The sequence below is a fragment of the Dipodomys merriami genome, unplaced genomic scaffold (assembly GCF_024711535.1).
Source record: "Dipodomys merriami isolate MVZ:Mamm:240054 unplaced genomic scaffold, mDipMer1.0.p SCAF_12, whole genome shotgun sequence".
NCBI lineage: Eukaryota > Metazoa > Chordata > Mammalia > Rodentia > Heteromyidae > Dipodomys > Dipodomys merriami.
Window position 1 is genome coordinate 17,164,288 of NW_027202493.1, and position 144,179 is coordinate 17,308,466.

Genomic DNA, 144,179 nt, shown 5'->3' on the forward strand with positions numbered 1-144,179 from the left:
TACTTCATTGTTGGTGGGAATGTAAACTTGTTCAACCACTTTGGAAAGCTGTATGGAGGTTCCTCAAAAGACTTCACATAGATCTCCCCTATGATCCAGCAGTCCCACTTTTGGGCATTTACCCAAATGTTTACAAACAAGACCACACTAAAGCTACCAGCACAACTATGTTTATTGCAGCATTATTTACCATAGCTAAGATATGGAACCAACCCAGATGCCCCTCAGTAGATGAATGGATCAAGAAAATGTGGTATATATACACAATGGAATTCTATGCCTCCATCAGAAAGAATGACATTTCCCCATTTGTTAGGAAATGGAAAAACTTAGAAAAAATTATATTAAGTGAAGTAAGCCAGGCCCAAAGAAGCATAGGTCCCATGGTTTCCCTTATTTGCAATATCTAGTATAGGTATGAGTGAAGCGGAAAAGGTCAGATAATGTGATGTTTGGAAAATGAACCCTTAAATATGTATTTTAATGTTTTCGTTTCTTTCATGCATGTGTTTCTAATGCATTTATAAGATTATTTCTTTGTTGCCTTGTATGTCCCTCCCCCACACTGTAACCCCCGCTTTCACTATATTTGATGTCAGTATAACATGTAGAGGAGATGGGGACAAACAAGTCTTTTAAGGATTCAGGTGGACCTGTTGCAACAATGAGAAGTACAAAATGTCATGTCAAAACCAACTTTACAATGTCGGTGTGGGGGGGGAGGGGGGTATAATTGGGTGGGGGGAGGGGGGAGCCTGGGAAGCGATGTGAAGGGTAAACAAAGGAGGAGGTTGCAATGCTTGGTAAGAAATGTATGCATTATCCTGCCCATGTAATTGTAGCCCCTCTGTACAGTATGTTCTCAAATAAAATAAAATAATATTTTAAAAAAAAGCTACAGGTTAAGGAGAGATTAAAACAACAACGACAAAAAATTAGCCTGATTAAGAAAATAAAACCAGAAATCACTATATATTGATAGAAATAAACTTCTTTTATTAATCTGGCTAAATAAAGTACTGAGACCAATACAAGAGAAATTAAAGACCTGCTACAGCAACTCAAATTGTTTACAATATCACTTAATTAGTTCTACTTGACATATTTTTTGTTCTTGGTATGGGACAACACAAAACTTTAAAAAGATTTCACTTAACATATCTAACTTTCCCTTTGCCTTCTCTTTTCAGCCCTGTTATTTCTATTGTGATTACTCTCTTGTGCCAGTAAATTCTAAGAGAAGGTAAGTTTAAAATAATTGTTTTCTACATTGTGATCAGCAATACAAATTGTTTTCAAAATCTTTGTTTCAGAGCTGGGCATAGTGGCACACACCTATCTCCTAGCACTCAAGAGAATAATGTGCTCCAAGTCAACCCACACAACCTTAGAAAGACCTGATTGCAAAATCCAAACAAAACCAAAACACAGCAAACAAGCACTTTAGGTGTGGCTCAAGTGATAACTTACTGAGCCTCCTATTGCAAAGAATTCTTTCAAGATCAGAAACTTAAAAAAAATTACCTCTAGGTGATGACAGATACATGATTTTCAATTCTGACTACAATAAAATTAGTTGATAAAACATTAGCTATTCATTATTTTTTCTTTTTGACTCTGGAGTAAATTGTGTACAGTAGCAAGCATGATTGCTGATAGGTATTAACCTATTTATTATAGGCATTTATGAATTGCTTTCTTTAAAAATTACACAATGTTAATATTGAGTTTTCATTTCTTTAAAGAATATTGACACTTATTTCATATGTAGTTGTAGATTTATTTTCCAATTTTGCAATTCTTCTTTCCTTTTTTCTTCTCTAACCCATCCCTTCTCTCCCATTTTTCCTCTCCTAGTTACTACCACCATTCTTTGGTCTTTTCTTTGTTTCTCATTTTTTCTGCTATTTCTCTTTCTTCCACATTACCTTATTCCTTTATTATTACTTTTTCCTAGACCAAGACTCAAACTCAATACCTGACATTTGCTTTTGCTTACTGGCTGGCACTTTACTACCTTAGCCATGCCTCCAACCCCTAAGTTTAAAAAAATTGTTTATGTCTATCCTAGGGCATGAACTCCGGGACTGGGCACTGACCCTGACCTTTTAATTGAAGGTTAGTGCTCTTTTTATTGAAGTTTACAGCTCTACTTCTGCCTTACCTGTACGTAAGAGTCTCATGGTCTTTCGTGCCAGGACTAGCTTTCAGTAGAGGTTCTCAGATCTCAGTCTCTTAAATAGCTAGGATTAGAGGCATGAGTCATGGGAACATAGCTCTGAGTTATTTCTTTATAGAAATATTTGATTGATAGCTGTCTATTCCATGCTTTATTTAGGTAATACAAGAATAGTTCTTTCTTTAAGGAGATCAGACTAAATGAATCGGCAAGGTATTGACTCACAGCTGTTTCTCAGCCTCTAGGAATTTCCTGAAGCTGAAATCTATTCCCTTCAGTTTACATTCTGAGTGTGTTCTGAGAAGAGGGAATCCAAAATAGTATCCAAATAAGGGTTTCATTCATTTATATTATCCTTCCTTTCACTCCAAGTGCCTATTGACAGCTTGATAAATATTTTAGTTACTTATTGTCATTATGATCTATTTTCAATTGAGTGTGGGGTCAGCTAAAAATATTTGCCATTGAATTTTAATCAGTGCTACAGCAAATTGTTTAACATCTTTGACAAAATTGCAGTGATAGCTTTAGCAGAAAAAGTGGTAAATTATAGAAAATTGTTAAAAACAGTTAAATGGTATAAAGTCACTGAGAACCTCTCTCTCAAACCCTGCTATTTTATCATTTATTTAATGTCATCTATGATTTTAGCTATTAGTTCAAATTTTTCCTTCAGTTTTTCTCCTATTTTAAGGCTGCCTGGCCCTCTACTTTTGGCATCCCAACAGCAAGCACTCTCTCATTCCTGATTGCCACACACCTGTATATTTAAATATTCAAGTTTACAGCACCAAATCACAACAGATGTTTAATTATTAAGGATGGCACAGATTCTTTTACTTGTTTTGCCTTCAATTCAATTGCAAACATCTAAAGCTTCTGGTTGCACATATTTTAAACTCCTTTTTAACTAGCCCTTAATGTTTAGTTTCTAATAATCTTGCAGCTTTGAAAAATCATATGTAAAAAATACATTCTATGGTAAGCCTTATTATTTAGTAAAAAGATAATTTCAGCAACAATAGAATGACAAAAACCACTCACCTCAATAATTAAACCACTCACCTCCTTGAATTCAGAATTTTGATGGTTTATTCTACTCATCTGCCTCTTAATCAACAAAAGTCTTATACCATATCTTCTTTCTTTATGCAGTTATTTCTGTTATAGAATTTTTACCACAAAGAAAACAAAAGCCGCAACCTGGGCTCCAGTAGTTCATATCCATAATCCTAACTACTCAGGAGCCTGAGATCTGGCTGAGGATGGCAGTTCAAATCCAGTCTAGGCAGGAAAAGCAATGAGACTCTGATATCCAATTAACTACCCAAAAGCCAGAAGCACAGCTGTGGCTCCATGGAAGAGCACTAGCCTTGAGTAAAAGAGCTAAGAGACAGGGCTCAGGCCCCAAATTTAAGTTCTCACCTCCAAACAAAGACAAACAGAAACTCTCAGAAATTATGATGTGTATTCCATTTTATTCCTAGCTTCTGGAACTCTCAACAGACCTTAATATTGCTGAAATTTACTGCAGTAAAATGTCTATAAGAATTAAATAGTTTGATGAGAATATGTTTTCATGTAAAAAATACAATATGAAGCTCAGGAAAGTAGTTTGCCTGACAGTGCTTATAAACCTGATCTGTTTCTGAGATTCCTTTCATTTTCCTCAAGTTCCTCCTCTCCCTTACAGTTAGCTTTTGTTTTTCCTTTATTTCAAATTGTCACTTACTTTTATCTCAATGTATGGATACCTAGAATGTTTTAATTCAGGATGTTGCTGCTGCAGAGTATGGATTTTTCTACTTTCTGTGATGAAAGGCCAAAGTTGCCTTTTCCAACCATGGAAAAGTTAGTTGGAAGATTATTTCTATTCTCAATCACATAAATGGGTTGATTATCTAACCAGAAGAGGTGACTGCTAAGTGAGTATAATGCTTTGTAAGAAAATAATCAGAAACATAAATAAATGAGAGGAAATATGAATGTTATTATTAAAACTTTGGAGAAGAGCCTAGTAAGAAAGAATAAAAGAGACAGGAAAGAAAACTATACAAATTAGCTCTGTGTGTGTGTGTGTGTGTGTGTGAGAGAGAGAGAGAGAGAGAGAGAGAGAGAGACAGAGAGAGAGAGAGAGAGACAGAGAGACAGAGAGACAGAGAGACAGAGAGAGAGAGAGAGAGAGAGAGAGAGAGAGAGAGAGAGAGAGAGAGAGAGAGAGAGAGAGAGAGAGAGAGAGAGAGAGAGAGAGATCTGGGGTTTAAACCCAAGGCTCCATACTTGGTAGACAGATGCTCTATCACTTGAATCATACCAGCAGTGTTTTAGCTTTTGTTACTTTTCAGGTAGGATATGCATTTTTTTGCCTACTGTAGATCTTTATGATCCTCTTACATTCCTCTCCAAAGCAGTTACCATTATACCTGTAATCACTTCCAGCTTATATTTGAAATAAGGTCTTCCTAACTTTTTTCCAGTGGGTTTCAAACTTTGATCTGTCCCATTTGATTCCTAAATTGCTAGCTTGTAAGTAAGGGGTAAGTTCAGAAAGAACTCATGGAAAATAAAAAAATTATGCATGCTCAAACAGAAGATTGAAAACAGCAAGAAAAATGTTCTTTCTATGAAATAGGATACACACAGACACAGACACAGACACAGACACAGACAAAGACACACACACACACACACACACACACACACACACACACACACACACACACACACACACAGTACTAAAGGAGCTGTTGTCTTCCCAGAAAATGTTTTAAAGAAACAAGACCACTCTACATAATAGCTATAGTTTTTCAATTGTAAGAATAAATAAACACTTTTTCAAACGTGTACAAGAAAGAAGGTGATTCAATATTATTATTTAACATAAATGTATATTTTCAATACTATTTAGAAGAACAAGAGTGTAATTTCAAACTTTATGAAATTGTAGAACATGCTATGTGCTTTGGGAATTTATATCCAGCTAAAGCATTAACATATTTAAAACAAAAATGAAGCTTTTCAAGAGTACATTAGAACTTAGGTAAGCAAGAATTTTCCAAACTTTAAGATGTGGATACCCAATTCTTACATACAATTATACCCTCAAATAAATTGATATTGTGGAAAAATGGGTTCTTATTTAATTGCCAACCAGTTAAAAAGTAATGCCCATGTACAATATAGTATGCCAAATAGACACAAATATTATATATATATAGATATATTAGCGAGCCTGCTTAGCAATCTAATATTTTACCCCATTATCAAATTTTACATCCAGGGCAGCAGCCAATACTGTCACTCACTGACTTAGATATCAGGTGAGACAATATGATGCTTACAAAGATTTCACTAAAACTGTAATGTTTATGCACTGTTTACATTTATAGTCAGGGACAGGAGGGAGAAACTGGGGGGGGAAGAGGTGACATTGTCCAAAAAAGTAATGTATTTATTGTCTGACTTATGAAATGGTAACCTCTGTGTACAATAAAAGTGTGTTTTAAAGTTTAAATTTCTTTCATGAATTAATAAGTATTATGTGTATTGTCTTTAAAGATCCTGATTCTCCGTACAGACATAAACATGACAGCACCATTGATACAGTGTTGCTTCCAAGGAACACTGGCCAAACGTGACCTATGACTATCCTGCAGAATGGGAAATATAACGGAGACACTTCTGCCTGCCCACCTATCATTTTTTTCCTTCCATCAAGCTTACAGAGAGCCTTTTCAGTCAAGTCCATGCACACATCTAATACTCCCTTTGCCTTTCCTATTTTATACTTACTTATATCCTTTATCAACCCAGTTTTATATTATCATGCATGTATGTATACTATCCCTTCCATAATCAATTTACATAAGCTATAAGAACAAAATCTCCATCCAATATCAGTGAGGGATATATTTAATGTATTTCCCTGTTAAAAAAAAACCAGGCCCACTTTTTTTTCTACTTTTTGGCCAAAGCTTAAAATATGAAATGAAATTTCCCAATAATCAGAGATGTTAGGAGCCTCCTTCTTATCTAAAGTTGGAGTAAGGAATCAGCCAACCATGTGTAGGTAGAAGATGATTTCGCTATTAACAGGTAAGACAATTCTATTACACATCATTTTAATCTAATACGGAAAGTAACTGGGAAGGTTTTAGAGATTTCTTATTTCTTCAACATTTCGAATGGTTTTGTATTATCAAGACTTGTTTCCTATGTCTGTTTATGTCAATGACACAGAATTTATCTTGTAAAAGATGATATACCTAAAATCATTGTGAATGCTACTCTAAAAAAAAAGGGAAAAAATAGCAATAAATCTCAAAACGTCTTTGAAAGCAATAACAGCACACTAGAACGTGGTAAAAAGTTATCCCAGCTACAGCAGAGATGGGATTGACCAATGAAGTGAGGAACATTCAATGTAAAAATTAACATTTGTGCAGGGTGCTGGTGGCTCATGCCTGTAATCCTAGCTATTCAGGAGGCTGAGATCTGAGGATTGCTGTTCAAAGCCAGCAGGGGCAGGAAAGTCTGTGAGACTCTTACCTCCAATAAACCACTAGAAAAACCAGAAGTGGTGCTGTGGCTCAAGCAGTAGAGCGCTCGCCTTGAGCTGAAGAGCTGAGGGATAGTGCCCAGGCCCAGAGTTCAAGCCCCACAACCGACACAAAAAAAAGTTAACATTTGTAAATGATGTGATGCACTGAGAGTTTAGATGAACAAATTCATTTGCTGATTGTGTTTCCTTACTTAGACACATTCAGATTTGGTTGGGCACTATAATAAAACAAAGGCTCATGGTTTCACAGCATCAGCATCTCATCAAGACCCTTAAATGTATATTAATTAAAAATAAAAGCTTATAGAAGGGAGGTCCTCTAAAAGGAGACAAGAAAAAGTACCTTTGAAATCATTTGGTTGAAATCCTTATACCCTGAGCATGCCAAGTAGAACAGAACTACATATTCCATCAAACACATGCTGCACCTGCAAAGACAATGATTTCTCAACTGAAAATAGGATCTATGTAGAGGTAATAACAGCTTCAAAGTTTCAACCATAAATTGTATATTAGAGGAAAACTGCAAGCATAGCTCCTTCCCATAGCTCTTGTTTTTCTGTCTGCTGTGAGAACATGAGGCTGCTGCTCTCGGATGTCAAGCCCTTTCCAAGTTGGACTCAGGACCAAACAGCTCAGGTCTGGAGATTGGGCCCCTCTAAGCCTAGGTCTTCCCTCCTGGGAATGTCTTGGCAATCTCCCCAACCCCCTTAACCCTTCCACCCAGGCCCAGGTGCAGAGACACACTTCTGCCAGGTTCAAGCAGTCCCCCGCTGTGTGTCTGGGCTTGAGACATGTCAGTGAGCTGGAACAGAAACACCACCTCCATAGCTAAGATATGGAACCAACCCACATGCACCTTAGTAGATGAATGGATCAAGAAAAGGTATATGTATACATATATACATATACATACACACACAATGGAATTCTATGCCTCCATCAGAAAGAATGGCATCCCCCCATTTTTTAGGAAATGGAAAGACTTGGAAAAAATTATACTAAGTGAAGTAAGCCAGGCCCAAAGAAACATAGGTCCCATGGTTTCCCTTATTTGCAATAACTAGTACATGTCTAGGACAAGTAGAAGAGATCAATAGCTATGTACTATATGATCATATAAGATGATGTTACGTAAAATGAACCCCAAGACAGGGACACAAGTGTTTTTTTTTCTTTCTTGCTGTGGTTTTTAATGTACTTATAATCTACTAGGAAATCCTTTTGTTTCTTTTGTGTGTTCTTCGCCCATGGTATAACCCCTGTTTTCACTGTATCTGATTACGATGTCCTGCATCTTTTATATACATTTCTATAATTTTGGGAGGGAAAGGGATATAACAAAATGGTTAAATAAGGATACAGTTTGACCCATTGTAACAGTGAGATGTACAAAACATTATGTTGAAAATGAACTTTTCAATTTCGGGTGGGGAGGGAGTAGCTGGGGAGGTATGGAGGGAAGGGATGGGAGGGGAAAAACAAAGGAGGGGGTAACAATGCTGGATAGGAAATGTACCGATTACCTTACTCATGTAACTGTAACCCCTCTGTACAGTATTTTTACAATAATATATATATGAAAACAAAAGAAGTTCCATCTCCCACCCTCAGGTCCCATCAGTGAAGCTGGCCTCCTTTCTGCCCCGGGCCAGAAACCAGTGGCATTGCTCTGAACTACTCACCAGCAAGATCCGTCCACCTGTGGTGGCCCTGGGCCCTGCCTCAAGCTGGCTTGGCCACTTACTTCCCTCCGTGCACTCCAGCGGCCTACATTCACTCCAAGGGCTTGTGCTCACTGTTTTCTTTTTCACGCAGAGATCTTTTGCCCTTTTGATGGATTAAAGTTTGCAAGTAAATGGTTTCAAAGCAATAATAATAATTTTTGAAAAGTGGCTGTTTCTCTTTACTAGAGCAAAGATCTCTTATCCATTTAACCAGCTCTCTTATTCCTGTATCCCTGCAAGCAGCAGCAGCAGCAATGTTTACAATCAGTTAGTAATCACTCCTGCGCAAACCACTCCAGAGCTTTCTCTAAAACTTTCTGCACCTGCATGATGATTTCAGGTGGAACTACTTATCTATTCATTAAATGGACTCGGCAGAAAGCTCCTTTCTTTACTTGCTTCACATTTCTACATTTTTGCTAGCATATAGCCAAGGGCTAGTGCTGTCCTCTTTTAAGACAAGTTCAATTCCGGAAGTCAACAAGCAACTTTTTCCACTGAACCTTGTTTAACACTTTTAACACTTAATGAAAGTTTCTGTTACAAATACTTTCCTAGGAATGATGCTAAAACAGGTAGAAGGAGTCATTCATTGTCTTACCTTATATTTCTGTTGTCCTTCTCACCGATTTTAACCATGACAAGAAGTAAAAAAAAAAAAAAAAAGTAAAGATTGGGAATGGTGGAAAAACAGGAAAAGGCCTTTTGGTTGCTTTTAGTTGACAAAAGATGTACGCCCACTCAGATTGCAAGCTAGACCCAGGATTTTTCTGAAGCACTGGCAATGAGTAATAGCAGGAGGTCTCCTTGGGCAATACTGAGGTGGAAGCAGTTCCAGAGCCTGCTTTATCTTGGGTGGCCTGATTAAAGTGCTAGCCATTCATAAAGCAGCTGTAACAAATGAAGTGATTGCTAGACATGGAGCCTCTCAGCCCCAGCTGCCAGACGATGCAGGCCTCCAAAATCCCTTAGAGGAGTACTCCTATTTATCTTCTCCCACATGATGAAAAATGCTTTTACCATAGTATTAAATATGATTTTGTCTCTTGCCACTGCTTCAGCCCTAATCTTATTAATGCCTATTTTAATTTACTCCTTTCTTTACCACCATCTTAGGCATTTCACAAAGTAAACTTATGCATGCATTTGTATTTGCTGCATATGGATTACAGGTGGTGTGTGTCTACCTTTTTTTTTTGGTCGGTTGTGGGGCTTGAACTCTGGGCCTGAGCACTATCCCTCAGCTCTTCAGCTCAAGGCTAGCGCTCAATCTCTTGAGCCACACTGCCACTTCCAGCTTTTTCTGCTTATGTGTTGCTAAGGAATCGAACCCAGGGCCTTGTGCATGTGAGGCAAGCGCTCTACCACTGAGCTACCTCCCCAGCCCATGTGTGTCCAACTTTTTATGAATATAAAACCTTTATATAAATATAATTTTTAGTTACAAAATGAATATGGTACCCCGAAAAGTTTTATAGAACTTCTTAACTAGAAGTAGAGACATTCTAAATACATTAGCTCTTCTAAAGTTCTATGAAATTTAAGGGTCGTTCATTGCCCTGGACAAATAGGACAGGAAAAAGAAAGAAATCTTGAAAGGGATTGAATAGGTTAAAGAATGAAAGTTACCCAAGCCAAGATTGGACAATGACTGAATTTCGAACAGGTTAATATGGGAATGCTTAAACTGGATACCTTGGAGCATGACTGTGATAGCAGCTGTACGAGAGACTACAGGTAGGAGAATCAGTCCAAACTCAGCCCTGGGTAAAACCCAAGACCATATCTGAAAAACAACTAAAGTATAACAGTCCAGGAATGAGACATGGCTTGCACAGTACACTGATTTGTCTAAAAAGTGTGAGGCCCTGAATTCCAACATGAGTATCACAATTAATCAAGCAATCTGTTCATCAATAAATGTTTATAGAAAAGAACTAGAATTCTATCCAAAGAAAACAGGCTGGCAAAGGTTCATTTGTGGCCTTCAGAATAATGTCAATAGGAATAGGAAGAATCTTCCTGAGGAAGACTTGACGAGTGTATACAATGGTATTTCTGCTCCTTTATTTTACATAGGTAAAATTGTGTTTAATAGATTGTTAATATGAGAAAGTTAGAATAAAACCAATAGAAAAATCAACAAGCTCTACTCAGGTGTTTGTGGTTCATACCTGTAACCTTACCTACTCTGTAAGCTGAGATCTGAAGATTGAAATTTAAAGCCAGGCCTGGGCAGGAAAATATGTGAAACTCTTTTATCTAATTAACCAGCAAAAGCCAGAAGTGGACTTGTGGCTCAAGTGGTAAAGTGCCAGACTGGAGAAAAATATCTCAGGGACAGTGCCCAAGCCCTGAGTTCAAGCCCCAGGATCACCACAAAAAATAATAAACTCTGATAAAAGCATGTATAATATTTTCACCATTACCTGAGTACGAGGAGATAGACACCATTGTTATTAGAAACTTGATTCACTATAAATGAGTACAAGGCAATGAGTCAGTTAAAATAGAGACTCAATAGAAAGATATAACTGGCTCAGAAACCTGGACAACAAGTTAAGACAAAAGATATGAAGTAACCAATCTCCTTCCATGATCCATACCTCTCAGGGTAGGAGGCATGAAACTCTGAACTTACTGACCTGGCTCTCTAGCAATGCATCACTGATATAACCTGGGCTTTGAACTGGGTCATTTAATCAATTATGCAGGTGCCAGTGTTCTTAGAAGTCCAAGAAAACTCTATTTTGATAAGGTAGCCAGAAGTGCTTGGATTCAGAGAGATAACGATGACAAGATTCTTTATAGTTGTTCTCAATTCAATCTCTGCATAATATTGTACTTATGTTTCAGTTTGAAGATGTAAGAGACCTGCTTTTTGTAATAAGAAAAATCTGACCTGATACTCAGACTTCAGATTTAAATAATTTATCATGTAAATGCTAACTGGGGTAAAGTTTTCTAGAAACCTTTCAGAAAGTTTTGAAGATGTAAGTTTTGATCTGGAGAAATGATATGCTACTAAGAAAATAATTTCTTCATCTTCTACCTCTTATTGGGAGCAACATAAAGGTATTGAACAGCGGAATAGGGAAGAGAATATAAAAACAGAAAGGAAGGACTAGAACAAGGCACTGGAGGTCTTCTGAGATCATTCTGTTCCCTGTTTGTTATGTTTCCCCTTCCATACAGAAGGCATAAGAATGTCCAGTGATAAAGTCAGTGGTTCCTAAAGGGAGCGAGAACCCAATTTCAGACCTCCCACTGATAAGTATTATTGGGACACTTGATATAAGCTGTGTAATATGATATGTACTTTACTTCATTAGTGTTTTTAACTTTTACAACAACTTTACAAGGTATTTACCGTTAATCATTTTATAAAAATAAAAATTGAAATTTATAGTGTAAGTAAATCCTGGTATTTCAAGTGATATATTACTTCAATAATTAACCATGCTTAGTGCCCTATTTGGAAAAGAATGAAAGGCCTTTATAATTTTGGAAAACTTTAAAATGTCAGTAGGTTACATTCAGTGAGAATTGACTTACAAATAACTTATTTCACATGGATCAGTTCTGAGGAATTTTCTAAAGATTTGAGGAAAGCAAGGAGAGTTTTAGAAACATAAATGGGGAGGAAAAAACTATGTTAGGTGAAGTAAATCAAGCCCAGAAAGATAAAGGATACATATTTTCTCTTATATGTGGAAGGAAGTTAGATTTAGCTTACAAACTCATAAGTTAATATGTGGGGTGATATGCAAGTGAAGACAATTGAATGAATTGAAATACATGAGATTCAAGGGAAATCTCAATTAGTGTAATTCCTTAAATAGGCAAAGTCAGAGTTCAGCAAAATAAAACACCAGGAAGTGTTATTCAAAGTAGTGGAGTTAGTCAAGGGGTAAGAGGTAGATGAATGAAGAAAAGAAGATGGGAAAAATGCAAACAAGAATCCAATCTATATCCTGCAAAATTACGAGAATAAGCAAAGGGTTTGGTTGGGTGGGGTAGATGAGACTGTTGAAATAGGTGACATTGATCAAGATATATTGTATTCATAACCTTCTTTGTTAAACAGCAACTTCTTTGTAAAACTATTTAAAAATACATTTTAAAATAAATGGATTAAAATACTTTTTCATACAATAAAGAAATATTAATGTGCTTAAAATTTACCAAGAGAAATGTTTTGCTTTGGATTAATTTTATCCATTTTAATAGTATATTCTAAGATAATATTAAGTGATGAAACATTGGATTTGGAAAGATAGATTAATTACAGGAATGCTTTTACTATGTTTCACTACAGACTGAAACTACAAAAAGAGGAGAGTTTGTTAGTTTGGTCTACAATTTCATCGTCACATGAGCCACTATGGAAAAATTAATGCTTAAACAAATACAGCCATATCAATTTCTAGGGGGGAGATTTCAAAATAATTCTTCAATTTTTTAAATTATTTGTTTCTGGGTAAAATTCATAAGTATTGCAGGTAGTTTAAGAAACACTTTATTGAAAAGGAGGTAACTAAAATGATGTTTATAATCAGGGGAATATTAGTTCATTTCTGAATATAAGAAGGAAAGTGAAAATTTTCTGGCTAAGGAGTAGTGTTGAGTGAGGAGATTTAAAAATATAAGGAAACCTCAAGGATAGAGGAAAATTTTTGCCTAAATGGACATGACAGGATTCTTCAGGCAGTCATCCTTAGATGGTCACACATTACCTGGGAGAATGGTAGAGAATAGGAACCGCAGTTAGATATGAACATTGAGAGCTTTTGGTTAAAGTGCTTTAACAAGATTCCTGTTAAAAATGGACAAGACACACATGAACAAAACAGTTAAAAGGTCAAGGATAAGTTGAGAACATTGTTGACAGAATGTGATCGAGGATAGAATCTGTTATTCATCAATCTGATGATAAGACTTCTTGTACCTTTAACAAAAAAAAGAGAATAGTGATATAACTGTATAGTTACAGTTATACATATATATATATATTTTTACTAAAACTCTTAACAAGCCAAAACTGAAACAGTAGATCTTCTGAATGGAATTTGTTTGGAAGAAACATAGAATACTAATAAACTTTATTATAGAAAATACATTGATTTATGTTTAGTTAATTCCAATAATTATAAATAATGTGTGATCCAAAGTTCTCTGAAGAATATGCATCTATATTAAAGATCCTACAGACTGACCTTGGTCAAGTAGAACATTGTGACTGTGGAAAATAGAATGTTGCAGGTTGAGAGAGAAAATTATCTTGGCTGGTTTAGACTTTTAGTAGTCATTTACTTTTAAACCTCTGCATCCAATCTAATAATCTTGTCACTACTACATAAAACTCTTGGGATATATCACTAAATTGACCACACCTCTGGCTTCCACCAATGCTAAAGATAAGAATGCTGAAGAAAACATCTGAAACTTAGAAGAGCTTTCCTGAAACTTGCCACATTGTTGACCATACCAATGTATTTAGGAAATGCATTGATTATGACTCACTGCTCTTTATTCAGTATAAAGGTTTCTTCAATATCTCCTAGACGGAACACTTTGATCAGAATAATTTGAAACCATGTCTCACTTTTATTTGACTGTTAATGACTCCCTTTTACGCCTTTGGAGCAAGATCTATTTTATATTGGCAAAAGCAATAAGTCTAAATCACAATATCTCAGGAAAATGAAACCACAAGGTCTACTACTTCTTTAAAACATGTACATAATAAGAAATGAGAACAAGGTAACAGAGAAATTGAAATGAAATTGTATGAAGAACATAAACACAAATAGATTGAAAGACTGAGAAAATTTAAGATAAAACCTAAGCCACAGCAGTGTATAACTAATACATTAAGATTTTAATGTAAGAATGTCCTCAAATGGCAAGGAATATTGTAACATATATTATAAAAAATCTGTTAATTTTAAAGTCAAAGTTAATGAGTCATCTTGTGTTATTATTTACTCAATTTGGCAGCCTTGTTAAGAACAGATCACTGTGTATATCTCATACTAATTACTATTATTATATTCTTTCCTCCCATCTTCACATGTTATTCTGCTGTTCTGATTTAACCTTCATTTGTGATCACTTATTTCTGACTTCATTTGGTGTAGAGAATTTTGCAGACTGTTGCCACCAGATTAACATTTTTTTTTGGTAAGCATTTAGTTAAATACTCGAGCTTGGCTGCTTCCAGGAAAGAGCACATAGTTTTACAATGTGTTATGCACAGATAATGCATTTTTAATTGTGAACGTATTTATTGAAGGTGAAAGAAGTATTAACTGTGTTCTCATGGGTCAGTAATTGCAAATTGAGGAAGGCATTTCCTAATCCTCATTTCTTCTACTATATTATTTCTCCTATTTTTCTGTTGTCTCTTCCTGATTGTCTTTGGATTTACCCCTCTCCACCTTTCCTTTGCCTCCAATCCCCTTTAGGTTGAGCCAGTACTTGAGAACTCTCTCCTCTCTTCATTCTTAGGTAAATTTGCTCCAAGGTACCCACCTTCTTGACCTTTATTTGCTGCTTCTCATTTATGCAAGTGGCCTACAGTCAAAGCAAAGAAAGGTGCTAAAAATGTACACTGCACAACTATCAGTACTCACGGTGCGGTTGCTGCCTCTCCACAGAAGTGTGTAATGTCTCTTAAAGGGTAGCAGGAATATGCGCAGACAAAAGCATATATGATAAACTTCTTAAGTCTAATTTGCTTTTAAACCGTACCCAGGATATTTTAAGTAAATACATTTTCTCTGTTTGTAGACCTGCCTCTTCCTCAGAAATTCTAATCTCTTCTGACCTTCCACCATTCAAACAACTGCCAGAAAGCTTACACTAAATAGAGCAAGGATTGGACAGCAATAGCTCATGCCTGTAATTCTAGCTACTCAGGATGCTGAGATCTAAAGATCACGGTTGAAACCCAACCTGGATAGGAAAGCCTGTGAGATTCTCATCTCCAATTAACCACCAGAAAAGGGGTACTGTGGCTCAAAGTGGTACTGCCCTTGAGACAAAAAGCTCAAGGACAGTACCCAGAGCACGTGATGTAACCCAATGCTAGGACACTTACCTCATATGTGCAATGCCCTGGGTTTGATCCCCAGTGTTTCACCATGATTGAAATGTTCCTTTAATCTTATGTTCCAGCCCTTCTCACTTGGGCCCTATTGTCAGTTCCTCTTTCAGGAAACAATCACTTTCAGATATCAGACCCCTAAGTGCTTTTTCCTTTAAAATTCTACTAAGGTAAAATATCAAAAGACTTAATTAATAATAAAATAAACACTCAGGAGCCACTGTGTATTTTGAAAGTTGAAGCATTTCAAGTAGAATTAAACCTTCATACTCGTCTCTCGACTATAATCCTTTATTTCAATCCTCCCCTCTAAATCCTGGATTTGCTTTTGTTAAGGTTAAGTAGTGCAAATTATCCATCTTTATTTTCTCAGCTTTGAACATAAGTGTAGACTTATGTTGATGCTATTGATTTACATTTATTTAAATTTTACATAAATGGAGCAATACAGCTTTCATTTTTATTTTTTATTGTTTGTTGTGCCAGTACTTGAGCTGGAACTCAGAACCTTGCACTGATGAACATTTTTTTTTTGTTTTCATAGCTGGTGCTCTACCATTCAACATGTATTTCCATTTCTAGCATTTTTTTTCTGGTTAATTTGATTTCCGACAGCTCACATTGTGGAGGTGCTGAAGTAGGTCTGTTCCTGATAAACTCTGGACTCTGGCAGGTAACAGTGCCTTAAGAATACCCTGTGGTACAAGACTATGCTCAAAACGACTTTGGCGAGGGTGTGGGGGTAGTTGAGGAGGTAGGAGGGAAGGGATGGTAGGGGAAAAATGAAGGAGGAGGCAGCAATGCTCAATAGGAAATGTACTCATTACCTTGCTCATGTAACTGTAACCCCTCTGTACAGTATTTTTACAATAAAATAGGTACCAAAAAGAATGTCCCGTGAGCCTGACAAACTCAGATTTTAATATAGTCTGAAAGTATCCCAACCCAACATTCCTTCATTCCCACAGCACTTTCCCTCCACAGGTATCAAACTTGACCACTTCCTTTCCTTTAACTTCAGATGTTCTGCTAATAAGCCGATTGCACTTCTAATTATATGTTGATGGCTACCTTTTGGAGCAATCTAACAGATACTGTGTTTGGTCAAAAGGGTTTTATGATTTTTCTTCAAAATCTGTTTTCAGATTTTTATGAGAATTTCCATAATGGAAGTAATGAAGTATAAAAATATTAAGATATTTAAAAATCCTATCTCTTAACGGCAACTCAGAGTGAGAGATTGAATATTAAAAACAGTTTATGTCCATGATTACTTGCCTAACTTGCCTGAAGCGAGTAAGGGTCCTAAATGTGTTAGGTTAGACTGCCTGCTGGATATATAAAACTACATTGCCTGTCGTCAACCATTCTCATGTAGCTAAGACTTAGAGAGCACAGATCACATAGGGAAAATAGCAGGACAGCTGATTCTTGCCTGCAGACGAACAAGTTTAGTAGACTGGCACAGCAGGAAAACTGAAGGCTGGCACCTTAGCTCAGCAGTACTGAGAAGTCAGTTTGTGAAGCACAAAAATACTCACGACTTGAAGGAGATAGGATGGGTACCAGGAACAAATGTCTTTTGGATTGACTTTCTGGTTCAAAGCTGAGTTGCTAGACACACACCTCCAGTGCCATTGTCTCTCTTCTCAACAAACTGATTTCCGTTGATGACATTTACCATAACGAGGCCAGGATTCTAAAAGTAATACATAGCTGAGAAACCATTGCAGGGACAAAAAGCTAAGGAGAAATCTCTTCATAATTAATTCCTATTCAACAAATCCCCCTAAAGGACTTAGGGATCATTTAGTGAATTTCATAAATTTATGTGAGATGTTGAGAATAAATGCTTCCTTTGCTTATTGACAAATTTTGTTTAATTTGAATTCTGATCTAATTTTGAGGCAGGGTGCTTTGAATAATCTATAGACAGAAATAGAGCAATCTCGTCCACTCAGTTGCTGCGTCTGGGAATAACACCAGCTTCTTAACTCTAAGGGTTCTTGGTGCAACCCCATCCTTATAATACCCAATGATGAGAGCTTGGATCCAAACTGCTCATCCCATATGAACACTGCCCAACATTCCAGTATCCTAAGTGGTTTTAAATCAACTGTTGTCATCCCATTTTTAAAGCCAGTTTGAATTTCTAATGAGCTCTTTCTTTTTGCCAGTTCTGTCACTATTTCCCCTCTATTCTAGAAGTCTAACTCTATCAGTTGTAACAAACCTTAAGGCCAATCTTTCATCTGTTATTCAAAGGTCTGTATCAGAAAACAGTGTGTAGGGGCTGGGAAGTGGCTCAGTGGTAGAATGCTTGCCTTGCATGCATGAGGCCCTGGGTTCAATTCCTCAGTACCACATAAGCAGAAAAAGCCGGAAGTGGTACTGTGGCTCTAGTGGTAGAGTGCTTGCCTTGCATGCATGAGGCCCTGGGTTCAATTCCTCAGCACCACATGAGCAGAAAAAAGCCAGAAGTGGCGCTGTGGCACAAGTGGTAGGGTGCTGCCTTGAGCTGAAGAGCACAGGGACAGCGCCCAGGCCCAGAGTTCAGGCCTCACAACTGACCAAAACAGAAAAGAAAAACAGTGTGTAACATTGAATGAGGCTTCCAATGAGCAAGACCATCAGAATGCCATGTATCTGCATGGTAATTATTATTATACTCATGTTGTTGACATGGCTGGTAATTCTAAGGAATATTGCCTAAGCTCATACAACCAGTTAAACTACCAATGCACAATGTCTCAATTTGAACCCAAGTCCTTTGTACACCTTCTCTAGAACTTTACACTTATGATATAAGCCAGGTGACCTCTGCATTTCTCTATTCAAGTACCACAAATTGGATGGCCTTATTATACCATAACAAATGTCTGATATGGTATACTAAGTAATTTTTCCGTTCTATATCCTTTGCTCTTATTTTTAGATCTTTCTACCTATTTCCATTGAAGCAAAAGTTACTGTTTCTGAGACTTTACCATTCTCATGTCATTGAATATTCAGCTATCAAACCTTTTATAACTAATTTATTATTATCCCAATCTGTCTGCAATTTAGGTATAAATGTTTTATATTATCTTTTAATTTATTAAAATATGCTGTAAGAAGTCATAAAATGTACAGGGAGCCCAGCTAATAGGCCCTGGCATCAACACTCAGCGAAGGTCATGCCTTTTTGGCTAAGCAGATGCTTAAGGCATTTCCAAGCTTATTTTAAGGTTCAAAAATGGAATTTTACTGCCGGGATGCATCCACACAGGACTTATATAAAGGGAATGGTAAGAAAGCAATGACTGATACTTTATGAGAACAAATACCTTTTTATGGTCTATTAACAATTCCCTGCTTGAACTAGTAGTTATTCATATGATCTTCTAAGTGGAGCATTCTTTAAAAGCACTGGACTATAAAATCGTGTGTTACATTACCTGTAGGATAAAGTGATAAAATAATTGATTTGTTGTCAAATGACAGCTGGAGAGATACAACAGGATCAATGACTTTGTGAATCAAATGTATAGGCGGGGGTAAAAGGGACTTGATTTTTTTTTCCAGAATGATGAATGAGTATACTAGAAAAGGCTGATGTTTTATTTGGATCTAGAGCATTTGTGACAGCAGAGAAGTTGGGGTAGAGGGGTTGTAGATTTTATGGTCTCTCTTGACATGAAAGAAATACAATTGTGTTTTATTAGACAAGAAGATTCAGCAGGAAGAATGAGGGACAGTGTTTGCCTGGCCTAAAATGGGTCATAGGGCTCCATCAATCTGGGCAGGTTTCAAGTTATTCAGGTGAGCAAGGGAGCCCTATGATAACTAGGAACCGAGGCCTCAGACAACAACAACATAGCCAGCTAATGCTGTAGTAGTACTGAGAAGGCATGGTGCCTAGATAAATATTGGTTTGTTTTCTTTTCTTTTAGAACTCTGTTTAAAAAGTACTTTTATTATCTTTAAGTAGTTGTACAAAGGAGTTGCCGTTTATGAATGCAGTGCCTCTTGATCAATGCCATCCCTTTCAACATCTCATCCTTGTTGATGTTCTCGGCAAGTAGCAAATTTGTGGTGACAATCTCTCACTGAAAACAATCTGCAGGATGAAGGGAAAATATTCTTTTAGACACACAAATCAGATCTCTTAGACAGAATGCTAGTGGTGGCTGGTAGATCATGTTGTGATTTAGAAAGGGGTTAGGGTTAGGGCTAGAGTTAGGGTTAGGACTCTCATCAGGACCATGGTTTAAAAAATAATAAGGTCTCTGATTTTTTCAGTCCACTTTCTGTGGCTTAATGCAAATACCTGAGATGGGTTTAGTTTTTAATGGAAATAAAGCTCTGGGGGTTAGGAAGTCTATGGTCAAGTTTGTGTATCCAACATGGGTGTATTTGCTATGTTATGATGAAAACATCGTGGTGGAGACAGAGGGAAAGCCTCTAACTCAGGTCTTCCTTTTCTAATAAAGCTATTATTTCCATCAAGAAGGATGACTTTAGTATAACTTAGGCACTTCCAAAGGCCCCACCTATGAACTTGGTGACTGTTTCTAACACATGACCTTTGTGGGGAGAGGGGGAGAGACATCTTCAATCCATAACAGGGAATAAAAATGACACATAAGCAATTAGTATTTGAGTGGTAGGTGAGAGCCTGAGGAAAAAGAGAAGGAATAGAGAAATATGGTAGCTTAGAAACAAAGGGTAAGAAAGGTGAATCAATGGTTGAAGACTTCAACGCAGAGATGTTGAAGTGGCTAAGATGTTTATGTTACTGGGAACTTGTTTCTTTGAAACTCCAAATCTTTCTGTTTGGGATATGTTGAACTTAATGGAATTGAGTGGTTTTCCTAATGAGGACATTCAGGAAAATAAATATACTCTTTGTTACATGACGATAAACTTTAAATTTCACTTGGGTGGAATGGAAATCTGGATTGACCAGATAAAGGCATTTCTGATTTTCTGCAGTGCAATTCCAGAGGCGGTAAGGAGTCTGTAGGCTTCCCCAGGCTACTTGACGTTAGAAATCAATCCATTCAATGCCAACCTGAGGGATTTGTTAATTGAAAGCAAAGAAATCTCAATTCAAGATCATAAAAAAACAAAGATAAATATTCTATACATCGCATCTGCTCATGTTAAAATTCTGCTCAGATCTGGCACTTAAAACATTTGGATTTTAAAGAATTTCTCATCACTATGAAAACACATTTATATGAAGATGTTGAATAGAATTTAAATAGTATCCAATTTCATGTTTTATTTAATGTGCTAAGAAGTATATTTTTACAGAGTTTAAGGGTAGGGAGCTAGAATTTTAACACACAAGAATTCCGAAGAATATATTCGATTCTGTCAATTCTTGCTGTGACTAACGTTTTTGAGAAGATTCCCCATTGGATGCTGTTGGGAAGTTCTTTCAAAATGACTTCTTACAGAATACCAACCTTTAAAAGTCACCCCAAATTGATCCCACATTTTACTGATTTTTTAACAATAACTATGTAAGAACTTTTGTCTCCATTGGGAAGATGGATATTCACAAATTGATGCTTATGGACTTTAAACCTGTATGAGGAAGCAACAACCAAGAACCACATTCATCTGTCTATGAGAATGAATGAACTAGAGGTACTGATCAGAGAGGGATCAATCAGTCTAGCGATCATGGCTTATACACTCTCTCTCTCTCTCTCTCTCTCTCTCTCTCTCTCTCTCTCTCTCTCTCTCACACACACACACACACACACACACACACACACACACACACACACACACACACACACATACACACAAATCACTTCCCTAAAGCTTTTCACCAAACTCTGAAACTTTTCCTTACATTATGACTAAGTCATGGTGGAACCCTGAGATGTCACCTATGAATTATAGAGGAAAACAAGATAATTATGCAAAAATGACTAATCAGAACCACAAAAATTATTTTGTCATTATCATATATTCAAAATTCACCCTGTGCCCATGTAATTCTGAGCACGGAATGATACTAAGCTAGATTTATTCCTTAATTGTAAACTGAAACAAGCATAGTCTGCCTTTCTCTTAGCAGCATTCATTTAAATGCTACTAGACAGCAAACCCAAAGATTTTCGTGACAGAATCAAGTGTGATCACAACCATTATAGTGGGAAGCAGATACAAGGTATAGACCCATAAATGATCAAAACTGTTAAGGAATAGCATGGAATGCAAGTGTCACTGGCTAGCTTAATTTCATACCCCTCACCAGGGATGTTACTGAGGCTCCAAAAAGTTGTGGCCAGCTCTCAGCGAGCACCACATTAGCTTAAACAAACCCCAAGTTGAGCTAGTATTATATTCAGTCACTCTCTGAAGCTAACAGATAACCAGTTTTTCTTTAGTCAAAATCATCATTAGATAGTATTTCCCTTTCCATGATGCAGTAGTTCCCAGAGGCCTCCTAAATCCAATGGAAAACTCCTGAGTTGTACTTTCAGCTCTTCTGGCAATTACTTTGTTTGTTTTTTGCACCCTTAGGGTTGGAGTTGGTTGTTAAAAGTTTTATTCAGTCTGGCATTGCTTACAAAAATGTCCTCGGTGCCTAACCACATTTGTATCCTTTTACATCATGAGAACTCCAAAGTAAGGTTCTTCATTTCTTCCCTGTTGTCTCCTCTGTAACGTCCCAGAGTCTTTGCAGAGGCCATGGTGCACACTGACTTAATGAGTGTTTCGGTGAAGCCCTTGGCAGACATTATCTAGGACAAGCCAAGTTTTCATTTAAGAGCTTTTCAATGAAACCCCAGAGCTTTTCTAGATAAAGAAAAGAAAGGTAAAAAACAAAAATCTGAGGCTAGGAGAGAACAGAAGAGGAAGAATGAAAAGAGCCAGAGTGCTGGAAGGTAGGAGAAATGACATTTATCCGGGAAGCTGTCCTGCCAATGTTTCTTGGGCTGAGAATTCTGCAATGACTCCATTGAGGATCAGCCTCTGTGTCAATTCTCTTTCTTCTTTTCTTCCTCTGAACCCCTACGGAGTGTTAGAGCTGCTATACAGTGCATGGCAGGGGTCCCTCAGGCAGCTATGGAACTAATTCCTCCAACTGCTTTCTTCTAGAATACATTTTCTTCACTATGATAGACTAAGCAGATCCACATAGCATCTCGTCACCCCTAAAGATTAAGTCAAGCTATACAATACATAATTTTCAGAGCACCATCGCATTTTTAACACTGATTGAGCTGTGACAAATAGGAATCTGATGTTGCTGTTAACATACAAAGTATATAGCTGGAAAATCAAAAGAACTTCAGTGCAATTCACTTTTTTTGCAGTACCACTATCAGACATGAGAGGTCTAGTCAATATCAAGGGCCCATGAAATTGATTACCTTGTGTCTTCCTATAATTCATGCTCCTCATAGGCCCTCACCACCATAGCATGAATTAGGTGACCCATCTATACTCATTCCATTTTCTGTCTTAGAAGGAGAGGGCTGCTAAGAGATTTCCTAAAGAGCCCACAGCAGCAAGATAGACAGGCAGTGAAGAAATATAGGTTGGCCATCGCTAATCTTAAAACCTGAAATATGAATTGCTCCAAAATGCAAATCTTTCTGAGCACCAAAATGACACCACAAGTGGAAAATTCCACACCTGACTTCACATGACAGGTTGTAGTAAAAAGACAGGTGGTGCATGAAAATATTATATAAAGTTATCTTCAAGTTATAAGTACAGTGAATATGACAGATGAATGAATTTTTATTTAGACTTGGATCTCTTCTTCAGGATATCTTACATATTCATAAATATCAAAGAAATTAGAAATCCTAAGCATTTCTGGTCCTACACATTACAGATAGGAAATACTAGACAGAGTCTCCCATACTTGTCTGTTACACTCATCTTATCACATAGTGTTCTAGAAAGCTACCCATGAAATAGTGCTATTCTTCTTCATCATGGAATAAGGACTAACCACTTAGTAATGAACCATTTTAAGTTTAAATTCTCTACAAAAATAGCATAATCCAGAGATAGAGAATATTATACATTCATGGTATATCTCAATACAATATATTTTTTCTCAATATTGTTATTGTTAGTTTTCTTCAAAATATCAAAATATAGCAAAGTTGCTCTAGCACACAAAACTCTTCCTCTGTAAGGTTCTGTGCATTCAAGTTGGATTTCAGCACAGCAAGTGTCCTGAAATATAATATTCTGGCAGGAATTTTTTATATAATAAAATTTCCTTATTTTCTTAACTTGTAGATTACCTGCAATGTACCCTCCCTCTTTCCCTTCCTTCCCTACATTTGTCCCTCATTCCTTCTTTCCTCCCTCCCCTCTCTCTTTCCTTCCTTCCTTCTTTCTTTCTTTCTTTCTTTCTTTCTTTCTTTCTTTCTTTCTTTCTTTCTTCCTTCCTTCCTTTCTTCCTTCCTTTTTCTCTTTCTTTCTTCCTCTCTTTCTTTTTCTTTCTTTCTCTCTTTCTTTCTTTTTCTTTCTCTTCCTTCCTTCCTTTCTCTCTTTCTATTTTTATTTGCTGGGCCTGGGGCTTGAATTCTGGGCCTGGGAGCTCTCTCTAAACATCTTTTGTTCAGGCTTTCACTCCACCACTTCAGCCACAGTGCCATTTCTGGCTTTTTCTGTGATCACAGACTTTCCTGCCATGATTAGCTTTGAACCATGATTGTCAGACCTCAGTCTCCTGAGTAGGTAGAATTACAAGAGTGAGCCACCAGCGCCCAGCTTCTTTCTTGTTTTATTTTGGTTTTTGTTTTTTTGTCTTGGGTGGTCTTTTTTGAGATAAAGTTTAGCTTTATAGCCCAAGCTGACCTTGAACTCAATTTTCCTGCCTAGGCTGAATTACTGGAATTACCAGTGTCCAGTATATGGCACTATACCTGGATTGGAATAGAACTTTATATTAAGTAGAAAATAAAATGTAGAATGTGAATATTATAATAAAAATACTTGTTTAACATCATTGTGCTCCCCTAAACCTTTCCTTTCAATTAACTTGTTACTTTACTTTGTGACCAGAAGATGTTTAGAAATCTGGGATGTGGCTCAATGCTAGAAGGCTGACTCATATGCCTCTGTACCTGATTTCAATCCCAGAGCTACAAAAAAAAGTCTAATAATATCACAGTGATGAATTCGAAACAAATGTCAAATAGTAAAAAAGACAATTAGAAAATTTGTCATTCTTTGGAGTCACTTTCTCTTTTATCTTTTTCTTTCTCCCTGTCTCCTTTTCGTTTATTCTTCACTTTCCTAGTCTATCTATCCAGCAATCGAATCACTCTGCTGACTTGAGTATGACTGTAGGCCTCAGGAAGCCATTGTGCCCTAACTTCCTGAACAGTTACTTATTCAAAATTATGTTTCACTTTCTACTGTCACTAAAACTTTAGTGAGATAATTTTTTTATAATTTAAAGAATAAAAAGTATGTAATTTCTGTCATTAATTTTAATACTCTTTAGAGAGATGATACAAACATGAAGCATCAAAGGTATTTTTGTGAAAAAAAAAATTAACAGAAGGTTTGTGTGAACTTTTTTGGCCCTAGGGAGGTTGCTTAATGATTAACAAATGTATTTTAATCTTTTTCTTTTTATTCCTAAAGTAATTCAAAGCATGTGATTCTGTTATTTTCTCTCTTTTAATTCAGGGAACCACAAAGAGCTTTGAGGGTTTCATTTAATTTTTGAATACTATTTTACTATACAATTTAAAAATAATACAATAAATTCACTCTTTCATTTTTTGGGTTTGACTTTTGTAGGAAAAAAACTGCACAATAGTTTTATACTTTGTGTACTTTTTATTATACCTAGGAACATGTGGTTCAGTCTTAGCATAGTGTTCCTTTCAGAGAACACAGTTCAGTAAAGTATTAAAAAAGAATTTCACTTTTAAACATGCATGCTCTATTAACTTGAAGAGAACCTGAATATCCAGCCCATCCCTGCAGTTATAAAATGCTCTACTATCTTCCTGTGTCTTTTTCTACCCAAATCTCAAAATCTAGAAAAATTCTGTCTGTTTCAGTTCACCCTGGCTTCTTTCCTCTCCTTTCTTTCTCATTTCTCTGTGGAGCAAATCAATTGCATATCTAGCCTCTTCATGGACACACTAGTACTTGACCTTCTCTTCAGTTGCAATGGTTAAGATTTTGAGTATGTAGCAAATATAAATTGTAAGGATTTGTTAAAGAGACTCAACCTCATACATACATGGATTTCAGTTGTAGGTTATACCAGTCTTTTGCTTTTGTGTCTCATGCTTGATCGAAGTCACCATGACTTGTGTCTTGGAAGGAAGAAGGATATGAGATAGAGAAATGCAAGGAGAAAATGGCACCCAAGTAGATGGAAGCCAATGGAGTCTTGTATCTTCACTGTATCCAACATTCATGTTTAAAGTGGTCTTCAGGAGAAACTGAAGGACAGTGCCAAGGCTGATCTAAGGAGCTACATCATCACTGACAGTTGTTGGCAAACCAGGTGAGCCAGCAGCACAATCTCATCGTCTGGTAGCCAGTGCGATAACATTCTAAGCATAAAAGCAATATGGTCATGATAACTCAGAGCAAAGTACAAAGTGAAAGACTGAAAACTTACTGCCTACCTAGGGTGATGGAATATAAATCCAGAAAAACAAAACAAAAACAAAAAGCAATAGACTCTTTTCATATGGAGTTTTATATCATCAAAATACTTTCTTGCCTCCATGATTTTGTTGACAAATCTGATTGATTGCTTACAGAACTGTGAGTAAAGTCTTATCTGAAAACTTTTCCTTTTGCTGCTTTCAAGATTCTATTTATATTTGTCTTTGGGTGTTTTGATGACAATGTCTTATGGGGTAGCTATCAGTCCATCTATTTTCCTTAGACTTACTTAGCTTCTTGGGGTTTATAAATGTATGTCTTCCATCCAATTTTGGTACCTTGACCAATATTTCTTTTGACATTCATCCTTCTGTTTAAGTGTCTTATGCTTCTATTTTTTCCAAACTACTCCTTCCACTGAGCCTAGAGATCAGTTCAAGGTAATAGCATGGGTTTTCTCAGAACTTCTCCTTGCACACGTTTTGCCCTGAGCATGCACATGGCTTTCTAAATCCCTCTGTATTCGTGACGTTTTTGTGAATGCCTACATTTCCCAAGGAAGTTCTCCCCAGCTTTTGCTACCGTGCTTTACAGTCTGTTTTATTTTCCACTGCGATCGCTTGCCCCAGGCATCTAACAGTTGTTAGTTCATCTTGCAGTGTTTTTAAGCAATGAGCCCTGCTTTTTCAGCTCTTATTTGAAGTTCAGTTGCCTGACACCAGTCCTCCAGACAGTGTTTGGCAACTTAGAATAGACACCCACAGTCATTTATGAGGGTCTTTGCTGCTTCCTCTGGAAGGACCAGGGATCTCAAAGTGTAAACACAGACTGCCCTGCCTGTAGACAAAGGCCACAGGGAGGCCAGAAGAGAAGGCCAGAAGAGAAGAGGGGAAAGGCAAGTAATAAAACCCTCCAAACACAAAACTGCTGTACTGTTTTGAAGCTGAAATTTTCTTGACTCAACATTTGCTCATTGCTTTTAGAAAATTTTGACTCTTTTTCTAGAGTCCTGAACAAGTTGTTTATGGAAGTTCCTACTTGCTATGAAGTGTTTCTTTGCAGGGACAAGTGCACAGAGCTACCTACTGAACCAATTTGCTAATGTTTCATTCTACCTTTGATCTTTATTAGGCAAATGTATTAAATAATAACACTAGCCCTTTTCCAAGACATCAAAAATTTAAAAATAATTTTAAATGATGTAAATTATAAATGTAGGCTGTTGAATAAAGCCAATATCAGAATAGAATACAGTGTCCTGTTTTGTGATGTTAATGAAAAACACTTAAGGATCTTTTTAATTTACCATTTGTTAAAATTGAAAGAAAATCTATAGTGTAAAAGTGAATACCAGGAAACAGGTATTTGAAAGGTGGAGAGTGAAGTGAAGGGGACAGAAGTATATGAATGAAGAGAGGAATACTAAAGGAGAATACAGTCATAAAATGTCATATATAGCCTGCAAAGTTAAAACAAACTGACTGGAGGGATGGGAAGCAATGATGAAAGGGGTAACATCATTCAAGTAGCATTGTATTATTTTTAAGGAAACACTTTTAACTCTAGACATTTTCTCTGGAAGACACATGAGCCCTTGAGCTTCATAAACCTTAAGGCCTTGGGCCCTGGAAAGTGAATGGCACATATTGTAAGACATTGATAGGGAATTTGCATTACCTAATTGTGACTGTGATTGGCCTAGTCATAAATTTTGTTGCCATGGTAATCATACATATGCTTATTATTAAGACTCTCAGTGTTCCATTTTCCCTTAGAAGCAATGACTATTGAATTCAGTTGAGTACGCTTTACCTGTACTCAGTAGTTTATAATGCTTCAAGAGTTTTAGGAAAATTGAAAGTTTGATTAGGAACTAGTTATTCAGATAATCGAAATATATTTAGTCGTTAAGTATCAAATGATTTTCTTGACTTTCTACATTCCTTTTCTCCCTCACTTCTTCCCTTCATTTTCCTCCATTCTAACCCTCCTTTTCCTCCCTCCCACCCTCTCTCCTTCCTCCCCTTCCCTTCTTCCCTCCCTCCCTCCTTCCCTCTGTTTCCTTCCCTCTCTTCCTTTATTCTTTCCTTCCTTCCTTCCTTCCTTTTTGTATTTATTTTTATGCTCAATTGTCAGAAAAGTTTATATTCATTCTGATAAGTTTGAAAGTAAACAAGCCATGATTTTTTGCTCCTAGAATAATTTAATGCAATTCCCTCTTTCAATGTACATTAAATTCAAATAACACTGGCATTTTAAAGATTTTTTTCTCTGAATATATTCAGGCTAGATTCAATATCTCTTCCCTGAAGCCTAAAATTACAGAAATGCAATAGATGAAAACCACCTATGTTCAACAAATATGAGAATTTGTAACATAATAAAAATTTTCTGTAGGCTATGTCCAATAGCTGCATTTCCAAGATAATACATTTTGCTTTTGCAAGTAGAGGATACTGAATCATTTACTTGGTTACTTTTTTGTGTGGTAAGACTTTGGAATATGAAAAAAATTGCTTAGGCCTATGCTTTGCTTGCCATCAATAAAGGGTATAGTAAAAATAATTCTATAACAGTACTGTTTCATAATCACGTGTTTCTATAGGTTAAACCTAGGATATTTGAAAATCAAGTTTCTCTTAGGGACCAAATTAAGTTCAGTTAGGTTCAATAGCTACCCTTGATCATCTGTCTCCCATGTAGACAGTCACTTTCAAGGTTGCTGGGGTCTCGAGTAGCCTTTCCCACTCCTAGGATAAGGTCCAATGGAAGAGCTCACTCATATGAGGGGTTTCCATTAGCAGGCTCAGGACTATTATCCCCTTAGGATTAAATATGTTTCTTTTTTTCTGGTTGTAAAGTTGACTGACTTCAAGAAAGATTTCAAAGAGGAATAGTTGAAATCCTTTTCCTGCTGCTCCCATGACATTTGCATTCTGAAAGTAATGGAGTAATTAATTTTATTTATGTTCTAAACAGTTTCCTAAGTCATAACCAGCCAGTGTCTCAATTTTTTTAAATACAGAATGACTGAGCTATATTTGTTTATATTCAAAGATAGTGAGTTTTTTTCATATATTGTTCTTTTGTAATATATACTTTTATTGTAAAGATACTGTATAAACGGGTTACAGTTACATGAGTAAGGTAAGGAACACATTTCCTATCAAGTATTGTTACCTTCTCCTTTATTTTTCCCCTACCATCCCTTCCCTCCCCAACTTCTCCCTCCCCCACCCAAGTTGTAAAGTTCATTTTCAACAAAGTATCTTGTACATCTCATTGTTAAACAACTTAATGGTTCAGTAAATCTACAGTCAGAACCTGACCATGAAAATTAGCTTGATGGTCCATGGTGGCCAATATACATTATACAAAGCTATCTAAGCTAAACTTGCACAGATACTAATACTTAGATTTTTTAAAGGTATATGGATGGGAGATTTTGCATACTTTACATAAAGACTCTTCCAAATTATCCCATAATTTAGAACATAATTATAATCAACTAAATTGATTTCAATGAAAATAAAAAATGGCAAGTATTATCTTGCAATGAAAATAACGTAAATTAGATCCAATGGTTTATATGTGTTACTATTGTCATTTGTGATATGGAAATATTAAGCTTCAAAATGTTTTATTCAATGTACAAATCATTTTTTGGGGGGGTCCAGTCATGGGGCCCGAACTCTGGGCCTGGGCACTGTCCCTCAGCTCTTCAGCTCAAGGCTAGTGCTCTACCACTCGAGCCACAGCACCACTTCCGGCTTTTTTCTTTTTGCTTACGTGGTGCTGAGGAATCGAACCCAGGGCCTCATGCATGCAAGGCAAGCGCTCTACCACTAAGCCAACTTCCCAGCCCCCAAATCATTTTCTTATGTAATAAAATTCTATCTAATGTCTTGAACATAAACATAGGGTAAATATGAAGGAACTCATTCAACATGATTATTATCTATTATATTATTATATTGTTATACATTATTATATTATTATGTATCTTATATTATTATTTAATTTCTTTTTGGATGGTCTTGGGGCCTGAACTCTGGGCCAGGGTGCTGTCCCTCAGCTCTTCAGCTCAATGCTAGCACTCTACCACTTGAGCCACAGTGCCGCTTCTGGCTCTTTTCTACTTATATGGTGCTGAGGAATCAAACCCAGCCCCTCATGCATGCAAGGCAAGCACTCTACCACTGAGCTACCTGTCCAGCCTCATTATCCAATAATATTTAAATAGGGAAATGAACCCCAAGTTAAGTATTCAAATGTTTTTTTTTTCCTTTCATGTGATTGTTTCTAACATATTTATAAGATTATTTCTTTGTTGCTTTGTATGTCCCTCCCCCACGGTATAACCCCTGCTTTCACTGTATTTGATGTTGGTATAATTTGGGGAGGGGAAGGGAAAAAAACAAATGGTTTAAATAGGGATACAGGTGGACCCATTGCAACAATGAGATGTACAAGTCGTTATGTCGAAAAACAAACTTTACAACTTTGGTGAGGGGGGAGGATTGGGTGGGGGTGGGGGAGATGGGAAGGGTTGGGAAGGGGAAACAAAGGAGAAGGCTACAATGCTTGATAAGAAATGTACTCATTATCTTGCCTATGTAATTGTAACCCCTCTGTACACTATTTTTACAGTTAAAAAAAGTAAAATATAAGCAATTCAAAGTAATAATAATAATATTTAACTTCTTGTTCTTTGGACAGTATCTTTGGACAGTGAAGAAAGCAATAAAAATACTTTATGACAATGATTTCATCAATGTGATTGAAAATTTGATTTATTATAAAACGCAAGTGACTCCTGCATCTTCTGCGTGGGTGCAGGCTCTCACACCCCATTGTCCATGGAGATTACAGTCTTCAATAGAAGATTCCATCCCAAAACAAAACACCTCTTTTAGCCAGATTGGACCAGTACCTGCAAAAACACAGGCACAACTGCATTAGTTATACATGTTTATAAGGTGTTTATGTTAGTTATAAGAAAAAACATTAGTTTACTCACTAGTTAAACACAGAAGTGTCAACCATAGTCTACATGCAAGTTCTATGCTCTGTTAAAATTAAAAGGTTCTTGTCTTACAAAACTATATATTCTGCCAACATGGAAACTACTAAAATACAAAGTAATAATGAAGGTACCAAAGCAGTCCAGAGAATGCAGAGATTAAAGAAGATCTTAAGTTTTTCCTAAAGATGTAATGAGTGTTTGTTTTATTAATCTACAAAGGAAGGAAGGAAATGAGATTTAATCACAAAGAATTTGTGAAAGCCTGTAGATCCAAGTTGTCCTCTATGTCACAGACTGTGTCCTATCTGTAACATAAAAACTGCTAGCAGGAAGGGAAACTTGGTAAGACCCTTTTTTGTCCCTTATCAGTTTGTAGTGTATTGCCCTAGATGACCTGGTTTACCAAATATATTTATTTTTAATTAAATTGGCACTAATACTATTGGAGATGGCTTACAAAGTATCCGGTTTCAAGCACTGCATAATACACATTCAGAAATAACTTCAACTTCAAAACAGCTCTCTATGAAGCTATTAAAGACTAAATAAAGATGGTTTTTCAATGAGGCATATATAAGGATATTACCCTCATTTAATTTTTGAATATTATGTTAGGTCAGTAACTATAACAATGTGTACATGGCTGACAATGTATATAGTTGCATAATAACACATGCAAATGTAAATAAAAACAGCTATTGATGATATTTTAGCTCAATATATGGATAACACATGAGCTAACCTTAAACAAAATTGATGAGGCATTCCAGTGCCCATAAAAGAGCTATTCTTTATAAGTAAGGACAGTATGAAAATGGGTGATGTCTTCAGGCATATAACATATAAGATATATTAACCACCAGAGAAATACTTATTAAGGAGGTTAGATAGAAAGTTGGACTGAATAATAAAAATATTGAATTTTTATTATCAGTCACCAAAATAAATGGCACCATCAATTGTACAATTTGGAACTCTGTCTGGCAGAAGGGGAGACATTGGACTAAAGAGAAAAGAATCTGTCAGGGAGGAGGAAAAGTAAAAGAATATGCCTATGAAAAGCTTTCTCTGAAATGCATTTTTATTTGTTCTTGGAATTAAACAGAAAAAAATTATTCCATGCATAAATTGGCCATTCATTTATTATATATAACATGTATAATATTTATATAATTTATTGTATGTAAAGTTATTTTTATATATTTATTATAAATCATTATGTGCTTAGCTAGAAAGATCCAAATATGAGACAAAATTATATCTTGGTTTGCCTTATCAAGGTGATTAGACACATATTTTCCATTAGTATGACAGCAATTAAGTTGTTAGAATCCAAACCATGTTTCCATTGTGATTAGTCCATTTTTCTATTCTTGGGAATGAAACCTGTGGCATGTCAGGCAGGTGCTCTACCACTGAGCTTCATCCCCATACTACAATGTTTCTATAATAAGAAAACAAACATTTTCTTGGATGGATCAATTTCAACAGTAGTAACAGTAGGTAGAAAGACTTATGCATTCAGTGTGATAGTTATAACAGGACTGAACCTTTTGACTTGAAATTTTAAGCCAGGCCACCAGGATAAGGTAGGAAAATATTATTTTAAAACTAGAAACTTTGCCAAGAATGTTTGGTTCTCAAATTGCTTTGATTTGGGAGGATATTTTACCCTTTACATTTACGTTTATGTGTATGAGTGTATTTGTATATCTCCTTTTAGGTTGCTAAAGCTTTATAGAAAGTTCTGGAAAGCACCAAAGGGCTACTCAAAACTAGAGGCAAATAACAATTGAACAAATAGTGGAAGACACATGCTAATACAGAAAGAAGTTAAAGTGGTGTGTAATATTGTATTGTATTGTAGTCATTGCATTTCTGGACATTGATAAAGCAGATAAATAAGTAGAAGCTGTGTTCTGGGTGAAAGCCATGGAATGTAGTGGTGCAATAATCTTTGTCTCTGGATAGTAGGAAGTTTTATAGTCAGTATTCTGTAGAATACAGTGGAAAAACAATTAGCCTTAGGTCTCAGCAGTGTAGACGTTTTACAATCTAGGAAAAGAAAATTGCAAGTAAGATTGTCCCCATTGCGTTTAGGACCATGTAAACAGGAGGAAAGAAATTACTTAGTCACTAGCATACTGACAGGTAAACACACATTTTCAGAAACTGGCTGTGGTAATAGTAATGAGAACTGAAGTTTACACTTTTCAATATTTTCTACGCAATAAGAAAGTGTTGAAGGTGGTGACAAAGATCAAGATGCATTGTATTCATAAGCTGCTTTGTCAGATTGCAAAAATAAATCAATACATATCATACAAAATTAAGAAAAGTGAGGGAAGGGGTGAGTCAGGAGAGAGGGGTGAGAATGTTGAAAGGGTTGACAGTGATCATGGTGTGCTATATTCATAAACTGCTTTGTCGAGTGGCAGCTCTTTAGTACAACTACTTAAAGATAATGAAAATACTTTTTAAAACAAACAGAAACATTCAATGTGATTTAGATCTATTATGTCATTGAATCCTCAAATAACCTTAACAAAAGTGCTCTCAAGATGCTATTTTACTATTAAAGGACCCGAAACTAAGATTTGAATTAGGAACTTGGCCCATAGTACTACAACATTCCTATCCAGAGCTATGTATTAAGCAATGACTAACTGGAAAGCCTCTGCCTTCTTTGATTCTATCATGCCTCAAATCTGCCTTGAGTGACTACAGGAGTGAGCAAAAACACTACACACTGTGTTGTGATGACCTGTTACTGAGGGTTTATATTCTAGGTAGATGAAACTACCAAAGTCATGTATACAGTGGCCGAGTAGATATTTGCATCTAAAATCTCTGATTCTTATCCTACTCCTTTTTTCACTAAGGATGCCTAGATAAGAGAAATATTGGGCCCCTCTTGGTAACTCTTGTTTGCTATGTGGAAAAAATTAAGACATAATGAACACGTTCTGAGTCCCTGTATATAGGGTAATAGACTAGACTACTTCCAACATAATTTTAAGTTTACTTCTTATAGTCTTTATTAAAACAATAGCAATCACTCCATTTCATAGATAAAGTAAGATTCAGAAGGGGTCTATGACTTCTCAAAATAGCAGAGAACAGAACTAAGTAATAAAGCCTGAGAACACTCAGAACTTAGTGCTGTTCATTGGCTACATAGATGCTCAAATACAGTTACAGAAATATTTTCCCCAAGATTTGTTGTTTTATTTTTGCATTAATATATTCAGGAATATGGAGCCCAAGGGAAAATTTATTTAGCACACATTTCCCATTTCTTTCCAAATTGCTTGCTGCATTAAAAAATTAATGCAAAGGTAGCATAAAATTCATAAAATTTTATCCTTGTGTAAATCTACAATATAAAAAAGTGAATTTATTTTTACTCCTTTAGATAATAACAGTTATTCAAGGCCTTCGTTGTTGTAGCTACCATTGCTGGGATTTTTTTCTCTAAACTATTCTTTCCACTCAGTGGAAACATACAATTGATGTGTATATTTTAAAGATTCTTTTGTTCTCTAATTGTAGATCAATCATTCTTCCACTCATTTACCTATATATCTATTTATTCTACCTACCTATGCAGCTGTTATAAGTATAATTTTCTTTGCAATTTGAAGGCTAGAGGGGAACAAATGGATAGATTTTATGTTTCTAAGAGCAGGCAAACGTAGCAGTGTTGTCAGTAGTTTCTGGAGTTTTGTGGGGTTGCTTTGTCATGCTCAATAATTCTATTCTATTATATTATATTCTTCATCATTTTTGAGGGAAAAGAGACATAGAGCTGTACTTCCATGAATTGGTGACTTGGGGATCTTGTCTTATCTTTTGTCCTTTTTTTTAGGTCAGAGACCAGAACTTGAATTTGGTATTTGACTCTTACTGGCTAGTGCTCTACCAACTGAGCCATGCCCCCATCCCTGATTTATGTATCTTTCATTCTGTTAAAAGTTTTATGGGGAAAACGGGTCTCTAATTTCATGCATTTGCCAGATATAAAGTAAATTAGTAAGACTGGAGATGAACTGTCAAATAGAGAAGCAAAACTTACTAATAAGTAAAAGTGACTGATGTGTTTTAATGATATTTAGCCACAGCTACATGACATGAAGTTGAATCATTTTTCAGACTTCTAGCTGGAAGTGTTTTGTGAAGGGCTTCTCCTTTGAGAAAAAATTATTTTGTTTTCACTTGAAGTTGAAAACCTGAGTCAAAAGTTATGTACATATGACCATATAAGATGATGCTAAGTGAAATGAACCCCAAGATAAGGACACAATAGGTTTTATCTTTCTTGCTGTTGTTTTTAATGTACTTAAAATGTACTATGTGGTTTTTTTGTTTCTTTTGTATGTTCTTCTCCCTTGGTATAACCCCTGTTTTCACTGTATTTGCTTTCTGTGTCTTACATATTGTATATACATTTATTTTTCTAATTTGGGGAGGGGAAGGGAAATAACAAAATGCTGAAATAAGGATCCAGGTTGACCCATTGTAACAATGAGATGTACAAGACACTGTGTTGAAAATGAACTTTACAACTTAGGGAGGTGGGGGGGGAGTTAGGGAGGTGAGGAGGCAAGGGATGGTAGGGGAAAAACAAAGGAAGGGGTAACAATGTTCAATAGGAAATGTACTCATTACCTTGCTCATGTAACTGTTTCCCCTTGTGTAGTATCTTTACAATAAAAAAATATAGTTAAAAAAAGAAAACCTGAGTCGAGCAGAACCGTGAGGAGTGAATATGATTTGGATTCCAGTTTCCAGGTTCCAAGATGCCCCTTGCTCTCCCATCATTCTGGTCTATGCAGAATAAAAGAGTGAAGGTAAACTAATTCTGAGATTTCATTTGCTTTTGATACTTAATGATTCTAAGATGTTAAGGAATTAAGATCTTTAAAAAATTGAGCTTCTTGGGCTGGGAATGTGGCTTGGTGGTAGAGTGCTTGCCTAGCATGCATGAAGCCATGGGTTCCATTCCTCAGTACCACATAAACAGAAAAAGCTGGAAGTGGTGCTGTGGCTCAAGTGATAGAGTGCTAGCCTTGAGCAAAAGAAGTTCAGGGACAGTGCCCAGGCCCTGAGTTCAAGCTCAAGGACTGACAAAAATTTGAGATTCTTCAGGATTGAAACTTTAGAAGCTTGCTCTCTATAGAGGAAAGACTGTGGTATGGAAGTGAAGTTAAATGTGAACTTGATGCAGACTCCACCCCTACCCCATTTTAATGGCTATGTAAATTTTGGCCAATTTTCTGACCTCTGATGGGTATCATTTTTCTATAAAAATATTGGCTATAATACCTATTTCTCATAGGCACCTGTGAGGACTAACGGAGACCACTAAGTAAGCTTTTGATAAATGAGGCTATTCCATATTAGTATCCTCTTTGATATTGTAACAAAACCTTTGCTAAAGGTTTCTAAAATCTTTCATAATACACCACATCCAAACATTAACCTTTCATAACTTTCTATACAGAACGCAACATGTAGAAATTGGAATCCTGACCCACTGATGCATTTGTTAATCTTACGACTCATGCAGTAAAATATAGTACAGAGATGCAGAAACTGCATTTTGGTTGCCTTCTTTTATCCTTGCATTTTTATGAAAAGTCCACTTGTAAGCTGACTGGAATGTGTCAGTCATTAATGTAAAAGCAAAGGATAGTCCACTAAGACTTCTGTTTCTGCTGTCAGGTTTGGAGCTGAGTACTCTAGCCTTAATAGGTCTTCTCTCATCAGAATACACATTGGCTCAGAGATGCTTGAACTAAATCCCAGAGGTAGCACTATTGTCTGGCAATGTTCACCAGGGCTACAGACTTCCCAACTGGAACCAGGGGTGGAGAAGAAGAGAGAGAAGAGACTGCTCTCTTTCGTGCCCCATGTGAGACAAATGCCCAGTGCTGCTCAGTGCTTCCTTAATCTAACTGTTTTTGCTAGTCAGGAAAAAGAAAACACATACTACTTTATGCAAATGAAAGAACCTACTTAAAGGAGCGTGCTTTAAGCTTTATTCCAATAAATCATTTTGCTTGCAGCTGCAAAGCTAATTGTTCTTAAAGCTAACAAGGATTATCTTTGGTAAGCCAGGTTTTCTATTTTAAAACCTGGGGTAGAAAAAAGGAGGATGATAGTAGAAGACTATGTCTAGAAAATTGTATTCCATTCTGGAAGGGAAGAATTATGCAAAAGGGATAAAGTTATATTTCCTTTTTCCTACAATTTTTGTAATTATATAAAATATTGTATTAGCCTAACTCTTATTTTCCTAGAATAGTAATGTTTCTCTTTCATTCTCCTATCCACATTTTTTTCTAAGTTTCTTGGCTATTTTGCATTCAATATTGCTTTTTCCCCCCTCCTCTCCTGGGTGAAACTGTAAATTTAAAATAGAAGAAAGGAAAAATAGTCTCAATAACTTTGCGTAAAAATGGTTTTCAACGTAGTTCATCTCAAAGCAACTTATGATGTAAGCTTGTCTCTTAAAATATAAGGTCTAATGCAGTATATCATGAAAATTATTTTTTTTCCAGACCTGGGTCTTGAACTCAGGGACTAGGCACTGTGCATGAGATTCTAATGTTCAAGACTAGCACACTACCACTTGAGCCATTGTACCACTTCCGGCTTTTTCTGTATATATGGTCCTGAGGAATCAAACCTAGTGCTTTGTGCATGCTAGGCAAGCTCTCTACCACTAAGCCACATTTCCAGCCCATGAAAATTATTTTTCACGTTTTTTCATCAGAATGAATTACTTTGGCTTTATTATTTCTTTATCAAAGCTCTCTTTGCTTTATTGTTTAAAATTTTTCCTAATCATTCTTCAGTTGTGTGCTACCAACCTCTAGCCAGAGAGTTGAAATAGGAGTTGAGTCAATATTGAATAGAAGGGTATGATGATGACAGCTTTGTTCACACCTTCATATGATGGAAAATAGCATTTACCTTTTGACCCCTGCAACATCATCACTGTCACAATACAATACCACACCAATCTGACCCTTCCCCAACAGAATGGTAACTAAACATGTAATTATAGAGTGTGCTGGCCGCTAGCTCTGATACTCCTCAGTGGGGAGCAAACTATTGGAATAGGTCTGCTATTTTTCCTAAAAGCATTGACTTCCAATATGAGCTCCTTACAAAATAACTTAAAGCAAGAGAAACTTGGCATCCCTGCCTCCATTTTGTATTTGACCTTATTCTATGACATGCCCCTTGAAAGTCACTTTGGAATGTAGGCGGGAGAGACCTGAGTACGTATTTACAAGGAATAATGAAGAAACTTCCCCCAAAGGAAAGCAGCAGTGGGATTCTTCCTCAGCACAGACCACCCTCCTCAAAACAGCAATGATTTGTTTGTCTTGAACTGACAGTTCCCCTCAAATGATGTTGACAATCCATACATAACAGCTCCCTCAGAATGCCTCTTAAAAGAAGAATAACCAACCAGGGCACTCTATCTATACATCTCACTCCCTCATCTTCATTCTTCATCGCTCAACCCAAAGCTCATGTTTGTTCGTTGAAAATGGCTGAAGTTGAGGTCAACTTCAAGGAGGGTCCTTGGTCTCTTCCTGAGGCAGCATGAACTGGGTAGGAAGTCTCCTTCCTTTGCCTTTCATCATATCTCCATTAGGCATGGGGGGCGGGGAGTGGGGAGAGGTCAAACCTGACATGGGCAAACTGGCGAATTTGGTGCTAGGACCTAAAGTTAGAGTTCACCATGAGTTATGTTTTGTTCTGGGCATATCCCATATGATAACATATTTAAGATTCAAAACAAATCAGCTCTGTTGATCTTGCCTCATTTTGTTAGCAAGGAAATTGAAATAATGAAACATAAGTGTCAGAGCTAAGGATGCAAGTTACATCTTCTTAGTTATAAAACTCCCAATCTTTCCAATTCGTTAGTTACTTGAAAAATGAAATGTAGAGCAACATGTTGACTGGCTTTATTGTTTTATTACAGGAAAACTTGAGGAAAATATAAAGAATCACCATGTACCATAAACACACAGTGTTCTTAAAAATAAGACATATTAGCCAAGTAGTCAGTTACATCAAGAAAATCTGAGAGATTTGTCTTCCAATAGCCAACTAAAAAATTCCACGTTAAGTCTGAATCCTATCGTTTCAATCCTTATCAAAAGAGAAAACATTTTCTTGACAAAATTTCAGGATACTTATTTATTTCTTTACTTAACAGTGCTTTAGACCAGAAATCTTTAGAGATATAAGTAGGAATAAATAAAGGCTTTGAGGAAAAGCATGGGTCTTGTAATTCACACCGTCTTAAGAAAATAGCTTCCAACTCAGTGTTTCCCATCTATGTTGGAATGCTAATGAAAAACTAATTTTGAAATCCATGATAATCCTGTATTCTCAGAAAAGAAACAAAGCTGGGGTGGGTGTTGGGGATTTAGTTCAGTGGAAGAGTACTCTGTGGTAAGGGCAAGGCCTTGAGTTCAATCCTCAGCTCTGAAAAAAAAAGTGGGAATATTCGTTTCACCTGAACTAAACAACATATATAGTTTCTGTTGCTCTGTGTCTGGTGTCCTCTCTGCATAAAAGCTTAATAAACTGAATCAGTAGACTTGTTTCTTAGAGAAACAAAGCTAAATGTAGAGCTCTCAACTCTCTGGACTATATAAGCTACAAAATGATTCTTCTTGATTAAAAGTATTTTAGGATAATTTGTCTTGGTTATGGACTGAGCTGATCTCTACTGGTTAAATAATCGGAAAATTGTCCAAAATTGTCCAATTTTGTTTTGCAGCAAAGGTACATTCTGACCATGCAAACTTTCCCTACACCGTTATTCTAAAATTGAAAAATGCTTATTTACCAAGAAAGATACCAATGACAAGAACTGCACATCCTTTCCTGGAGGGCAAGTGTCTCTTCCATAAATGGATGCTTCTCATCATTTGAAATGCTTCTACAATTATGTATTTCCAATATATAGAGTTCAGTCCATGGACCTTAGTTATCACAAAAGTGGACCCTTTCCTTGTACACAAGGGGAAACTTAGACTGGCAGTTCAGTATGAGCTACATGATTGACTCCATCATTTGAGTCTTTTGTGAACAACATTTGGGGATTTTTGTTTCTTCTTTTTCTAAAATATTCTCCCAAAAAGCAGCTTAAAAACCTTGAAATCATCTCAGTTTAGGAGGTAATTTTCACCGGCTAAAGAATGATATTTAGGTCACCACTTTTGAGCTCGAGGAAAGATGCTCTTAAGATGTTGTAGGGATGGAAATCTGGGAAACATGTCTAATTGTGGCAAAATATGGTTATTTTCCATTTTTTTTTTTTCGCCAGTCCTGGGGCTTGAACTCAGAGCCTGGGCACTGTCCGTGAGCTTCTTTTTTTTTTTTTTTTGCTCAAGGCTAGCATTCTACCACTTGAGCCACAGTGCCACTTCTGGCTTTTTCTGTGTAACTGTACTGAGAAATTGAACACAGGGCTTCCTGAATGCTAGGCAATACCACTAAGCCACGTTCCCAGCCCTCATTATGGGTATTTTCTAATTACTCTGTTTATTCTATTCAAATTGTTGTTCAAACTAGTGATCAGGAGCTCGACCTAAGTACAGAAACTCTGCTTGTTATTCCTAAAATCACTAGTGTCTTCCTGAGATTAAAATATCTGTCTAGTCTCTGAAGACTTCTGTATTTGGGATCCCTGCTTAAATCTGCCTCATTTTTTTTTTCTGTGCGGGGAATTCACTTAGAGAGATAAAGTATATAATTGAGACCTAGTGTGTGCGTTCTGGAGGTGCTCAGCACAATGTTTGGCTGAATCCTTTTCTCAATGCGATGGATGAGACACCATGTGAAGCCCATATTATTTCTCAGACATCTTCAAGACCCAGTAGTGTAAGCTGAGCCATCCAGGGTATACTGGCTTGTCAATAATTCACTTTCCCTACTCCTCTTATTTGTGCCTTACCAATCATTCTAGTTTTGTCTATGTTAAATAGTTCCTGAAGAAGTAAAAGGTAAAAGGGAGCCCTCCGCTGTCCAGTTCCACACCACTCGCAGAACTTCAGATTCAGAGGGCAAAGCATTTCACAGAAAGGAGAGTCTCACAAGGTGAAATGTTAGCAAGGATTTATTTCAGTAAAGCAGGATGAAGTAGAAAGAATAAAGAAGGAAGGGAGAGACATTTTCTGTACTTCACACAAACAAAACAAAACAAAACAAAACAGTTGAGGCCTTGTTTAGGGCATTTATCTGGGCCTTTCAGGTTGAACTCCTACGGGTAACGTCTGGTCCATAATCATCAGAGACAATGGTTCCAGGTGGATTAATTAGCCCCAACAGGTCTCAGATGGAACGCTTTCCTCTACCCTAGTTGCCTCTGTGTCTACTTGGCTTCACATGTTACAGATTTCCTACATTTTACTATTGTTTATAGGGATTCTTTTCAGATTACCTTCTCCAAAGTGAGCTCTCTTGTGCACGCTTTGAATTTCTCGATATCCCAGACTCCGACAGACGACTCGTCCAGCGCGTATTTCCCAGTGATCGTCACAGATGGTACCCCACAGGCCATCATGGAAAATTTCCACTCTGCCTTCGTGAGGCCCACCACCACCAATTAGCCTCACTATTTTAGTCGGAGCTGGACAAGGAATAAATGAACAAACAGCCAGGATTAATCACACGCATATTGCTTCCCAATATATTTTTCATTCTTTCTTTGTGGTTCTGAGGATTGGACCCAGATACTTTTTCCTTAGAAGAAAGAAAACAAACACAGGCCAGGTTTGCAGTTACTTGGCCTATTGGCACACATACTAAACTTTCTAGCACCACCTATTGGTCAAGAGTTTAACTGCATGTATTGCATTTGTAAAGGTTGAAGAGCAAACACTTCTTTAACATAATACTTAGGAACCCACCCGTGGCTTTCAACAGTATAGAAAGACAAGAACCATATATTTTATAACAAAATATACATGAACAAGCATGATATTTTGATAAGAAAATTAAGATAGCTATACTGACAACTAACTTTTAGAACTAGCAAGGGCTTTCCTTTTTATGGAACCTTCAGAATTCTCCCCAAAGTATTGGGAAAAATATTGGGGACAATCATAATAATGGAAGTAAAATATCTGAATTTTAATGTTTTGCTAGAAATTACCAAAGCATTAAGCTTCCTAACAAAGCACACTGAAGTCACAATTCATAGCAATACTTTGTTCTATCATGCTTAACCAATTAATACTGCTATATGAATGGCAAAATTGTATAAAAATCTCGAAGATGCTACAAAGAAATTCACATAGATATAAAATGGTTCTTCACAATTTTTGAAAAGGCAACGTATAAATTTTGTGACTAGGGATAATAATATTATAAAATGGGGAGGCGGTAAGAAAGAATAAATAGGGGTGGATTTCATCAAAATCCACTATGTGTCTATGTGGAAATATCACAATAAAAGTATGTGTACAATTAATATGTACTAATACAAATAATGCAAAATGTTATAAAAACAATCGATTGGAGAAGCAAAGTTATTTCAAAAGCTCATACACATAAAGGGAGTATTTTTTAATTAAATCATCTAGGTGAAAAATAGAATGTAAAAGCAAATATTTCTAAAATCTTAGTGTTATGTAAGAATAATATTACCTAATGATATATAATTAATAAATAGTCTATATAAATATACATTTTCAAATATAAGTCTAAAATATATATAATGTGATTATACATATATGTACACATATAAAGGTAACATATGTGTACATATATAGAGAGGTAATTATCAAAACAATGTAGGTTTTAATGTGAAAATAGAATTTTAGGTATGAGTTTCAAGGTTCAATTCATTGATGAAATATTCAATTAACATTTTCTTCCATTTGAGTAAATTTAGTTGAAATAGTAATTCAATAACATGTTAAAGGAAATGGACAATTTCCTCCAACAAAACTCACTGAACCTCTCAGAAACATGAAAAAGTGGCATGTTAATATATATTATTGTAATTATTTCTTGATTCTTCTGAATTGTAACACATGCTAAATACTGAGTTAATGTAATTATGTCAAAGTGCACAAGGCATTCCTCACTCAATATTCATAAGGTTGAAACACTTTTAAATAGAAATAATTTCCTACTACTGTATTCAAACTTGCAATTTTGAGTAAAATACCTGAGTGACCCCATCATTCACTATAATTACCTTAAAATTGAAGAGGCACAAGCTAGCAATATTATGTGTCACTTTTCAAAATTAAAATCCTATTTTGTCAACTAGAATCATACTCAAATGTTTTTATAGAAATCAAATGTATCAAAGCATACCACATGCATTTTGTAAATCTGCAGCATATTCAAACATCTGATTGTGCATCCATGGTTGTCTTATTGAGTAAACAGCAGTGTGTACTAAACATTCATACCCTCTCACTCCCCCCGCCCCCAAATATCATTATTGAGCTTGGCTTGCTCTGGAACAGTGGTTCCTAAACTAGGCATTATAGCAGATTCATAGTTGCAGTTTCTGGTTTGGTAGGTCATGAATGAGGTCTGGTAATTACCACTTTTTTGTTTTACTAGTTCTGGGATTTGAATCCAGAGTTTCATGAATGCTAGGTAAGGACTCTACCATTTGAATCACATCTTTACCAACTTTAGGTTATATTATTATTGTTGTTGTTGTTATTGTTATTGTTATTACAAATAAGATCAGTCTTGTTGTTTTTGCCCAGGGCTGGCCTTGGGCTCTGGTACTTCTTTCTATGCCTCGTGTTTAGTTGGAATTGTAGACATGAATCACAAAACCCAGATTTTTAAAGATAAGCCTTCACTAACTTTTTGCCCAGGTTGGCCTTCAATCAATATCCTCTTGGGAGATTTCTGCTTCCAAAGCAGCTAGATAATAGATGTGAGCCACTGTGTCTACCCTAATTTCCACTTTTAGCAAATTCTCAGATGATGCTAATTACAATGGTCCATTGACCACACTTTGAAAAACACTATAACTAGAAGATCATATTATATTTGAATGAGAGGACAGATTCAACTTCTAAAACAGGTACAGATGCCTAGAAAAATGCTTTAGTTTTATTGTAAGAGAATCACTGCAAATTTCTTTTAAACTGAATAAAATCATGAAATTCTTAGAAGGCAAGTTCTTCTATTCAAACTCTTTAGAGCCATATATATATCTGAGTACGACTTTGCATATCTGTCACCAGGAATATTTTTCAATTATACATAATGACTGAAGAATTGACATCACTGCTCTACTTTGCTAATAGAGGACAGTTTACTTTGTCACCGGTCTCAACTGTAGCGTTTCACATCTCCCATTTATAATCTAATCTCTGTAAGACCATACAGAAAACTTCTTCCTGAATTTCCCATGTTCATTATTACATGGGTAAGAATGGTGTCCACATTCTTTTCTTCTCTGGCTAACATATTCAGAGAGAGATTTTCTTTCATTTTGGAACTTTTGTCTTAAAACTTCCAGAGATATAAATAAATTTATGTATATTATATACAGATATAGGTAAGTAGACAGACATAGAGAAAGAAAGAGACAGACAGACAGACAGATAGGTAGATAGAATTTCTGAATAGCTAGCTTAATTCTTCTTTTAAGCTTATTAATAGACATTTTCCAGATTCATATCATATACATGAAGATAAACCATGACTACAAGCATAGGTAGTAACTCTCTGCATCAGCAACAACTTTTAAACTGGTGGGAAAAAAAACAGAAACAAAAACCAAAGCAACTGAACCAAAATGGGAATTACAGTGGTCTTTAAAGATCACAGAATGTCTTTGGAAGCCAAGGCTAAGATTACAGTTATGTGTCTGGAAGACAAATCTGCTTTCACCCAGGCTTCTTTGGGTAGGTTGCTTTCACTATCTTCGGTGTTGCAGGCTGGAGACAGTTTGGATGATGGAACATTACTTAAAGGTCATAGTTCAGCTACTCTTAAGTATTCTGCAATCTCTTTTACAGTGACACTTTTAAAGTATATAGGGAAGTGCTCTTGTGGCATGGTTTGTGAATGAACAATCTGGGACATACACATGAATATGGCCTTCCTGGAGTAAGGGCAGGGAGTTATTTCTTTGTTAAAGAGTTTTGAACAGATGACAACTAGAAAGGTTCATTCCATAGAAATTCTGCTGAATTTTATTACAATATAATATTAACTATACTACAGATTTATTTCTGTATTTTTTCCCTTGTCCATGGCTACACTAAATTCAAGTGTCAGTAAATCTAGGTTTTAGTTTTCTCTTGTACACTGTTAATGAGCCATTCCCAGACCATTTCATCCCTGCAGGATGTTAGGAGAAATAGTATCTGTTGTTAGTTAAATGTGTCTAAACACAAATCTGTGCCAGTCACTTTCCTAGGTTCTGGGATAATTAGACTAAAATCCATATCTTGCTTTCAAGATTTGTGAAATTATTTGGAAGCTTAGAAAAAAGTATAACTGCTTAAAATTCTGTACAGGTTCCTATTTTGTAATGAAAACAGTAAGTATATAATCTGCCTATGATATCAGTCACCTTTATTTATGTGTGTGTGTGTGTGTGTGTGTGTGTGTGTGTGTGTGTGTGTTTCATGAGCTTTCTGATTTAATATTTGTCCTCTCAAAGAGGGCATGCTGACCATCCATGAGAGTTTTTGGAGATAGCCAACACCTGTTCTGCAGTTTCAAAGATGAGGCTATTTAGCCTCTGTCATTTCTAAATGTGATTTTCCATTTTGCGGGGAGAGTCTTTCCTAGCCTAGTGTTAAGCAACTTTTTGGCCTGCAGGCCAATTCCAGCCTTCTGTCTGTTTTGTAAATAAAGTTTTATTGGAACACATCCATGTCTATTGGTTTTAGCATTGTCTATGACTGTGATTGGGCTGCAGCATGGGAGATGAATAGTATGACAGACACAATACAGCATGCAAGGCAGGTATTTGATCACTGGTACTTTCCAGTAACATTAACACAGCTGTAAGTAGCATAGACTAGGCTCGTAGAGGACTTCAGTAGGGTTATCTCTGTCAAGTGACCTCTGGATAAGTAAGGGTATGGTTGATCTTCCTTACATTTTAGAGAAAATGCCCAAGTCTCCCTTCGTTGGTCCTTTCATGCCAATTATTTAGCTACTGGAATTTTTGGCACAAGCCTTAATCTCCCCAATCTTCTTTGTTGCTGGGGCTTTGGTCTCTGCATGAAATGTTTCCTTCAATCTTCCCTTCCTATCCTGTCCTGTTGGCAGCCACTGTCATTGGTGTATGACTTATCTTTGCCAGGTTCCTTTAGGACTACTTGTCCAGACCAAAGACCTGTAAACTCTTTTCCCCACCCATCAGATTGAGATTCTATGGTTAGTTACAGCATGGAAGTTGCTTGGTGGTCCCTTGATGAAGTTACTATATGAATGAATGAACACATGCATGAGCTTGTTGTAATACAAGGACTCCATGAGATGAGCTCATGGAATAGACAAATTCTTAAAAGACTAAACAAGAGAATAGATTTTAATAGTTTGACAAGACTCTGGAGAAAATATAGTTCCATGTATAGAGAAATGTAAGAGAAATAGGGAAAGAAAGACTGACTTAACGGGCATAGACATGAGTCTTACCATGGGAAAAAATAAAGGGCTCTGTACTGAGAAGAGTGTGTAAGGTATAAGGGCTCAGTGGAAGGATCTGATTAGAAGTCTTACACATTCTGAAACTTGATTTTTCTTGGCTCAGAGAGAGGGTATATTACTTACTAGCAGACTAATGTTAAACAGAATCTTGGGACTAAATGTCAATTCAATTTACAACCAGAAATGTAATTGCCTCAAAAACTGGAATATTCGAATCTTCTCAACAAGGACATTGTTTCCCCAAGGGCAGACTGCAGGGAAACCAAATCTCAATGAGAGAATTATTAGTTTAATTAATTTATTAATTTATAATGAGACAGTGAGAGTCTTGCCTCTGGGAATGCCCTGTGCATGTTCTTTATATGTGCTAATATATTCAATCAGGTTAGGTGATTTGATGGATATCAGTTCTGATTCATTGTGCATTCTACAGTTTAACTTTCTAAAGAAAATATCAGTGTTTTTATTTCCTAGTTCTTGAGCACATAGTACTGATAAAATATTTTCTTCTTTGTAATGTCTGTATTTAGAACAAAAATGTATGCAAAGCAGGTATTACAAACAACTCATTTATACTCTATGACTATAAAACCATCAAAAGAAAAATAAGAGCATATAATTTTCAAAAGAAGAAATAAATTTATAATCCAATCTGGAGCAATGATTCCAACCACAGTAAAAGTTAACAATTCCAGTACTTGTTTTATTTGTTCAAGTATATTTTTAAAGGTAGAGTAAACCGAAATATATTAACTATAACAGAATAGAATAGTTAAAGTAATATACTTAGTCATGTGTATATGCATTTTTGTGGGGAAGAGCTTAGATTCAAGGCCACCTACTCTTACTCATTTGCTCCCAGCTGGCTCTCTATTTCTTGAGCCACATATCTAGTTCTGGTTTGTTTTCTTATATTTTGTTTTGAACTGGCCATCTTGAAGGATGTAACTATTTCACTCCAATTACAGACAGTCTTTGAATTGTAGTTTGGCTTAATCACTTTTGCACTTTATGATAGTGCGAAAGCAAAACACACCCACCAGGAAATAAACTTTCAATTTTGATTTTTGTCTAGAAAAGTAATATATCATTTTTTGTCTTCTCTCCATACAGGACAGTGTCAGCGAGCTGCAGCTCCAACACACCTGAGACTCAGAGGAGAAATAACTCAGGTGCTACAGATGCGGGAATGTTGAGCTAGGTTTGGTAGGTAAGGTATATTAAATGTATTTTTGACTCAATATTTTCAACATATGGTAGGTTTAACAGGGCATAAATTCACTGTAATTGGAGAAGCATACATATATATATATATCCTTACATATTCATATTTCTTTCTCTTTCTCTTTCTCTTTCTCTCTCTCTCTTTCATATGTGTGCATAACTCATTGGAATTAGGTGTTTTGGAATTAAATTTATTACAATGTTATTTCCACATATATTAGAGAAATTAAAATATTTATATGTGATTGGAGTTTGGACTGAAGGATTTTCTAATGTCAAAATTCCTCCAGAAAGGAACTAGCTATTTTGAATATTTTAAATGAGGTACCTAATTATGAGATGTATAAGCCAGAATACAATTTGCCTGAAGAAAGAGAACTAAATTTCTCTATAAAAATTATGTAACAAAAGATACAGAGCCACCGTCATGAAATAATACTGTAACAATTTTATTTATTTCAGAAGTTGGGGGATATAATAATTTTGGAGATCTCAAAATAAAGTGAAAACTATAAGGTAATCTAAGTAGAGAGGAAATGCGTGAAATTATTATGATGGCAGAGAAGAGACTGAGGAGAATGACCAGGGAGAAAGGTTTAGTGCTATGCTAGCTGAAAATTTTTTCCTTCCTCCCTCTCTTCCTCCCTCCCTCCCTCTTTCCTTCCTTCCTTCCTTCCCTCCTTCCTTCCTTCCTTCCTTCCTTCCTTCCTTCCTTCCTTCCTTCCTTCCTTCCTTCCTTCCATCCTTCCTTTTCTCTTTCTTTCTTCCTTTCTCTTTCTTTCTTTCTCTCTTTCCTTCTTTCTTTCTTTCTCTCTTTCTTTTTCTTTCTCTCTCTTTCTATATTTTGGTTCTCAATTTTCAAAAACTACCAAGAGGGTATTTTTTGGTATTTTGGAATTTTTTCTCCTTTGTTGCTGTTTTTGTTTTCTGTCCCTTTTGTCTTATTTGTAAGTTTATCTGTTTGAGGAAGGGTAAGAGAGCGCACAAAAGATGGAACAAAGGGTGAACAAATACAACAGTGATACTGAACACTGTTAAAAATGAAACATACAAGGTTTACAGGGGTGTCTGGGCAGAAAAACTGGGAGAAAATGAGGGCAGAGGTGACACTTCAAAAAGAAATGTATTGATTACCTAACTTATGTAAAATTGGAACCCCTCTGTATATCACCTTTACAACAACAATCATGAAAAAAATCAAATGCATATTTAAGGTGAAAATCCAACTTGGTGTTTAAAATTGCCAATTAAATAAAATGCTGCATTTCAAAGAAATACATTGTTATCTTCAAGAAATGTTAGTGTTCATTATTGGGGTATTTACTGTCATTTTCCAGCAATCTTGTTATGGGTTAGTGTTTCATTTTTAATTGAGTCTGAATTTCTAGGTGTACTTAGAAGGAGAACTTCAAAACTTTCCTAAAGAATAATTTAATTTACATCTTTGTGAGTTATTTAAATTTTTGTTCTTCTATTAAAATCCTAGAATACACAAAAAATCAGAGCATCCATCAAGAATTGAACAAGGCTTATTTAAAAAGTTCTCATTATACAATTGCATAATTTAAGTTAGCATGCTTCTTGCCTTCTGAAAATGTAAGTTTCAGATCAAACTTATAAATGTCTTCACATCTCTACTTTCAAGCTGTGGGCATTGGTAAGTGATCTAGTCCCTTTGAGCTCTATTTTGCTCACTTATAAATGATATAATAATCCCCATTATCTAGGGTTGAGGTTTCAAAATGGCGATATGTGAAAAATGTATTTTAAACTGTGAAGTACAATGTAAGCAGTCATCATAGAATTAATTATATTTTCTTTTTGAAAGTCATTCTGAGAACCTGAGAAGTCATTGGCTGCAAGGGAATTTCGGATGTGACAATTGGGGATAAAAATGTCCCCAATTTGGCCTATTCACATTTCATCTACCCAGTTCTTGGCAGTGCTGACAAATCACTATAGAATTTTATGACTTTTCATAAAAGGAAAATAACTTTCCAAAATAACAGTCATTATACATTGAGATGGAGTTGGAGGGATTGAAAGACAATATGCATTTTCCCTGACATTGTGTGCTATGTTTTGCTGATGCTTAGAAGTACTCAGGTATCTCTGCATGTGGTGAACAATCTGAATGACTGGCATTGATAGAAGACATTTGTGTTTAGTCTTCATTACACCTGCACCCATCAAAAGGGGCCATAATTCACATCTAACATCTGTGGATTTTTTATTTGCGGCTTCTCTGGAAAACAATTCCTTCTATTTACCTGACCATTTGTACAAACTCTTCCGAAATATGAAAAAAATATAAACTGACAAGTTTTGTTTATAATAACAGAAATGACAGAGAATACCTCTTGTAAGGAGGATCTCAATATGGAGGCCATTAGATCAAAGTACCAACTGCATTATTTCAAGATGGCCCCAATTCTCATTAATCAAAAAAGGGCCAAGTCTATTATCTTGTTGCAGAATAAATCTCCAGACAGGACCAAGAGTAAAAACAGATTCCAGTCCAAGCTGGGCTGAACTCTCACTTTATGACTCTGTTTACAGTTTCATCTGATTGCATTTTTAATGGTGTTTATCATAAAGATACTGTACAGAGGGGTTACAGTTACATGAGTCAGGTAATGAGTGCATTTCCTATTAAGCATTGTTTTACTTCCTCTTTTGTTTTTCCCCTACTCTCCCTTCCCTCCTCACATCCCCAACTCCTCCCCACCCCTCCTCCACTGAAGTTGTAAAGTTCATTTTCAACATAGTGTCTTGTACTTCTCGTTGTTAAAATGGGTCAACCTGCATCCTTGGTTCAGCATTTTGCTATTTCCGTTCTGCTCCCAAAATTGAAATATATATATACAAGATGAAGGGCACCAGAATCAAATACAGTTACAACAGGGGTTATACCATGGGGGAAGAACATACAAAAGAAACAAAAGAATCACATAGTGCATTAAAAACAACAGCAACAAAGAAAAAAAAAACTCTTGTGTCCCTATGTTGGGGTTCATTTTGCTTATCATTCTCTTATATGGTCATATGTACATACATTGTTTGTGGGAGTGTAAACTTGTTCAACTACTTTGGAAAGCAGTATGGAGGTTCCTCAAAAGACTCCACATAGAGCTCCCCTATGACCCAGCAATCCCACTTTTGGGCATTGACTCAAACGATCACAAACAAAGCTATACTAAAGCTACCAGCATAACTATGTTTATCACAGCATTATTCACCATAGCTAAGTTATGGAACCAACTCAGATGACCCTCAGTAGATGAATGGATCAAGCAAAGATGGTATGATATCTGTATCTATCTATCTATCTATCCATCTATCTATATTTACATATAATATATACTTATATATATGATGGAATTCTATGCCTTCATCAGAAAGAATGGCATTGTCCCATTTGTTAGGAAACGGAAAGACTTGGAAAAAATTATATTAAGTGAAGTAAGCCAGACCCAAGGAAACATAGGTCCCATGGTTTCCCTTATTTGCAATAACTAGTATACATCTAGGATAATCTTACCAGACAAGCAGAAAAGATCCGATTGCATTTTAAACTTATTTTATTTATTATGAAAACTTTTGTAATGGCCTTGTTGGATGCTTGTGAAGGTTGGTTTTGCTTATAGATGTATTTTGAAGAAGTTTGAGAGAAGGCTTAGGGAAAGGCACCTTTTAATTTCTTTAAATTAATGAATGGAATTTAAAATCAAATAAACTAAGATTCAGACTGTAGATCTGCTACACATTCACCAGTTGTGTGGTTTTGCACTGGTGGTTAATAGCTCAATATCTCATGGGAAAACAGCAGTGTAATAGATCCCTCAAGATAAGTACGTAAAGAAGCTATATAGTCTATGAGGTGCTTTGGAGAGTTTGAAAAGTGGCTCAGAGGGCTTTTACATGGCTGTGATGGGGCTGGGAAGGTGGCTCAGTGGTAGAGCGCTTGCCTTGTATGCATGAGGTCCTGGGTTTGATTCCTCAGCACCACATAAGCAGGAAAAAAAAAAGCCAGAAGTGGCGCTGTGGCTCAAGTGGTAGAGCACTAGCCTTGAGCTGAAGAGCTGAGGGACAGTGCCCAGGCCCAGAGTTCAGGCCCATGACTGGACCCCCCCACACACACACACACACAAAATCTTAAATGGCTGTGATGGGGATGGACTCAAGGCCTTGCCTTGAAGCACACCAGTTCTACTCTTAATGCAATTATATTTTGAAAGTTCAGATTTCTGTCCTAATGATTGTGAAAATGTGATGTGGCATCGAAATATCATATAATAAAAAGTAATTTCTTAATGAAGTTGCTTTTCAGATCCCCAAAAAGCCATTATATAAATCCACTTCACTCACCAAAGACACAAAGCCCTGAAAAATGAAGCTTTATTAAGTCCAGTCATCTGTAAAGGACAGAGTCCTACAGGTTATTCCAATGTTCTCACAGCCTTAGAGCAACTGGAATAACATACATCTGTTATAATAAGTCTTTTGCATTAAACATATCCTTGCTTGTATACTGCAATAAGCAATCAATAAGAATATTTCTTACTAAGGCTGGACCACTTTTTCAGTGCTCTGTGCCCTGCACACTTTGGGATTCTGCAGAGCAATTCTGCCTTCCCACATCTGGGTATTTATATCTTCTGGGCACTGCATAAGAGGAAAAGTCCAGGGCCACCCAGTGTTTCTGAAGGAAAGAAGGTAGTAATCTTTCTCAGACATGGCAAGAATTAAAGATAATGCAGCACACAACCAGAGCCTACATGACAATGAAAATGATGGTTCAAAGAGGAAGACATAAATGCAGAGAGACAGAGCCAAAATGGTATAATTTGGACTCCTGGATCTTATTATGTCTGAAATAAAATTCATCTTTTCTAATCTGTAATTATTCTACTTGATTGGACAATATATTGTTCCCCTCTACTTAACTTTTTAACAAATATATCAGTAGTTAATATTTGAGGAAGTATACAAGTGATTGTAACTTTTTTAATATACAAATATATGAGTAGTGAAGGAAGTTAAGCTCATTCTATGTCACCAATCTCATTAAAATTAATTATGTAAAACTATTATGTAAAAGAATATCACTGAAATGTGAAAATACAATATTAGTAACAAACAAATCAAATTGAAATTGCTTTTATAACTTGAAACACCAAAATGTCCCAAATATAATTATGGCATAATTTAGGCCCTCTTTTAAGAACATGCTGATAGAAAGAGGATTCTTGGACTGCAAAGATTTAGACATTGGACAAGAGAACTACCAACAGCCACAGACAGAGGATCAACTTTCCTTTTTTGGTGCTTGAAGAATTTTTCATACTTAAGAAGGTGTGAAGTCCTGTTAGGGACTTAATGTGCTCCTGCCAAATTCATATGATAAACTACTAACCCCCAATGTGACTGGATTTGGAGATAGGGCTTTACAGAGATAAGAATGGAGCCTATCTCAATACAGCTGGCATTTCTGAAGAGAAATCTCAGCAAGAGTTCAGTGCTCAGGCTCTCAGTGGAAGTCATAGGAGGAGAATGCCATTTGCAAGCCAAGAAATGAAATCTCAGGAGAAACCAACACTTTTGACACCTTGATGTTGCCCTTCTGATACAAAAATGGGGTGAAAACAAATGTCTTTGATTGGAGCTATATAGTCAGTGGCATTCTGTTTTGGCAGCGCAAGCAAGCAGATGAATGAATATATACTTCTTTGTCTCACTTATGGTTGTTATTGAATATTTGTAAATTAGAGGTTAAACAGAAGAACCTCAAGTGGGTATAAACTTGAAAACACGAGCTTTTTCATTACAGATGAGAATTAAGGACCCATACCTGCTTTGTTGTGATTTGAACACACAGAAAACCTCCCTTCAAAAATGATTCCTTTCAGTCAGGCATGGTCGTATTTGATTATAGTCTCGTTACACAGGAAGCTGGTACAAGAAAATCTTGTGCTCAAGCACAGCCTGGACTACAAACCTGGACCATATCTCAAGAAAACAAAGATTACTTTTCCTATTTGAGTGTGGGAATGTGCTCGGCTGGACTAACACACACACACACACACACACACACACACACACACACACACACACACACACACACACACACACACACACACACACACACACACACCATGAACTTGACTCCCAACAGGACCACAACAGAAAACTACTCTTATCTAAAATTTGCAAAAAGTATTTACTTCATTAGATGTTTCCATTTGGATTTTCTCTGATCAAAATGTTATACATTCTTTTGTGGAAAAAATGTATTCCTGGGCATAGATGAAGTGGGTATCAGGACTGGGAATGTAACAAGAGAGAGATTGGGTTGAAAGATTGTTTATAATAGAATGCATCATCATTTACGCCATGTAGAAATTTTGTAGAAACACTGCACATGGAAATTGAATGGTTTGTTCCTATGGATTTACCTTTCAATAGTTCTAGAAGTGAAAATTCAGACAGTATCAAAGAAAATAGAGTCAGTTTCCTAATTACTTCACATTGGAATCCTTAACTAGCTTCCTAGAATGCCTGGGATTCAAGTACTTTTAATTTGAAGTGAATCAAGCAGCACATAAGAATTTAGAGGAAGCAGGAGAGGAGAATAACTTCTGTACTTTAGACTAAAGAGTGGGCAGCTTTTTTTTTCTTCGTATGGTTCAATGGTTTTTTAGAGCATCGTTCATGGGCCACACAGATAATACAAGCAGATGGTTGTGGATAAGTCACTGAGATGCATATGAGAAGTACAGGTGTGTCTGTCATGTACCAAATGGTGACGAAGAACTTCGTATGGCCACAGGGCTGGACACTCCCCATCACTGTAGAGGTTAAAGCAAAATGGAGAGGATTTCTTGTGCACTTCAAGTACAAGCAAGCTGAGTATCTGTGCTTCTGGATATTTTTTGTTGAGATTCATATTCTAAGGACAGTATGTTTCCAGAGAAGATAGGCAGAGGGGGGAAAATAATAGGTTATGAGCCTATACTTAGAAAGTGTTTTAACTTGAACAGAATAAATATTTGGTATATGTAAGGTTAAATTTCTGTCTGCAAATAGGAAGCCATTATTCATTCTCAGGAGAGGGACAGAGCCATTTGCTTCCTCAGAAGTTGTGGTGGGATGAAAGGCAGTGTGTCAGGCCTCTCTCTTTCTGTCTACAAGCTTGCACACACTAGATGAGTTTCAAATGTGCCAGTGCAAAACACTTGGGTGGAGTTGTATTGATTTTTTTCTCCTTCTAATTGGCTCTGGTATGAGTAAGGCTTTAAGAGTCATTTGGGATAGAGACTAAATAGGACAAGTGTTAGCTACTTGATCCATTACTGATTTAGATCTCTATGTCGATTTACAAACATATTAGTTATCACACTATTAAGGAACACATATATTGTGTTAATGGAAGGCTGTTAGGTATTTAGCAACAATTTGTGGAATCACAGACAACTTTGAACACAGAATAACTGTGATGAATGAGCAGCATTTATCTAATTTACTTACCACCATGCATGCTCAGGGGTAGTGTAATCTGCTCTGCTAGGTCATAAGTAGTGCTACTGAGAAAAGTATATTGTGGAGTTAAAAAAGATACAATAAACGGAGACATATCAAATCAGCTAAATGCTACTGAAAATGTTAAAACTGTGCGAGTTACTGAGATAAAGATAGAATATTAACAGGTAGCTCTTCCCCTGGTACACATTAGTAACTCTCATTAGTGATAATAGGAGCTTTGTGAGCATTGCAGGAAGATTAGGTTCTGAGTAATATACTTAGGGGAGAGACAGTGGGCCACAATGTGTGGTGAGGTTATGAAAATGGAAATAAACAAAGATGAACTGGGAATACTTGTTTTGGAATTTGATATACTTGGAGCCACAGAGACACTTGCGGTTTTCTGGTGCATAATTGGAGATAAGTGTCTTAAGGGCTTTCCTGCCTAGGCTGGCTTTGAACTATGATCCTCAGATCTCAGCCTCCTGAATATCTAGGATTATAAGTGTGATCCACCAGCACCTACCTAGTTTTCTTAATAATGGCCATTATAACTAGAGTGAGGTGGAAACTCCATGCTGTATTGATTTTCATTTCTTTTTTGGTCAGAGATGAACATTTCTTCATGTATCTATTGGCCATTCTTCTTGTTCTGAGAAGTATCTCTAAGTTTTTAGCCCATTCATTAATTGGGTTGTTGATTCTTTCAGGGTATATTTGGGGGTGGTTAATTTTTTTGAGCTTTAAATATATTTTAGATATGAGGCCCTTGTCTGATATGTCACTAGTAAAGATCTTCTCCCTTTCTGTGGACTTTCTTTTTATCATGTTAGATATATCCTTTGCCACATAGAAACTCCAGGATTTCCTGTCTTCCCCTACTTTCACATCCTGCACATCAAATATCTGTAGTATTTATATGTAATACAAAACTAATGTGTACAAGAACCGAAAGGCTGGCTTCAGAGACTGATGTGGCTTTGGTTTTCTGCCCTTTGACTTTATAAATTATAGGTTCTAATAGGATAAATAGGGATGCTAACAGTTTTCAACCTTATGGCTTTTCTGAGAATTAGATAGGATAATGAATCTAAAGTGTATGGTATAGGCAAATGTCCTGCAAATGTTCATTATCATAATTAGGGTTGGGAAAAGGCTTTAGTTTAATCAAATGAATAATATGGGAAAGACTAGAATCCATGTAAGATAGACCTGAGTCTTTAGTAAAAATCAAACCAAAGAAAAATAAATTCAAAATACAAAGGTCAAAATTGCCTCAGACCTATAGTCTTATTGGGTCAAATCAATGTACAATAAAACAAAGAAACTAGGAAGAAGTAATGGACAATTTAAGACAAACTCTCACAAAGCTTAGATGAGGCTGGGAAGGTAGCTCAGTGGTAGAGTGCTTGCCTTGCATGCATGAGGCCCTGGGTTCGATTCCTGGATACTGTGGATCAAGTGGTAGAGTGCTAGCCTTGAGCTGAAGAGCTGAGGGACAGCACCCAGGCCTAGAGTTCTAGCCCCATGACTGACAAAAAAAATCCAAAAAAACAAAAACAAAAAGTGCTTTGGTGTACAGAAGGTATTCTTTTGCTTGACTGCAATATCTACCTTCCTACTTAGAGTTACAGCATAAAATTTAATAAAAGTAGCATTCGAATTTGGTAAAGTCTACTTTTCTTATCTGTATACATTATTGAAGTTGAGTTATTTGTGCATTTGAACGAGTATTCAGCATTGATTTCTATCTAAAGAGAAAAGCAAAGATTTTTCTTTCTAATTTGAAGCATTTGGGTTAGTATTTCACAATGAAAATGCTATGTTCAGCTTGGGATATGAGATGAGTTGAGAATTGAATATCTTGGAGTTGTTTCCCAATATCTCTAAGAACAGGACCATTCTGTAGTCAATGAAGTCTACACCAAGTCCCCCACAGTCTTTCTGAACAAGGGCTAGATGTTTATGCTAGCCATATGGGGTTGATGATTTCTTACTATTGAGGACTATATGGGCAATGCTCAATTCTCCTTCCCCTTTCCCTGGAGATTCTGGTCATACCAGCAAAGGACCAGTCCAGTACCATTGGCAATTCTAATTTGTTTCAACTTTTCTTGAAATTCACTGAACAGAAGTGTCAGGCTCAGTCTTTGTCCTTCACAGTCTAGACTCTTTTGTTCTGACCTCCAGACTATGGTGTGGACCTTGTAGTCACTTCCTTTTCTTTTAACTAATGCTCCTCGCTCAGACAAACTCATTGGTTTATGATCTGGTCACACTTGTATCTTATCTATCTATCTAATGTAAAGTCTTGACTTAATCCTCAGCCTCTCTCTTTTCAGCTGTGATGTTTAATTATCTTCTGACATTTCTATTTTATTTTCTCTCCTTTCATTCCAGTTCTGACTACATACTGAACATTCATGATTGTCAGCAAGAAATAGCAGTTTCCATTCAGAAAGACCACAATGAACCAAATCTTATGACTTCAAAGCACTTTATGACTTTACAGAACATTTTCAAACACATAATATCTCATTTGCTCCTCACAACAACCCTGTGAGGTAGGTATTGGTATGAACATTTGACAGGGCAGGGAATAAAAATAGTGTTGAGATACATGTAGGCATATGACTTAGAATTCTACTACTATTTTAATAGTGAGAACCTTGAGGCTATGTGTGAAAACTTGAAGGAAAGAAAGTTGTAAAAATGTGGCCTATTACTTTTCTCAGAGGCACTAAAAAAATAACACAGAATCCCACACCTTTTCTCAATTCCTTTTTTGTCTGGGCTTTTCTTATTTTTCCTGCTTTTTAAAAAAATATTTATTTATTTTCCATCTCTTCCTTCACCTACACAAAATATTCATTTCTACTAACATATTTTCTTGAGAGCCTAAATTTAAAACATGGAAGAACTTTTTGGAAGAAAAAGTGGTCAGCATTATTTTTTGTGATTATAACATGTTTCAGTTTGAAATGGAAAGGTAATTAAAGAAACAAGTTTTGGGTCAAATGTATTGAATAAATAAACTCCATTTTACTTCACTTTAAGTTTTGAAGAAAAAATATACTATTAGTTTGGAGAATAAGAAGCCAGGAAGATAAACTAAGCAAATCAAAAATAAATCTACTTTATTATATTCTAAGGAATGAAAAATACTTGTCTCTATTATGTAACTATACAGTTCTATTATTTCTCCTAGAACAATTCTGATATGTTTATTTGTGTGTATCTCTCAGGGAGAACTGTCTCTGTAAAGTCAAAGACAGAATCTCTTTTATTAGCTTAGCTGTCATCATTAGCTCTAGGAGGTATGCTTGTACACCTGCTGAACAGAGGAATGGGTGAATGCTAAATGAATGAATGCATAGACTTAAGCCTACACCTGCTTGACAACAATATTTTCTACTTTGAAATTTCACAAATAACCAGTAACTCATGAGATTTCTCCTGGAACCCAATGGACAGCAGAGGGCTTTTCTACCCTGGTACCTACAGATGGAATGGAGCATCCCACATGTCATCAAATGGGGGCATTCAGGCTGGAAGTGGTAGAGAATGGGAGTGATGGTGAGGGAGTGGGCAATGCTATGAGCATGGGAGCAGAGGCTGGAACAGTACCATGGATGAGAAGAGAAAGCCAGGCAGAAGCCAGATATGCAAACCAAGGTCATTTGGAGGAGCCGAAAAGGGGTCTGGAAGTCAGTAGTAACGATGACCTGTCCAGAGGTGAAAGGCCTTTTAGTGAGGGGGCAGAATTGTTTGTCCTTCCCACCCCATTGGTCCAGATGAGCTACTTTACCAGATTCTTTTCCAAATCAAATGCTTATTCCTTGTGAAAAACAGCCGGGAATATTTTTTTTAACACAATGATCACAACTAAATAATGAAGTCTTGGACCTTATAGAATTTGTAAGAATTCATCTCTCTAAAGGAAGAAATCAATCATTATTTTATTGTATTTGTATCATGCCTAAACTATATAAAAAGTTGGCAAGCATAATTCTGTATGATTGTCATAGGCCTGAATTAAAGATATGGGGAATCAAGCATTATGATATTTGGCAGCATCTTTTTGAGCCACGTGAAAACTGTCAAATTATAAAATGCATATACCTTTGAACCATTGTTTCTACTCCCTATAAATCCTCTATTAAAAAGTATTCTCACAAGATCATGTATAACAGTATTTAATAAAACACTGTTGATTAAAGATAAGTCAAAGGCAATAAAATCATAAAGTATTCAAGATAAATGCAGTCTAGGTATATATTAGAACATGTAGGTATTGAGACAAACAAAATACAGCCATATGTAACGACAGATAAGTGACTAGTATAACAACTTAAAAACTAAAAATATGGAATCTATAATATTAGATATATATGTATATTGTTCTTCCTTTTTGAAACATTGTAGTGTTATTTTATAAATTTGCCATGGGCAAGCATGAAGAATCCAAGGACTACATACAAGTATAGCTCACTTATTGCTTTCTCAAAGAAAGTATGTGCATAAACTGTAAAATAGCCATAAAAGTCTACAGCTGACATTTCTAAACATAGCAGAAAAAAATGTCCCAAGCTTTTGATAACCTCGGGTAACAGAAAACAGCATGACTGCTCAGTTTATAGACTAAAAACACGAAGTTCTTTATTTGCCAAACTCAACTAGAGTTAATGTTTGGAAGCTCAGAGAAAGCCTCAGGGAAGAGAGATAGAGAATAAAAGATAAAAAAATAAAAACAGAGATAAACATAAAGAAGAGAAACTTAAAGAACTCAGCTGAAACTAAATGGAGTAAAAGGAGAATGAGTGAAAGGTAAGCAGTGGACAAGAAATCATCTTAAAGAAATAAATGGACACAGAGAAGAAAGAGATATGCATGATTCTGTTATCTTAATATAATATTAAAGCACTAAATAACACCAAGAGAAGATACTGAGAAGGCATTCAGTACTCTGTGCTATCCAACTCTGCACATATCACAATTATACAACATTCTAATAGCTGATATTGGTAATGATAACCCTAAGTTGTCCAAATGTAAAACTCAGATATAGTATTAAGTTAAAACAATTGTTTTTTTGTTCAAAAAAGCATTGGTAATACCTATATTTTAAACAACGATTCCAACTAGGATTTTGGTCCATCTACATTTTATAATTTGATTTAAAAAATTTGGTCTAAAACAGACCCCTGAGTGAATAGATTATGATCCTTGTATCAATTATTTCCATAAATGAGCACATACATAATCTCTCACCGAGGATACAGGAAGAGAGGGCTTTTGATTCTGAAAAATTAACTGGGGTTCCTCATTCATCTCCGTAATCCTGTCATTTTATTCGTGCACCCTTGGTCTAGGCACTCAATAAAGTATTTATGGCATGAAAATTGATCTTATCTCACATTTTATTTTTAAGATACAATGTATACAGCATTAAGTCTACATCCCATAGACAATGACCTTGTTATGGTCTGTTTTGTTGTAGATTCAAAAGTCTAGGATGTACAGTATGACTACTAAGCAAATAGTAAAACCAAAGCCCCCACTCCTATGAGGTAATTAGTCCTTCAAGCCTCCTTGTTGGTCTAAATTCCTATACATGAGGATTTAGTTAGCTCACTTAGTGGATAAGGAGGTTGTAATTGCTTCCATTCATAAACCTGATTTTTCTTTAGCCCATTGAAATTGACTCAAACAAACAAACAAACATACATATATAATTTCCTGGGTGGAATTTTTAGAAAAAAAATACTCTTCAAAAATAGGCAATGAGAGCCAGGCACCTGTGGCTCATGCCAAGAATCCTAGCTACTCAGGAGGCTGAGATCTGAGGATCCAGGTTCAAAGCCAGCCCAGGGAGGAAAGTCCTTGAGACTCTTATCCCCAATTAACTACCAAGAAATCAGAAGTGGCACTGTGGCTCAAGTGGTAGAGCATTCACCTTGAGCTGAAGAGCTCAGGGACAGCAAACAGGCCCAGAGTTCAAGCCCCATGATTGACAAAAATAAACAACAACAACAAAAAGGCAATGAGACTGAAAAAGTTGTATACTTTACTCTTTGTTTTACTCCAATTTGGATATTCAATTAGGACAGTTTCCACAAAATCTCCATAAGTCAATGCTGAATTTCTCAACATTTTTGCCAGATGCAGACCATAATATCTAAACTTATTTATTGCAAAGCTACACACAGAAATCAGAAATGTGTGTGTGTGTGTGTGTGTGTGTGTGTGTGTGTGTGTGTGTGTGTGTGTGTGTGTGTGTTCAAAGCCTAGTTTTTCTCAATATACCCTTAAAGGTTTTTAAATTGTTTCATATCTGGCCAAGTTGAGATTTTTTAAGAACTTTTTTTCATTTTTCATTTTTAATAAGAGTATACAACTTGATTTTTTCAAAAAAGTCAACAAACTGCAAGTACCGTTAATAAAGGTCTTAAGTTTAAAAAGAAAGAAAGAAAAGAACATCAGAAACTATAAACTTACCTCCCAGGCTTCCACTTCCTTTTTCTCCCTTTTGTCCTTTTGGTCCAGGATTTCCTTGCAAAAAAATTATATAAAAAAATACAATTAACAATCCTCCCTCCCCTTCCTCCCTCTCCCCTCCCCTTTCCTATCCTTTTCTTTCCTTCCCCCCTCTCTCTACTTCCCTTCCCACCCCCCACCCTCTCTCCATTTTTAAAGGGGATATTAAGGAAATAATTCTTTAGCTCCAGCAATCAATGTTACATTGTTTTTGAGACAGTGACTTACCAGCTTAAACTCAGGAACCTTCAATCTCTGTTTTCTGAGTGCCTGATTGCTGTGATTTTAGGCCTGAATTTCCAGGTCTATATCCAGTAAGACACTTTAATGGTGACAATTTCATCTCATGAAAGTAGTACTCTTAATTATTAATTCTTCCTCCAAGAGAAATTGCTGTCTTGCAAGTAATTAAGTTCTTAGTATAATTGTAGGACTGATTTTAGTGTTTTCTGTGTCAAAGTTATTGTAGTTTTAAATTTCCCTTAAAAAGTTGGGAAACTTTTCCATCCAAACTCCATCAGAAAATATCATTTCAAATTCAGTCTTTGAAATAATACTGATGATTTAAAATCCTGTCTCGAATTGATCTGTTCTGATACTTACTAGTTATGTATGGATCAAAGTTTATTTTTCTGTGTAATAATAAAACACCTCTCACTGTAGAGATTATTTGAAAATTAATTGCAACATTATTACAGTGCATATTCATAAGAGACAGTAGCTCCACTTACATTATTTCTCTTTCTATCTCTCACAGTTTAGTTAGAAATGGAGTGTGTGTGTGTGTGTGTGTGTGTGTGTGTGTGTGTGTGTGTGTGTGTGTGTGTGTGTAGCTTGAATTCATTCTGACTTAGGTTTCTCCCTGGAGGCTTTAGCCTTAGAGCCTTAGCTCTAATACTTGAGCCTCAACTCCACTTCCAGAATTTTTCTGGTTAACTGGAGTCTCTCAGATTTGTTTAGTCTATTGAGATAAAAGTCCTCAGATCTGGCTTGAACTGAGATTCTCATATCTCATATCTTCTGAGTTGCTAGGGGTATAGGTATGAGCCACCTGTGCCCAGCTTCAAATTTCCAAAAATGTCATATAATGTTGTAAGTAGCATGAGACCTAAAGCATTTTAAAAAAGTATAACTTACTCTCAACTGAAGTTTTGTTTTGAAGATTTAGCTGAGGTCCAATCATTATCAGAGCAACATGGTGAAAATTTCTAATTCTCATATTGCTTTATATAATATGATTATATTTTATACCATTACATTCACTTTTAATCTGTGATGGAGTGAATTTAGGTACAAGTAAATTTGAAAAAAAGGCTATTACTAATTATTGCAAAGTACTCAAAAACTTCCTCATTATTTTAGTTGTATGCTTTTATGAAGTAGGCTGAGTACCATATTTTCAAATTGTTCAAAAGGAAAAGACTTATAAATTAAAAACAAATAGGATGGATGAAATTAAGCCAAAGTGGAAGTGATTATTTTAATTGCTACAGAGGAGATAATATATAGCTTAAGGAAAGATATTACGTGTAATACTTGGAAGCCTTTTGCTTTTCTAGCTTTCAGTAAGCAATTATTTTAATATAACAGAATAAAGAAGAAAGTGATAGAGGGAAGAAGGAAGGAGGGGTAGGAATAGGAGAAGAGGGAGAGGGAAAGATGAAAGCGAGGAGCAGGAGAGAGAGAGAGGGAGATTTCCTGCTCCCATTGCAGGAAGTCAGAGTGAAAGACACCAATATTGAGAATCTGTTTTTACACAACCATGTTATAGATTGTTGAGAACAGAAATATTCAAGTCACCTGGCTTATTATGTGGTGTTAATTTCATGATAGATTACATTACTGTAAGTATAAAAAGTCTAAAACAAAAAAATTTATATTTTCTAGGAATATTAACATCACCTATATTTGAGATTGACCATAAAGTACTACACCAATTTTTATGTTAAGCTTAGAAGACAAATAAAAAATTATTTATTCTTTCTTCCCAGAACTACATTGAACTATCTTGGAATCCGCAAGTAGATTTGCAATTCTGTCAAATTTAAGGTTTTAAACATATTTGTCTAATGAACTCAAATTGGTTATGTAGGAAACTAAGACATATAGATAATTTCAGGAAAATTACCAAACAAATATTTTCCCCCATGTTGCTTAAGTGCCTGATGAAAGCTAGATGCTTTAGAGGTTTGGGGTGTATAAATACACCACGCAAATACAGTGAAAGCAGGGTTATAGTGTGAGGGAGGGACATACAAAGCAACAAAGAAATCATCTTATAAATATGTTAGAAACAATCACAAGAAAGAAAAAAAAACATTTGAATCCTTATGTTGGGGTTCATTTTGCCTAACATCAACTTATCTGACCGTTTCTGCTTGTCTCAGACATATACTAGTTATTGCAAATAAGGGAAACCATGGGACCTATGTTTCTTTGGGTGTACTTTGTGGAGAAGGGAAAAAACAAATTGTTTAAATAGGGATACAGGTGGACCCATTGCAACAATGAGATGTACAAGTTGTTATGTTGAAAACGAACTTTAACAACTTTTGCGGGGGAGGGGGAGAGGGGAGGAAATGGGAAGGGATGTGAAGGGGAAACAAAGGAGGAGGTAACAATGTTTGATAAGAAATGTACTCATTACCTTGCCCATGTAATTGTAACCCCTCTGTATGGTATTTGCACAATAAAAAAACCCATAAACTACTAAAAAAATAAAAATTAAATAAATACACCACTCACTCCAAGTAGTCATATCTGCAGTTGAAAGACTAATTGCAGGCTGTATAATGTGGCTAGCCAATTTTTCATTGAGGTAATTGATATCAATGCTGATCATCTACCCTGATATTATCAGCATGACTGAACTACATTTCTTAAAGCATGTACAGTTCAAAACATGAATAACACCAAAGCCAGTGAGCATGGGCCACAATATGGAATTCCCACTCATTGCTTGTTGAAATGCAAAAAAGTAGTGTCAATTTGAAAGAGAATTTATAAAGCTAAATATACATTTACCATGTGAACAAGCAATGACATTTCCATGTAACTGTTTTGTTCTCTTTCTGTGTGTGTGTGTGTGGACAGAACTCAATTTCAAAGTGCTTCAGATAACAAAATAAACTATATGTACTACTATCCATATGATAATGACTTTGAATAAAAGTAATTTTAACTTTGAATATAATTCTATGATCCGACATTTATTTGTGTATTCATTAGCAAAATACACATATAATACCTGTCCTTCCTGTCTTTCCTATTTGTCCTGGGAATCCTTTACTTCCAGGAAAGCCAGTTGCTCCACGATCACCTTTTTGACCTGGAGGACCTACATGATCAATAAAGAAAACAAAAGTTTGTTACAATCCATTTTTTACATTGCATATATGAAATTAATATAAAGTGAGTCTCCAAATGGAGGATAATGCTACTGAAAGATAATTTGAACAATAAGAATAAACATTACTATTTTGTTACATTGTAGGTATTCAATAAATAACATAATGTGGGAATATTAGAAACTAGGAAACTTCAAATTGTAGACTTTGTAATGGCTAACAAGATAATTTGCTAAAAACTTAAGATTATTAAGATTTTTTTAATATTTTAATAATTTTAGGAATTCTTTTAAGAGTCTAAAATTTCCTTTAATATTTCCCTTAGGAAAGCACAACACAACAAAAATTATGTGTATTTACTTAAAAATTAGAGTTCTAAAACTGGGCATCCATAGGCAGAAAATTAAAAATGGATTCCTGTTAGCCACCATGCACTAATCTCAATTCAAAGTGGATCAAAGACCTCAAATGTGAGACCCAAAACTGAAATGACTGCAAGAGAGAGTAGGAGAAATATTAGAATTTATCGGTATAGGTAGAAACTTCTTGAATAGAGTACCTAGAGCAAAACAGATAGGAGAAGGACTTGACAAGTGGCTCTACATCAAAATTTAAAGTTTCTGCACAGCTAAGGAGATAGTCACTAAACTAGAAAGACAGCAAACCAACTGAGAAAAGATCTTCACCAGCAATATATGAGACAAAGGCCTAATATCCAATCTATACAACCTCAAGAAACTAACCCTTCCCAAACCTAATAAGCCAATCACTAAATTGGCAAGAGAGCTAAAGGAGTTAAGGGAAGAAGTCAGAATAGCAAAGAAACACTTGAAGAAGTGCTCATCATCCCTAGACATAAAGGAAATACAAATCAAAACAACTCTGAGATTCCATCTCACCCCAGTAGGACTTGCCAACATTGTGAATTCTAACAAGTGTTGGTGGGGATGTGTGGAAAAAGGAACCTTACTGCACTACTGGTGGGAATGTATACTAGTACCACTCTGGAAAGCAGTGTGGAGGTTCTTCAAAAAACTAAACATAGACCTTCTCTATAATCCAGCCATACCACTCCTGGGTGTCTACCCTGAATGCCATGAGCCAGGAAATGATAAATACACCTGCACATCCATGTTCATTGCCACACTATTCACAGTAGCCAAGATCTGGAAACAGCCCAGATACCCCACAATAGATGAGTGGATCCAAAATATGTGGTAACTATACACAATGGAATTTTACATAGCCATTAGAAAAAATGAAATAATGCCATTTGCAGGGAAATGGATGGAACTAGAACAAATCATGTTATGTGAGGTAAGCCATCCTTAGAGAGACAAATGGTGCATGTTCTCTCTTCTATGTGGAAATTACATCTAAAATGCACTGGAATATGACAAATGATACAGGATACTAAATACTCATACACAGTAAGACCAAAAATGGATACTGAGAAACACATAGGTGCCTAAGTATGCTCTTCATATTTACATAAAATAATATACATAAAGAAACAGACTCCAATATATGAAAACAAAAGACTTTTTATGATTCTGGCTTCTTTATGTGGTGTATTCAGGTTTATATCATCAGGAGGGAGGGGAAATACAGAACTTAAGGGAAAGGGGTGAAAAGCTTCAGCATAAGAGCTCATTGGACATTGATGAAATTGAACTATCCAAACCATGAGCAGAGACAGGTGGGAGGCACTACAAGATAATGAGGGAACAGAAAACACTGTACGAAAGGAAATGTACTCAGTACCTGACTCTTGTCACTGTATTCCCTCTGTACACCACTCTATAATAACAATAAAGTAAATTTACTTTAAACAATTAGAATTCTAGTTCTTGAATAAAGTGTTTGGTGAATCTGTTTTGTACAGAATTCACTGTAATTCTAAACCATTTAAATATGAGTGCAGATAGGCACAACACACACTCACAAGTTTACTTCTAGGTATACATTACGTATACATATATATTTTGGGTTTATACTTATATTAAACTTATTTATACTTATATTTAAACCATTTTTCTCTACTTCATAGCTGTATAGTCATCACTGAAACTGAATATAAAAACAATATTGTATGACTTCAGAACAAATGACGACTGGAAAAGAGAAGGTATTTGGATCTGTTTTAGAGTAGTGGAGAAGCCAAAGCCATTCTGATAATGGTTGGTTGGGGACATTACAATGCTACTCAGAAAGTGTGTGTGAGTTACATTTTCCATAGGTGAATGAGGAAATTCACAAATAAATCCTGTGAGATACATTCAGAAATAAATCAATAGACTATTATGGGGAAAGTTTAAGCAAATTCATCCTGGTTAGTAGTATCATGTAATTGATGGTTTAATTATGCTTGAAAAATGACCACTAAATATAGCACCTCTGTAAAATTTTATTTTAAGGGACTAGATTCTCTGGGCCTTTCAGGTGGCAATTAGCTAAATATCTATGGTAATCTGTAGCAAGGATGAAGGATTTAGTGCTACAAATCTGCCATTTTACAAGTAGAAGGACTAGAGTACTGCAGAGATAAAAATCACATGCATAAGGTTCATCTACGTCTTAATATGTAGGTGGAAAATTAATGAACTGGTTAAATCACAAAGTAGAATTATTTGAAACTGACCATTGTATACTCCTTATCCCCTGGCTTCAGTAATAAGGGAATCCAGCAATATGACAGACAAACTGAATATGAAATTAACTAGGAAAGAACCCATTAGGAGAGGAGGCTTAGAAGTTTGAATGTTTTTCAACAAACCAATGGCAAGCTGATAGATACCTGAAGGATTTGTATTCTCTCTCCAGCAAATAACTCACTGGCTTGCTCACTCATTTTATGAGGTGACTGGACAATACCTATTTGTGCAGATAAACAATACCAATAGCATCCTACTAATACCTGGCAAAAAGAAACTTTGAAATTGTGTTGTTAAGGCATTAACAAAAGCTGAAACATTTTAAACCCTTCTTCGTACCTCATACCTCATATATCGGTAGTTCAAGAAGAGCTGCAAGATCAGCTACCCAAGAGAGTATGTGCACAGCAAATATAGCCAGACTAAACTTCTCTAGTTGAGGTATAAAGTTTTTACAAATGCAATTCATAATGGAGGAACAGACAGAGCCTTAACAGTAGTAGATCTGACAGCTGTTATAACCTTGGTTACTCCTCCCACTTAAGGCATCAACACAGCATTATTAAGCTCTATTGAACCATAGTCAAGTAGAAGGGCTTTTCTTAATAAAAAATTCTCATCTGACATCACTTCCCAAAGGCACATTAATATCAAACAACCACCTGTACACACACACACACACACACACACACACACACACACACACACACACACACACACACACACACACACACACACACATTCTCTCTTTCTTCCCCTCTCACTTTTCTCCCTCTCTCTCTCTCTCTCTCTCTCTCTCTCTCTATATATATATATATATATATATATATATGTATATATATATATATATATATATATATACCCTCTGTACATCACCTCTACAATAACAATAAAATAGGTTATCTTTAAACAAATCCTACTTCTTGAATAAAGTGTTTGGCAAATCCGTTTTGTACAGAATTCATTGTAATTCTGTCTCTCCCTCTCTCTCTCTCTCTCTCTATATATATATATGTATAACATATATGTAATTCTATATACATACATATGTGTATGTTTGTTTAGATATAAATCATGATTTATACATATATAAAACATATACATATCTGCACATGTATATATGTTAACATATATATATATATATGAACATACACATACATACGTTTGTTTTAGGAATGATGATATGAGGGTCATATAGGTGCCTTTTTTAATTAAAATTTTTTGTTTTGGTTATTGGGCTTGAACTCAGAGCCTGCACACTGTCCCTGAGTTCTTTTGCTAAAGGCTATCACTCTACCTCTTTGAGCTACAGTGCCACTTCTGTTTAAGTGGTTAATTGGAAATAAGAGTCTCACAAGGACTTTTCTAACCAGGCTGGCTTTGAACCACAATCCTTAGATCTCAGCCTCTTGAGTAGCTAGGATTACAATTGTGAGCCACCAGTGCCTGGCTTTCTGTTTTCAATTTTCAAAATTTCTTTTTCTATATGTTGAAAATGAACAACAAAACTTGTGAGTGGGGATGGGAAGGAAAGAGAGGCAGAGAGTAAGGGAGGGGGTGACACTGCCCAAAAAGAAATGAACTCTTTACCTGACTAATGTAATAGTAACCCCTCTGTATATCACCTTTATAATAACAACATTAAAAATTTTTCTTTTTTCATGTAACCTCAACTGGTCAATATATTGATCAGAAAGAACATTTTTATATAAAGAAAAGACAAAAAATAAAATGACATACAAGATACGTTTTGGCAGCACAAACCATTGTAGTTAGAATGAAACTATGAAATGTATTTCCTACTTTGAAAAAATATGCAAGGTATTTTATTTCTACTCAAACATGACATATTTTTGCTCATTTTAATGTTTTGTAAGAAAAGAGAAAGTTCATGATTTTCTCTTCTGTTCTTCTATCATCTTCTTTTAAAACATTGTTTTCAAGATTAAAGCATATATAGAAACAAATAATTTGAATCAAATTTTCTCTAAAAATACAGAAAGTAGCTGACAGTAAAGGTAAAATATTTTAAAATATTTTTTTCAGATTTTTTGAGTTTTAGAAGATATATTCAAGGACTACGTAAGTAAGAAATACATTCCAATATTCCTCAGCACACATTAGTTCATTTTATATCTGAAAATAAAAAGATTTTAAAATGCATTCAATGTTAAGGTGATGTTCATGTGGCTCATTACATACTTTTGTAGTAAAATGGCATCCCTTAGTATTGTAATTCCACAAAGCAACTATGACAAAAAAAACATTTAATTTTCTTTGAAAATCAAGAATTGTTTCAGGAATTTCTATGATTACAAAATTATGCATAATTAGACTGCTTAATAGCTCCTCAAACATGCCCATACATGTTCATACACTCACAGAGAGAATACAGGAACAAATGAAATAGCTATTTTCATTTGTATACATGCAGGACTGTATATTTATATACCCTCATCGACTAAGATTAAGTAGTTATTATTACCATACCTATCAGGCCTGGAATGCCTGGTAGACCAGTTAATCCAATGGGTCCTCTGTCTCCTTTTTCCCCAGGGGGTCCTGGAGGACCTTTAAAAAATTATAATTACTGATGATTAGCATAGATGACATAGATTTGTCATTTATCAAGACAGTGATATCAAAGACCAAAGTTTGTTTCTGTTGTGCAATAACAGAAAATAAGTAAGACTTATCTTCCTAAATGGAAGAACACTCTGCAATTGAGATACTGTAATGCCTTCTACTGACAAGGATGAAAGCCTTAAATTAAACTTCTCAAATACGTCTTAAATATTTGTACATGGATAATGCTTTCTTAGGTTCTAAGAACCTAGAGAGGAGTGAAAAGACATCACAATGGCACCCAACCACATTAGTATTATGCACATATTGAGCTGGTCTTGCTTTATTAAGTTAGACAGGATGTCAAAAAATTTATAACTAAGGCTTTATAAGATATTTGTGATGCCCTGAAAAGAAACAAAAATTCATGTACTATAGACAAACAAATGCTTTATTGTTGGAACTGGCCTTACCTGCAGGTGTCTGACAGAGAGGTGAAGGGATTCTGAGGCAGGACAGAAGATTGCAAGCTTTCTCTCTGTGACTCAATGATTGACAAGAATCAGGGGAACAAAGGGAAGAGTATAGTGTGAGAAGATAAAGAGGGAAAGAACATTGAGAGTTGAGAAAGTGGTGAAAGGACAGCTACAGCAAACAAATAAAGAATAGCAGCAACAATGAAACACCAAGGAGGTACACAGAACAAAGAAGACAGCAATGTATTATTTTGCTGAGGATTTCATAGAATAGAAACTGAAGTTACAACCACAAAGTAAACAAAAAAAAGCCACAGTGCTACCATACCTAAAATCTAATCCAAGGATTTTATCTGACAGTGACACTTTAGCATGACTCATAATTCATTGTATTGCTCATATTTATCTCTGAGTATTATAGCCAGGCACCATCTTGAGAGAGGGTCAATTTTTGGCATATGAGTTATTCTAGGAATCTGAACATAAAAAATTCTAGGTTAAAGAGCTCGGAGAGTGTCTTCCACAATTTCTGGGTGGGAGATGATAAGGAGAGTCAGCCATGGAGAGAAAGAGAGAGTTGGAAATGGACCTACTAAGTTTAAGCAGCAAGGAGTTCATTTTGTGGAATTGAAAAACAGAAAAAATACTGAACGGTAAAAGAGAGAAACGTTCTTACTTACAAAGGTAAATTTATCTGAATAGTAGCAGAAAAAAAAGGAGAATCGGGGATTAGGCTGTCCAGGGACAGCCAGGATATAAACAAGACAACCTATCTGAAAAATAACTAAAGCCCAAAAGAGCTGGGGGTGAAGCTCAAACAGCAGAGAATCTGCAAGGAAAGCCAGATGCTAGGAAAATAAATTCTTGCCCTCTAAAACCCCGGGTACTGCATTGAATTTAATCAACCACTTACATAAAAAGCAAACAAAACAACAATAACAAAATAAAATCTGCGTGGTAGCTTAGAGCATTTGCCTAGCACAGCAACTCCCTGGTATTCATCCCTGGTGCTCAGAGGCAGGGGAACTGCATTTGTACAGAGCAAGTAGAGCCCTTTTTCTGTCATTAGTCCCTAGTCAATACAGTATAGCAACAGTTATATGACATCTACATTGTAACAGTTATCATGAATAATCTAAAAATTATTCAAAGTATATAGGCTATATATGTAGATTATATGCAAATAACACAGGACTTTATATAAGGGACCTAGGCATCCATAGATTTTAGTAGTCATGAACATCCTATAACCAATATTCTATGGGTACAAAGGAACAAGTCTATTCAGAAATAACCAGAGAGAGAGAGAGAGACAGAGAAACAGAGACAGACACAGAAAGATCTGATGTCTTAGAAATGTATATAGAATAAAGCAATTAAACAATCAAGGATCACACACAGAAAAGAAAATCAAAATGTCTCACTAGATGAATTTTCCAAAGATGGATTCTAAGCAAATGAAAGATGATCCCAGAATAAATTGAGATAAATTTAGAAGCAACAATAAATTACCTCCTGAGCAACTCTGAGTAAATATCGTTTGTAAAAGTAAGAATGATAATATTGACTAAATTATTGGTTTAAAATTATCACAAGATAGCAATGAACTGACTTCATAAATATAACCAAACCAAGCATGAGGCTTCATATAAGGTATGTTATCTATTAAGGAAGGTAATCTATTAAGCTGTCAATCAACCTTAGAATAGATTAAATCAATTTTAAGAGAAATAAAGAAAAACAGAAGAAAATAGAAATACATTAAAAACAACCAAACTATTTTTGGTAACTTTAATGAACAAAAACATTCAATAAAAATCTCAATCAATCCAGAAGTCTATAAAAAATCAAAACAAATGAAAAAAAAAAAAAAAACCTGAGTGGACAAAACAGGAAAAAAAATAGCACCAAAATAAGATAGTAGAAAGAAATACAGCGAAAAGTCATTCAATGTTATATTACACAAACAACTGAACAAACAAAAAGATAGTCTTTATATGACAAACCTAAAACAAAGGATTTCAGAAGGTTGAAGGCAATATACTCAAAAATTGTATAGTCAAACATGGAATTTAAAATGCCAAATATTTGCAATGTGTCAGCACATCTTGACATGTCATTTTCTGGAGAATGGAAGGAGAGTTTACCTTGAATCAAAGTGATATTTTTCAGTGTCTGAGAATGTTCCCAGTCTTTCAGTCTGAGGTCATTAGTGATGTTGTTCAGTACTTTCACTTCTCTTTTAATTTCCTGTTCCACATGCACTTGTTCTTCTTTCACAGACTCAATTTCTGCTGATGCATTGTATACGTGCTCTTCTAACTTACGGATTTCCTGCAACACAGCCCCAAATATTACATGCATGGTTATGAAATGTAGGAAATTACATTTTTTAAAACACATGATATTATAGGAATATTACAGAGTAAAAATATGGATATTAGAAAACCCTTTTTTAGTAAAAGGCTAAATTGTCACATACCCTCCCTAGCCAAACAATCAACTGAATATACATCTTCATTCATCTGAATATCCCCAAGGTGTTAATTTATCTGAGGTGAAGTTTCCTTATAGTGTATTTACTGTATCAACCTCCAGGTCAATGAAAATGCTAGCTTTAACATGACATTGTTTTATAGCAATAGGCAAAGTTAAATGTCAGAATTCTCAATAATAAACAGTAAAGCTTGATTTTGATATTCAATAAAATTGTAGCATAATGAATTGATAATATTCTGCTTTGAAATTTTGTAGTTGGGACTTCTTTGTTTTGGGTTATAAATCCATGCACATGCATATGTGAAAGCACATGCCTGGATATTTATGAGGGTATAAACAAGTGAAGATTATACAATATTCTGAACTATGCTTTTAACTTTTATTGTACAATATAGTAACAGTATTTACTATTAAATATTTACTGTTAAATGATTAAAGATTGACTTATTTTTAATAATTTAGTGGCATTGAATTGCTGAATATTTTCAGATTTCATATTTAAGCTGTACTTTTCTTACAGCTTTAAACAATGCTGCAACAAAACACCACTTTGCATATATCAGTGGAGTGCTTACTTCTATTTGACAGCTTCCAGAAAAAAGAATGGATTTTATTTGAGACTAAACAATTGAAATATTTTTCAGCACTACCACACTGACCTCCAAATATACGTGCACATTATTTCCTCTCTCTTTGTCAAGTGCCTACTGTGTGCCCTCAAATAATAGGCAATCTCAGCATATTTGAGTTTACAGAACAAGACCAGAAACATGATAAATCATCTTGACTTAATTAGCCACTCATATTATAAGGTAAGTTAAAATACTTAGTCATCAAATTTCTGACCATTAATATTTTTCTTGATTAGTTTTCCCTTTATTTACCTAATTTCTCTTTGTGCGTTTGTATTTTCTATGTTTGAGGCACTAAGCCTCGTTGTCTGCTCTGGAAATGTTTTATTTCTTTCTGTTCTGTTTTTATGTCACCTCTGTCTTCATGGCATGATTTTTTTTATTTTTTTTATTTTTTTTATGAGGTTTGGTACTATCTTCATTTTCAACCATCCATAAGTGGTTTGGGGAAGTCTATAAGTGGAGTACGTAAGTGGAGGGGCTACTGCTCTAGTTATCTGTTGAAGTGTAACAGATTGCATGGCATGATTTTGTTTCATAAATATTTCTGTTTAACTGCTTAGGGATTATCATTGCCTATCTGCACATAGAAATCAACTGGTATTTATTATTCTTTAATCCGGGTAAGAGGAAATTATACTTTCTTGGCCTGAACTAAAAAAAATTATACTGAGAGGATTAAGGTAGGGTATAAAACCTTTAGAGCTGCTAGCTTACAACCCAGAGTATTTATTTATAGACTTATGGGAACATTCTATCACTGAGAGAAATCATGCAGTCTTTGTTTCTCTGGGTCTGGATTAAAGCACCAAGAAATGGGTACTTGAAAGGAGACAGTGAGTCCAAGGGGAGAGGTACAGACAAGAATGCAGTCAAGTCTATTTCCTAACAAATGGGGCGATGTCATTCTTTTTGATGGAGGTATAGAATTCCAGTGTGTGTGTGTGTGTGTGTGTGTGTGTGTGTGTGTGTGTGTGTGTGTGTGTGTGTGTGTGTGTGTGTGTGTGTGTACATATACACCACATTTTCTTGATCCACTAATCTATGAGGGGTATCTGAGTTGGTTCCATATCTTAGCTATGGTAAATAATGCTGTGATAAACATAGTTGTGCTGGTAGCTTTAGTATGGCCTTGTTTGTGATCATTTGGGTAAATGCCCAAAAGTGGGATTGCTGTGTCATAAGGGAGCTCTGTGTGGAGATGTACAAAACACCATGCTGAAAATGAACTTTACGATTTTGGGGGGGGAGGGGGGGCGGGGCCGGGTAGTTGTGGAGGTGAAAGATGGTAGGGGGAAATCAAAGGAGGAGGCAACAATGCTCAATAGGGAATGTACTCATTACCTTGCTGATGTAACTGTAACCCCTCTGTACAGCATTTTTACAATAAAAACTGCACACACACAAATAAAGAATGCAGTCAAGAATTCATTGTACATACCACAACATTAAAAACTGTAAGAGAAAGGGGTGGGACAAAGGAGGATGAGATTGTTAAAGGGGTGATACAGATCAAGATGTATTCATACACTGCTTTGTTTAACAACACCTCCCTTGTGGAGTTACTTAAAAATAATAAAAACAGATTCGCTTTTCAATGGTAATATACTTTTTTTTTTTGGTCAGTCATGAGGCTTGAATTCAGGGCCTTTGTGCAGCCTCTGAGATCGATTGCTCAAGACCAGCTTTCTATCACTGAGCCACAGCTCCACTTCCAGTTTTTGAGTGGTTAACTGAATGTAAGTATCATGGGAGCTTTTCTGTCTGGGCTGGCTTCAAACTGAGATCCTCAGAACACAGCCTCTTGAGTAGCTAGGATTCTAGGTATGAGACATTGACCCATGGCTCAGTGGTAACATAAAGCCCAATTTACATTTAAGTGGATAAAAATCGTTCAGATCCATGTATCTACAGAGAAGTTTAGACTAGCAAGTGATTTTGCTACCTAGAAATCTGGAAACACCTATGTGTTTCAAATCTAGAGTGGAGAGCTGAGTCACCTCTGCATTTTCATCTTGAAAATCTCATGTGAGCTTCCTATCTGCCAACTTGTACTTGTATTGGAAAGAGAGTCATGCATTTAATTTTTTTTAATCCTATGTAGTATCTATTCACACTCCCCAGATTTCACCAACACTAGCCTTGCCAGAAACAGGCATTTAATTTTTGCAATTTTATAATTCTTGAGAGAATCATAAAAGTATAATTAGAATTTAAAAAAAGAAAAAAGTATAATTAGAATGAAGTATTATATCCCTTTTCATTCAAACTAATGGTTGCTCTGTCCTTAATGAGTAGTGTTCTGGTATTACTCAAACAACATTTGCTGATTTTGCCATTCATGTCAGGTATTTAAGCACTTATTGAGCTAAGGATTCAGTGATCAGGAGGACTTATGGGGTATCATTCAGTGGACAAACACTCACCTAACATGTATAAAACCCTGTGTTCAATCTCTCCTACCAGAGGAGTGGGAAATTCTAAGATCAATATAATTACCAAAGCAATGGAGATGAAAACATGATTTCATGCACATATCCACACATGTATACATGGCGGTGACAATTCTAAATTGTGACAAGTAATTAATGTCTAAGAAACACAGCCTTTCAAACTTCATTAGTCACTTGTACTCCCTTTATAAAAAAAAAGGCCTTCCCCAAGACATAATAAGTATAGTTTATTCAAATTGAAAACATCTCATTGATAATCAGATTTTAATTGTTTCTAATAAATATGATCTGAATGTCTACTACCTTCCAAAGGGCTTCTAATTGGGTCTAAATACGTGGTGCATTTTCTGGTGAACTCCACACATTGCCAAGTCAAGCTATTATTGTTCTCCTATCCATTGTTAACCAAATGGATGGGTTTCTATTGGTACCTATTTTTGTTCCTCCCAACAGTCAGAGTTCTTGTCATCCCAATCATATTTGCTATGCTTAGCTATTTATTGATAATGTGGCAAAATACTGCAAGTCATATTTTGGCAAGAGTGACATGGGAAAGAAGCAAAGTATCAATGTTGGTGTTGAAAAGTTGTGCTGAGTTGTGAACATAAAATATTAAAAAGTTGAATGACTGAATCTTATAAATTACAAGTATATCACATATTCTCTAGTCTACTCCTAGTCAATAATTTAATTGTTCTTTTGTCTGAATCAATATATTTTCTCTCTAAATTGTAGTGGTTAAAAAATCACTACATTAAGAAAGGGCTTAGAACTTCAGGCATTTCTCAAGTGGTAGAGGACCATTTTGAACAAGAAATCCAAGCAATATGATAGGTCCTAAGGTACAAACCCCATTACTAACACATACATACACAGTTCTATTTTTGTATAAATATTTCTGGCATTGCTTAATAGGCTTCATATTATGAATTTGGGGCTTAGATAGTTTATGACACAGTCATATTTTTCACATGAAATTTTAGTCAAATAAGTGGAATTACTTAGATAGAAGTGGAATTTCTCCAGGAGAAATATAATTTAAAAATAAACATGAGTACAAATTAATACGTATCTTAACTAGGTTTGATTACAGAATAGTTTATTGCAGAGGTCAGATTGGGAAATTCAACCTAGACTTTTTGTGAATAAATATTTACTATTTTGCAGCTTTTAGTCATCTCTCTAAATTTTGTATCTGAATACTTACCTTGGTGCTACAATGGCTTCATCTAAGGAGATGTAAGACATCATATTGTCTGCACAGTTTCCATATGGTTCTTTACAAAGAAACGTTACTGACAACTGCAAATGATATCCAATCATTCAATGGCCTGAGTATGATAGTGCTTTACTTGTTGCTGTTTTTCTCAATAATCAGTGAATATAGCTTGCAGATAAGTAGTAAACACTATATATTTAATCTTAGTTTGATAATAAAAATACATTATTATCTTAGTAAGAGCTCACAACATTAGTTGTGTATACGTTGTTCAAAGTTAATTCTTTACAGTTATTAGCAGGCATAGGTATACAGAGTAGCAAAATAAATTATTCAAAATTTTAATTTTTAAGATATCCATCTTTTATTGGTGCTGTTGTTGTTGGTCACGGGGCTTGAACTCTGGGCTAGAATGATGTCCCTGAGCTCTTCAGCTCAAGGCTACTGCTCTAACATTTGGAGCCACAGTGACACTTCTGGTTTTCTAGTAGTTAACTTTACTGACCAGGCTGGCTTTGAACTGCAATCCTCAGATCTCAGCCTCCTTTGTAGCTAGGATTACAAGTGTGAGCCACACATCTGGCAAGATATCCATTTGATATTTACATTCTTTTGGTGCTGAAGAAATATTAAGTCTAAGCTGGACACTAGTGGCTCATGCTTGTAATCTTAGCTACTCAGAAGGTTGAATAAAATCTGAGGATTGAGGTTTAAAGCAAGCCCCAGTTGAAAGTCCCTGAGATTGTTATCTCCACCAGAAAAAATATACAAGTGTGAGTGTGGCTCAAGTAGAAGTGCAGTAGAACTGCAGCCTTGAGCAACAAAACCAAGTGAGAACATGTCACCCTGAGTTCAACCTTAATACCAACCCTAGGGAAAAAAGGAAATATTAAGTCTATTTTAAAATTTACTACCACAAGGTGTCTACCTCTCCAGATATTCTATGATAATCTAAAAATCCCAAGTGGTTTGGACAATCTATCAAGATACTCTAATGACATTTAAAATGTTAAAATTGCTTACATCCAATGGAATATGTTGGGAGTCTGGAAAAGCTACTGGGTAAATTCACTTGAAACCTTTTAGTTTGATTGCTTTAATAGAGTAAATGAGCTAATACATGAACCAAATTTGAAATTTTGATTTCAAGGAGACAAAATAAGGAGCAATTTAATTCCAGAATGTGACCTACCTTTACAAAATGATCTTACCTCTTGTTGTTTCAAGGTAGATTCTTGGAGTTTGCTATTCAATGAGTCTATGTGGAGTTGCATATCAAGCAAGGTGGTATTCAAACTTAATAAGGACTTTGAGAGTCCATCTATTGTGTTCCCATGTGCCTGAACTGAGGAAACCAAGGCACTTAGCTGGAGGAGAAAGCCACTGAATCTTTGAACAACCTGCACACTAAAATTCTGGAAGGATTCTTGATCTATGAGATTGGCTTCTGTGTCTAAAATACGTTGGATTTTCTCCTCCATGTTATCCATGTGTTCTGTCACAACTTCTTGAAATCTCATTTCCTCTTCACTGCCATTTCCTTTTCTCATCATACTTTGAGATGAATCAACTATGCAATTCTTCATATCCCACTTTAAGAACTGAGCTGTATAGTTAAGTAAGAATAAACCAAGTCATGATCTGCAGGGTTAAATGTACACCTCATTCCACCCCATACGATTGCATTCCACATATTTCATTCCTTTCCATTGCAACATGGTGAATGCTAACTTAAAACAAGTGACAAGGTCAAAAAAGTGATATTGATAACCACAAGGTAGTAATGAGAAGCTCATAGTCTCCCTTTCCTAGGTTGCTTTAGATTCTGTAGACTGAAATAATAGTATCCTACTCCCTGAAATAGGATGGAATGTGATGATGTTCAACACCTTTTCTGAAGAAAATATGTGGACCATGTTAGCTTTGTCATTTGGGTAATGATGAGAAAACCAATAAAAAGTGAAAGGAGAAGTAGTCATGCCAACCATGGGCCACAAAAATTGTTGGTCCATCTTCCTTGGCCAAACACAAACTAGCACAACATTTCATTTTAGTTTACTCAGTCCTAAATGGGGTAAAACAGGACATTGGACAAGTAATTTCTGCCCCTTTAAAAATATATGACTTCATATATTCTTTACCTATCTTTATTTATTTTTTTAATTTTGTTGGTCATTGAGATTGAACTAAGGGCCTGGGCACTGTTCCTGACCCTTTTTGCTCAAGGCTAGCTAGCACTATACCACTTTAAGCCACAGCTCCACTTCTGGTTTTCTGGCTGTTAATGGGCGATAAAAGTCTCACAGACTCTCTTGCCTGGGCTGCCTTTGATCTGGGATCCTCAGATCTCGGTCTCCTGACTAGGTAGGATTATAGGCAATAGCCACCAACACCTGGCTTGCTTACCTAACTTAAAAAAAAAACTTTGTAATAGGAAAAACCAGATCAATTAATAATTGGGTAAAAGACTTAAAGAGTAACTTCTCAGAAGAAAAAGTAAGAATGGCCAATAGACACATGAAGAGATGTTAAACAACTTTGGCCATAAAAGAAATGTAAATTAAAACAAGATTGAAATTCTACCTCACCCCAGTTAGAATGACCGTTATCAAGAAAACTAACAATAACAAATGCCAGGGGATGTGGCCAAAAGGGAAGACTACTATACTGTTGGTGGGAATGTAAACTTGTTCAACCACTCTGGAAAGCAGTATGGAGGTTCCCTCAAAGACTAACCATAGAGCTCCCCTATGACCCAGCAATCCCACTTCTGGGCATTTTCCCAAATGACCACAAATGAGCCTTATATGAAATCAACCTAGATGCTCCTCAGTGGACAAATGGATCAATAAAAAAGTGGCATTTATACACAAGGGAATCATATACTTTTTCACCAGAAAGAATGATATTATACCATTTATAAGAAAATAGAAAGACTTGGAAAAAATTATATTAAGCAAAATAAGCCAAACCTGAACAAACAGACTACATGTCTTCCCTCATTTTTGGTAACTAGAATGTGCCTATGTATCTACACATGGGTTGTCAAAACACAATGGATGTTAAAAGGCAAAAAATATACTGAGACATGATAAGTTATATAGGTCTCTGGACATTCACACAGTGAGACCAAAGAATATTCTTAGAAGAGGATCACAAGATTCAATAATGATTTGCATATGGTCATACAAAATAATATTTATCTAAATGAACTCCAAGAAATGGAAACAAGAGGGACTGGGAAGATGGCTCAGTGGTAGAGTGCTTGCCTTGCATGCATGAGGCCCTGGGTTCGATTCCCCAGCACCACATAAGCAAAAAGAAAAAAAAAGCCGGAAGTGGCGCTGTGGCTCAAATGGTAGAGCGCTAGCCTTGAGCTGAAGAGCTGAGGGACAGTGCCCAGGCCCAGAGTTCAGCCCCAGGACTGACAAAAAAACAAAGAAGAAGAAGAAGAAGAAATGGAAACAACTGGGTATTTTCTTCTTTGTTGCTGTTTTTGTGTTCTGTTTTTTGTAGTGTTTGTATGTCTTTGGGAGGGTAATGCAGGGACAGAAAGGATGGGGAAAAGGGTGAACAAATGCAGCTGTGATACTCGCTAAACTATGTTGAGAATGAAGTATACAACTTGTGGATGGGCAGAGAGGAAAAAACTTGGAGAGAGCAAGAGAAGAGGTAATTCAAAAAGGAACATATGTGTTACCTTACTTATGTAACTGTAATTCCTCTACACATCACTTTAACAAAAACAATGTGCATATGTGTGTATGCGTGTGTATGTATTTTTACATTACCATGAATTTTGATGTATGGTTTAAAATCTTACTTTTGGTTGAACTTTTTATCAAATATGGTTCTGTGTCCATTACGGTAATTTTATTATAAAATGAATACTGGATATGTACAATATAATATATTAGACAAGTTAATATATTAACTATGAGCCTGACACTTGGCAGACCAGTAATCTTCCATTTGATCCACAAACACAGATCTTTTTGCTTTCATTTTTTTTAAATTGAATTTCACATTTATGCTTTGGGAAAGCTACAATGTGATGCTCTGTTTTTAATTTTCCATATAATTGGAAGTTATATTAGACATAATATGTAATACATATTATACAATTTATTACAAATATTTAATATTAAATTTAATTATACAAGTATGAATTAATATAAATTTCAAGTATACGTTATTTGAATATAATATATAAAGTGATAATATATAAAAGGTGATATACTTTTATACAAATGTATTCTAAACATATATTTATATATTGTTATTATATTATAATGGTTAATATATCTATTTAAATATATACTATATATTATAATTTTTAATTCAATGCTATATAACAAATATTTTATAATTTTAGTTAATAACATTAAACAAAAATAATTTGATAATTAAATCATGTTCTACTTATGAAGATAACAGATTTATTGAACAAATCCTACACATTGTCTATTTCTGTTCATTAATAATATATACAATTTGATATAACAATCTTGTGATGATGAATTATTTCCTGAAGGAAACTATTTAGTGGTTTTAGGGGAAAATACTGATCTGTGGCTACATGTTTCCAAATGGGCATATGTTCTCCAAACAATCTAATTATCCTTCCAAAATGATTTAAGGCAATATGCCCTAGAGTGTTTTTTTTCAAAAGAACAGAAAAAAATACACAAACATTAAATTTGAATAAAACTAATGCACAGTCATAATCTTACAAGATGAAGAAAATATTAAACATCATTTTATTACTGATCTCTAGTAGTTAATGTACCTCTATATTAATACTGCATCCATATCTATATATGTATGTATGCATATATATAGTTCACATTCTTATTTATTAAATGCATTAGATTTTCCACATGTGGTAATTATGGACCAATAAAGAATGCCTTTGTATGCACTAAAAATGACATATACACATCTATACCTGAGTCTACTGTTCTGTGTTACAAAAATGATATTTGAGATTGCCAGTTATACAGACCTTTGTGGATTAAATACGTTAAGACAGGAAAAAACAGTTTTTCTGCTAAATGAGAGCAAGCTGCTTGATATCAGACTCTGGCGCGATTCTACACAAGTTACACAACCTCTTCTTTCTCAGGTCTCCTCAAAGATATAAAATATCAACCTCAACAGAGATTAAGCATAGGTGAAATAAAACATAATCTTATAGTGGACAAATAGGCATATATGAAAACTATTTAACCACAAGGTACTTTCCAGAAGAAAGATGGGTTAGTTGTGTTTGTTCAATATTTCTGAATTTACCAAGAAGTTGACCATAAAAATATATTTCTTCATCACGCTAAATTGAGTATGAAGAATAAGTTTGACAGCTTAATTGATGCATTAACCAATTCTAAGATTTACATATTAGTCTGAGTACAAGTAGTTCAAGCTTTAATTTTTGCTACTCGGGAGGTAGAGAGCAGGAGGCTGAGAGTTCAAGAACAGCATTGGCAAAAACTTTACGAGATCCCATCACAACTGTCAGCTAGGCACATTGAATTGCACTTGTATATCCAGCTCCTCAGGAGGCTAAGACTGAGAGGACCATCATCCAGTTTTCCCAGGCATAAACATAAGACCCTGTTAGATAAATACAGCAAAGTATATGGCAATGCGGATAAAGTGGGAGAGAGACTGCCTAACCAGCACAAAACCCTGATTTCAAACTCTAGTACCATCACCTACTTTGTGCACGGTAACTCTGGGAAGAAAACTGGAAATCAATTTCAACTTTTATTATAAATAATGTGTGTGTGTGTGCGTGTGTGTACACATGCATGTGCTTGCTCTCGAGCACGCACACGCTAGTCTTGGAACTCGAACTCAAGGCCTGCGTACTGTCCTTGAGCTTTACTTTATTCTAGGCTAGCATTCTATCACTTGAGCCATAGCTTTACTTCCAATTTTTTGGTGGTTAATTGGACATAAGAATCTCATAGACTATCCTGTGTAGGCTGGCTTCAACTCACAATGCTCAGGTCTCAGCCTCTTAGCTAAGCATGAGCCACCAGGGCCCAGCATATGGACAATTTTCTAAAAATATTTCAAAATTCTTCCTTTAGATTTTTCATTTTATGATGATTACTCTGTTACCTAGAGTCAGGACTCTAGGTTGCAGAATAGGACTACTTGAGTAGAAAGTCTAGCTCTGTCTCTTGTAAGGTGTAACAATGATGAGTTAATTAATGAGTCCATGCTTCTGCTTTGCTATTAGTATAATTGGAATACTAAGTTTCATAGTTTCATTGCTTTTATTTTGGATTCAACATCTGTGTCCTAAGCATCTCCAGACTTGATACTAATTAACCATGCAGAAATAATATTGTGTAGCATAAAAGTTTTCTGGAGTTGAATCTAATCTTAGCTTTTTTTTCTACATATAGTAACTCAACAATATAATTTTATTTCACTGAGAACAAGTATTATTTTGCAGGGATAAAATAAATGTTTTTCACAGCAAGCTAACACCTTATTGGAAAAAGATATGAACAATGCTTTTAATCTGACAAAATAAAGAACATTTGAAATAAAAGGCTACATTTTGGTTTTTATATTTAAAAACACAACTTTGTTTTTTGACCCTGAACAAAAATAAGTTAAATCTGGCTTTCTTTTTCCATTAAATTTTCTTTTCTTTTCTTGTAATGATGTTATACAGAGGGGTTACAGTTACATACGTAAGATAATGAGCACATTTGCACATTGTGACTCCCTCCCTCATTTTCTCCCACTTTCCCTATCCCCCCCTTAAGTTGTAAAGCTCATTTCCATCATAGTGTCTTGTGAGTATCTTTTTTTTTAATTTAATTTTATTTTATTTGTGAACATACTGTACAGAGGAGTTACAATTACATGGGCAGGATAATGCGTACATTTCTTACCAAGCATTGCAGCCTCCTCCTTTGTTTGTTGTGGGGCTTGAACTCTGGGCTTGGGCGCTGTCCCTGTGCTCTTCAGCTCAAGGCAAGTGCTCTACTGCTTGAGCCACAACGACACTTGTGGTTTTCTAGAGGTTTATTGGAGATAAGAGTCTCAAGGACTTTCTGGCCTAGGCTGGCTTTGAATGGTGATCCTCAGATCTCAGCCTCCTGAGTAGCTAGGGTTACAGGCATGAGCCACCAGCGCCCGACTTTGTATCATTGTTGTATTGATTCACCCTTTGTCTTTTGTCTTACCATTTTGTTATTCCCCTCCCCTTCCCCAAATCAGATGTATGTATGACCATGTAAAAGGATGCTAATTGAAATGAACTCCAAGATATGGAGCCAAGAGGGTTTTTTCTTTGTTTCTCTGTTTTTGTTTTTGTTTCTTAATGTACTGTGTAAAGTTCTTTTTCATTCTTTCCTTCCTTCCTTCCTTCCTTCCTTCCTTCCTTCCTTCCTTCCTTCCTTCCTTCCTTCCTTCCTTCCTTCCTCTCTTTCTCTTCCTTCCTTTCTCTCTTTCTCTTCCTTCTTCTTCTTTCTTTCTTTCTTTCTTTTCTTCTTTCCTTCCTTTCTTCCCTCCCTCCTTCCTTCCTTCCTTCCTTCTTTCTTTCTTTCTTTCTTTTTTTTCTTTCTATCTTTCTTTGTTTTCCCTCTATTTTATCCCTATTTTAAACTGTTTTTGATTTCAGTACCTTCTGTCTTTTATATATGTTTAAATTCTACTTTCTTTAACAATAATTAACCCTGAGCCAGGCTTCCACCTGTAATCCTAGTTCCTCAGGAGGCTGAGATCTGAGGATTGTGGTTTGAAGCCAGCCTCAGCAGGAATATCCATGAGACATTTGTCTCCAATAAGCTACCCAGAAAAGGCCAAAAAGTGGTGCGGTGGCTCAAAGTGGTAGAGTGGTAGCCTTCAGCCTCTATATTTCTAAATTTATCAATAACTTCGAGATAAGTGTATTTCTTTATCACACAGTAAATTCAGTATGAGGAAAAAGTTTGACGGCTTACTTCATGCATTAATCAATTTTAATATTCACATATTAGTCTGAGTACAAGTGACAGTGCCCAGGCCTTGAGTTCAAGCCCCAGAACTAGTGCATGTGTGCGTGCACACCTACACACACACACACACACACACACACAGATTAACACTAGTCAGGTGTGGTGTTTAACACCTGTAATCCCAGTGTTGAAAAGGTAACACAGGTGATTCGGGTATGGAGGTCACAGTCAGCCTGGGTTACATAGAAAGACCCTCAAATTCCCATAACCTTAACTTGGGCTGTGGATGTAGCTCAGTGGTATAGCACTTGCCTAGCCTGCCTACATGAAGCTCTGTGCTCAATCCCCAGCACAAGGGGGAAAAAAAAAGAAAAGTAGGGTTTAACTCTTTATCAGATACTCAGGTAGAGAATGCAGAGTTCGTTTCTTTCCTTTTTATTGGTGAGATGACAGTTTGTGACTTTTCTATTTCGTATTTGAGAGAAGATACTTTATTACGTATGCAAAGACCTAGGGAGAAGCTTATATTTGATTCTACAGATCATGTTTATTCTTTTATGTTGGTGATAGCTCTTCCATTCTTAAATTTATGTTGTTTTGAGTAAAGAATTTTTAGTGTGTCAGTAGGGATTTATACACATCCGCTCTAGATTGTATCTATTTTCCTGGGACAGCATTCTGCTGCTCAGCTCTGACAAAGCGTTGCCAGCTTTGTAAAGAAGAGGTACTCTATGAAGTCAACTGCAGAATTCAGGAAACATTTTTCAAAATATTAGATACCCTAAATTTAATTCCCTTTTGTGGTACAATATTTTACTTCACCTATTACTTCATGTGCTCCAAAATAAGAACTTCCATCTTTCTAATGATGCATTGTATAACTTGGCTAACTCATAATGGTATATAGCTAATGTTTTCAACCAAATAGGTATTTCAGACTACAGATAAACACATTTGGCTATTTAGTACATAGATGTCCCTGATGAATCTGGAAGGTCATTCACTAATGCCAGATAGATATATTGGAACCTCTTTTCTTTAGAAGGCTGTATGTGCTTTTTTCTTTAATTGTTAGGGTAGGATTTAGCTTTTGTTTGTTTTTAATGTCTTAGAAAGGAATACACATTTCCCCAGAGAAAATACTCCATTGGACACAACTATAACACTTCCATCTAGGTGGTTGTTTTGTTTTTACTGGCCAATCATATTTCATTATAAAATCTCAATTACATTTGAAGACAGTGAGCCAGGGAGGTGTAGATGTCATAACTGTGACTCCATTACTGAAGAGTCTCTATATTCCTGCATTGATAATGAGTATAATGATACTGTCTGTTCAGAGGATAATTGCAAAGGTGAATTAAGATAATATGTTTAAAGTTTATAGCCTTATGCTTAAAAATAGAAAATGCTACAACAATGATAGCTATAAATGACAATGGTTCTTCTCATTGTCCTTTCCTCTAGTGGAATTTTGAACCTGTTTTGGAATACTACCTTAGATCATCTCTTAAGAAAAGATGTTTGGTCTTGTGTTTGGTATTTTCTTATTAGGTAGATTATTATACACAGAAAAGTATATGTTATTCCATCCTTGTTTGTTGATGAAATATATTGCCAGACAATTTATCATCTACAGAGAAGAGAATCACAAGGTACATAAATTGAAATGTCTATTAGGATCCATCAAATCCCTAAAAATTACTCCATAGAATAACATTTACATATATACTTCAGGTATATGTAAGCCATAAACCACTATGGAAACCTTCGTATCTATCCCCAGAGAAATATATGTTTGGAGAACATCACAATGAACAGAACTAGCATATTTGATTTCTTTCCTTTGAGAAGATTCCATCATGTTACTTTTTGATACTTTTAAGTAATGGTAAATGAGATATTTGGACAAGTAAGCTGGAAGAATATTAATGAGGGACAGGTCATTCTTCTACATCGTAGAGGAATGCTGTCAGGATGTCAGTAGCTCAAAATAGCTACTCAGATGGCTTATTTGAAAACTGAAGTTTGAAGCTAACCCAGGATGACAAATCCTTGAGTCTCTACCCTCAATTAACTAACAATAAAACAGGACTGGAGGTGTGGCCCAAGTGGAAAAGCACTCTCTATAGCATGAAATGTTGAGCAACAGCATGAGGCTCTGGTTTAAAGCCTCACTATAAGCACCCACAAAATCCTGCTCCCCCCAGGGGCTGGGGGTTTAGCCCAGCGGAAGGGCGCCCGCCTGGCGTGCCCAAGGCCCTGGGTTCGGTTCTCAGCCCTAGTTTAAAATAAAAATAAAAAATAAAAAAAAATCCTGCTACCCCCAGTAAAAAAGCAACATGAATTCCCCTGTTTCGATCTCACAATACTTAGTTTACCTGATTGCTAAGTTTCAACATACCTGCCATTATTCCCATGATAGGTATGAGGATCCCAAACACAAGGAGATAGAGGGTAATTAGTGCGGCTTTGAAGCACTTCAGCTTCTCCTGAAGAGTAGGGCCATTTTTAAGTTCTAAAAAGTAAAACAAAATCCCAACTATTGTTTGTAAACTTACTTTTATTATGTGACTCTATGAACATTTGATTTAAGGGAATTAGTAATTTTAAATATTAATACATATGTAATTATAATTATTTATTCTATGTATTTTACTTGGAAATATGTTGTCTGCAAATAAAATTCTCAAAGAACTATACAATAATGATTTTTTTCATATTTTCAAACCAGATCAGAGAAATATTTATTTTCAAGGATTTTACTAGGCAAAAGTAGTACTGTTTACCAATTCCATCTTGTTTCATAGTTGGCTATCTTTTACAATTTGAAAATGACAAAGTTATTTTAAAAATCAATCAAATGAAATGATTTACTCTTTGACTTAACTGTGGAATAAAGGAAGCCTACCGTAACATTATTCTTGAGCATATTAACAACTATAAGCTCTAGTCTTATGTATTTCATGGAACTGTGTTTAATATAATAAGATGTGAATTGTGGTAGAAATATAGTGATACTGAAGTATCAGACTTTTCTCTGATTAGGTTAATAAAACATACATTACAACTTTCTTCTCCATGGACATTTCTTTCATTGTTCAATAAAAAGCAATCATTTTGCTTTCTGTTCAAAGAACTTCTAAGTTAAATACAAAATTTGAAATACTGTTCAAGAATGTTTTAAGAGAAACTGAAATGAAAACAGGAAAACATTGTTAAAAGTAGCATAGATCAAAAGAGAAAAGATGGAAGAAAATAGAAAAAACAACCTTTAATACAAATAAAATATCTCACAGATTGATTAAGCCTAAAACTTGTTACAATCATAATTTATTATTATAAGCTCTGTTGTTTTACCTTGATTAATATATCTATCTTAGCAGTAGCTTGTTCAAACTTAGGGCTTTGTGATTGCTAGGTACACTGTACTCTTAGTGAACTCCTCCATCCCCTTTTGCCCTATGTTACTTTTATTTTTTTTGTCAGTCCTGGGGCTTGAACTCTGGGACTGGGCGCTGTCCCTCATCTCTTCAGCTCAAGGCGAGCACTCCACCACTTGAGCCACAGCACCACTTCCGGTTTTCTGGTGGTTAATTGGATATAAGAGTCTCGTGGACACTCCTGCCCAGGCTGGCTTTGAACCGTGATCCTCAGATCTCAGCCTCCTGAGTAGCTAGGATTACAGGTGTGAGCCACCAGTGCTCAGCTTTTATCTTACCTTTTAGATACTGTCTGGCCAGGCCAATCTAGAACTGTAATCCTGCTATTTATGCTTGTCACATAGCTGAGATTTAAAATACACTGTTTCCTATTGTGCCTAGCTTGTTTTTTTAGATGGAGGGTCTCACTAACTTACTGGGCTTGACTAACCACCCTCTTGATATCTGTTTTCCAAGTAGCTGGGATTATAGGAATGTGGCACTACATCTGGTTCTCTGTGTACTCTACCTCTTAGGTAACTCACAATTTTTCAAAGTTTTCCCCCTGCTTCCAATGTCCTCTCTTCCCACTACCTTTGTTTATTAGCTCTTGTCATTACTTTTTTAAATGTGTACCTCAATGCATCACACCCTCCCCTCCATTACAGGACACACATATCCACTATGTCCTAGGGTTGAGGTCTAGACTCTAGACCCCAAGAATAAGAATTCATGCTCTTTGACTTTGACCATTTAGTTTTGTGTATGCTGCTCATTGTAACTGACATGTCTCTCTGACACCTGTTGGACATAGGTATTGTCCTTCAAAGTTTAGCAGAATTACAAGCAATTCTGTCCTGATACCTTAATCCATCCTATCCAGACATGGCTGGTTATTGCTTCTTTTGAATTTCTGTCATAACCTATACAATCATCCATTTCATCTGCTGTGCATTGAATTGCATCTCCCAAAAAGATATACTGAAGGCCTAATCCCAGATAGATATGTAGCTGGTTTTTGTGGGAAAGAAGATCTTTGAAGGTTGTACCTCAAATGCAACAATGGGATGTACAAGATGCTATGTTGAAAAAGAAACTATAATTTAGGCAGGAGGGAGGAGTGTAGTTGTGGAGATGGGAGGGAAGTGATGGTAGGAGAAAAACAAAGGAGTAGACAACAATGCTTGATAAGAAATTACTTTGCTCATGTAACTGTAACCCCTCCTCTGTACAGTATTCTCACAATAAAAACCTTATTAAAAAGAAAAAAGCCATTATGAAAATATCCTTCATTAGAAAGATTCTATTTAGGATCTACCTGTAAGTTAAAATGAGGTCATATGGATGGGCACTAATCTGGTGACTTGGATCACCAGATGTGTAGAAGGAGGATGAGTTAAGTGTTTTGTAGGTACAAGCCAAGGTAGACCAAGAATTGCCAAATGCCATTTGAAGCTCCATAGGAACATGTAAGGATTTGTTCCTATACCCATAAATGAGTGGGTAGCATTCTGAACACCTTGATTTCAGACTTTGAATCTTTCAGAAATGTGAGAGAAAAAAGTCACAATCTTTTAAAGTAACTAACCTCCCATCCTTAGGCACTTTCTTCCTCCCCTACTAACACCACACACACACACACACACACACACACACACACACACACACACACACACACACACACACTTACTGGGAGAGAGCAAAGCTCTCATTGAGCGAGCATCAAATTTCACAGATTCTGAACAGCTGTCAGTGTCCTCCAGTTGGTCATGAAATAGATTCTGATGTTCCATGCTTCTGTCAAGCACATGGAAAAATATGAATTCCACATGAAATGGCTGCAGTCTTTTTATATAGTGTTTCAAATAGAAATATATAATTGAAATTCAACTTTAGCAAAGAAATGATCATAATGAATGAAATTTATGCATGCATCATATATAGTAATATACTAACCTTAATTATACATTACATGTTAATATGAAAGGACAGATGTATAAGAAACCTATTCATGGGTCTTTCTCTACACAAATGTGTATCTGTGTATGTCGATGTGTTTCTTTGAGAGTAAGGAAAGAAAACAATGAATAAATGAAAGGAAGCAGATAAAGAAAGGAGATAGAGGGGCTGGGAAGGTGGCTCAGTGGTAGAGTGCTTGCCTTGCATGCATAAGGCCCTGGGTTCGATTCCTCAGCACCACATAAGCAGAAAAAGCCAGAAGTGGCGCTGTGGCTCAAGTGGTAGAGTGCTAGCCTTGAGCTGAAGAGCTGAGGGACAGCGCCCAGGCCCAGAGTTCAGGCCCACGACCGGACCCAAAAAAAAAAAAGAAAGAAAGAAAGGAGATAGATAGATTGATAGAGGGAGAGAGGGACAGAGAGAGAGAGAGAGAGAGAGAGAGAGAGAGAGAGAGAGAGAGAGAGAGAGAGAGAGAGAGAGAGAGAGAGAGAGAGAGAGAGAGAGATTTCTAATGAATCCCAAACATACTGATCTTCTTTGTCCCTCATTTGTTCATCCCCCATATCCAATCCCCATAGAGTCTCTCCAGTGACCCTTTCCAATGATCAGATGATGTCTTCCTGCTCACATCCCTTGAGTGAATTTCCATCTCACATAGGGTCTAACCAGAATCTTCTCAATAGTCATCATGTTTATTGAGCCTCATATTTAAAATTAAAATCTATTCATTTTGCTTCCTTGAAGACCAAAAGGGAAACACCATCTCTAACTCAGACTCAGCTTCGTCTAGGACCTCAAACTATCCCAAATGGCAGAGGCAAGCTAGCAAGCCTGCCACAAAGGGATACCAGCTGGCTGTTTTGTAAGCCACTTCATTTCTCACAGTATCTGCCAATATCACATGCAATAGATTGAATGCTCAGTTCCTGAGATTGGCCATTCTGACATTAGATGCCATGCCCAAGCCAATTATACCTCTACTTCTGACTGCTCCAATATCTTTAAGTTGGGCTCCCCGAAACATGTACAGATTTGGTTAATGTGTTTGAAAGGTTCATAGAACTCAGAAAACACATCTAACAGTTTACTGTCATGGACATTACAAAGAATTTCAAATGTGCAGCTGCATGAAGAGATACATAAGGTGAAGCATGGAAGGGAAGGAGGTCTGTCACCTTTTAAGAACCTCCTTCTACGCAGATCGCCACAAGCTCTGTCCTTGGTTTTTATGATGGCTGCACTGCATAGATAATATCTAGGAAAGTGAGTGGAGAATCCTGTTTGTTCTTTCTGTTTGTGTGCTGTCTACAGCAATCCTACAACCAGAGTATTCAGTAAGACCCCTCTGAAACACAGAGGTACTAATGACCCTCAAGATCAGAGTTTTCATGGTATGCTTGAGCTATGAATGAGAAAACATGATCAGAACCCTAAAATAAGTAACAGTATATTTCTCCTTTCCTTTCCTGGCTTAATTTTCTTTTCAAAATTTATCATCACCTAGCACTGCACAGATAATTTTTGTCTTTTCTGTTGTCTGTTTTATTCATTCAACTTAGGTCCATGAAATGACCTTTTTGTCTCTTGATTTCGTGACAAGAGAGTTCCTGACATTTCAAAAATGTTACATATGTCATGCATTACATAAAATATCAGGGCTGGGAAAGTGGCTCATTGGTAGAGTGCTTGCCTTGTATGCATGAGGCCCTGGGATCGATTCCTCAGCACCACATAAGCAGAAAAAAAAAACCGGAAGTGGCGCTGTGGCTCACATGGTAGAGCACTAGCCTTGAGCTGAAGAGCTGAAGGACAATGCCCAGACCCAGAGTTCAGGCCCCACGACTGGACCCCCCCAAAAAAATAACATAAAGTAAAATAAAATAACAAATATTTTATATATTTATATCTAAGATATATGGGAATGCAGCTCAGTGGTAGAACATTTGCCTAGATTGTGTAAGAAACTGAGTTCCATCCTCAGTGTCACACACACAAAAGAACTCCAACTTAATATTTAAAAGAAAATTATGGTCAGGTACCAGTGGCTCACAAATATCAAGGAACCCAGGAGGCTGAAATCCATGGTTTGAAGCTAGGCTTGGCAGAAAAAAAAACTTCCATCTCAAAAATAACTAACAAAGCCAGGTGCTGGTGGCTCACACCTGTAATCCTAGCTACTCAGAAGGCTGAGATCTGATGATTGCTGTTCAAAGCCAGCCTAGGCAGGAAAGTCCCTGAGACTCTTATTTATCTCCAATAAACCACCAGAAAACTGGAAGTGGCACTGTGGTTCAAGGGACAGGACAGTAGGAGAAAAACAAATGAGGGGGTAACAATGCTCCACAAGAAATGTTCTCATTACCTTACTCATGTAACTATGACCCCTCTGTACATCATCTTTACAATAAAATAAAATTTAAAAAATCAGGCTGGAGTTATGACTCAGGTTGTAAAGTGCCTGCCTGGAAAAATTCATATTTAACTACCATGAAAAAAAAATTTAATCTTGTTACTAATTAGAAGATAACATGTTTTCCCTGAATGGTGTGTAACTAGTAAACTGAAACAAAAAGCTGTCACCATCAATGTCTCCACTTTGCTTCAAAGGCACTTATTATTAATATTGCCAGATTATTCCATTTCTATTTTGCTCATTAATTATCAGTTGTAGCATAAAAATATAGCATGTATACTCCTGAGACTTGTTAGCAGCCAGGAAGCAATTCAGGAGAGTCAAATGTGATTTTAAATACAGCTTCAAAATCAGGAGAAAAAGCTAACTTCATGTAAGGGTACTTTTCCCACAAAATGTCAATGCCCTGTTAAAGAATTGTGAAATCTTTTCTGTAAATAGTCTATTAAAAATATGTTCTGTGAGAAGTGAAACATATCTTTGCAATATCAGCTTTTTATGATATAGTTGAAAGTTCATATAAGCAACAACAGGATAACAATAATAAAATAATTTTCACATTAGTATGTTTGGAACCACATGCTTTATTTTCTTGTTTTTATGATAAAAACATTATCAGAATATTAAGATGAGATAATATTCAATTTTTGACACTATGCCATTCTAATGCAAGAGAAATGTTTTCATTTTCATATGAAATCTGAATCTTTGTGCACATTATAGGTGTCAGATTAAGATGTACAAATTAAGATGCCACAAATCTGTTGATAATTCAGCCTTATTATAGAAAAATATACATTTAGGATAATTTACATTTTGAAATGCAAAGCAAAAAATGTTTTAAATATTTTGGCCTCTAGTCTCTTACCACTTTAAAAAATGGGACCGATTTGTGAGAATAGAAATTTTAACCCAGATTCCATTATTTAGCTATGTGATCTTAGACAAATATTTTAACTTCTCTGAATTACAGTTTTCTATGTAGCATATCAATTTAAAGAATTACTTTGACAAAATAATTTTTGTAAATTGCCTGGAAGTGAATCTACTATTTTTAAATTTCATTTTCTAATATGGGCTTTTCATATTTTATCCTAATAATAGCTATGTAAGCTATGTAGCAGTAGTTTCTTGATTTTACAGCTCAGAAACTAAGACCTAAAAAAGATTAAGAAACTAGTTAGTGTTACCTATCAGAACGTGGGAGAATCAATATTGATTCCAGAAGACTGTATTGGATTCTTTATATTCTTTCTTCTTATCTAGTTCAATGATATACATATTTCAGACACCTAGTCAATATTCATAATATGTGCAAGTAATAAGAGCTATTATGCAAAGGCCAAAAATGTCACATAAAAACAAAGGAAAGGAGTCTAACTAAAATGTGTTAAATAAGACTGAATAAAATCAATATTTTAAACAAAGCATGCATAATCACATGAAAAAAAACTGCTTGAGAGTTCAAACTCCAAGCTACCATATTTCATGCATATTTATACACACACACTAGCATTCTGCCGCTCGTGGAAACAGCAGAACTGAAATTAGAAAATTATTAGTGATCTAATAAAATATTCTACTAGAATGTATATATTTAACACCTCTCTGTCTCACAGAGACTCATACAGAGTCACAAACAGTCAACAGAAGCAACTATAGAAAACAATTAAAATAAACTTTTCTTAGTTTACCGTTAGCTGTGAAGAAGGCAGCACTGATTTGTCCACTTCCCTCTCTTCAGAGTGGAAGCCGAAAATTTCTGTCTCATAGTATTTCAGCATCTAATCCATGAAGAAAGGAAATGACACACTTGCATGTTGAAAAAAAATCTTCCTTAGCAATGGGCTCCAGGAGCACTCTTCTCAATGCACATGTTTGCAAAATCTATATTTGTCTGATAACTTATTCCTCTTTCCACATAAGCTATTGAATGAAAGAGAGTAAAAAGAAGTAAAAAGAACAGGACACATAATGAATAGTATATCCATCTTTTCCTTTTAATAAGTTATGCTTGCCTTTTACAATTCTCCATTTCCCATTATTGCTTCATTTACTTTGTATAGTGTTGAGAGGACTCCATATTTGGTTTTGTTTTCTTCCACCTCCGCCCCCCTCCACACCTATAAAAGAAAAGGGAAAATATGAATGTTGAAAACCCCAAGTATCCAAGGAAAGTAATAATCTAATAATTCTCATTTCAGCCTCTCTGCAATAATGTTAGCATTAACTATTTTTGTTTCCTTCCTTTCTTTCTTCTTTCTCTCTCTTTCTTCCTTTCTTTCCTTCTTACTTTCTCCTTCCTTCCTTCCATCCTTCCATCCTTCCCCCCCCCCTTTCTTTTATTTTTTTTTGGGGGGGTGCGGTCATGGGCCTGAACTCTGGGCCTGGGCGCTGTTCCTCAGCTCTTCATCTCAAGGCTAGCGCTCCACCACTTGAGCCACAGCGCCACTTCTGGCTTTTTTTCCTGCTTATGTGGTACTGAGGAATCGAACCCAAGACCTCATGCATGCAAGGCAAGCACTCTACCACTGAGCCACCTTCCCAGCCCCTTTCTTTCTCTCTCTTCCTTCCTTCCTTCCTTCCTTCCTTCCTTCCTTCCTTCCTTCCTTCCTTCCTTCCTTCCTTCCTTCCTTCCTTCCTTCCTTCCTTTCTCTTTCTACCTTGAACTCAGGACCTGGCACAGTCCTGTAGCTTTTTTGCTCAAACCTAGTACTCTACCACGTGAGCCACAGCTCTACTTCTGACATTTTACTACTTAATTATAGGTAAGATACTCACAGACTTTGCTGCCCAGACTGGCTTCAACTACAAGCCTCAGATTTCAGCCTCTTGGGGAGCCAGGATGACAGGTGTGAGCCACTGGGTGCCCAGCTTCATAATCTATTTTTATACATTTAATAATTTATGCATTTCCTCAGGAGGGCAAAAGAGACCTTAGGCATGGGCTAGAGAAAAGGAAAGCCCTTTACCTTCAGCCACCATGTTGAAGTTATTTACTTTTCTCACTTATTTACCTACATTCAACATATAAAAATATGACAAACATTAAAGAAACTCCACATTGTAGTAGTGAGATGACTTTTACAAATAACGTTTCTAGGAGCAGGTGTTTAGTTTCTGTACCATAAGAATTTCTTTATGCTCTATATTGGAAAGTTCAGTCCCTAAGGAATGATAGGCAAAACCAGTACACCTCTCACAAGAAGAACCTAATAGCAATCCATATTGCCTTTTTGAGGCACAAAGTACCATTATCACCCAGTCACTTTTCAAGTAACTGCTAACGGGGGGAGGGTGGGAAAGTGGGGAGGCACAGACAATCCTGAATTCAATCCCTAACACCATAAAACTTTAACAATAATAATAAACATAAAAATGTGATAGCAATAGAGAACTTAAAGCAAGTGACACAACTTTTTACCCAGACAGCTGTGAGCAAAGATTAGTATCAAAACTTTATCTAGGTGGGACTAGTTTAAGGGCTCTTGTTTTGGTTGTTTTTTTGGGGGGGGGGAGTCATTCATGGGGCTTGAACTCTGGGCCTGCGCACTGTCCCTCAGCTCTTCAGCTCAAGGCTAGGGCGCTACCACTTGAGCCATAATGCCACTTCTGGCTTTTTCTGCTTATGTGGTGCTGAGGAATCGAACCCAGGGCCTCATGCATGGACTGAGCCACCTTCCTAGCCTGGGTTATTTTTTAACCACAGTGGTTTAAATTTATCACAAAATTCTTGCTGAAGGATAACAGGAAACTAACATTTGAAACTCATTCGATTTAGACTATGGGAGGTCTACCAAATCTGGAGATTCAGAATCTCTATTATATTGTTAAATTTGGATACGTATGTCAACACTAAATGATCTGAAAAGTTGGTAGAATTGTAAGTTAAGACAACTAAACTTTGTCCTGAGGAGTACTTTTTAGCTAATGGTGCCCTCTTTTCTAATGTGTCTCTCTATATGTACTTTCACAACATTTACCACTTCCCTACTCAATTACTTCCACATACTTTGGACAATTTCATTGTTCATTACAAGAAACAACTTCTCATCCTCTATCTTTATAACTCTAAACTATGGTACAGTTTTATTTACAACCCTGTTCATATGATTGCCAGATTATGTATTACCATTTAATGTTATCTATTCAGTATTTCTGTATATAAGCAGAGGATTGGGTAGAAAATGTTCAGAACACACCAAGGATAAACTGAAAGAATAGAGGAACGACTCTCTAAGGTTAGGACTTCATTGTTTTCTAACAGTTAGCAGTAGATTTGCCAAGTTATTTTCAGGATCAAAAATCTGAGGCATAGAAAGATATTTATAGAAATTGAGCCATCAGAGCCCATAGTCCAACAAACGATGGGTTCAAAACTTGGTAAATGTATTTTTTTTTGTTCAGTATACACAGGATCAAGGGTCTATAAATTTTCAAGTGTTACATGAAAAGAAACTTCAATACAGGCATTTTTCAGATGATTGTGGTCAACCTGCCATCAGTTACAGCTGTAGGATGGATCCCAACTATATTTTTCTTGATTTCAGAAATATATGTTGAAAGTGAAGGCTATTTTAAGATTTTGCCTCAGGTTCAAATTCAGGTTCACAAACAAATAGAGATATTCTTTGGAAGAATTGAGTTGAATGTCCTCAGGCTCACTATGGTAGAGGTATGATGAAATCAAAGGAAGATTTAGTATTTTATTTATTAAGATATGCTTGTACATCTAAAATTACACAGATATAATTGCTTTTATGTTCTAAGTTCAAAGCAATAATTGCATGTGATTTAAGCACAAATTTTAATGCAGCACTATGCTTTTTGGGTGTGGGAGTGGGTATGGGTATGGGTGTATGTGACAGGCCTGGGCTTGAACTCAGGGCCTGGGCACTGTCCCTGAGCATTCACGTTCAAAGTTAGCACTCTACCACTTGAGCCACACCTTCACTTCCAGTTTCTTGGTGATTAATTGGAGTCTTATGAACTTTCCTACCCTGGCTGGCTTCAATCCATGATCCTTAGATCTTAGCCTCCTTAGAATTGCAGGAGTGAGCAACTGGTGCCTAGCTTAATGCATTCACTGAATTAACAAAAAATCAACCCTAAGAGCGAATAAGCATATACCAAAGCCTACAGGTCACACACTGCTTGGACAATTGGGGAAGTAGTATAAACATTCAGAAAATGCCATTAAGTAATTTCGGTGCAAGTTCAGCTGTCTGCCAAAAGCAACAACCATGATTCACCCTTTCCTCGTGATCCTGGAAGGAAGAATATGAATGTGAAACCATTTTTATGGGCTATTTTAAGAAACTGCATGCCCATTGCACTGAATTTAGGGAAATCAGAATTGAAGGATTCGTGCAGTTTAAGTAATATTAATAATTTTAAAAGTATCAATTACCTTAAGTCTGAGCAAAATATATCTTACCCAGAAGTCTCAGAAAATATTATTGGATGTCAGTCTGGGGGCTCTAAAAGAATATGACTGTAAACGCATTTGTGGTTCTTTTCCCCTACACAAAATTTCAAGTCAGTAGAGATATATTTAATGACTGGAAGAATCCATGTTGATTTTGATCTTTTTGAGGTATGGAGTAAAAACTGTTTTAAATGAAGGGCCAAGTGGAAGCCCCTGAATTCCTCCTCTGGGAGTACATCAGGGAAGCAGCCCATAAATTACATGGAGTATCTGGCCAGACAACTGAGATCAGGGAGATGATCAAGCATTTCATGTCACAAGGTTGGGATTCTGAGGGAATGATTTATGAATGAAACTCTTAAAATGAGCAAGTATGAAGACATTTATTTTCTCTATAAATGTCCACTTGAGGATACTCACTTTGTAGACTTAATAATCTGAATGACAAGATGACCTGTCTAGTGAGTCAATTGTCCTCTTCCTTCAGTCACATCATGTTCAAAACAGCCAAGAAGGAGAGGTGAAAATGATCCACCAGCTGAAAAATGCAGGTTTTCTCTTAAGAAGGCTCTGGACTCTGCCCATTACTAAATTCCCAATGTCAGCAGCTGAACCAAAACGGAAACTTCTTGATAAAGCCCATCCAATCATATGGAAGTACACTGATCACATTTGTCTTCTTGCAGTGAGGAATGGAGAATTCTTACTGGAATCAAACACGTGAGCACATAAACAACAAAATCTATTTGAAAATGTGTACCTGCCTGTTTTAGGGCTTCTCTGAATACAATCAGAAGACACATTGACTTTTTCAACAGTCATGCATCTGACGCCATGTTGCTTCTAAATAAGAAGCACATTTTATACATCTACAAAATTCCATTACATTTGGTGAAGGTCCCATTACTAAACCAACCACTTCTCTAGTGATACGTTTTGTAAGGATGTCAACTTACACATACAAAGAGGGGAGGATATATTGATGCCATGCAGGTAGGGTAGTAGCACACATCTGCAATCCCAGAGGCACATGTAAATTCAGTAGGCCAAGGCCAGTCTGAAAAAGGACCATGCTCCTCTCAATAATAAAATAAAGAAGTGGCGCTGTGGCTCAAGCAGTAGAACGCTCACCTTGAGCTGAAGAGAGCAGGGACAGCACCCAGGCCCAGATTCAAGCCCTATGACTGACAAAATAAATAAATAAATACATAAAATATAAAAACACATGATTTGAGGCATAGCTCAAATGGTAGAGTACTTGCCTAATATGCACAAGACCCTGCAGAATATCCCTAGCACCATAAGGCAAGCTGGCATAGAAACAAATAAATGGTTGACTTGACAGAAGGAACATGTCTCAAGAAAGAAATGGTAACAGGAAAATATCTCAGCACTAATTTTCCATTTTCCTAAATTTCATAGTTATCTTAGCCTTGCTTTACTTCTCATCTCTGTTTTCAAACTTCATGACAAATGAGTGCATTGGTATTTTTTTGATGTTGGCAACAATCCTTCATATTTATATATTCTTTAGTGCATATGACATATTTATATTTATATTATATTATACTACCATATACCATGTATCTCACAGGTCCTTAATATGTCTTAAAAATTGTGTTGGGGTTGAACTCAAGTTCTCCTACTTATCAAGTATGTGCTCCATTCTTCAACTGTTCTTCCAGGCACACTTTTTGGATGGAAAGAATTAGAATATTTGGGTGGTAGGGAAGGAAGGGATAGAAGGGGAAAAACAAAGGAGGGCTAACAATGCTTCATAGGAAAGGTACTCATTACCTTACTCATGAGCTGTAACCCCTCTGTACAGTATCTTTGTAATATCTCTCTCTCTCTCTCTCTCTCTCTCTCTCTCTCTCTCTCTTTCTCTCTCTATATATATGAAATAGAAAGAAATATTGTAGGGTTATATCATTTCATTCTTTAATTTACTTTTGCTAACAGTAGCATTTAAACTCAGCACCTCGTGCTCTACCAATTGAGATATGCCTCCATATTTGCTTTTGGCTAATAATTATGGAGATGGTGTACAGAGAACTTTTCTGCTCAGGCTGGCCTGGGAACACTATCCTTCAGATCTCAGACTACTGAGTAGATGGAATTACTGGTATGAGTCACCAGTACCTGGCATATCTCATTATTTACAATGCCTTTATATTTTTGAGGCAAATATGATTTAAAGAAGACAACTCAGTAGATTTCCAAATTGGTAACTCTTTGCAGCTTTGTTTATAGGTATATATGATAATGAAGATTGAAGTAGGCCAATGTTATTGGTTAAAAATCATTAGAAATACTTCTAAGTAGTAAGTTATATGTTGTAAGCCTTTAGGGGAGGCAGGGTCTGTTTGCCCATCATGAGATTGTCAGCTCCAGGAGCCTTTCTTACATTCTGATCACTGAAGCACAGATTGTGTCCTATGCCCAGACAATGACGTAATCCTGTCTGGGTTTTGGAGTTTTGAGAAAATAATGCAAAATTGATAAGAATGAAATATCTCATAGCAACCACCTGGGAGTCCAGTGGAATTTATGTTCATGCATGCAGCCTTGGTGGTTCTTTGAACAGTCAGCATTTTCAACTGAAGAAGGCTCTGGGCTTGTGTGCTGTTTTCATGGCTTCATGCTCACTCTTGTCTCAAGTTGGGCTCTCCAGCCTTTCCACTGATTCTTTGAGAGGTTATTCTTTTTGTAACTTACTTTTAGGTCCTTACCTTCGCCAGAGTTCTCACCACTGCAATGGTTATGACACTTGATTTAACCAGAGAGAAGATGCAGAGAACCAGAGGGGCTGCAGAAGACCATTTGTCACGTCTGACTGACTGCTGCTTTGTAGAGTTTTCTTTCTCTCCTATCCAGAGCAATCTCTCTCTCCCTCACTCACTTGCTGGCTCTCTCTCTCTCTCTCTCTCTCTCTCTCTCTCTCTCTCTCTCTCTCTCTCTCTCTCTCTCTCTCTCTCTCTCTCGCTTTGTCTTTTTCAGTTCAGTTGTTATAATTTGAAGTTTGATCGTTTATATTTTCCCAATTAAATGCACAAATAGCATACTTTCTCTACCAAATTATGGGCAGAGACAACCAGACCATTACAAGACATAATGTGTCCTGCACCATTTCTCTTCCTAAAATATGCCATGGGTGTTGAATATGTCTGGGGAACCATTGTAAAGTATTAATTCAATCCTCAGAGATGGATTTACTCCACCTGTGATTAAAAGAGTGGTTAAACTTCATTAATTAGGCTCAGGTGCCTGAGCAGATCCAATGGAGTCCTGCAGCTCTCTGCAGGACAGGATGGCATCCAAAACACATCCAGCTAAGGAGAACAATGAGAATGGTAATGAGGATGAAAGAAAGTTACAACATTTTATCATTAGCCAAAGTTGAGGATACCTCAGAAAGGGCAAAAAGGCACTATCTTTTGAACAATAGTTCAAGGAAAGACTGATTAGTAAAATGAACAAATGGAACTAAAACAGATTGCTCAAGACTATACTTTCCTTTATACCAGTGACAACTGCAATGCTTAATCAGAGCCTTTATTATTGAGATATAAATATAAATCATTTTAAGAAAAGTCGTTTGCAGAGCAAAAGCTTTTTGAAAATTTAAATGAGTTCTTCCCATCTGTCATTTGCTTACACCAGATTTACTCAACACCTCATGTGGCATTAGCTTCACCCAAGGGAACACTCTTCTCTGGTTGTTTTTACATCATATCCAAGAGATTTTGTTTGTTTTTCATTTTTTTCTTTTTACTATTATAGAGATTAGCATATCAAATTTTCCAGTCTTTCAGCATATAATAAAACACTGTACTTCTTACTTGAAAGAACATCGACTAACTCAGGAAGATTAAAGAGAATTGCTGGAAAAGTTGGTATTAACATTATTATATTTATATCTTGTAATAAACTCCATGCAACTGAATTACCTTATATTTATAATATATAGGAAATGATAGAGTATAAATCAAATAGCAAAAATCTATTGCAGCAAATAAAACAACTCATTACACAATAATATACACAAGTTCTGGCTATGTGGCCCAAGATGATCTGGAAGTCACTATGTAGCTCTGGTTGGCTTTTAAGTCTCAATCTTTTTCATCCTTCCAAGTATATGATGTTCCTAATTGAATAGCATGAAAGAGACTACTATTCAGTTAGCATGTAAATGTGGTGTGTTTTTAATCTTACCTTTGGAAAATACTATGAAACTTTTAAAATCTTACCCCTGGCCAGATGCTGGAGGCTCAAGCCTGTAATCCTAGCTATCCAGGAGACTGAGATCTGAGGATCATGGTTCAAAGCCGGCTCAGACAGGAAAGTCTGTGAGACTCTTATCTCCAATTAACCACCAGAAAAAATGGAAGTGACGCTGTGGTTTAAGTGGTAGAGCACTTGCTTTGAACTAAAAAGCGGAGGGATAGCTCCCAGGCCCAGAGTTCACGCCCCATGACCAACAACAACAACAACAACAAAAATCTTACCCTGGGAAGCAGCTGCTTACCCTCAGTTTGTTATCAGTAAAATGCAGATTTTAAAATGAGGCCTATTAGAAATTCGTAAGACCTCTTTCATGGGGTGTGGGTATGAAGGCTTGAGACCAGATTTAAGTCCATGTTTTTGAATGTGTTTAAAAGTACTTGACATCGAGTATGCCTTCTATTAAAGTATAAACTGTGAATATTAAAAATTTAAAAGATAAACCAACAGTAAACATTCATAATTGATATTCATAGTATTTGCCTAAAAGAACAATTACTATTTATTCATCATCAAGATTATTTTCATCTATTTCTTGGAGAATAAGTGGTGGCATGCTATTTTTGTACAGTAAATGCAGTTGAGAAATTCACTTTAGTATGAATAAGTCAAATTCTTCTTGCCTTGATAATTCAACAACTTAAGCACAAGAATTAAGTCTTGTTAACAGCTGGGAAGATTCTTGTTATCTTTATTATGATGTTTGAATTTTTAATGAAGTTTAACACCATAGAATGTTGATAAAAATCTCAAATTTCCATGGATCAAGATTGTAATCTCAGCTACTTGGGAAAATCATGGTGGAGGCTAGCCCCAGAAAGTAAATTCCTGAAACTCCATCTTCAAAAATATGAATACTAGGTGCTGGTGGCTCATGTCTGTAACTCTAGATACTAAGAAGGATGAAATCTGAGGATTACAGTTCAAACCCAGCCCAGGAAACATAGCCTAAGTCTCTTATATCTGATTAACCACCAAAAAGAGCAAAAAATGAAGACATGGTTCAAGTTAAGTAAAGTGCTAACCTTGAGCACAAAAACTCAGGGCCAGTGCCAAGCCCTGAGTCCTAGCCCCAACACCAACAACACTACCTTCCTAAAAAAGGAAATGTCTGCATGGTGGAGCTCCTGTCATCAAAACACTATGAAACATAAATAGGAGGATTATGGTTGGGGTTGACTTTGGCATAAAGTAGGGATGTGAGCCCCTACTAGAAAGATAACTAATGCCAAAAGGGATGGTGGTGTGGCTCAAGCAGTAGACTATTGGCCTGAGTTCAATGTCCAGTCTTGTAGAGTTCTGCTATCTAAATAGCTACATGCTGTTTAACCTCATTTAACCTCATTTTGCCTACTTTATGACAAGAATAAAAGTAAGTGGTCTTAAAGTTTTGTTATGGAAATTAAAAAGCTTTAACATTGTGTTTCTCCCTATCCCTAGTTGAAGAGTCTTTGTTGAAGCAGAGAAAAGTTTTCTCTTCAAAGAGTTATGTCATCTACTGCCCCTTATTAAGCATGTTTTTCTTTATTAATATGAACAGCTACATGACAAAGAGATGTTTACATTCTTCATAACATTTCTTCTTCCACATGGTAACCCTGACTGTATGTAGAAAAAAATTTCTTATGATGTTCAATTTACTTCATTCTGATTTGTTTTGTTTAATTTGTTGTTTAATTTGTTGTAACTATTACTCATTCATATGCTACTACAGACCATGAATTTATATTTTCCAAATATATTTGTACTTATATAAATATATACTTAATATATAATATTTAATTATATAATAATATATTGAATATATTATATATTTATATTTTCCAACTATATTTTTATATTTATATTTTCCAAATATATTATAGCAAAATGCCATCAATCATCCTTTCTATTTTTTGTTTGTTCGTTTGTTTTGTTTTCTGTCATGGGGCTTACAGTCAGAGGCTGGGCACTGTCCCTGACCTTTTTTTGCTCAAGGCTAGCACTCTATTACTTTGAACCATAGCTCTACTTCTGGTTTGGGGGTGATTAATTGAAGATAAAGCTCACAGGTCTTTCCTGCCTAGGCTAGTTTTGAACTAGTCCTCAGATTTCAGCCTCCTGAGTAGCTAGGATTACCTGCATGAGCACCAGAACCCAACTTGTATTGTTCATATTTAAGAAAATGCTTGCCCCTTAGTCTCTCTTAGAGAATCCTAACACAAAGGGGAAACTGGCCAGCTCAGAAAACATACTGTAAGATTTTGTTATTTGAGGTTCAACTATTTGAGAATGACTTGATGGTTCAGAATTTGTAGCACTTTGCAAATTCGCTGAGGCACAAATATGAATGACACATGCTGTGAGTAAAGTTGGTGTGCAGGAGCATCACTTAGCTAATGAGAAAATCTAATGAATCATAGACCGCCATCAATGCAACATCAGCAAGGGACTTGGTTATTCAGCTACATAAACAGAAAATTCTATATTTAATCTGCATGTTTATTGAAAAACAGCCCTGACTAGAATGTAATCAAACTAGCACTGAGGCTATCTTTTAAAACTAAGATACCACTATAATAAGTACTGGAATGCATGCTCAACTCACAAGTATTAGCTAAACATAAAATATAACATAAATACCACTGGGCTATAGATTTTTAATTATGTGTTTTAAAATAAGTAATGTAAGACCTCAGAACCCTTCCAAAAGAAAACTTAAAGCTTTTACATGCGCTATAGTTATTGATATTTCTATAGAATTAATAATTTATCATTATTTTCAGGTTAGTTTACACATGGAATGCTATGAAGAGGTCATTAACAATTTAGGAAGAGCCAAACAGACTCAGTTATTACCAGTTACTGGCTATTTTTATTTTGGTGTTGAGGTTTGGACCCAAGTTCTCATGTACAGTAAAGTTCCCTGTTTTCCACTGAATATACCGTTGTACCACCAGCCCCAATTTCAGATAGACTCTTATTTCATTTCTGGAACTGAGAATCAAACAAAAACAGGTATGTAACACTGTGAGTTGGAGAACATTTGATCTAAAATAGGTTTGTGAAAAAGTTGAATCAATTTCAAAGGGAACTTGAAGAAAATACATATTTAAAAATACCATTAGTTATGAAAAGGTGTTGGAATTTTGTAAAGATCTAGGTAATAACACTTCTGCGATATTCACTAGAAATATTTTCAGGTTAAAAAAAGAAAACATCGGGGCTGGGAAGGTGGCTCAGTGGTAGAGCGCTTGCCTTGCATGCATGAGGCCCTGGGTTTGATTCCTCAGCACCACATAAGCAAAAAGAAAAAAAGCTGAAGTGGCACTGTGGCTCAAGTGGTAGAGCACTAGCCTTGAGCTGAAGAGCTGAGGGACAGTGCCCAGGCCCAGAGTTCAGGCCCCACAACTGGAACCCCCCCCCCAAAAAAGAAAACATCCTCTAGTGTCTTTGGAGACCAAGCTGCAATCAAACTCAGGACCTCATGCCCGCAAGGCAAACACCTTATTACTGAGCTACATCCTTAGCCTTCCACTGTAGGCTCTACTTCATATATAACATACTTTAAGATAAAATTAAACACTGTATTTAAAGAGGTATATGTTAAATAATTGTTCCGTGAAAAGAAGTATACGTATAAATAATTTTCTGTGAAACCTTGTTAGTAAAATTTAAGCTGAAGCAGATAAACTTAAGAGAAGACAGACTTTCAAAGACAATCAATAAAAAAGATTATAAGAGGTTAATCAATACTCTTATCTCAGAGTAATAGGATTACATTGTGTTGGGATTATGTTTACTACCCTGAATTGTTCCATGAAAAATATTCTTACTGTTCAAAATTTCTGCTGCACACCAGCTGCCATGTTTTAATTTTGATAAAGCTACTATTTAAATATTTTTGAAAACATACTTGGAATACAAATTAAATCATGAGATCAAATTTTATGTCATACTATAAACAATAAATAGGGTTTGTAATTATGAGACAATATTTTATATCCTTGTTAGGTTTTTTTAAATGGTAGAAATAAACTCACATTGCATTGTAAAAAAAAAAAAACAGAAATCTGAATAAGGAACTCCAAGAAAAATGAAAGTGCATCAAAGAAACAAAAAGTCATAAGTCTTCAAGTGAAATGCAAATATAAATGCACCTGTAAGAGAAATAACTGGCTGGGAACATTAAAATTCACACTATTAAGGAGAGTAGATAAGCACCTAAAGGAACAAAGTTAACTGTACAGATATTATCCAAGTGCTATGACCAAAACAATCCATACCAACTACTCATAGGCTGAGATCCGGAGGATCACAGATCAAAGCCAGCCTAGGCTGAAGAGTATGTGAGACTCACATCTCCAAAATAACCAGTAAAATCTTTGGCTGAAAGCATGGCTCAATTAATAGAGCACCAACTGAGTGAAGAAGCACAAAGCCCTGAATTCAAACTCCCATACCGCTAAGAAAATTGTTGTTGTTCTTAATATGCTATGTGATTTCTTGTTTCTTTTGTATGTTCTTCCTCCTTATGGTATATACCTATGGTAGCTGTATTTGATTTTGGTACCCTGGTATTGTATATACATTTATCTGAATTCGGGAAGGGAAGGGGAACAACGGAATGATGAGACAAAAGACAAGAGGGGAACCATTATTCACAAGACAACATGTCGGAAATGATTTGTACAACTTGATGGGGGGATTGGAGGAAGGGAAAGTAGGTAAAAACTGAGGGAAGAGATAACAAGTCTGACAAGAAACGTACTCACTACCTTACTATGTAACTGTAACCTTTCTGTACAGCACCTTGCAATAAAAAAAGAAAAAAATTGAGATGACGTATCAATGCTACCAAGGACTTGAGAGTGAAGGGATTTGGGGGAATACTGCACACTTTGAACACAAATATGATAAGATGATTAAAGAATGATAAAAAGAGTGGAACAAATCGCCAAAAACAGAAGTGATTTTTCATCTCTTTAAAATAAGAAATCAAGTAAAAGACAAATTACTAATGATGTTTTCTTTACAAAGAAGCAAAATAGATCAGCTTGTAATATATGGATGTATCATCTTATTTTTCCAAACATTTATAACTGGTGGTAAAGGATTTTAAACGTATGGAGAAAATATTTTAAAGTAAGAAGATAACTATATTTGTATCTTATTTTTAGTTAGAATGGCTATAATCAAGAACTCTAATAACAACAGATGATGGAGGGGATGCAGACAGAAGGGAACCTTACTGCATTGTTGGTGGGAGTGTAAACTTGTTCAACCACTTTGGAAAGCAGTATGGAGGTTCCTCAAAAGACTCCACATAGAGCTCCTCTATGACCCAGCAATCCCACTTTTAGGCATTTACCCAAATGATCACAAACAAGATCATACTAAAGCTACCAGCATAACTATTTATATCACAGCATTATTTACCATAGCTAAGATATGGAAGCAACCAAGATGCCCCTCAGTAGATGAACAGATCAAGAAAATGTAGTATATATACACAATGGAATTCTATGCCTCCATCAGAAAGAATGACATTGCCCCATTTGTTAGGAAATGGAAAGACTTGGAAAAAATTATATTAAGTGAATTAAGCCAGGCCCAAAGAAACATGGGTCCCATGCTTTCCCTTATTTGCAATAACTTCAGTATGTCTGGGACAAGCAGAAAAGGTCAAATCTATGAAGATATGAACACATAAGATGATGTTAAATGAAATGAACCCTAAAATAGGGGCACAAGTGTTTTTTTTTTCTTTCTTGCTATTGTTTCTAACATATTTATAATGTACCACATGACTTTTTTTCTTTGTATGTTCCTCCCCCACAGTATAACTCCTATTTTCATTGTGTTTGATGTTGGTGCCCTGCATCTTGTATATACACTTCTTTAATTTGGGGAGGGGAAGGGAAAAAACAAAATGCTTAAATAGAGATACAGGTTGACACATTGAAACAATGAGATGCACAGGACACCATGTTGAAAAAGGAACTTTACAATTTGGGGGGGGGGATAGTGTAGTTGTGGAGGTGGGAGGGAAGGGATGGTAGGGGAAAAACAAAGGCGGAAGTAACAATGCTCGATAGGAAATGTACTCATTACCTTGCTCATGTAACTGTAACCTCTCTGTACAGTATTTTTACAATAACACACACACACACATACACACACACACACACATTATATATATATATATATATATATATATATATATATATATATATATACATGAGGATTAGTATAGTCCCCCAACAAATATACAAGGCAAGGACCTCCTGCATCTAAAGTGGTATTTCTATGATAGTAAAATGTTTTTTTTTAATTTTTAATCCAACTGGCAGTCTGAAGATACTGCAAAACATACCAAGATAAGATACAACAATGACAATTTAAATAAGTAAAAATGTTTTTAGATCATTTCCTTCTAAAACATCACCCAGACTAGAAGGGAGAAAACTTTAATTAAACACATTGCTCTGTTTTTGAACTCTGTTAGCAGAACAGTAGCACTTTATAAATTACGGTCTTAGAGAGAATGTTCAAAAAACTAAAAAGGAACTCATCACTTTTTCATATCAAAATGGAGTATAATTAAATTAAAGTGTGGCATATTTACTAAGACCCTAAATGAAAGGCATCCCAGATCGTCATATAGAGTCGCATAGAGCCCTTCTCAACAGAGACTGCTAATTGGAATTCTTGGACATACTTAAAATGGTTTGCTTAGTCTGCTTTTACTTTGTGAGTTCCTTTTGTCTATAAGCTATATCAATATTGCTGACTTCCCATGGTGCCACTATAGCATTTGCTCAACATTTTGCAGATGTCTGTGCATGGATTAAGAGACGGAAGCTGGGTTCCAATTCCCTGACTTCTAAGGGTGCTCTGCCGCCAGCTTACCTATGGTATAGAATTGTCAATGCCAATTTCTGCTCTGATATTAATGTTTTCCAGGCTTCTCTTTCCTTTCTAAGCATTTCTTACACATTGTGCTTATGTTTTTAATAGAATGAATTTCCCTCCTATGTAAATATTCAAAACAAAAGCTGGAAGTTTACAGACCAATTATTTAGAATTATTTTACTTTCATTGCTGGTTTTAAAAACTTGATTGTAAGTGCAAATTCAATTAGATGAATGGATTTAAGCCTCCCCTCCCTCATCTCTCTTCTTAATCCATTTGGGCTGGTAGAACAAAATATCTTGGATGGGCTAATTTATAAACAGCAGAAGTTTAATGCTTACTTTTCTGAAGCTTCAAGATCAAAGCACCAGAAGATTCAGTGTGCAGCTCACTGATCAGTAGATGGTGCCTTCTAGCTTTGGCTTAACTTGGATAAAGGGTTGATGAGCTCCTTCGGGCTTCCTTTGTAAGGCACTAATCCCTTTCGTACGTACCAGAGTCTCCATCTCTTAATGCCATCACATCAGGGATTAAGTTTCAATACATATATTTGAGAGACCAACATTCAGATCATGGTACCTCCTCGATCTTCCCAAGTGTGGGTGTCTAAAAGTAATGAAAATCCCACTCCTGGGCATTTATCCAAAAGATTACAAATCAGCATACAGTAAAGCCACCAGCACAACCATGTTTACTACAGCGCTGTTCACCATATCCAAGATACAGAATCAGCCCAGATACTCCTCAGTAGATCAATGGATAAAAAAATATGGTATATATACACAATGGAATTTTACTTATCCATTAGAAAGAATGATATTGTAGCCAGGAGCCAGTGGCTTACACCTGTTATCCTAGCTATGCAGGAGGCTGAGATCTGAGGATCACAGTTCAAAGCCAACCTGGGCAGGAAAGTCCATGAGAGACTCTTATCTCTAATAAACCATCGAATAAACCAGAAGTGGTGCAGTGGCTCAAGTAGTAGAGTGCTTGCCTTGACCTGAAGAGCTGAGGGACTTTGCCCAGGCCCAGAGTTCAAGCCCCACAACCAATGAAAGAAAGACAGAAAGACAGAAGGAAAGGAAGGAAGGAAAGAAGGAAGGAAGGAAGGAAGGAAGGAAGGAAGGAAGGAAGGAAGGAAGGAAGGAAGGAAGGAAGGAAGAAGTTGTACTATTTGTAAGGAAATGAAAAGATTTGGAAAATATTCTAAGTGAAGTAAACTAGACCCAGAGAAACAAAGCTTGCATGGTTTCCTTCATTATGGTAGCCAGAATGTGCCTAAACTTCTATTAGTAAACTCACTGAGTGGTAGACAAATGGTTACAAATGAATTAACTGAAGTTTAACAGACTCTATGGAGAGCTCAAATACTGTAATTCCTTAAAAAGGCAAAGTCAAAACCCAACGAAATAAGTAATAGGAAATAGGTACTTGTGGGGGCCAGGGGAAGGGGGCAAGGGGCAAGGGGAAATGGGAGGAGAATGCAGGCAATAATTCACTGTATATACCATAAAATTAAGAAAAATAAGGGAAGGCGTGGGTCAGAGGAGGATGAAAATGTTGAAGGATGTAACAGATCAATATACATGCACACTATTATGTTAGATGGCAAAAGGAAAATGCAATATATATGCTACAAATTCAAGAGAAGAGGGAAGTGTAAGTTGGGAGGTTTGGATAAGAATGTTGAAAGGGATGACATTGATCAAGACAGAATGTAATCATAAACTGCTTTGTTGAATCACGAATCCTTTGTACAACTACTGAAAGTTAATAAAACTATTTTCTAAAAAGTAATGGAAAGTAAGGAATTTGGCTTAAGAAGGAGATAAGAGAAAAGATCAATAAGTGTTCTTGAGTTGTTTCATTTAAAAAAAATATTTTATTGTAAAGATGCTGTACAGGATGGTTATAGTTACATTAGTAAGGTACTGAGTACATTTCTTGTTGAGCATTGTTACCCTCTCCTTTGTTTTTCTCTGGCTATCCCTTCCTTTCCCCACCTCCTTCACTCCCCCCATCAGAAAAATTTACATTGCATTTTTCATACTTTAGTGATAAACATTATTTTTTAATTAGTACTATATTGACTATCATTCAAAAATTACTGCTAAACAAGACAAACATGTGGAAATTCTTTACCTGTTTACCATCTTGTTTTGAAATGTTTGGACAAAAATTGAGATAGTACTATTTTATATGAAAGGTTTGGAGGTCAAATATTAGATGGTATTCATCATTTGGAAAATTGGAATGTACATAATAATTCGCATGTATAAAATAATAATATTTGCATGTACATAATTTTGGACTCCAGGTGATACAGAAAACTCACTTTTGTTTCATATGTAAGTTATACAGGTAGCCTGAAGGTAATGTTATGCACTATTTAAATTGATTTAGTACATGAAACAAAGTTTCATAAAAGGGATCTTTCTACCTATGGCATCATGCTGATGCTCAAAATGTTTTAAGTTTCAGAGCATTTGGGATTTTGGCTAGTTCCGTTTTGAATAGCTTCAGATAGCTAGAGAGATGGATAGCTTTATTTACCTATATTGAAACAAAAATTCCCACAATCTTCTTCTTAGTGGTTAGATTCTTCCACAACATAATAGAAGGTATGAACACAGAAGACAGTACACTCTGAGCACTATGAATGCAATCATTTTGTGTACCAGCTGAGTGGGTCTCTGTCATCTGTTATTCAAGATGACCTTAGGAAATCTGAGTGATTAAGGAGCTGCTTCGAGAGCTTTTAAGTTGCAGCTTGAAGTTCAACTCCTTACCTCTATCTGGTAACTAGAAATTTTGTTCTGGAGCTCCTTCCAAGGCTGGAGAACAAATTCTTCCTGGTTTTTGGTCACTTGTCTGTTTACTGTCTTGTGTCTTTATCAACTAAGTCACTGCTACCTGCATTTTAATGCACTCTATTATAATTTTAAATGTAAGCCTTTAATCTTTATCCCTCCAGCTGTTGCTCCAGCCTCTTCTTTTCTGACTAGTAATTTCTTCACACATAATGTCTACATTTCCTCATTCATATTCCACTGTAATGTGAGGTCACACTCAATACTTATTTTGACAAATCCAGTGGGCATTTTCAGTCATTATCCTACTGAAGAATTCAACAGCCTTTGAGTGAGGTGTTCTATCCTTTTCCTTCAATTCCTTTTGTCTTGGTTTTGTCATGGCATTAAATACTTTTATGTCAACAGTTTTCACTTTTATATTTCCATCCCTGATTCATTTCAAGCTCATTTAGCTAAATGCCTAGTCAACTCTTAGGAAGCTTAAAGCTCAGATTTAATATGCCCAGATGGATACTTTGACATATTTCTTCCTCTTTTTAATTCACTTATATCATATGAAAAATTAAAAATGTTTTTCCCGCTGTAACTTTTAAAATGTAGCTATTTGTTATTGCTTAAAACAAATTACCTTGCTGTAATACTATATAGAATAAGAACTGCATCCTCTCTCACTATGGTAGTTAAATCTTTATAGCATTCTTTTGGGTCATCAATTTCCTTCAAATACATTTAATCAATGAACACAATGTTATATACACCAATTATTCCTTTCTGGTTTCTTAGTTTGTCGTTTTATTAAAATTTCCTTGTACCTAGAAACACGTAGAGGACTCGGGAAGGACAACTTTTCTCAATTTTGGTGACACCCATTCTTCCTAGAAAACCCCCAGCTCTGGCCAGTCCCAACGTGACAGAGACTGTGGAAGAGCCACTTGGGCCTGTTGAGGAGAGGATGGTGGGCCCGGAACATCATTATACTTTGTATTTAAGCTGACTTCAAACATGTTTCTATTTTCATATGCGAACCCCTTCCAGAACCATTGTCCCATCAGGAGCAATAGTTTCCCTAGGATAACACTTTAATTTGAATGATAACACAAGTCCATGTTCAGTTTTACATAGATCCTATGAGCTTTAAATTTTTGGCATACCAATTTCCAGTGAATTGTGCTACATTCCAATAGGTTTGTAATATAAATTTTTTTCATAATGTACTCAATCGTAGACATTGCTCTACAACCTTTAGGTCTTGTTATGTGATTATTTATTTCAAATTATTTAAACATCTTTTAAACATTGAAAAACACTTTGATATTGATGAGGTTTTAGGTTTATTATATCTAACTTAATTTCTCCTTGAAAATACAATTTTAAAACATTTGCATTATGCTGCCTATATAAATAGATAAAACAAAAACTTGAGTCACTATTTGATTCTGTCAATATTATAAACCCCAGTTTAGGTAGCCAAAAGAATCTACAAAGTCACTCTAAAAAAATTAGTACACCATATTTTTTGAAAACTGTGATAAGGAAATATATTTGTCCCTCTTCCATTCCTTCTGTAACTTATATGCATATTGGCCAATGTGTATTAAATTCAAATTCTATTTCACAGCGTTTCTCTTTACTAGAAATCTGTGCCAGCAAAAGGAATACTTTACAATATTTGAAAGTCTTACTGGAAACTTCGATGTTATTTGAACAGTTGTACCATTTGTACAGTTGCATGTTCTGTCCCCAGCTTTTGCTTCAGCTATGCTGGGAGATTCAGGTCACAGTAATAAACTGAAAATTGGACACCTATATTTCTTTAAAGCCATTAGCATGTACCTCTTGCTTCCTCTCCTAGTGTTTTACTGATAATGTCACTCTTACAGCCAGCCCCAGAATTTTGGGACTACATCTCTAATGAAGTAGGATTCTCTTTGGTCAGGAGAGAACAGAAACAAACCATTTTTTTCCCTTACTGTCACCAGTAAGGAAAATGTTGACACATTTAACATTGGAGAAATTAATAAAATACTCTGGCTTTACTTTTAAAACCTTCCCTTCTCCCCTTTCTCATTGGGATCAACATTTAAAAACCAACACTACAACTACTTTCCCGCCAATCTGACTTCCACTCAATAGAGAGAGAGAGAGAGATAACACAATTTTTCTTCATATATACATTATTCATCTCTCGGTTGGAGATGAAGCTGAAACTAAAGAATGCATAAGAATGATTACAAGCCATTTACCAACATGGATCTTTCTCTACCAGAAAACTCACTGTACTTTAATCTCCCATTTCAAATCCTCTGTGCATATTTATTTGGCTTGTGTTAACTGGCTCTTCACTAGGTGAACTGGGGAACAATTCAGTTTTTAAGTACACATTTGTCTGTTATATACAGAGAAACAGGTCTGCCTCCCACATCTTTTTAATTTAAGGCATAATCCAGAGTAAATGTTTTTGATAATGTTTAAATGAATAAATAATTAAATTCAATCTTAGACAGTCACTCAGACAGCTGGGAGCTAAATTGATTCCCCCATCCATTGAATCGTAGTCCAGATGGGAGGAAATTAGTGAAAAGCAGACAACAGAAAGAGTTTCTCCTCCCATTATCTCTGTTGTTATTAAAGCTTGCTAAATGAAGTTCATAGGTTTTACTTTAGACAAATCAGTTTAAGAATAAGTATACATATAGGAACATGAGAGCAACATGTTATAACAGCCATTAAGGAACATATATTTGAAATATTTGTGTACAGGTAAATTTTTAACATTAAATTCAAAAGCTCAGGTACAACAACAACAAGAAATATATATAGGAAGATCTTCACTTTTATGCAGACTGACAATCAGTACATGTTGAATGGAAATCATTACATGAAACCTCAAAAAGGCTTTTTATTTCATACAAATGAAATAAAATTTAATGTAATATACTGTTTATGCATGCACACATATAACATGTAAATGCTACTATATATAGTAGGATGGATCTCTAAGCTCAAACTAAATTAAGCAACTTAGCCACAACTAAATAAAAATCAGGGTATTGGGGTGCAGTGGCTCATGCCTATAATCTTACTTCCTCAGAAATACTGAGATCTGAGGATTGTGGTTTGAAGCCAGCCTAGGCAGACACATTTTTGAGAATCTCATCTCTAATCAACAAGCCAAAGCCTGGAACTGGAGGTGTGGCCCAAGTAGAAGAGCACCAGCCATGAATGAGACAAAATACTCAGTAAGATTGACCCTGAGAGTTCAAACCCCAGTATCAGCAGGAAAAAATATATTAGGGCATTGTACCTTCTTGTTTACTTAGTGCAATATTGCTACAACACTACCAAGACACCACTTACTATTTTAATGTGGTAGTAAATGGAATATTCATTCTACAGTTATATGAAATGTGTAAAATTCCTACATTTACAAGATGTTCATATCTCAGATAGTTGTTTAAAATTGATATAAAAATATTCATATTCATCACAAGATTTTTATTCCTGAGATAATAGTTTTAATGTAAATCTACTCAAAAGGGTGAAGCAGCATATTTTAGTGTTTACTCCATTTCTTTATAGTTCCACACACAATGAATGGAAGAGAAAATAAAATAACATTCATAAATTCATAAACAGAATTTCTTAATGTATTTTGAATTTAAAAATTCATTCTACCACTAGCAAAGGTTACACACAACTTCCTCCACCAAATATTCCTTCTCCCTTATTCAGAAGATAAAAATCAGGGACCAGAAGGGAACAAGTGTTTCATATTAAAATGAGTAGATATCCACAGCTAATGTGTGAGATGGATGGATGAACCTCTAGAAATGAAAATGTACAGCTTGTTCAACAATTCCACATGAGCAGAATCATCTTCCATCTATTCCATGTCGTGCACTTCAAAACAGTACTTACAGCAAGAGATGTGCTTCAGAATCCAGTATGCTAGAATTAACAATCTTCTCATTTCCATGTAGGTCTTCCATGGCAATTTGGACATATCTATATTGCCTGATCTTTTTTTCTGTTAACTCTCTGTGCACATACTACCAGATTGAATGTAAGCTATAATCTATACATGTTGTAGGCCAGATTTTTACTTCTGAAATAAAACAAGTCTGCAACAGAACAATGTTACCTTTTTTTGTTTTTTTTCCTCTTCTGTTCTTTGTAAAGAACTGTTATATGAGAATTTGATCAGCAAGATACAGAGAAGCATTCTTTGAGAGGTTGAATTGCAAGCAAAATCATATCCCCCTAAATAACTTGAAGGTCCAAATGTAGCTAGCATAAAGCTTATAAATGCAAAACCACATCAAGCAAAATAGCGCATAGTATGGGGATAGAAAAGCATGTTTATGGAAGCAAAACAGTTAAGGGCTAAGGAGAGCAGTTAGAGGTTATAGACATTATCTAGGGGGGACGACCAGGGGTAGGGAATTCCCCAGAATCTAACAATCTTAACAACTAAAGGTAGGGATTTTCTGGAGTTGTAACAATCCATGACATATCTGCAGTTCTCAGAATTGAGTGAAATGTCCCTATTGCCTAGTAAGGCATCAAGGTGGCAGAGATGATAAAATGTCAGTACTTAGACCCAGTGTGCATAGTTCAACCCTACCTAAAAAATAACCAAGCCAGAAAGGGACTAGATGCATGGCTGAAATGATAGAGCATCTGCCTTGCAAATATAAAATTCTGAGTTTAATCTCAACACAGCCCCATTCCCAAATATATTGCAGATTCATTAGAATGACTAAAATGTAAAAAACAGAAAAAACCAAATCAATACAACAAGCAGCACTTGAAAAAAACTGGGCCATGCTAATATGAGCATTAATTGGTAGAAACACTAAGCCTGAATACACTATACTTCCGAATACACTATACTAGCTTTCAAATTTCCTGAATATATGAAAATCAACACACCAAAACATATATACAAGAAAGTACATAAGAATATCTTTTAAATAAACCCAACACAAAAACAACCTAAAGTCAACTTACAATAAAATAGATAATATTATATGCATAAAATGTTTACCATTTTACCATTTCAATAACTCAAAAATAAATTTAAGAAGGAATCTAAACCTCAATTATCCTGTTTAGATCCATTTATAAGATAGACAAAATTAAATAAAACCCCTCAAGGGTCATGGGAGTTAGAACTTCGGGTCATTTTACCCTAATATTTACTAAATTCATTTTGAAAGGTGAATATTCACAAATGTGTGTGTGTGTGTGTGTGTGTGTGTGTGTGTGTGTGTGTATTCATTAGAACAGTAACTCAAATTATGTGTTTAAAACTTATATTTTAGATTTCCACAAAATGAAATATTTAGTTCTGAAATATGGTTACCAGGGCCTAAGAACTGCCTTCTTCTCCTCAGCACCTCCTTGATATCTTCATAGGTAGGAGGAACATTTCACTCAATCCCGAAATTCCCTAGCCCTGATTGTTTCCCCCAGATAACTCCTGTAACCTCCAACTGCTCTCCCTAGTTTACCCTCTACTAGCTTGTCTTGCTTCTGTAAACATGCTTTGCTAATCCCCATACCATATGCTATTTTTCTTGATGTGTTTTTTTGCCTTTATAAACTTTGTGCTAGCTATACTCGGGACTGCAAATTTCTTAGGGGGATTTGAGTCTGCTTGCAGTCACTGGTGGCTAACAAAGACTCCCTATTCCACCCCTCAAACTATGGCTTCTCTGTATCTTGCTGATCAAATTTCTGTATACCGTATAATGAGGTCTCCCTTACTTCCAGTCAGCCTGAACTAGACTCTTCCTACTTGTGTTTGGGTGGCAAGCATACTCCATTGCACTCAGTCATTGTGATCCCCCTGTAGCTTGTATAACAGCTATTTGCAACTGTGCCCACCAACTGAGTGAGATAAATCCTCAGGAACTTTTATTCCTAGAGTGGCCTCAAATTGAGATCCCCATTCTCTGTCTACTGAGTAGTTATATTAAAGGCTTGAGTCACAATGCCCAGCTGTATCTGTGATGACTAACGGATTTGAGCTCTCTTTTATATTTATTGGATTGGTGATATCCTATTGTAATTGCAAATGATATAGATGATAAATGTAAATGTAAATCATATTTATCATCTGTATCACATATATGCATATATATGTGATTGACCCTTTATCTTATTGAGTTAGAGGAGGTGTGTCTATATCCTTTGAGTCCTTTGCCAAATTTATATGGCAAATATCGTCAAAAAGGTTGTTGGTTTTCTTAACTCTTTTTGTTTATCTCTTTCAGCAGGAATTTTTGTCTATACTTGTCTTCAGAGTATTCCTTTATGTTTTCTTCCAAAAGCTTCATTTTATTTATTTCATTATCAGATCTATAATACAGTTCGAATTATTTTTTGTATATTGTATAGCAGAGGTTTGACTGTCTTTTCCACAAACCTATTTAATTAACCTAACTCCTTACACAGAAACAATACTCTTCCCAGCAGCTTCTCACTGTAAGCTGTGCCACAAATCAAATGACCTTCTTCCCACTGTAGCTGTTTCTAGACTGCTTTTCTATTGTGCTTTTCTTCTTGTTTTGTTTAAATGATGAGCTAATCATGACATTCTTTTGGTATTGTTAATTAGGATCTCAAAGAATCCATGTACAATGAAATTCATTTACCACAATAATAAATATAAATTTACATTTCAGAATACCCAATTGTTAAAATTTTTGCCACTTCTCACATTCAATTCCTTTATTAAGGCTTTTGTTTCCTAATGGGGTCTGATGAAGAGTTCACTTTCTTCATGACCTGAAAGCTTGAACAACTATTTTCTGTTTCTTAATTATCTTCGATATGTGGTTTGTCTTGGTGATTTTTTTTTAAAACACTTGATAATGCACTGTAGTCAAAGCTACATAATAGACACTCCTAACCTTTTTAATTAAAAATACGTTAACTTTAATACTCTGAAAAAGTAATTATGCCACTGCCAGTGCCTTCAATATAAAAACCTTTGATTTCCATCTCAGACAACTCTTACTATAGAAAGTGATATAGTCTCCTTAAAACTGCCATTTTTCAATCTAAGTAGAAAATGCAAACGTATATCTCACTTTACATTTAGTTTCTTCTTCATATAGGTGAGAAGAGAAAAAAATGTCTACTTTCAATCACAATAGAAGAATAAGAACTTGATTTATCCCCTTGCCAGGAACAAGTATATAAGTAAATATAGGCTTAGCACCTGTGTCTCATGCCTATAATCCCAGATACACAGGAGGCTGAAGACTGGGATTCAAAAGAAATGCACTCATTAACTTACTTATGTAACTGTAACCCTTTGGTACAGCATCTTCACAATAAAACAAAATTTAAAACAAAAACAAAAAACAAAAAAACAATCCCAGTCAGGAAATTGTGTAAGACTTATCTCCAATTAGTCACCAGAGGACTGCAATTGGAGTTGTGGCTCCAATGGTAAAAGCACTAGCCTTGAGCAAAAATGCTCAAGGACAGCACCCAGTCCTTGAGTTCAAGCCCTAGGACTAGCACAATAAAAAAGTAATAAGAATTTTACAAAATTTTCATAAGTCTATTATTTAGAATAAGATGCATTTATATAGTTATTAAATTAGAGTGTCTCTGAGTTTTTTAATTAATTTGGCATGAAAACTATTTACAGGATAGGATAAAAATTTTAAAAATCAAATATAGTAAATAATAATAATATTTTATTTCATGTTCCTAGAAAATGGCAGTCCTGTTTGGGATTATGCATTTTGTCCACTGATGATTGAAAGAAATCACTTGGAAGAATAAATTAATCTAGGTACATAGAAGAATCTAAATTTTCTCTTCCACAATTTTACAATGTTACTCCTTCAAATGATTCAAAATTGGATATTTCCCTACTTTTTAGCTTTAAGAAAACACATCTTAAGAATGAGTAAGGCCTTATTTGCAATAACTAGTATATGTCTGGGGGCTGGGAAGGTGGCTCAGTGGTAGAGCGCTTGCCTTGCATGCATGAGGCCCTGGGTTCGATTCCTCAGCACCACATAAGCAGAAAATAAAAGCTGGAAGTGGCGTTGTGGCTCAAGTGGTAGAGTGCTAGCCTTGAGCTGAAGAGCCGAGGGACAGTGCCCAGGCCAGAGTGCAGGCCCCACAACCGGACCAAAAACAAAAACAAAAACAAAAAACAAAAAAAAAAAGATAACTAGTATATGTCTGAGACAAGCAGAAAAGGTCAGATAAGGTGATGTTAGGTGAAATGAAACCCAAGATAAGAACATAAAAAGTTTTTTTCTTTCTTGCTATTGTTTCTAACATATTTATAAGGTGATTTCTTTGTTGCTTTGTATGTCCCTCCCCCACAGTATAACCCCTGTTTTCACTGTATTTGATGTTGGTATAATTTGTGGAGGGGAAGGGAAAAAACAAATCATTTAAATAGGGATACATGTGGACCCATTGTAACAATGAAATGTACAAAATGCTATGTCGAAAAATGAACTTTACAACTTTGACTGGGGGAGAGGGGGGAGCTGTGGAGATGGGAGGGCAGGGATAGTAGGGGAAAAACAAAGGAGGAGGCAAGAATGCTTGATAAGAAATGTACTCATTACCTTGCTCATGTAATTGTAACCCCTTTGTACGGTATTTTCACAATAAAATACTTATTTAAAAAAAAGAATGAGTATGCCTAAGCAAATAGTTACATTTTTCACATTAAATAAAGCCATCAAACCCAAGTTTTCTGTCTATAGAATGAATTCCACCTGACATAAAAATCAAAACTCAAATTACACATAAATGTAGAATAAATGAAAAATGAAGCAAATTTCTTTAAATTCAAAAAGACATGCAGTATTTGAGATAAGGGCTAGTTTTGAAGGGTAATTAAAAACTTCACAAATTATGAAGCAAGTTTGTACTTAATTCTAAGAATTCTTTCTGGTGTCTATGGTCCTTTGGTAGCACTGGAGAAAGGCAAACTTCTCCCCATTGTACTAATGTTTTCCTGATCATCAAAGAGACAAACAAATACGCACAAAGGAGTGGGGTCATGAAAAGGGATTGTGGATGTGCCTTGGTAAATAGAAGAGAATCATCACCCTTTAATCTATCTCAATAGCATTGTCTGCCAGACATAACACACCAAAAGTCAAGACATACACTGGACTGAATCACACAGCTGTTTTAATTGATGGGCAGAACCTATTCTGTTCTTCAAGATTAATACTAGTTGAATTTGAGAGCCAAAAAGAGGAATTGAGTTTAGACCTCTTACTTTCCTTTGTACCTACATTTATTTTAACACTGAAAATTAAATCCCCCAACAACAAATCCTCAAAGAAACAACTGTCGGATAAATAAGTGGACTAAAGACTTAAGGAGAAACTTCTCTGAAGAGAAAATAAGAAGGGTCAATAGACACATGAAGACATGTTCAAACTCTCTAGCCATAAAAGAAAGGCAAATCAAAACAACATTGAGATTCCACCTCACCTTAGTTAGACTGGCTATAATCAAGAACTCTAATAACAACAGATGCTGCAGGGGATGTGGCCAGAAGGGAAACTTACTGCATTGTTGGTGGGAATATAAACTTGTTCAACCACTTTGGAAAGTAGTATGGAGGTTCCTCAAAAGACTCCACATAGAGCTCCCCTATGACCCAGTAATCCCACTTTGGAGCATTTACCGAAATGATCACAAGACCATACTAAAGCTGCAAGCACAAGTATTTTGTTGTTGTTGTTGTTTTTATTGTGAAAATACCGTACAGAGGGGTTACACTTACATGGTCAAGTTAAGGAGTACACTTCTTATCAAGCTATTTTGCCTCCTCCTTTGTTTTCCCTTCCTATCTCCCACCTCTACCCCCCACCCCCCCACCCCTGGTCAAAGTTGTAAAGTTCATTTTCGACATAACAACTTGTACATCTCATTGTTGCAATGGGTCCACCTGTATCCCTATTTAAACAATTTGTTTTTTCCCTTCCCCTCCACAAATTATACCAACATCAAATACAATGAAAGCAGGGGTTATACTGTGGGGGAGGGACATACAAAGCAACAAAGAAATCATCTTATAAATATGTTAGAAACAATCCCGAGAAAGAAGAAACATTTGAATACTTATCTTGGGGTTCATTTCACCTAACATCAACTTATCCCATCTTTTCTGCTTGTCTCAGACATATACTAGTTATTGCAAATAAGGCAAAGCATGGGAACTATGTTTCTCTAGGCCTGGCTTACTTCACTTAATATAATTTTTTCCAAGTCTTTCCATTTCAGCATTATTTACCATAGTTAAGATATGGAACCAACCCAGATGCCCCTCAGTAGATGAATGGGTCAAGAAAATGTGATGTGTGTATATATACACACACATACATACATACACACATACATATATATATATACATACATACATACATACATACAATGGAATTCTATGCCTCCATCAGAAAGAATGGCATTGCCCCATTTGTTAGGAAATGGAAAGACTTAGAAAAAGTTATATTAAGTGAAGTAAGCCAGGCCCAAAGAAACATAGGTCCCATGGTTTCCCTTTTTTGCAATAGCTGCAATATGTCTGGGACAAACAGAAAGGTCAAATCTATGTACATATGACCAGATAAGAGGAAGTTAAGTGAAATGAACCCCAAGACAGGGACTCAAGTGTTTTTTCTTGCTTGCTATTGTTTCTTATGTATTCATAATGTCCCGTCTGATTTTTTTTGTTTCTTATGTATTCATAATGTCCCTTCTGATTTTTTTTGTTTCTTATGTATTCATAATGTCCCGTCTGATTTTTTTTTGTTTCTTTGTATGTTCCTCCCTCACAGTAAAACCCGTTTTCACTGTATTTGATGTCGGTGGCTTGCATCTTGTATATACACTTCTCTAATTTGGGGAGGGGAAGGGTAAAAACAAATGCTTAAATAGGGATACAAGTTGACCCATTGTAACAATGAGATACACAAGAAACTATGTTTAAAAACAAACTTTACAATTTAAGCAAGGGAGGGGGGGTGGAGGGTAAGTGTAGTTGTGGAGGAGGGAGGGAAGGGATAGTAGGAAAAAGAATGACATTGCCCCATTTGTTAGGAAATGGAAAAACTTGGAAAAAATTATATTAAGTGAAGTAAGCCAGGCCCAAAGAAACATAGGTCCCATGGTTTCCCTTATTTGTAATATCTAGTATATGTATGAGTCAAGCCGAAAAGGTCAGATAATGTGATGTCAGGAAAATGAACCCTTAGATGTGTATTTTAATGTTTTTTCTTTCATGCATGTGTTTCTAACGCATTTATAAGATTATCTCTTTGTTGCTTTGTATATCCCTCCCCCACAGTATAACCCCTGCTTTCACTATATTTGATGTCATATAACTTGTGGAGGAGATGGGGAAAAACCAGTTGTTTAAGGATACAGGTGGACCTTTTGCAACAATGAGAAGTACAAGTTGTCATGTCCAAAACTAGCTTTACAACGTCGGTGCGGGTGGGGGGGGAAGAAGGGGGGGAAGGAGAAGGATTGGGATTGGGGGGGAGGGGGGAGTCTGGGAAGGGATGTGAAGGGTAAACAAAGGAGGAGGCTGCAATGCTTGGTAAGAAATGTATGCATTATCCTGCCCACGTAATTGTAACTTCTCTGTACAGTATGTTCACAAATAAAATAAAATTAAATTAAAAAAAAAAGAAAGAGAAAGCAACAATGCTTGATAAGAAATGTACTCATGGGGCTGGGAAGGTGGCTCAGTGGTAGAGCACTTGCCTTGCATGCATGAGGCCCTGGGTTCGATTCATCAGCACCACATAAGCAAAAAGAAAAAAATCTGGAAGTGGCACTGTGGCTCAAGTGGTAGAGCGCTAGCCTTGAGCTGAAGAGCTGAGGGATAGCGCCCAGGCCCAGAGTTCAGGCTGCATGACCAGACACCCCCCCAAAAAAAAAGAAAAAGAAAGAAATGTACTCATTACCTTGCTTATGTAACTGTAACCCCTCTGTACAATATTTTTACAATAAAAAACTTATGCATATACTAATAAAAAAACTTTTACAAATCCCCCTTTCAGTTTGTTCACTGCCATCCAGATATATTTACTAGGACTTCAATTGGCACTAAGTAAATGCACCATAAAATTTATTTCATTTTCCTTTTATAATAACAAGGATTATTTTCACAACTAATATATCATTCTCTTGGGGAAAATTCCCTTTCAGTCTGCTTCTAACCTCTTGATGATAATAGACTAATTTCTGAATGGGAAACTGAAAAAAAATTAGGAGGTGGATAGACATGAACAATGGTTCACTCTCTGAGGTACACAGAAGCCAATATTATGGTGCTGGTTTCAGCGAAACAGTAACCATAACAAACTGAAATGTGCTCTATTGTAATCCCTGGGAAGGAGGACGGGAGTAGAAAGCTCAAATCTGAAGCCTTGATATGTTGGTAGGGTGGAGTGGTGATAATGGTGGTTGCTGCTGATTTCATGGAGGGAAAAGGAAGTTTTAGGACTTTTTGCATTGATACAGATGGTGATCGTGCCTCTTATACTTCTTTTGGGAGGTAGTTATCATGTTATGCACAGGAGATTTTAAACTTATAATGTCAACATGCCATTAATAGGACTAGCTAGTTTTTTTATTTTGTGCATACCCTTTCTTCAACACCTGATGTTATTCAGTGGATTATGGAAAACAACTCCAGCACTTGAATGTAAGCTATTTCAGAGACATAATATCTATAACTATTAATTTAGTCATCTTTAAAATATAAAGTCTAACAATATTAATTACATAGTGTGTTTAAGGGATTCCATTAGAACATTGCTGTACACTTCTTGGATATAGTAAGTCATTACAAATAACTTCTGTAGGGGCTAAAAAGAGATAAAGAGAGAAAGCAACCATTAATAAATTAACATAGATTCACATGATAAGAAAACAAAATTAGCCGGGTGCCAGTGGCTCACGCATGTAATCCTAGCTACTCAGGAGGCTGAGATCTCAGGCTCATAGTTCAAAGCCAGTGCAGGGAGGAAAGTCCATGTGAGACTCTTACCTCCAATAAACCACTAGAAAACTGGAAGTGGTGCTGTGGCTTAATGTGGTAGAGTGTTCTCCTTGAGCTGAAGAGCGCAGGGACAGCACCTAAACCCAGAGTTCAAGCCCCAAGACCGACAAAAAAAAAAAAAGAAATTAATTTTGTTCCAATTGCAAGACTTTTGATCAAGTTTCCCCAAATGCTTAGAGTCATGAAGGAAAAGATACCATCAGAGTGAATTTTCTTTGCAACTTTAGCAAGCCACCTGAAGTCCTAACTGTACTTCATAATAAACAATTCTTAGATAAAAACATGGCTTAGGGAACACAAAATGGTGGCCCAAAGCCTACTAACAAATCTCTTACTTCTGCCTTGCTCTGGGGTTCTAATCAGTTTCCATTGAATTCTCATCCTGAATCAGACATGGAATGGAAGATTAATGCCCCCCTCGTGTATATCAGGCAATAGCTGGCAAAATGGCAAATACATCTGAACTTTAAATTCAAGTTTCAGCTTTTCTGAAACTTTACCCTTTCTAGCTAATGACAGGTTACCCAGGCTCACATTTCTGCATGTCCCTTAAGGTACACTTAATAGAGATGGTCACAGATGAGGGCATGGTTCAAGTAGTAGAGCACCTACCTAACCATCAAAAGAACCTGAGTTCAAACCCTAGTACCAACAATAACAATAAAAACTTAGAAAATGATGGCCAGAGAAAGCATCTACTACTAGTGTTATTTCTTTTTCCAGAAATGAATGAGTCCAAGATAATCTCCAGAAGAAAAGATGTATTTCTATCATGTGAGGCTCAGTAAACACAGAAGAAAGACTAATACTAGAAACTAGCTGATGGTGAGGATTTTTAACATGTTGACCCTGAACATTTATGTGCATGACCACATTGTTTGAATAGTAATGGAGACAAAAATTGGATGGATGAATTACAGAAGGAAAGCAAGTTTTAACTTAGGCAAGGGGGATAACAACTTATTCCATTACCTTCTTATGAATTAGGAATCCAGATAGCAAAATTGTGAAGTGGCACTATGAGTATTATTGAAGCAATCAGTAACACTATAAATCAAATCCAGATACTGGTATTCTTGAATTAGGCAGGAAAAAAAAGATTATGAAGACATAAATTGTATTGTTTCATTATCATCTTTCCTCCTTTTCCCTAATTCCTCACAACATAACCAATGTTGATCTGTCATTATTTTTATCTATATCATTTCACAACACTATTAATTCAATGTGCAAGCTACCTTTCCTTACCCCAAAATTTTCATGAGTAAGTTCAGTTAGTTTCAATTGTCTATTTCTACTTTGAACCTGAACCAGTCCACTGTTTTGTAGATAGAAACATATGTTAAGATTATTCTGTAATTTAGTAATAAAGTTTACTGTGCATTCAGCAAAATTATTTCCACAATCAATACTATATAATCAAGGTGTTCACACTGGTAATGTTTTCTGAAATAGATCTCTCAGAAACCCAGCATAAGTATTAGGCATGCACATCTAAATAAAAACTGACAATGAGCTCTAGTCGAGCAATGTTTTAATTTATGATTAGCTATTGTAACAATGTTAATGAAGCCCAATTCACAAAATAAGTTACAAATATGTAAACTGCAAGAACAGACACATTCTGTCTGCATACACCATTTAAAGCCATCACTACCATTAATATAAGCAACAGTTCCATGATCCTTAAAAATGTCTTTCTCCCCTTTTGAAATCCTTCCATCCTACACATTTCCACACTCACTCTGTTACCAGGCAACAATGATCTGATCACTAAATTTGGATTCTTGTTTCTAGATATTTCTAAACAGTGGAATCACATATAGTACTTATTTTCTTTTGCCAAGTTCCTTGAGTTAGTATAACTATAATTTTATCAATACTCAAAAATATTATAGTGATCCTGGCTCTTTAAAATTGGCATAATATTTGAAAATATACTAAATTACATGAAAACCAAAACTACTGGTGATTCCACTGAGATTGTATTAAAACTATAGCTCAAGTTGTAAAGAGTTTACACCTTGAAAATTCTATAGTTACAACAATAAACATCCAGGATAGCATTTTAATTCTATGTTTTGTTCATGAAAATGAAATTAACTTTTTTTATACTGAATTTGTATCCATCAATTTAGTAGACTATTTGTGGGCTATATGTTTTTAGATTACATGTATAAAGTCTTATTGCTTGTGAAAATGATATTACTTCTTTGAAATTCTTTTAAATGGTACTTATTGTATGCTACTTTATTGTGTTATCAACATCCACAAGTATAATATGGGGATATCTTTAGTTGCTCCAAATACTAAAGGGAATGTTTTTTATTTATATTTTTATTGTTATTGTAGAGTTGGTGTATAGAGGGATTATAGTTACATGAATCAGGTAATGAGTAACGAGGTCGATTCTTTTTGAACCATGTATCCCCCTTCTGCCACTCTCAGTTTTTCACTCCCTTCCCCATCTACAAGATGTATAGTTCATTTTCCACATATTGCCCAGTGAGTACCACTGTTATATTGGTTCACCCTTATTCCACCTTTTCTGTATTTCCCCTTCCACTCTTAAATACAAAGTAACCAACAACACAAAAGGAAAAGATGATAACTAAAAACTGTCTCTTATTTCCTTTTCTTGCAATTTATTTCATAGAATATTAGTTTATATGATCATATGCACATAACTATTGAGCCTTTGTCAGCCACTCATGTGTATATTCTCCTTTGGCTTCAGTGTGTGATTGTCTAGAGACTTATATAACCTATCATGTCCCAGTGTGTGTGTGTGTGTGTGTGTGTGTGTGTGTGTGTGTGTGTGTTCATATATATAGTTATATATATAACTATATATAAATATATTAATATAGATAAAATATATTGTATATATATTTAATATTTTATACTTATATATATTTTAAATATATATTTCAATATAAATCATAACCAATGTTGATCATTCAGTGTGTTTACTTGTAGATTTATAGGTACGTACTATTTACCATAAATGAGGAAAACCATGCATCCTATGTTTCTTTGGCTCTGGTTTACTTTGCCTAACATAATTTTTCCCAAGTCTTTCCATTTCCTTATGAATTGTACAATATCAATCTTTCTGACGTATGAGTAGAATTCCATTCCACACTTTCTTGATCTATTCTTCCACAGAAAGACATCTGGGTTGATTCCACATCTTGGTTATGGTAAACAATGCTGCAATGAACATGGTTGTGCTGGTAGTATTAGTGTTGCCTGGTTTTTTAATTGAATATGCATTCACTTTTGTAGATATCATTGATAAATTAAAATGATTTGACTCTATGTCTATTTTGCTAAATATATTTATAATAAATGTGTCAAACTTGGTCAAATGTTATTATCTGAGTCTGGTCTACTGAGATAGTAGTATGATTTGTTACATTAATTTTTCATTTGACTAGTTAGCTTTATTACAACCATTAACCTTGTAATTTCCAAGTCAACAAGTGTTTTAGCTTAAGAATGGTTTTGTTATTGTTGTTGAATTATTTCCTAATTTGGGAAGCAGTTAAAATTTTTTTAGATATAAAAACAAAATATGTACCATATAATAACAAATAGTTACAATGGACCTGGCTAAAATTAGACACATCTTTTCTTTGAAAGACTCTGAAGGAAACAAAGACAAGCTATAAGGTAGAAAGGAGCATGGATACAACTGTGAATTATAGAATTGCTCATTATAGTAGAATTTAAAGTCATTACAAATAATAAATCCAAATTTCCAGCAAGGGTAAAATAAACAATTATGTTGGTTCAAAACTGGTTCAATGACATAATAAGAGAGGATTATGAAAAAGCATTAAAGAATTTCAGAAATATGTTGAGATGAATATACAGTCAGGTTCCACTTATAAACATTAGAAATTAAAAAAACTATTTCATCTTAGGAAATACTGCAAATGGCATAATAACTGAATTGTATCAGAATTTAGGAGCATGACTGGATGAATTTCAGGATGAAATTTACAGAAACACAATAGGGTCAAAAGAAACTGATGGTATTTTATGTTGTTTTCATTAGTAGTTTTTTTTTTCTTTTCTAGAATGATGTTTGGTTTAGATAAAATTGAATAAAAAGTACGGAGCTCCATTCAGCCCTCATCCTGGCAACCTACTTAAACTTCTCCTACTGTTACTGTCTTACAATAGTGCTACAATTTGTTCACTCACAAAGATGTACTAAATAATATCTTCATTTGCATTGTGTTTCACTCTTTGTGTTATAAATTCTAAATTTTGATAATGAACGTGAATCCAAATGTACTAGATCCACCGAATAGGTTCATGCCTGTGATTAATAACATAGTTAGAGATAAAAATCCAGTCATTATGATGCGGATACACAGCTTGACAGAAAGCAGATAAGCAGATACATAGATAAATAGACAAACAATGTTGACCTACATATTTGCTTTGGGTAAATATAGATTAAGAATGATTTTAAGGGGCTGGGAAGGTGGCTCAGTGGTAGAGTGCTTGCCTTGTATGCCTGAGGCCCTGAGTTCGATTCCTCAGCATCACATAACCAAAAAGAAAAAAGCCAGAAGTGACGCTGTGGCTCAAGTGGTAGAGCGCTAGCCTTGAGCTGAAGAGCTGAGGGACAGCACCCAGGCCAAGTTCAGGCCCCACGACCAGACCCAAAAAAATAAATTAATTAATTAAATTAAAATTTAAAAAACCTGGATCCTAAAAAAGAAAAGAATGATTTTAAGTTCTTTCTTATTTTATTTTTTTCTGTGATTATTAATCTTTTGTATTATCCTTTATATAGAGATAGAAACATAAAAAAGTAAGAAAACAAGAAATTCTTAAGTGGGTACAAAATTGAGACTGTCATAATGACTAATTTGTTAAAAATGAATGCTAAATGCTGAAGAAGAATGAAGCTTCCAAGAATGCTATAGATCTAAAAATGCCATAAATATAAAAATGATAAATACATGTAAGTACATAAAACATTAATAATACATCAATAATCAATGAACTGGTTACTATTTAATAATCAACGAGCTTGTCCCTTGGAACATACATTAAATGTCTGAAATCTGAAACAAGACATGAAATGACAAGATAATCTCAGATGTCAGATTGGAAACTGCTGGCCCTTGACTCCTATAAAATTAGAGAACTTTCAGCTTATGATTAAAAGGAAGAATTAATTTTTAACATTTTAACAAAATTTCAGGTCAATTTTTCATATATTATTGTGTCACTGAGGGGATTATTATGAGCCTTAGTTAGCAAAGGAATTTTCATAATTCCTGTGGATAGGAGAGTCATTGTATTATAACAACGGAACTATAGGAATAGATTAGAAAAATGGAAGGAGGAGAGCTTAACTTCTGCCTGGCTTGACCATTCATGTCAGATGGGTTCTCATTTCAATGAAGGTTCTTCCTAAATACCATTATTGAGAAACTCTGATTGTTAGCAGAAATTTTGTTTCTATTTTCACATTGACAAAATGTTGGGAAATACAATGTGAATGAACTTGAAATCTATTTACCTAACATAAATATTTTAATTATTTAAGAAAAGCCCCATGGCAACAATGAGATATACAAGACCTTATGTTGAAAAACAAACTTTACAACTTTGGGGGTCAGGGAGAAGGGAGGATTGGGGAGGTGGGGATAGAAGGAATAGTAGGGGAAAAAACAAAGGAAGGGGTAACAATGCTTGATAGGAAATGTACTCATTACCTTATTCACATATCTGTAACCCTTCTGTACAGTATATGTAAAATAAAAATATTTTTTAAAAAACTTGATAGGAAGTATACTCGCTATCTTGCCCATGTGATTGTAACTCCTCTGTATGGTATTTTCACAATAAGAAAAAAAGATTTGGAACCTTGCATGCACAGAGGAAAGAGGTGACAAGACATGGAGAGATGAGGGCTATTCACAGTCCTAAGACAGAGATCTTCCTTCCCAGCACTAAGGACCAACGACTAAGGACTTAGCCTGTCAATATTTTTCAAACCCCAGACTTTAGAGTCCCCTGACAAAAACTTTATTTTAGACATGTAAGACTCTAGCAGTATGAGACAAAACATTACTGTTAGTGAAGCCTTCCAGCCTTGGGCATTTTGTTGTGGCTGCTCTAGCAAACTAACATAACCAGTATAAAAGTTTATCTGAAGTTTTGGGTGTTTCACTATTTTTTCCTACAGTTTTCAGGTGTGATTACCTTAAAGCTCCCAAATATGTTGATAGGTTTGAAATACATTATTTTACTTTCTGTTGACTTCTCTGGAATATAAAGGTCACAATGCAAAAAAAATCATATACATGATTAGAATGGCAGATGTGTATTGTTCATAACTAGTCCCTTGCAAATAGGCATATAATTTAAAGAAAAAGGTATAACATTCCACAAGTTGAAGACCAGAAAGAAAAATATACATAATTGAGGGCAATTACATACAAGATATAATATCCTCTTGAAAAAACTAGTAAACTATTTTTGCTTTTACAACCTTAGAACATTACATGCTGTCATATTTCAACAGCCTTCTTCAGAATGTCTCCTTAATAAACTGCAACAAAAACCTGAAATGTATAGTAAGGATTTTCAGCAGGATGCTTTGCTTTTTTAAGCTTAGGTAATGTTATTTCAAATATACATTTAGTTGTCCTAAATAATTATATTAAAAATCTATTCATACACATACACACACATATATATGTGTGTTACATATACCATATATGTGTTATATATGTGTGAAAATATATATATATATATATACTCAAGTAATAATTAACAAGCATTTAACAATTCAAAACAAGAAAGCACATAACCTTTTTTTTTTTACACTGCTGAGTCTCAAATCCAGGGGCTTGACTGTCCTAAGCAAGCACTCACCACTGAGCAAGTTATATCAGTAATTCCAAACATAGAAATTAAAAGAAAAGAATCAACTCATATCCTTAATATATCAAACAGAAACACATAACTAAAATCATCTAATTCAGGTCACTTTCTGAAATAATGACAATGAACTCATAGTACATTTTTTGGAAAAGATATACTTAATCAAATCTCATTGCTTTGACATCTACTCAACATTCACATACTGAGCATGGGCAGTGGCAAGTTCCTCATTACCCTTCCACAGATTTCTTTGTCTAGAATCACATTTGAGCCTGATAAAGAAGAAACTCGAAGGCACTCACACAAATCATTTGCAAATAACTAATACAATTTCATGATGGGTATGAAGGACATAAATGATTGAGGGTACTTAGGTATGAGATGAACGGAGTTCTGAAAGTTCAGGCACAATGGCTAGCAGAGGTGACTTTATGGTTGAGCCCTGGCCTTCTGTGACTGATGAATCTGCCAACTAAGGAGTTTCGGCTTCACAGGCACTGAGGGAGGAGCAAGCTTAGGGCACACAGGATTGAAAAGGACTGCAAGACCGAAGCGGCTGAGTAACGATGGCGAGGAGCCTGGAGCAGTGCTTCATAAAGGCTCCTGGATGATTTAAATATGGGAAGAATATTTCCTGATTTGTGTTTAAAAAATATTCTAGCAGCTCTTAGAAGAATAAAGTAAAATAAAGAAGTGTGTGTGTGTGTGTGTGTGTGTGTGTGTGTGTGTGTGTGTGTGTGTGTGTCCATGGTTTGGTACTGGGGTTTGAACTCAAGGCCTGGGCACTGTTCCTGAGCTTCATTTTGCTCAAGGTTACTGTTCTACCCCTTGAGCCACAGCATCACTTCTAGCCTCCAACTGTAATCCTCTGATCTCAGCCTCTGGAGTAGCTGGTATTACAGGCATGAGCCACCAACACCTGGCTAAGAAGGAACATTTTAATGAGGGAAACTGGCTGCCTTCCTCACAGCTGTACTTTTCAGTGGTTACTTTATAGTATCTGCTCAGTATTTGCTAAAAGACTGAAGGAATGTTTTTGGTTTACAGTGGTCTTGTGTGAGGAATCTGTGGAATGGCACGTTTACCAATGAGTAGTAAAGCTGGGTGATGGTGGTTCACACCTGTAATCCTAGCTCCTCATAAGGCTGAGGTCTGAGGATAGAGGTTTGAAGCCAGCCTGGGCAGAAAAGTCCCGAGTGGAGCTATGGCTTAAAGTAGCAGAGTGCTAGTCTTGAGAAAAAGAGCTCAAGGACAGCACCCAGGCCCTGAGTTAAAGACACTCTGCCCCCACCCCTGAAAAAAGAATAAGTAGTAACTTTAAGTGTATATATCCTGTAATTTTCTCTGCTTTGTATAGTAGAACATCTTCAAGAATAGTAACTTAAGCAATGCCAATGAACACTTGTAGCAGTAAAAACACAAATAATTTAAAAAGGAAGAAAGGGACCCAAATGCAGTAATAATTCATACTGTCTATGAATCAAAAAATAACATGAATTTTTAATTCACTATTATACATCTCTAAAATTATACATTTACTATCAATTTGTCCCTGAGGATAACACATCTCCATTAATGATGATTGACATACAAAACATATGTAACATTATTAAGATCTATTTAATAATCATCCAGTCTCTAATTTCTCCAGGGACAGAGAAAAAGGAATGAAATTCCATTGCAGTTTCGGGCAAGGCTCAGTGGTACCTCCAGACCTGGTCATTCTTATGCTACCTTCTTTGGAAGGTTCATAAGCTTGGAAACACAAAGATATGTCATTTGTCATCCCTTTTTTCCTATTTTCTATCATTCTTTCTAAAAATATTTTTGTCTCATAAGAACGTTATGTGACTCCTCAGATACCTATTGAATCCAAAGAAAATGCCAGAGAGCTGAACTGCATCTCCTAGCCCTTATTAAGAATTTTTAAATAGTTAATAAGACATTATTAAAAATAGGGATACAGGTGGACCCATTGCAACAATGAGATGTACAAGATGTTATGTCAAAAAATGAACTTTACAACTTTGGCAGGGGTGGGAAGTGTAGTTGTGGAGATGGGAGGGCAGGGATAGTAGGGGAAAAACAAAGGAGGAAGCACCAATGCTTGATAAGAAATATACTCATTACCTTGCTCATGTAATTGTAACCCCTCTGTATGGTATTTTCACAATAAAAAAAATCTTACTAAAAAAAAAAACAGGGCTGGGAAGGTGGTTCAGTGGTAGAGTGCTTGCCTTGCATGCTTGAGGCCCTGTGTTCCATTCCTCAGCACCACATAAGCAGAATTTTAAAAAGCTGGAAGTGGCACTGTGGCTCAAGTGGTAGAGTGCTAGCCTTGAACTGAAGAGCTGAGGGACAGTGTCCAGGCCCAGATATCAGGCCCCATGAGCGGACCCCCACCCCCCCAAAAAAAGCACCTTTTTTTCTCTGTATTTCTGAGACAGGGTCTTATTGTGAGGCCAACTGGTTTCAGGCATATTGCTTCACCTCTCAAGTGCTGGTTTTGCACATATGTGCACCATGCCTGATTCATTAAACTTTGAAAAAAAATCACAATGACCTACTTGGAATACTGTTGTAGAAATATAATTCCCACCTCAAATGACTTCTCCCAAATTAACTGTTATCCATGAGTTATTTTCCTTGTGAAATAAACATGACAGAACCTAAATGAGAGGCATGAAAAGGTGCTTTTCCAGAAGGAAAGCAGTGGTGTTGATGGGTTGAAGCTAGGATTATAACAATTATATCCAGGTAAAATCCAGGAGTTATTTGTGGGACATTCACTCAAGTATGATATTTATTTTGTTCCTTTCATTTACTATTATGTTCATAGTTTATTTCTATATAATTTGTGGTTTGGACCGTCTTTCAATAAATTTAATATTTTAGACTCTTTGCAACAATAAATATAAAATATTAAACAGTCATAAGATTATGTTACTATTCTACAATAGATATTTAAATGGCAGAAATTCTAAAATTGCCAAGGGCAACTGTATGGCCTTGTTCCTGGAAAATTTCAATTGGATGGGATACCTGAAGTTTTTAAATACTCTGGATTTCACTTCCAGCAGTTGTGTTGGATTTCAATGCTCTGAAGGAAGTAAGCTGTTTCAGGCTTTGGTTTTCCTTCTATAATTCCATTTTACATAGTAACAAAGACCCTGACTTCAGAATAGGGAAGGAATGAGAGAGAGAGAAAGCGAGAACACTCCGGATTCCAGTGCTTAACTTTTACAACCCAATAGTTGTGAATAATTTATCGTCAATAATATAAAGACCTCTTTCATGTTTCCTAAGCAGTGGATGCCAAACAGCAAAAATGAATAACAAAATTCAAGTCATTTTATCACTACTTTATTGTCCCACTGTGACACATTTCTGGGCATTTTATTGCATTTCTACTTTTGTCCAACCTAATAAAAAAAAAAGTCAGATACTTCCTATCCAAACAATTCAGCAGCAACTGTGAGGATAATAAAAAGATGATTTATAATCGATGTGGATAATTTCTTGAAGCCGGTTTAGAACTGTCTCATAAGTTTCATCTTAATGTAAAACAATATAATTCATAAAATCCTAACACTGGAGTGGAATTAAGCAAAAGTTCTAGTAGAGAGTGCTGTATTGAACCCAGGTGCAGTGAAGCTTCAATCATTTTAACCAAAATTATTCATTCTGGGGGGAAAACACAATAAAAGGAAAATATTTTGTGTGAAATGTTTTAACCAATATTATGAAATTGTTCCAGTATGTGAATTGATACCAAAAAGAGCAGAGGATTTATTATCCAAAATAATAAATAACTACTTTTCTGGCACATGATAATATACAACAAACCAAAACAAAATGGGGCTAGCGTCCCTCTTGATCTTCTTTCCTTATGATGTCATTAGGAGACTTGTTCTATATTCTGCCACCTTATTGTCTCAATGCATGTATTTCTCTGTTTAAAAGTTTGAACTTAGGACTTGTGCTTTCTGGGCTGACACCAATTGAGCCACATCTCCAGAGTAGCTTCCTGCAGGTTATTTTTGGAGATGGGTCTTCCCAATTATTGACCTCTTTCCTGCTCCACTTAGGCTAACTTCCTAGTTGATGTCATCTAATTGCATCTGATTTAGAGTTCACCTACAACCCAAAATTTCCTACGTTTATATCTCTAACCTATTTCCTACATATCTCTGTCTACAGGTATATCTCTTACACAGGTTATCTGAATTTTAGAACTATGTATTCAATGATCACCTAATTGATTCTCTAATTGGATATGTAATGGGTGGGCATCTTCAAATCAACACAGTCTGAGGTCCTGATATTATTACTCTCTTTAAAAGTCAACCAGCTCAACAATTCACATACTATTTCATAACTACCTGATTTTATCATGATAAGCTCATTTTCCCCCTCAAAAGCTTTCTTTATCCATCCCATTACTAAATCCTGTCACCTTTACAGCTATATCTATCTATCTGTCTATCTATCTATCTATCTATCTATCTATCTATCTATCTATCTATCTAAAAACACATAATCAAAAATTGGCTGCTTTTCACTAAATCAATGGACTGGTCAGGACAATGTATTCTCTTTGATCTTGACATAGACTACCAACTGGATTTCTGACTTCTGATCTTGTACCTCAAGAGTATTTGTTATGCCTCCATTACAGTGATGATATTGGAGTGTAAATGTCATATGATTCTGTAACTTATAATCCTCAAATTTCTTCCCATTTCAGAGATAAAAGCTAATAATCAATGATGGACCGCTATAATAAATATGCTTTGTACCTGTCTGATTTCTCTTGATTCTCTCCACCATTTGGACATGGTAACATCTTTCTGAAATACATTGGATACACTCAATCCTTAAAAGACATTATAGATTAGTTTATTCAGACTAAAATACTCTTCACATTCCATGAAACAACTTCCACATTTCCTTTAGGTCTTTCTCAATGAAGCATTGCTCTGATATCTTTTGGCATCTCATATTATTCCTCTTTGATTCTATGTTTCATTTTTCCCATTAGCATTTATCAATAGATAATACATCAGATATTTTACTCACTGTTCCGGTTTATCTGCATCCCCTATTAGAATGCACTCCAGAAGAGTACAAGTTTTCTGTCATGTTCAGTATTGTATCCCCACTACTCAGAGAAAGGCCTGGAATACAGAAGATATATAAATTGATTAAAAGTATTAATGAAATCAAAAGCATCATATTCAATGTACATTATATAAAAAGTGAACAATATAACTTGATGGTAGGGGTGGGAGAAGAAAAATGGGAGAGACAGATGATAGTGACCAAGAAGCATTGTATTCATTACCTGACTTATGGAATGGTAACCCCTTTGTACAATTGTTTGATCATAATTTTATAAGGAAATGAAAAACTCCTTTTAATCCTTTATTTTGTATTTCGCTAATGCAATTAAAATCATTTCTTTGAAAAACTGTCCTTACTGTTATAGTTTCTTTTTTTTTTCTCACCTCCTTCTTGCTCTATGACCCATTTGACTTCTTTCCCCACTATTCACCTAAATGCCTCTGGCCAATGTCACCAATGACCAACATAAGTCTAGCAGCTATCTCAGCATTCAGGAATTATTGTAGTTATAACTTAAGAATATTTTACGGTTTTCTACCTCTGACAATTCCCATGGCTACTGAGACACTTTATGCCTCACTGTCTCAGTCAACAATTCTGGTGGCCTGCTTTTCTTCCTTTGTCAGTTCATCCTTTATCTGATGTGTCCTTACGGGTTCCCCAAGATCCTGTGTTTCAATGTTTTGCATTACAAACTCTAGTCATGTGATCTATCATGCATTTTGGTGACACTAACAGAGTTGTTATCCAGATGACAAAATATGTACTTGATCTGCTGGCTGTAAATGCCTCAGACATAATAAGGAAAAGTGGTCTTCAACATTCTTAGTTTCACAGCACTATGTTTCTTTTAGTTTCCCTTAGAGAGTGATCATTAGTCTCCACTATCACAGGATGCCAAAGCTTTTAGAGAAATATATTCAGCTATGTTATTTTCTCAGGTGTATTTTTCAGTTTAGAGTAGCAAGAAATATTGGGTGCTAAGTCAAAAGCATTATAAAAATATCCAATGGGAATGTGAACATTTATCTCAAAAGGTATATCTGTAGAGTTTCAATAATGGATGACTACTTGATACAGAAGTTATACATACTCTTTCATAAATATTATTTTAAGAGGATGCGTTTATTAAAAAATGGTCCTCTTTACTCATTATTGTGTTCTAAATTATTATAAAAATACTGATTTTTAATTTATTTTTGATTTTTCATTATATTATTCATTTAATCCTCATGTAGATTTCTTTCCATTTATTACCATTCCTCAGAGAAATACATAATGTATTTATTAAACTATTTATTTCTCCCAGATGTGATATATACTGCAAAACTAATGTCTCAGAACTTCAGAAAATTAAAAAGAGGAAGGAGGATTCTCAAAATCTCTGTAGAGGCTTATAAATAATTGCTTTTCTCTTAGATAATCTTCAATGAGGTTGTCTTTTTAGTTTATTGTACTTTTTTCTTATAACAGAAAAATATTAGTATGTATATCATTGAACACAAAATCAATATGGCATTCTTATTAAATTTAAGTTCAATTTCCTCAGATAGGTACCTAAGAAACCTAGAAAAACTTCCTCAATTTTGCCTCATGTATGTTATTCTTTGTATCTTGATAGAAGCTGAGCATAATCTAATAAAAGTGTTCCAGTATTTCTGTAGAGATAAGATAGCCCTGAGTAGATTATTTGATTTGCATGAACTACAGATGATATTTTATTGTATCAAATCCATTGTTGGCACATCAGTTCAGGCTATGTACAACCTTTGTAAGAAACTTCCAAGAAAAAGTGTGTCAGAAGAAAGGAAACAAATAAAAAGGTTGTTTTATTGTGGTTATTGTAAAAGCCAATTTCTATTAACCCACAGAGAGGGGTAGACAATTGAAGGGGAAAAAGGGTAGGGGGAGAATGTAATCAGGAATTCATTTTATACACCACAAAATTAAGAAAAGTAAGGGAAGGGGTGGGTCGAAGGAGGGTGAAAATGTTGAAGGGGGGACACTGATCAAGATGCATTGCATTCATAAACTCCATAAATGGTTAAATAGAACCTCCATAAATGGTCTTAGACCAAATGCAACACAGGTAAATGGGGCAAAAAGAAATAACCAGACCCAAAAAAGTGCATGGAAAATTTGTCTGTTGAAGAACTTGTATTTTTATTAGTTATTCATCTGAAAGTCTGGAGTTTTAATCCCTATGTTTTAGTTGATCAACTATTGGCTGATCATCTCAACCAATGGATGTTGGATTCTGTTGCAAACAGAAAGCAAATGAGGAATATTCAATATTAGTGTGACCTCACTCTTAGAGACAGATAATAATCATTAGGAAAATCTCCAAGACCTTTATCCTCCAAGTTATAAAAATCATAGAAAGCAAAATATGAGTCCAAACTAAATTTGGTAATTGCATGTCAAATAAAGAAGCTAGAAAGCAAAACTTGATGTTAAATGTTAAAGTGTATAATCGCACCTGTGAATGAAGATGGCAACATAAATCAGACTGTAAGCCACTGAATAATAGGAGGTAAGGGGTTGTTAGGGAATTGAGAGTAGGCGAGGGTGTCAATGTGATTCAAGCATAGTGTGCGCATGTCTGAAGCATCATGGTGGAGCTCTGGCGAACAATTAACATACACTTTAACAAAGATGTATGCTAAGAAGTTGTCTGAGATAGGAGTACCAGTGGTGCAGGAAGGGCCAACAGAGAGGATGGAGGAAGGTGAATGTATTCAAATACTACACGTACAAACATAAAAATGGGACAGTAAAACTTTGAGATTGGATTGGGAAGAGGAGAAGGAGAATGAGGGACAGTGGCAAAGGAGGTGAGTCTAATCGAAGTACATTGTATGCATATATGGACAGGTCAAAATGCAACCGCCTTGTGCAACTGGATTGATGACAGTAAACAAACAAACCTACAGAGGAAAGCCACAAAAACCACTGAGACAGTATGTATAATATTAATAGTAATCAATAGTTTAGGCCTACCAGTACCTTTGAGAAAGAATTTATCACATGGAGAATACAGAATTTCTGAAGAGGATAATTTTGTTTATATCCTATGTGCTAAGAAATATTGTAAGCATATAAGATATATTAACTCACTTGAATCTTTTTTTCCAGTAATGGGAATTGAACCCAGGGTATTGTACACACAAAGCATGCCTTACCACTAAACTACTCCACACAACTCATTAGATAATTAAACAAGCCTATGAAAAGGATATGACTAAAATAAAAGAAAGTATACTAAAGTGAAACATGAGGCTCCATTAGTAACTTCATTTTTTATCTCTAGTAACTCCAAAAGTTAACTTAGTACTCTTTATATATTTTGATCTCACATACTATCCAATTTTTGTGATTCTAGGAAAGTTTCTTATCTTACCTAGTCACAAATTTTTCATCATACCTCTTTTATCTCTTATTTTTTCTTGAGGGAGAAAATTGCATAAGACAATTCTGATAAAGCTCTTAGCTCAATGCCTTAGATGAAGAGATATTAATGATAAAGGTGATGATGGCATAAGATATAACTGTTTGGTAAGCATTTGGCAAGTTTCTAATATTTCTCTGATAGAATCTCTACAAATGAGTTCCTGCAATATAGCCTTTTTATTTGCCATGAGTCACTTTTTTATTTCCTTGAAATCTAGAACTTGTATTAATGTGTGGAGGATAGATGACAAGAGGATATATAAACAGCTGCTGTACTGCAGGGAAAATGAAAATATTTTACACGGGGTGGGCTAAACAAATCACAGAACGCTACAAGGCTAGGACACATTATCGGCTTTCTTAAGATCCAAAGTTTAATGAATACAAAGAAGAACAGAGGTTATTGTTAGTACAGCTTCACTAAGTACAGATGTCAGGGAATAGGACAAATAGATTTTATTTGTTGTCAGCTGGAAACAACTACTTGTCATTTGCTAGCCATTTTAACTTTCTGTGCACATATTTTACATATCTGTATAATAGTGCATTTCTCAATACTTTTTTAAATCCTATTAAGACTTCATCAAAAAATTTTGTCCAATTCAGTTATATTTTTAAGTATCCAAGAGGCTAGTGAAACTCAGTCTCATTTACAGGTTTTAGGAAATGACAGTGGAAATATACTCTTTCCAATAAGAGTTTAGTGCCATTCAAGAGACTAGCTGTTTAAGATGGAACATATATTGTATTTGGAATTATAACAGGATTCTGGTCATTTTGATGCAATAGTGATGTTCAAAGTGTTTGTTGTGGCTAGAACTATTGTTTAAAAACCAACTTATTTCTATACAAATCCAAGCGTCTACTCTGACAGAGAGGGACTTTTTGTCCTTGAAGTGGAAACTAAAATCATAGTAGCACTGTTATATCTAAAGCTGCATAATATAAAGAGAAGACTAAAATGCAAAAGACTAGTCTGATAGAATCTGTTTAAATTTTCAAATCATCAAAGTAGGATATGTACTGCTATGGAAGAACCCCTAAATCATGCTGACAGTTAAGTTACCAGCAATTACACACATATATCTTATGCTATCTATTTTTTCTGTGACAAATTTTATAAGAGGAGAGAAAACAAATTAAATGATCTGGGTAATGTGAAGTAATGCCTATTCATTTTCTATGATTTCTTTTTTCCATGGAAAATGTCTTCATTTATGTGATAAAGAAGGTCTCTGTTTTCCTCTGACTAGAGGGTTAGGCTGTTTCTCTAGCAAATGCTTTCAGTTCTTGATTAATTAGCAATTGGACAAAATTATACTTTCAATTGCACCCTCAGCTCTCTATATCAATTTAGGTTGAATTGTCTTCAAAACAAAACATTAGTTGAAAGTAACATAAAAGTGCTTTATATTATATAAAGGTCGTTTTGTTCTCTGTAAATGTAACAACCACATTAAACAACATAAAGGCAACACAAAGGCTCAAACAATTTGTCTTGCAATGGTCTATGCCCAATTCCATGAAAGGCCAGAAGAAAAAAGATGTCTGCAGTTTAGAGCCCTGCAAGTCATTGGCATGTTTCAGGATGACACTTGCTGGCATCGTCTCCCTTGTTCTTAGCAAGTTGAGACCTCTCAGAAAGCCAAATAAATTTGTTATCTTCCAGCTTTTTAGTTCTCCACCCTCTGGTCACACAGCTTCTTTTTATTAAAATTGATATAGTAATAAGCTTCATATTTTATAAGAGACTCAGACTAACAAAATTAAACATCCTCAGATTTTAATAGATTATTAATGAATGCTTAGAAAATATTGACAACATGGCTTTCCTGTATGCCAATAATGAGAAGAGCACAGCTGAAATCAGGAAAACAACATCTTTTGTTATAGCCCCATAAAAATAGGACCTCTGTAATAAAAACTTTAAAAACCTGAAAAAGGAAATTAAAGCAGAAATAAGGAAATGGAAAATCCTCCCATTCTCCTGGATAACAAGGAGTAACTTCGTGGAAATGGCAATACTTTTAAAGGCTACCTACAAATTTCCAATGCAATACCTATCAGTATCCCAACATCATTCTTCGATGAAATAGAAGAAGCAATCCAAAAATTCATACAGAACAATAAAGACCCCAAATAGCAAAAATAATCCTTAGAAGAAAAAACAATTCTTGAGGAATAAAAACACCAGACTTCAAACTATACTACAAAGCCATAGTAATCAATACAACTTGGTACTGGCACCAGAACAGACCTGAAGTCCAATGGAACAGAACCAAAGACCTGGAAATGAACCTGCAGTCCTATAGTCACCTAACCTTTGATAGGGAGCCAAAATATAAAATGGAAGAAAGTCTCTTTAGAAAATGGTGCTGGAAAAATTTGTTAAACACCTGTAGAAAACTAAAATTA

General features: G+C 35.7%; 1 protein-coding gene across 3 annotated transcripts; it reads right to left on the reverse strand.

Moving 5' to 3' along the window:
* Positions 1–30,961: 30,961 nt before the first annotated feature.
* Positions 30,962–95,561, reverse strand: Msr1 (macrophage scavenger receptor 1). Of its 3 annotated transcripts, XM_070016293.1 has the most exons (11): positions 95,473–95,561; positions 91,100–91,206; positions 88,392–88,505; positions 79,238–79,632; positions 73,371–73,557; positions 70,673–70,753; positions 65,429–65,518; positions 62,143–62,196; positions 41,690–41,878; positions 35,951–36,039; positions 30,962–31,119 (listed from the first exon to the last, which is right to left on the reverse strand). In XM_070016293.1, the coding sequence occupies exons 2-11, from the start codon at positions 91,200–91,202 to the stop codon at positions 31,099–31,101; spliced, it is 1,323 nt and encodes a 440-aa protein (XP_069872394.1). In that variant the 5' UTR covers positions 91,203–91,206; positions 95,473–95,561; the 3' UTR covers positions 30,962–31,098. The 3 variants fall into 3 exon arrangements, with proteins under 3 accessions (XP_069872394.1, XP_069872393.1, XP_069872395.1); XM_070016292.1 differs by lacking the exon at positions 35,951–36,039; XM_070016294.1 differs by lacking the exons at positions 30,962–31,119; positions 35,951–36,039; positions 41,690–41,878 and adding an exon at positions 58,125–59,369.
* Between the last annotated feature and the right edge of the window lie 48,618 nt (positions 95,562–144,179).

What these genes read in the sequence shown, in the direction of transcription:
- Msr1 (XM_070016292.1), bottom strand. Translation starts at nt 91,202, where the DNA reads ATGGAACATCAGAATCTATTTCATGACCAACTGGAGGACACTGACAGC. An exon ending in AGGCATTCCAGGCCTGATAG is followed by an intron (nt 65,519 to 70,672) that starts GTATGGTAATAA and finishes TTGATCATGTAG; the next exon opens with GTCCTCCAGGTCAAAAAGGT. An exon ending in AGGAAGTGGAAGCCTGGGAG is followed by an intron (nt 41,879 to 62,142) that starts GTAAGTTTATAG and finishes TTCCTTGTCCAG; the next exon opens with CTCCGACTAAAATAGTGAGG.